Raw genomic sequence first — 134309 nt, forward strand, 5'->3', positions numbered from 1 at the left:
CAGGGCGGCCTGATCTGGTGGTAACAGGGTTGGCCCTGTCACCAGTGTCCTTGGTTTTGTTTCCTGCTAAGACACTGCGAGAAGGAACACTCTCTGAATGTCCGGGTTCAACACTCTCTGGCTGACTGGGGCTGCTGATCTCCATGTCCATAGTGTCAGTGAAGATTGCCCCTGGTGCATGCCTGAGGTGTCTGCGATTTCTCCTGATGACACCACCCGTGTGCAGCTGGACCTCATAGGATCTCCTATCGACCGGCCTCAGCACCTTGCCCACTCTCCAGCCAGTGCGGGGTGCGAGAGGCTGAACTCTCACACATTCACCTGGGGCAAGCGTGTCCAAGTCTTTAGCCGACCTGTCGTAGTATGCCCTCTGCCGTTGTTGGTTATTTTGTAAATCCTGTTTCACCTGCACAACTTTCGGCTGTAACAGGCTTGCCTTGGTTGGCAGTAGTGTTTTGGTACGGCGACTGAGCAGCCGCTGTGCTGGTGTGGTATCAGTACCCTGTGATGGTGTGTTGCGGTGGTCCAGAAGGGCGAGATAAGGATCCCGTCCAGCAGCCTTGGCTTCGAGCAAGAGTCTTTTTGCTGTCTTAACGGCTGACTCAGCTTTGCCGTTGCTTTGCGGGTAACCTGGTGATGAGGTTTTATGTTGAAATCCCCACAGTCGACTGAACTTCTGGAATTCTTGTGACGAATACTGTGGGCCATTGTCCGAGATTACAATATCTGGGATACCTTGGCGGGCAAAATGAGCTTTCAGCTTCTGTATCACTGTGGTTGACTTGGTATCTGCCAGGTAATCTATTTCCCAAAAATTTGAGAAAAAATCAACAATTATGAGGTAGTCTTTGTTTTCAAACATGAACAGATCCGTGCCCACCTTTGCCCACAGCCTGCTTGGCACATCATGTGACATTAGTGTTTCTTTTTGTTGCTTAATGTCCATTGATCTGCAGATGTCACACTTTGCTATATATGATTTTATTTGGTCGTTCATGCCCTGCCAATAGACACACTCCCTAGCCCTCCGTAGGCATCCTTCCACACCCAGATGTGATGCGTGTAGGCGGCAAGTGATGTCTTTCCTCAATGCATCAGGGATGACAGCGCGCTCACTCCTGAACACTATTCCATCTTGGTGGCTTAACTCCTCTTGGAATGAGAAGTAGGGCTTGATTTCCCTTGGTGTTTTTGACTTATCGTCAGGCCATCCTTGCTGCATCATTTTGATGAGAAGCTGCAGTGTTTCATCCTCTTTTGTGGCAGATCGTATATCATGTAGCCTGTCTGCTGCGATAGGTAAGTGTTGTGCCATGTTGACAGTCTCTAGTTCTGCATCCGGTGCACTCTCAGGAAGATAAGCTCTGCTCAGAGTGTCTGCTAGCAGCATGTCTCTACCTGGCACATATACTACATCTAGATCATACTTTTGTATGCGCAGCATCATTCCCTGCAGCCTTTTGGGTGCACTTAGTAGAGGTTTTCTCACTATTGTTTCCAATGGCTTGTGATCACTTTGCACCGTCACTTTTCGGCCGTATGTGTACTGGTGAAATCTTTCCATGCTAAAAACCATTGCTAAGAACTCCTTTTCTATTTGTGCATACCCACGCTCTGTTTGAGTGAGTGCTCTGCTTGCAAATGCTATTGGCTTACCCATCTGCATGAGCGCTGCGCCTGAGCCTGTGTCTGAAGCGTCACACTGCACTGTGAGTTCCTCATCTGGGTTGTAATATTTCAGTACTGGGACCTTTGCTATAGTCTCTTTCAACTTGAGGAAAGCCTCCTCGTGCTGTGCTGTCCAGTTCCACTCCCTGTTTTTGTGTGTCAAATCTCTCAACACTATGCACTGGTCTGAGAGGTGGAGACAAAACTTGGCTAGATAATTTACCATACCTAGCAGCCTTTTCACTCCTTTCACATCAGTCGGTGCCAGCATCTTCTCAACGGCAAGCACTTTCTCTGGATCCGCCCTGAGTCCATCAGCCGTCAGGCGGTGTCCAATGTATGTGGTCTCCTTTTGTCTCAGCTTGAATTTGTCTTTGTTCAGCTTGATGTTCTTTTGTCTGCATCTTTCAAGAAACAGTCTCAGTTTTCCATCATGGTCACGCTCAGCTTCCTCCTGTGTTTCCCCTTGGCCTGTGATCAGTACATCGTCAGCTATAATGTACAAGCCCGGTACACCGTCCAGCGCTTGTGTGAGCTTTCTCTGAAAGATTTCTGGGGCCGGACTTATCCCCATTGGCATCCTCAGCCACCTGTAACGTCCGAATGGAGTGGCAAATGTTGTTAAATAGCTGGACTCCTCCAGCTGCACATGCCAGAATCCACTCTTGACATCACACACTGTGAACACTTTTGCTTTTGACAAGTCCGGTAAAATGTCCTCAATGGTTGGCAGTGGGAAGTGACTGCGCTTTAGAGCTTTGTTCAAAGGCTTGGGATCGATACACACTCTTGGTTTCCCACTTGGTTTCTGTACCACCACCATCGCACTGATCCAATCTGTACTGCATTCCACAGGTGTTATGATCCCTCTTTGCTGTAGGTCCTGTAGCTCGTCCTTCAGTGGTTTCATCATGGCGACTGGGACCCGCCTCTTTGGCAGCTGTACTGGTTTCACTGTGCTGTCCACCTCTATTTTGTATTTTCCCTCGAGGAAGCCATCGCCAATGAACACATCAGCATACTCATCTTTAATTTGTCCCATTATCCACTGTCCTGTTGTTGTTTCTGTTGTGACAATACTGTCTATTGTCATGATGTTTTCATATTGCACTTTTATCAATTTCATGGCCTCACTGGCTCTCCTACCCAGCAGAGGCACTGTACCAGCTGCATTCACCACCTGGAACTCTAAGCGATATAGCTTGTTGTTTCTCGGGTTTCTTATTTTCACTTTACATTTTCACAGTGGTTTTAATTTGGTTTTATTGTACATTACTAGTACACTCTTCGTGTGTTCTAATTTGGCATCTGGATTCAGCAGGTTAATTGGGATGATATTGCAACTGGCACCACAGTCTATTTGGAATTTGATCATGTCCTTGCCTAGAAGCATGCCAGCATAGAGAAGCTGAGTTTTCTTCATTTTCTCAGTTTCTTTTACACAGGTGATAATATCTTCATATTCATCACTCTCAGATTCAGTTGTTATTTTACTCACATATTTCTTTTTCCTTAGTTCCGGTTTTACTCTGCATTTTGCTGCAAAGTGGTTCTCTCTTCCACACTTTGTGCACTTCTTCCCAAACGCTGGGCACTTTTGTTTACTTTTCTTATGCGTTTTTCCACAATATCTGCACTCCACAGTGTTGCTCGTCTGTTTCCGATACTGTGCTCCTTGCACTGCATGTACCTCTTCCACCATCGATCCCGAGATGGTTTTCACATTGTCCTTTGAGAGCTCAGCGGCTCTGCACAGCTGCAAACCTGTGTCCAGTGTCAAGTTTTTCTCTCGAAGCAGTCTTTCTCTTACTCGGTGAGCGAGTCTCTCACTGTCCCAAAGTTGCATGTTCTTGCCAACACTCTCAGTTCCATGACATAATGGTCTATATTTTCACTGGTGCCCTGGTTTCTTGTAAAAAAACGATAACGTTCCACAGTCTCGTTAACGCTGGGGTCGCAGTGATCATCAAACTTCTTGATAACGTCATCTAACGTCCATGCATCCTTCGGTGTGTCGCCCAGTAACGTGTCCATAAATTCCCTGCCGCTCTCCCCGACAAGATAGCTGAACAGTTTCACCCTCTGTTTGTCATCGGCGTCAGCCATGGCTAAATCCACATACAGAGCAAACTCGTCCCTCCAGGCCTTCCATGTCCTCGAAAGGTTGCTTGAGTCCAGACATAACGTTTGCGGTGGTTTAAGCCCATCCATGTCACACGGCAGTCTCACGCTAGCAGCTAATGCTAACATATACTGAACGTTGCTTAGGATCACTAACCGCTCTCCCGCTCCTAGAAACTTTTCCGCACCAAACTTCAAACCGAGTCGTCCGCCGCTGCCACCATGTTAAAGTGTGTTGTTTCCTTCTACTAATGAGACGTTACAACTCGTTTCAACCCCACGGGGCTATAAACTTTAATAATAACTTCGGCACGTAAGGTTATGCATCATGCTCGGTCCGTTATTCCAGGTGCAGCAACCTAAACGACCCCTGTGTAAACAAGGAACTAAACAATGGTTCCTAACAATAGTTCCTATTGTTACAGCAGGTACTACCGATGAGACGGAATTATCTGGCAAGGTGGTGGAGACTGAACCAGGCTTTTATGGAGGAGGGGTGGGCAATTGCACATGGGGATCAGGTGCGCCTCGCTGCACTCAGCCCAGAAGTAGGTCAGCCACGCCTCCATGTCACCGCCCATCCTGCAGGTACTCAGAGAGAGGAGAAAAACAAACCAAATACAAACGGAAAACACTCAGACTATAACAAATTATCTTGGTCTTTTAGAACTAGTAGCACAACTTGATCAATTTTTACTGGCTCATACCAATCGGTATGGAAATTCCGGATCAGGAAATCCCTCTTATTTGTCAAAACTGTGTGTGAGGAAATGATTTGACTCATGGCAAAAAAAGAAGAAAAAGTTAAGGATACAATTCTGGCTGATGTAAAAAAGGCTGGATATTTCAGCTTGTCAGTAGATTCCACCCCTGACATTTCACATACTGATCAGTTGACTTTAATTATTAAATATGTATCACCTGAAGATGGTTTACCAAGTGAGAGATTTTTAACTTTCCTTGAGCTAAAAGACCACACAGGAGAAAGCATGGCTGACTTAGTGTTAACTAACTCCACATTGGTGACCCCGACGTGACCGAACTACTAATACGAGTATGTCTGACAACGAAGACGCCGGGAATAATGCTGCCGCGGTACCCGCTCCCGACGCCGGTGCTAACAGCATGGCTATTGCTAACGCTAGCATTTACGCCGCTACTGTGAAGCTACCCGACTTTTGGCAGCGTAATCCACGGCCGTGGTTTCAACATGTGGAAGCCAAGTTCTAGCTGAGAGGGATAACGCAGGATGCAACGCAGTACTTCCACGTAGTGGCGGCGTTAGACGCATCGACAACGGCGCGAGCAATGACACTGTTGGAAGCTCCGCCAGCTGCTGGCAAGTACGATGCTATAAAGACATTCCTCCTGAAACTATTTGAACTGTCGGAGCTGGAGAAGGCAGACCGTTTACTGTCCCTGAATGGCCTCGGCGACGGCAAACCGTCTGAGTTAATGGAAAAAATGCTGTCTGTGCTGGGATCGGCTGATCCGGCCTTTCTTTTCACACACATTTTTCTGAGGCAGCTCCCCGCACCTGTACGCACAGCACTGGCCAGTTCTCCTCTCGCCGCCTCCAAGGACTACCGTTCTCTGGCTGCTGAAGCAGACAGGGTTTTCCTGGCCAACCGGCAACAGTTTGTGCATGCCCTGCTACCCCACCACACCGCCCCACCACCACCTGTGTACGACTATATGGACACCGCGGCTGCGGTGACAGCCCGCCGCCAACCTGACGACGAGCTCTGTTATTACCATGCCAGGTTTGGGGCAAAAGCAAAACAGTGTCGCAAACCCTGCAGTTACAGGGTTCAGGGAAACGCCAAGGCCGGCGCTCGTTAACGGCTATGGGCGCCGGCCGTGACTGCAAGCTGTTGTTCATCAGAGACTCCTTGTCGGGCCGGCGGCTGCTGGTTGACTCTGGCGCTCAACGCAGCATACTACCAGCACAAGCTGTGGACACGATGACCGACAGTCACGGCCCCCAGATGGACGCCGCCAACGGCACGTCCATTCGGACGTACGGTATCAGACATGTGGACGTGTGTTTTGGCGGCCGACGTTTCGGCTGGGACTTTGTGATGGCTGCTGTATCCACCCCGCTCCTAGGTGCGGATTTCCTCTGTGCTTTCAACCTGCTGGTGGATGTTAAAAACTGTCGCGTGATTGATGCCGTCTCTTTTGCGTCATACCCCTGCATGCTTTGGGGGGGGGGGGGCTGGAGCGCTGTGCCTCGCTAACACACTCTCCACCGGGGATCCATACCAACGCCTGCTTGCAAATTTCCCCGAGCTCACCACACCCACTTTCTCCTCGGCGGTGGCCAAGCACGGCGTGGAACATCATATCACCACAGTGGGCCCCCCAGTTTACGCCCGGGCCCGACGCCTCGACTCGGCCAAGCTCGCAATAGCTAGGGAGGAGTTTTCGACTATGGAGCGCCTCGGCATTGTCCGCCGTTCTGACAGCCCGTGGGCTTCCCCTCTTCACATGGTTACTAAGGCCGACGGGGGTTGGCGCCCGTGCGGGGACTACCGTCGCCTAAACAATGCCACGACCCCCGACCGGTACCCCATATCGCACATACAAGATTTCTCTACCCACCTGGCGGGTGCTGCCATCTATTCCAAAATCGACTTAGTGCGGGGGTATCACCAAGTGCCGGTCCACCCACTGGATGTCCCAAAAACGGCTGTCATCACACCCCTTGGGCTCTTTGAGTTCTTACGTATGCCTTTCGGCCTTAGACGGGTGGCGCAGACGTTTCAGCGCCTTATGGATTCTGTGCTCCGCGACATGCCATTTTTGTTTGTGTACTTAGACGACATCCTCGTGGCCAGCGCGTCGGAACACATGACGCACCTCAGACAGCTGTTCGACAGGCTCAGCGAACACGGCCTCATCATCAACCCAGCTAAGTGTCAGTTCGGGGAGTCGTCCATCACCTTCCTCGGGCACCACATCACTCCACAGGGGGCCGTTCCCCTCCCTGCCAGGGTTGAGGCTGTCACCATGTTCCCCCGCCCCCGCACTGTACAGTCGCTGCAGGAATTCCTGGGCATGGTGAACTTTTATAACTGTTTCCTGCCCCATGCCGCCCACATCATGCGTCCCCTGTATGAGGCCCTGTGGGGTAAGAAGTCTAAGGACGAGCTGGACTGGTCTTCGGGGATGGACGAGGCTTTTGTGGCCGCCAAGTCCGCGCTGGCCAACGCTGCGCTGCTAGCTCACCCGTCGCCTGCCGCCCCCATAGCCCTTACAACGGATGCCTCCGACTACGCCGTGGGGGCCGTGTGTGAGCAGTGGGTGGGAGGGGGGGCTGGCAGCCGTTGGCGTTCTTCAGTAAACAACTCCGTGAGAGCGAGCGCAAATACAGCACCTTTGATAGGGAACTACTGGGTCTCTTCCTCGCAACCAGACACTTTAGGTTCCTATTGGAGGGTCGACAGTTCACCGCTTTCGCGGACCACAAACCGCTGACGTTCTGTATGGCCAAAACCTCAGAACCGTGGTCTGGGCGTCAGCAGCGCCATCTCGCGGCGGTTTCCGAGTTTACCACGGACATACAACACGTGTCGGGCAAGGATAACTTCGTCGCCGACTGCCTTTCACGGGCGGTTGTTAACGCCGTTCACTTGGGACTCGACTACGCCGCTATGGCAGCGGACCAAGCCAAGGACGCGACCGTTCAAGACTACCGGTCGATCCCTACGGCGCTACGGCTGGAGGACGTGACGTTCGACGCGGCCAACACCACCCTCCTCTGTGACATCTCCACCGGTCAACCGCGCCCCCTGGAGCCTACTTCCTGGCGGCGCCGAGTTTTCGACACCGTCCACGGCCTTTCCCACCAGGGAGTGAAGGCCTCGACCAAGCTGGTGAGCGTCAAGTTTGTTTGGCCTGGGCTCCGTAAGGATGTTAGAGCCTGGGCCGGCTCGTGTGTGGCGCGCCAAGGTGCACCGCCATACCAAGGCCCCTTTGGCGCCGTTTGTGGTTCCAGAGAGGCGGTTTGACCACGTCAATGTTGACCTGGTGGGTCCCCTGCCCCCCTCCCGTGGTTATACGTTCCTCCTCACTATTGTGGACAGGGCCACCAGGTGGCCAGAGGCTATTCCCTTGTCCTCCACGACGGCAGCAGAGGTAGCACAGGCGTCCATCGGCTGCTGGGTGGCCCGTTTCGGCACGCCTGGTGACATCACGAGCGACCGGGGCTCCCAGTTTACCTCGGAGCTCTGGACGGCGGTCGCTGAGCACCTGGGGGTGAAGATCCACCGCACTACGGCGTACAACCCGCAGAGCAACGGACTTTGTGAGTGGTTCCATCGGGACATGAAAGCCGCTCTGCGGGCAAGCCTCACTGGCTGCGACTGGATGGACCGGCTCCCGTGGGTCATGCTCGGCCTGCGTTCGGCCCTGAAGGAAGACCTCCAGACCTCCTCCGCTGAGCTGGTGTATGGCCAGCCCCTGCGGGTTCCGGGGGAGTTTCTTCCGGATGCTACGGCTCCCTGGTCGGCCGCCTCTCACCTCAGTGCGTCCCGGAGCGCTGCCGGTGCCTTCGCTCCCGTTCCGATGTCTCAACACTGCCTCCCCCGGTCCTACGTCCCCAAGGATCTGCCATCGGCGAGGTACGTCTTCATTAGGCACGACAGCCATCGGTCCCCGCTGCAGCCCCCGTACGACGGGCCTTTCCGCGTCCTGGAGGCGGGGGATAAGAACTTTGTGGTGGACATGGGGGTCGCTATAGACCGTCTCAAGCCCGCTCACTTGGACATTGGGGAGCCAATGCAATTGGCCCTACCCCCGCGGCGGGGGCGCCCTCCTAGGTCGGCCCCGGCACCTGCCTATGTTCCTGCTTCGGCCCCGCCTATGGCCCGGGTTTCGGCCCCATCTGTTTCCCCTCCTGTGAAGCGCAGCCATTATGGCCGCAGGGTCCGCCCCCCGACTCGTCACCTGTTTTCCCCGTGACTTTGCACTATGTCATTGACTGTTCTGTTGTAGAGTCTATTTTTATGTTCATGACTTGCACTTTTGCTGTTTTGCATTGTTTTGTGTAGGTGAATTCTGGGGGGGCCTGTGTGGTGACCCACATCTATATAACGAGAGACATTCACCTAAGAGGACGGTGTACCTTTAAGGGAAGAGGCGAGGGGTCAGATAATGCACTTCCGCTTCCGGTTCAGAGAAAAGTGTCGTCGTCGAATGTATGACATGCTAAGTTGGAGTTAGTAAACTACCTCGACTACGTCTACTCTCACGTCTCCTGTCTCGTTGTTTTCTAACTCCACAAGCTCAGGGTTTATTTTTGTTTTTTAAGATTAAAACAGTAAACTTACAAATTCATTTTCCTAAAAATTCCTGTTTATTTCACAAAATGTTTACAAAGTTTGGTTATTGCAACAGTTTTTCACAGTGTTCATTTGAACATTTATGCATTTTTTTCAATCACTACGATATTTAAAGATAACATATAGGGTCCGCGGTGGTGTAGCGGTCTAAGCATCGGCTTTGTGTCGATGCAGTTGCCCGCTGGGGACCGAGGTTCGCGCCCCGGTCCCGTCAGATCCGACTATGGCCGGACTCGATGAAGCAGCAATAATTGGCAACGCTGTCTTCGGGAGGGGGGCGGAGTCGGCTTGTGTTCGTCACATGAATGCGTCTCTGTGTGTGTGTGGGGAAAAAGCAGTGGTTCGGCCTGGATTCGCCTTGTCATGAAAGTGGCGAGGCGTCGCCTTCGAGACTGCCGGCCGGAGAGATGCAGTTGGCGAACGCATGCAGTATGAGGGTGGGTGTTTGAACAAGAATAAGGATCCATTGGTCACTAAATTGGGAGAAAAAGGGAAAAATCAGAAATTTAAAAAAAAAATCTTACTTTAGAGGAGGAATTGTGAATTGTGGAATTTTAAACAGCCGCCATCATCCTCGGCTTTTCTCAATTTTGTTTAAAACACTCTTCCATCTTCCTCTAGTCGTGAGGGTTGGGGGATTGGGGGGGGTGCTCACAAGTGGAATATCCTAGGGCCTCTCTTCATCTAAATCCGGCGCTGCACCCAACGCTGGAAATCTCTCATGTACAGCCTGCCCAGCCTCACCACCAAGAGCGCTGACGCCATCAGTCACAATAACCTGAGACACAGACCGTATGTGACCCGTTTCGTTATGACAAAATGCGCCAGATTGGACCTGAATATGTGCACTCTTTCGGCTGACAGGCGGGCCATGTGGGTGGGCGAATTCAAAATGAGATCCAGAAAATCTATGTCCCGTCTCAGTGTTAACACACTCTTTTTCCTGTTCACCACAAATCCCAGCTCGGCCAGGTGTGTCAATACAATGCCCGTGTGCGTTACAGCCTCCTGCTCCGACTGTACCAGCAACAGCCAGCCACCCAGATAAGTGGCTAAGCAAATGCCTGGCTCCCTGAGGGGAGCTATAGCCACATTGACAATTTCACAAACACCCTCGGGCTGAGTGACAGGCCAAATGGGAGTACTAGGTACTCGTACACAGTGTCCTGAAATGCGAACCTTAAATATTTCCTATGTGGGGGAAAAATGGGGATGTGAAAATATGCGTCCTTCCGGTCAATCGATGTGAACCAATTGCTGGGGCACACCAAGCGTATCAGGGCTGTGTGTGTGAGCATGCGAAACTTGTATCTCCTGAGATACTTGTTTAAAACATGTAGGTCCAGAATGCGAAGAATGCCGCCCCCCCCCCTTCTTTGAGACCAGGAAATACCTCAGATAGAAACCCTCTAGACTCTGCTCGTGTGGCAATATTGGTATGGCGTTTTTGTTTAACAAGGCATTTCTTCCTGTAACAGGGAGAGGGAAGCCGTCAGGCTGAAGAAGGAGACCTTTCGGGCTTGGTTGGCCCAGGGGTTTTCTGAAACAGCAGACAGGTACCAGCAGGCCAGAAGGGCTGCGGCTTCGGCGGTCGCGGAAGTAAAAACTTGGGTGTGGGAGGAGTTCGGCGAGGCTATGGAGGACTTTCGGTTGGCCTCAAGGAAGTTCTGGCAAACTGTCCGGCGACTCAGGAAAGGGAAGCAGAGCTTGACTCAGGCTGTGTTCAGCCGGGGAGGGGAACTGTTGACCCAGGCTGGGGATGTTGTCGAACGGTGGAAAGAACGCTTTGAGGAGCTCCTGAACCCAGCTAACATGTCCTCATCGAGGAGGTAGAGTCTGAAGACTCAGGGGAGGCCCCACCCATATCCCTTGCAGATGTCTCTGAGGTAGTTAAGAAGCTCCTCGGTGGCAAGGCGCTGGGTGTGGATGAGATTCACCCTGAGATGCTGAAGGCTCTGGACATTGTTGGGCTGTCTTGGCTGACACACCTCTTCAGTGTTGTTGACTCAATTGAAGGAGTTCAAGTATCTCGGGGTCTTGTTCCCAAGTGAGGGTAGGATGGAGTGGGAGATTGACAGGCAGATTGGTGCAGCATCAGCAGTAATGCAGACGTTGTACTGGACCGTTGTGGTGAAGAGGGAGCTGAGCTGAAAGGCAAAGCTCTCAATACCAGTCAATCTTCGTTCCAACCTTCACCTATGGTCATGAGCTTTGGGTAGTGACCAAAAGGGTGAGATCGCGGATACAAGCGGTTGAAATGAGTTCCCTCCATAAGGTGTCTGGGCTCAGCCTTAGAGATAGGGTGAGAAGCTCGGACATCCGGAGGGAGCTCGGAGTACAGCTGCTGCTCCTTCGCATTGAAAGGAGCCAGTTGAGGTGGTTCGGGCATCTGATTAGGATGCCTCCTGGGCGTCTTCCTTTGGGGTTTACCGGGCACGACCAACAGGGAGGACCCAGAACTCGCTGGAGGGACTACATGCCCAATTTGGCTTGGGAACACCTTGGGATCCCCCAGGAAGAGCTGGAGGGCGTTGATGGGGTGAGGGACGTCTGGAATGCCCTACTTAGCTTGTTGCCACTGCGACCCGACGCCAGAGGCGAATATTTTTTTCCTAGGATGAATCCGGAAAGTTTCCTCTCTCAGGCGCTAGGATTGGCCAGATCTGCCTGTCAGTCAAGGCGCAACAACCCTAAACCTAACCCTAACCCTAGCCACGTTTGCTAGCTAAATGTTAGCCATTAGCCACGCCCACGTTTGCAACCAAGCCAACTGCGCCAACTTAACTGTGTGTACGGTAAGAGAATATTTTTTTTCCTAGGATGAATCCGGAAATTGACTGACAGGCAGATCTGGCCAATCCTAGCGCCTGAGGGCGGGAACTTTCCGGATTCATCCTTGGAAAAAAATGTTGGCGCCCCCGGAGAAACGGCTGAAGAATGAATGAATGAATGAATGAATAGTCGCGAAGAACCTCTCTTAACTGTACAACGTTCCCCCTTAGCGGCTGACAGTGGTTGGTACACCCGGGTGCTACTGCGCATGCGCGAAGTGATAGCCTCGGGACCGCTGCCCTGGGCTGTTTCATCCCAGAGAGGGCATTAGTCCCACTCTGGTGGTGTTATACGGGGAAACATTATGTTTTGCAAGGTTGTGTTTATCTTTTTCCCTTTTGAAACAATGCAATATTGCGCCCTCGGCTGTGTGCCCGGATGCGTCAGTGGATGAACTTTTTTTTTTCAGTGTGTGTGTGAGTGCTCGTTAGACTTGAATGTGGCTTTGAACAATCCCACATTTGAACTGAGTCTCGTCTCCTCTTGACTGGGATGCACGGAATGAGCTCCGGGCCGGCACGCCGCCAAGAGAGATGGGTTAGCACTGGGGGATCCCTCCCCGGACACACTGGAACGCTGGACTGCCAGGGAACAGGGGACAGCTGGCACGTCCGCTTTCCGCGTGAGACAGCCCTATAAGGCTTCGTCTTCCTTTTTCTTGAATGAAACATATGAAAGGTACGTTTTTCGCTCACGTATGCAGCACCAGAGAGAGTCGTTTGATAGCTTTCCCACAAACCTCAAGCTAAAAGCACAGTCTTGTAATTTTACTGATCTCAGAGACTCTATGATTAGGGCTCAGTGTTTGGGACAAATGACAAGAAGCTCCGACAGAAATTATTGAGAGAAACAGAACTCACGTTGGAAGGGGCTATAAAAATATGCAAGCCAGTGAGTTAGCACGCCAGCATCTACTGACTTTAAATGAACCTGCACACGGAGCAGCGAGCCAAGATGGCGAGATGGTGAATGCTTTGACGATAAAAGGAAAGCAGAGGAGCAAGTACAAGGATAAAAACAAGGACGAGATTTTCACTTGCAAGAGATGTGGTGAAAAACACAAACCAAAACAATGTCCCGCTTATGGGAAAAGGTGTGCAAAGTGTAAGGGACAATCCATTATGCAAAAATGTGTCTATCCAAAGATAGAAAAAAGGGACATAAGGTGCACGTAGTGGAAGAAACAGATGACAGTGATGATTTGAGTGAAAAAATTTTCATCAAGATGGTGTCACGTGATAAAAATGACATCACACAGGACTGGTCAGACTGTAAGTACTGTGAGAGGTGACAAATGGATTGCACAACTGCTAATTAATGGAAAAATTGTGCCATGTGTCACTGGGGCTAAAGCTAATTTAATTAATGAGAATGCTCTCAAGGCACTTAGAGAGAAGCCTAAAATAATATCAGAAAAAACGCACAAATGAAGGCATACAATGTACAGTCAACTGAAACTAAAGGAAAATGCCAACTCAAGGTGACAGTGAAAGGCAAGCAGTACATCCTGTTGTTTGTCATAGTGCCTAATGGGCATGAATCACTCGTGGCAGACAAAGCTTCTGAGGACCTAGGATTGGTTAAGAGGATCTATCAGACAAACAGTGAGAACATAATGATGGATAAACAGTGCAAAGAACAAAACCACCTGCAGTGTGAGGGAAATGCAGACATAGTAAGAGAATTTCCTTTTGTTTTCAAAGGACATGGGACATTACCTTACACTTACAAAATCCAGCTCAGGAGTGATGCCAAGCCTGTAGTGCATGCCCCAAGGAGAGTGCCAACACTACTTCGAGATGGCTTGAAAAAAGAACTGGACCGGATGAAAACACTGGGTGTCATTGAACAAGTGGAAGTCTACTGTCTGGGTAAACTCCATCACATTACATTACATTACAGTCATTTAGCCAACGCTTTTATCCAAAGCGATTTACAATAAGTGCATTTAATGTAGGAAATCAGGAGAACTACTAGTTATCAGAGGTCATAAGTGCATCTAAACAAGCATCTAAGAGCAAAACCAGTGCTAAAGTAAAAGTGCAAGAAAGAGTTTTTTTTTTAATGAGCGAATACAATAAGTGCTAAGAACAAGTAACAGGGTAGTAGTTCTTAAAGAGGTGAGTTTTCAACCTGTGCCGAAAGATGGGCAGCGACTCCGCTGTCCTGACATCAGTGGGGAGTTCATTCCACCACTGTGGGGCCAGGACAGAAAAGAGCCGTAACCGGGTCGATCGGCAGCAAGGGCCTCTGAGCGACGGGGCAACCAGGCGTCTCGAGGCAGCAGAGCGAAGTGGTCGGGCGGAGGTGTAGGGCTTGACAATGGCCTGGAGATAGGAAGGCGCTGTTCCTTTCACTGCCCTGTAGGCTAGCACCAGAATCTTAAACTGGATGCGAGCAGCTACTGGGAGCCAGTGTAGGGACACGAGAAGGGGAGTTGTGTGGGAGAACTTAAGGCGGTTGAACACTAGACGAGCTGCAGCTTTCTAAACAAGCTCCAGAGGTCTGATGGCCAACGCCGGGGCGCCAGCAAGGAGGAAGTTGCTGTAGTCCAGCCGGGAGATGACCAGAGCCTGGATGAGCACCTGTGCCATCTTGTCGGTGAGGAATGGGCGAATCCTCCTAATGTTATAGAGGAGAAATCTGCAGGAGCGAGCAACCGATGCAACGTTTTCAGCAAACGACAGTTGGTCATCTAGGATCACACCCAGATTCCTCACAGTCTTATTTGGCGTCACCACGATGTTGTCAGTGGTGATGGCCAGGTCTCGGTGTGGGCAACCTTTCCCCAGGAGGAACATCAGCTCTGTCTTGTCCAGATTGAGCTTTAGGTGGTGTGTCGCCATCCACTCCGAGATGTCAGTCAAGCACGCAGCAATGTGTGTCTCTACTTGTGTGTCAGAGGGAGGAAAGGACAAGATCAGCTGGGTGTCCTCGGCATAACAATGGTAAGAGAAGTCATGCGAGCGAATAACAGAACCCAGGGATGTTGTGTACAGGGAGAAAAGGAGAGGACCCAGAACTGAAACCTGTGGAATGCCTGTAGTCAGACTGCGAGGCTCCGACACAGATCCCCTCCATGTCACCTGGTAGGAGCGACCCATCAGGTAGGTTGCAAACATTGAGAGTGCAGAGCCTGTGACACCCAGCCCCTCGAGGGTAGAGAGGAGGAACTGGTGGTTCACTGTGTCGAACGCAGCTGACAGGTCCAGGAGTATCAGGACAGAGGAGAGAGAGTTTGCTCTCGCAGAGTGCAGCGATTCTGTCACTGCAAGCAGGGCCGTCTTAGTCGAGTGACCCACCCTGAACCCAGACTGGTTGGGGTCCAGGAGGTTGTTCTGGTGGAGGTACAAAGAAAGTTGGTTAAAGACAGCACCTTCAAAAGTTTTGGATAGAAAGGGTAAAAGGGAAACTGGTCTGTAGTTTTTGACATCAGAGGGGTTAAGTGATGGTTTCTTGAGAGGGAGGGTGACTCTAGCAGTCTTGAAGGCAGATGGAAAGCATTCTGCCTGGAGGGAGGTGTTGATGAGGTGGGTTAGATAGGGAAGGAGTTCAGGTGCTATAGACTGAAGAAGAGGGGGGGGGACCGGGTCAAGGGAGCATGTGGTGGGGCGACTGGATGTGATGAGGTTTAGAACCTCGTTGGGGGAGAGGGGAGCGAGGTGGGATAGGGTGGGACGTGGAGAGGTGAAGGAGGGTGTGTCACATGTGTCAAGAAAAAAAATGGTGAGTTAAGAGTCTGCCTTGATCCCAAAGATCTGAATGAGAACATAAAAAGAGAACACTACCAAATCCCCAAACAAGAAGAGATTACCAGTGAAGTGGCAGGTGTGAAATATTTCAGCAAACTGGATGCTTGTACGGGTTTTGGCAGCTGAAGCTGGACCCAGAAAGCAGTAAGTACTGTATTTTCAACACACCATTTGGGAGGTACTGTTTTCTGAGGCTTCCGTTTGGCATCATCTCAGCACCAGAAATCTTCCACAGGGTGATGGAGTCCATAATAGAGGCTCTGGAAGGCACCAGGGTGTATATAGATGATTTGGTGGTTTGGGGAAGTACACGTCAACAGCATGATGAAAGACCAAGAGAATGGACTCAAACTGAACAGAAAAAAATGTCAGTTCGGGGTCACAGAAATTACCTTCTTAGGAGACAAAATTTCAGGAGAGGGGGTGGAACCTGATCAGTCAAAAGTGCAAGCCATACTTGACACGCCTCCCTCCCACTGATAAAAAAGGAGTCCTTACGAGCCATGGGAATGATAAACTCCCTGGGTAAATTCATACCTAATCTTTCCACCAAGAAAGCATGCCTTAGAGGGCTGCTTCAACACAACAAGGCGTTTGAGTGGACTGCTCGACATGAAAAAGAATGGAAAAAAACTGAAGGAAACTCTAACTACTGAGCCAATCCTCATATCATATTCTTTGAGCTCTCAAAAGCAACAAAGATCTCCACTGATGCCTCCAAAGATGGCTTGGGAGCTGTACTACTTCAAGCCAATGGAGACAAATGGCAGCCGGTGGCATATGCATCAAGATCGATGACAGAGACTGAAAAGCGCTATGTGCAAATAGAAAAGGAGACTTTGGGTTAAGTGTATGGTTGTGGAAAGTTTCATAGTTGTGTATATGGTTTGCCAACTTTTACAGCCAAGACTGATCACAAACCGCTGATTTCAATCATAAAAAAGAACCTCAATGACATGCCCCCTAGAATCCAACGCATTATGATGACGCTACAGCGGTATGATTTTGAGTTAATCTACACGCCAGGAACATACATAGTGCTGGCGGATGCTTTGTCTAGGCCACCAGCACCAGTCACTGACATGCCAGTCAGCTCTACAACTGATGATGTCCATGAACACATTGACATGGTGACAGCTCCACTCCCTGCATCTGATGTCATGTTGCAGCAAATTGTGATGGAAACTGAAAAAGACCCTTTGCTACAGAAAGTGGTCTACCATACCTGCAATGGTTAGACAAAAGCAAGATGTCCGCAGGTCTATTCTGTGCAAGCAAATCTGAGTGTGGCTAATGGCCTTGTGCTGAGACAAAACAGGATTGTCATTTCTCAATCCATGCGCCAGGACATCCTTTGTCATATCCATGAAGGAAATCTCAGCGTGGAAAAATGTAAATGGAGAGCAAGAGAAGCAGTTTATTGGCCGGGTATCAACAGGGATACTGAGAACATGATAGGGAAATGTGATATATGTCTCAGACGCCACTATAAACAAGCAAAAGAGCCAATGCTGACTGCAGACCTATCAACTGCACCATGGCAAAAAGTGGGCACTGATCTATTCCATCTGAATGGCAAGGACTACCTTTTGGTAATGGACTATTATTCAAACGACCCTGAAGTAGCACAACTCCCCAGTACATCAGCACAGTCTGTCATCACACATATGAAAGGTTTTTTTCGCCAGACATGGAATCCCACAATGGGTGGTCAGTGACAATGGTCCCCAGTACAATAGTGGGGATTTCAGGGAGTTTGCTAGGCTGTATGGATTTCAGAACCTTGCCTCTAGCCCACTGTATCCACAGTCAAATGGACAGGCTGAAAAAGGGGTCCAAATAGCAAAAAGATTGTTGAAAAATGCATGTGATGGTAAAACTGACCCTTATCCAGCTTTGCTAAGCTACAGGGCGGCATCTCTGGAGTATGGAGCATCCCTTGGTGAGTTTCTCATGGGTCACAAGCTGCGCACCACACTTCCACATGTTTCAAAATAGAACAACGACAGCAGAACTGTTGAGGATGAAACTCAAGCTCAAACAGAAAATGAACTATGACAAAGCAGCAAGGAGACTGGAACCTCTTCGTAAAGGGGATGTTGTGAGAATCGAGGATCCTGATTCCTGGACCAGAAAGGCAACTGTCCTCAGCGAAGTGGGTCCCAGGTCATTCACTGTGAAGACAGAGAACGGACAAGTGTTGCGGAGAAACAGGAGGAGTCCGTTGAAGACTCAGGAGGACATCAAGGAACATGCACAGGAGGCTGAGTCTGAAAAGAGAGTTGGTGTGACACCAGATTTCCATCAAGCGGAGCCTCTTTCACCTTCCCCAATAACTGAGACACCAGCTCTGAGAAGGTCCACCAGACATAGGAAACCACCTGACAGACTCATAGAACAATAAACCATTGAGCTGTAGTTAGAAGGAACAGAAAGAGAGAAAATAAGAGTGTTGATATTTCTGTTGATTAAAAAGAAAACCATTTACATTTGTTACATTGAAACAAAGGCATTTGTCTTATTCCGAGACTTTAATGTGCATGTTACGTTTAATGTTTCTTTGCACTACATTGAGACATTTTGAATGTTAAGAATGTTTACACTTGAAGTGCTATGAGTTATGGTTATGTAATATGTTATATATAAGAGTTATGGTTATGCAATATATATTGGTTTGGAAAGGGGACGTAATGATGTTTGTTTACAAAACATATGGGTGACCAGTTGGTGTCAGTATAACATAGATAATATGGATAGACAGGAGGTAAGCGGTTGATAACGTGTGCAAACCGGAAGCGAGGAGAGGAATAAAAGAGCTAGCCCAGCTAGCAAGAAGTTCCAAATACTGTGTCTCGATCAATATAAAAAATAAAAACATTACAACTTCGACATACACTTCCCCGCGGCCTGGCCAGCGCATCGCTGGACACGCAGACAGATATCCGCAATCGTGGTAATTTCATCCCACACGGAAGCATCGGGTACCTCGGCCATGTCGTCGAAGAGCTCCGCTTGGTAAGTAGACAACATTGAGGTGACGTTGAGTGCTCTCACCCTCAGGGCTACCGCTTTGTAAGATCGCTCATTCATGGCGGACTGCAAGCGGTCGGCTTTGGCGGGGAGGGTGGGTGGTCTGGATGATGTAGACAACAGTGGGTGGAGGTGGGCTGCCACCAGCGGCTCCATGGGCGGCATGCGGGCCATGGCATGCTTATTGTTGTGACTTCTCTTATGTACACTATTGTAGTGTTACTATTCGTGGGTTACTAACTTAATCACTATTATATATAAGTACACGGAGACGAGGATGCGGCACAAGTCTGATCTTTACTGACGGAGACATCACACACTACTAGGCTCGACCAGTGTATTACAGAACTCAGTAGTGGTGACAGTCCAACACAATCGAGCACCGAGTGCTCGATCCAATACACCACATCCCTCTTTTCCAACTGAGATGTGGCCTACTCTTAGAGAGTCCATGATGGAGAGGGGTACGTTCCTGCACGCGTGAATCACAGGCGTGACGCTGGGGCCAATGTGTATGTGATGAACTCCAGGAAATTCGCCTAATCCTGTGAAGACCTCCGCATACCTCTGCAGCAGCTCCTCTTTGGTGGCCGGAGGTTTTGCTGGTTGTGGGGACTCCACTGCAAGCGCCTCGACTCTTCTCACCAGCTGCAGCTCTTCACACGCATCTCCACCCAGGATTGGCTTGTCAGCTCGGCTAGACACATGGAAGTCCAATACAGCCGTATGCTTAGACGTGCGGCAATCTAGAGATGCAACACCATCTGAGGGTAGTCGTGCACCACCAAAAGCAATCAGCACAGTCTTTGTGGGCCGTAACTGAACGGGACCTGGTAGCTGCCGGAATACGCGCATAGGAAGCACATTTGCATCGGTGCCTGTGTCCAACTTGAAGTTAATTGCTACGCCTCTGACCGTGGCTGTTTCACGCCATACAGTGCCTTTAGCTTGGTGGGCTGCTTTGTTTTTGTATTTTCCAATCATGCCTATATATAAGGAATCAATTTCACTTTCTAGATTATGCACTGTCTTTGTCTTGTAATTGCCGCTTTTTTCAGTGCTTGATTTACACACCTTGGGAAAATGATTGTTCTTACCACATTTGTGGCACACTGCACCATAAGCTGGGCATTGACGGGGCTCATGTTTATTTCCACACTTTTGGCAGAGAGTTGTTGCTACATGCCTCTTGCTGCTCGTTTTGTTCTTGTTCCAGCTGCCCGTGCGCGTTTGCCCTGTTGCTTTCTTCAATGCCTCCACTGAGGCGTCTTGGACAACATGTGACGTCTGCATCACTTGTATTTGTGACTTAGCGAGCTCGGCTGATCTACATATCTCTACGGCCCTGCGCAAAGTAAGCTCATTATCACGTAACAGTCTTTCTTTCAAACGGGCATCATTTATGCTGAACACTAATTTATCCCTTATCATGTCATCTTCATGTCTGCCAAACTCACAGTCTTTGCTCTTCTGGCGCAGCTCTGTGATGAATCTGTCCACCGATATTCCTGCTGACATCGTGTGCGACCAGAATTGATGGCGTTCGAACACGACGTTCTTCCGAGGGCTGCAGTCGTCCTTGAGGGCTTTCAGAACGTCCTCCATCGATTCGTCGTCTCCTTCTGGGATGATGGTGAGTGTGTTATACACTTCTAGCGCCTCCTCGCCGATGGTGTGAAGCAGAATGGCTATTTTAACCGTCTCTTCCTTATCCAACGCACCTGAAGCGGTCATGCACAGCTGGAAACGCTGCTCCCATCTTCTCCAGTTTTCTGCGACATTCCCGGTAAGTATCAGCGGTGGTGGCGGCTTGAACTGTTCCATATTTGTGCGCAGGCTAGCACGTGTTAGCTAGCTGCCTCAGCTACCAGCGAACTCGTTGAAGTACCGCCCTCGAATTATACCGTAACTCCGTCTTCTGACACCATGTTGTGACTTCTCTTATGCACACTATTGTAGTGTTACTATTCGTGGGTTACTAACTTAATCACTAATATATATAAGTACACGGAGACGAGGATGCGGCACAAGTTTGATCTTTACTGACGGAGACATCACACACTACTAGGCTCGACCAGTGTATTACAGAACTCAGTAGTGGTGACAGTCCAACACAATCGAGCACCGAGTGCTCGATCCAATACACCACACTTATCCATCCCTTCAAAATCCAGGGATGACGCCCCATTGATGAGGGTCTTGCTGGAGTATGGATTTTCTTTCCATGAGACGGTGACTCGGGGAGCACCGGGAGAAGCTGTCTCGCAGTCGGATGGCCTGGGACAATTTCTTCCCCTCTTAGCGGGACCGGGCAGCCTCCGCAACGCGTTCACACACGTTGTGCATGTCAGCGCTAGGCGGAGGCTATGCAGCCTCGCCTTTAGCAGCGAGTGGACAGTCATGGAGAGCTGGGAATCTGTGCCAGGGGAACGAAGGAAAAACTACCCTCGTCGTCTTCCTCCGACACCAGAAAATCTTCGCCCTCTGATTCTCCGTTCTCCTCAACCACACCGAGCTGGGTTTCCTCGGGGGTGGGGGCGGTGAGAATAGGGTCCTTATCCGAGAGGCCAGGCTAGTCTTCGGCGGAAGCTCTTCGCTCTGAAGTGAGCGCTGTGAGCGCACGAGCCGAGGTTACTGACAGCGGCTGACAGCCCGAGACACGCGGAGCAGGGGCCTCATGTATCAATCGTTACTACGGACAAATTTGTGCGTACACACCCATGGAATTTTTTAACCCTCAAGATGGTTATTTGTAATTAGTGGTTATTTGCGTGATGGTTATTTGTAATTTGTAGTGGTCATTTGCGTGACGGTTAATTGTAATTCCTTCCTCCTAACATCTATTGTCTACCTCTTGCAACGAGCAATCACCCAGGCCTGCAAAGACATCAGTGTTAGCCAGTTGGTGTCTAAATTCAGGAGTTACCCAGGTTCTACACTGGTCTCTAATAAAAAATCCCATGGATGTGTACGCACAAATTTACCCATAGTAACGATTGATACATGGGGCCCCTGGTGTGTGTCTTTGCTCGAAATTTTGATTCTGCAGGTGCACAGGCGGCAGAATCACCTTGCTCCAAGGTGGGAAGCAGCTTGGCAGCTGTATCCATTTAGCAGGCGTTCTAAATTTAAAATAATTATCTGGAGCGATAATCTCGTTAGCTAGCTCCAATGATGGGCAAGCGGTGAGGGGGCCGCAGGTTCCCAGTATTGTTAGCTTGCTTGGAGTAGCAAAGTTAACGTACTAGCAGGCTTGTAGAAGCAGACATAGTCTGCTGTTTGGGGACAGGCCAGAGTAAAAAACCATGGTGAAGGCAGTTGTACCAGTATCCCAGTGGCTAGTGTCCAGCGACAGAGGTATTCACTCCAGTCTGAGGAAAGTTTAGCTAGTCAGCTTAAATACGGGTGAGAGTAGCTTACTTTTTTTTCTGATTTTTTCACCCCAATTGTATCCGGCCAATTACCCCACTCTTCCGAGCCGTCCTTGTCACTGTTCCACCTCCTCTGCCGCTCTTGGAAGGGCTGCAGACTACCACATGCCTCCTTTGATACATGTGGAGTCGCCAGCCACTTCTTTTCACCTGACAGTGAGGAGTTTCGCCAGAGGTACGTAGCGCATGGGATGATCACGCTATTCTCCCAGTTCCCCTCCCCCCTGAACAGGCGCCCCGACCAACTAGAGGAGGCGCTACTGCAGCGACCAGGACACATACCCACATCCGGCTTCCCACCCGTAGACATGGCCAATGGTGTCTGTAGGGACGCCCGACCAAGCTGGAGGCAACATGGAGATTCGATCCAGCGATCCCCGTGTTGATAGGCAACGGAATAGACCACTATGCTACCCGGATGCCCGAGCAGCTTACTTCTAAAGCAAGAAGAGGTGATTGAATGACGAGTGACGCTACGTCAGTCATATATAAGGCTCGGGGCCCTGACGCATACATCATGACTGCTAGCCAATCAGGGCTGGCGTAATGGTACAAGCGTTTCTGTGAATACCATGGATGTAATATAGTAGAACTTGATACCGCACTGCCGCTCAGCCTTGCAGCCACATTTTTTCCAGTGGTCACTTGCAGTATTGCAGCAAAAAAATCCCCTGCGGCCCAAAAGCATTTTCCCCCTAGACCACCATTGTAAAAGAGACTCCTGTAAAACTGTTAACAGGACACCTGTGGCTATAATCATGGTCAATTATTACTCTTTGTATTGTATATTTTTAAGCCATGGGGTTTTAATCTTTTTAAAAATTTTCCAAAGCCCTGAAAATTAATTTTTTCCCCCTGCATGACATCACGGCTGTGTACGAGCACTCTACGTGCGGTCATGTTGCGTCTCGGGAATGAGGATCTTTGCTAGGTTAAACAAACGCTGTTCGGATGAACAGTGTTTGTTTAACAGTGTACTTGGTACCAGAACACCGTAGGCCAAAGATCAGTGATAGACTTTGTGGTCATCTCATCAGACTGCGGCTGTATGTTTTGGACACTCAGGTGAAGAGAGGAGCAGAGCTGTCAACTGATCACCACCTGGTGGTGAGTTGGATCAGATGGTGGGGAAGGCTGCCGGACAGACCTGGCAAACCCAAACATGTAGTGAGGGTGAACTGGGAACGTCTGGCGGAGGCCCCTGTCCGTGAGGTCTTCAACTCCTACCTCCAGAAGAGGTTCTCATGTATCCCGAGGGAGGCTGGCGACATGGAGTCTGAGTGGGCCATGTTCAAAGCCTCTGTTGTAGATGTGGCAGGCAGGAGCCGAGGTCATAAGTTCATCGGTGCCTGTCGAGGCGGCAACCTATTAACCCGCTGGTGGACACCGGTGGTGAGGGAAGCCGTCAGGCTGAAGAAGGAGGCCTTTCGGACTTGGTTGGCCCAGGGGTCTCCTGAAGCAGCAGACAGGTACCGGGAGGCCAGAAGGGCTGCCACTTTGGCAGTCGCGGAAGCAAAAACTCAGGTGTGGGAGGAGTTCGTGAGGCTATGGAGGAGGACTTTTGGTTGGTCTCAAGGAAGTTCTGGTAAACCATCCGGTGACTCAGGAAGGGGAAGCAAGGCTTGACTCAGGCTGTGTTCAGCCGGGGAGAGGAACTGTTGACCTAGACTGGGGATGTTGTCGAGCGGTGGAAAGAACACTTTGAGGAGCTCCTGAACCCGGCTAACACGTCCTCAGTGGAGGAGGTAGAGTCTGAAGACTCTGGGGAAGCCCCATCCATATCCCTGGCAGAGGTCTCTGAGGTAGTTAAAAAGCTCCTCGGTGGCAAGGCACCAGGTGTGGATGAGATTCGCCCTGAGATGCTGAAGGCTCTGGACATTGTTGGGCTGTCTTGGTTGGCACACCTCTTCAGTGTCGCATGGAGGTCGGGGACAGTACCTGTGGAGTGGCAGACTGGGGTGGTGGTTCCCATATTCAAAAACGGGGACCGGAGGTGTGCTCCAAATATCGGGGAATCACATTGCTCAGCCTCCCTGGAAAAGTCTACTATATGGTGCTGGAAAGGAGGCTCCGACCGATTGTTGAAACTCGGATCCAGGAGGAACAATGCAGATTCTGTCCTGGCTGTGGAACAACGGACCAACTCTTTACCCTTGCGGAAGTGCTGAGAGGGGCATGGGAGTTTGACCAACCAGTCTACATGTGCTTTGTGGACTTGCAGAGGGCTTACGACCGTGTACCCCGGGGCCCTCTGTGGGGGGTACTGCGGGAGTATGGAGTACCGGGGCAGTTGCTATAAGCCATCCAGTCCATGTATAACCAAAGTGAGAACTGTGTCCGCATTCTCGGCACAAAGTCAAACACGTTTTTGGTGAGTGTTGGACTCCGCCAAGGTTGTCCTTTGTCTCCGATTCTGTTTGTGATATTCATGGACAGGATCTCAAGGCGCAGCCAAGGTGAGGAGTGTGTCCATTTTGGGAACCTCAGAATTGCATCTCTGCTCTTCGCAGATGATGTGGTTTTGTTGGCTTCATCAGAACGCGACCTCCAGTGTGCACTGGGGCGGTTTGCAGCTGAGTGTGAAATGGCTGGGATGAGAGTCAGCACCTCCAAGTCCTAGGCCAGAAAATGGTGGATTGCTCCCTCTGGGTCGGGGATGAGTTGTTGCCTCAAGTGAAGGAGTTCAAGTATCTCGGGGTCTTGTTCAGGAGTGAGGGTAGGATGGAGCGGGAGATTGACAGGCGGATTGGTGCAGCATCAGCAGTAATGTGGATGTTGTACCGGACCATTGTGATGAAGAAGGAGCTGAGCCAGAAGACAAAGCTCTCAATTTATCAGTCAATCTTCGTTCCAACCCTCACCTATGGCCATGAGCTTTGGGTAGTGACCGAAAGGGTGAGATCGTGGATACAAGCAGCTGAAACGAGTTTCCTGCGTAGGGTGACTGTGCTCAGACATCCGGAAGGAGCTTGGAGTAGAGCCGCTGCTCCTTCGCGTTGAAAGGAGCCAGTTGAGGTGATTCAGGCATCTGATTAGGATGCCTCCTTGACGCCTTCCTTTGGAGGTTTACCGGGCACAGCCAACTGGGAGGAGACTCCGGGTTAGACCCAGAACTCACTTGGAGGACTACATGTCCAATCTGGCCTGGGAATGCCTTGGAATCCCACAGAAGGCGCTGAAGGGCGTTACTGGGGAGAGGGACGTCTGGAGTGCCCTACTTAGTTTGTTGCCATCGCGACCTGACCCCGGAGAAGCGGCTGATGATGAATGAATGAATGGATGAATGAATGAATGTTCGGATGAACAATAATAATAATGATAATATTAATAATAATAATAATATTAATAATAATGCATTTTATTTGTGGGCGCCTTTCAAAACACTCAAGGACACCTTACTGAACACAGTAAAAAAAAACAAACAAGCAGCACTGTATCAGACAGCGTGAAATCAAAACAAAGCAGGATAGACAATAAAAAGTTAACACAACAGATAAGTATAAAATCAACATCTGCGCAAAACTCAATGAAGTGTGGATCAGACTGAATATGCCAGTTCGAAAAGGTACATTTTGAGATGGGATTTGAAGGTTGAAAGAGAATCAATGTTGTGAATTTCTTGTGGGAGAGAGTTCCATAGGCGGGCGGCAAACGACTGAAGGCTCTAGTCCCCATGGTAGTCAAGTGGGCCGATGGTGTAGAGAGTTGGAGAGCAGAAGAGGATCTGAGAGTGTGGGAGGGTGTGCGGCTATGAATGAGTTCGGAAAGATATGAAGGAGCTAAGTTATTAAGGGTCTTAAAGGTGAGAAGTAGGATCTTGAAGTCAATACGGTATATAACAGGTAGCCAATGGAGTTGCCGAAGATCAGGAGTGATATGATCTATGGAAGGAGTTCTGGTAATGATATGGGCAGCTGAATTCTGGACCTATTGAAGCTTATGAAGACACTTGAGGGTAAGACCAAAGCGGATAGAATTACAGTAGTCAATACGGGATGTAACCAGGTGTGAGTGAGTAAGGTTGTGCTTTTAGGTGTAAGTGACGGCCGAAGACGATTAATATTGCGTAGGTGGAAGTATGCAGACCGAGTAACATTGTTGATGCGGGCTTCAAAAGATAACGTGTTGTCCAGGATGACACCCAGACTCTTAATTAACCTGAGGCGATGGGGGAACTATAGAATTGTCAATAGTAAGAGAAAAACTATCAGTTTTGGCCAAAGTAGATTTAGTGCCAACTAAAAGGACCTCAGTTTTATCACTGTTAAGTTTGAGGAAGTGGTATGAAAACCAGGATTTAATTTCTAGTAAGCAGTCAGAAAGAGAAGTGGACGGAAGAGTGGAGGTAGGTTTGGTGGATAGATAAAGCTGGGTGTCATCCTCGTAGCAGTGAAATTGAATCCTGAAAATGTGGTCAAGAGGTAGTAGGTAAATAATAAATAGGAGGGGTCCCAATACAGAGCCCTGGAGAACACCGGTAGTAACAGGAAAGGACTGTGATCTCAAATTTTTAAGTTGGACAAACTGAGTGCGGCCAGAGAGATATGATCTAAACCAGTCAAGGGGGGTGCCAGTTATTCCAGTGAAAGCTAATCTTTCTAGGAGGATGTTGTGTGAGATGGTATCGAAGGCTGCACTCAGATCAAGGAGGACAAGTATAATTAAGTGCCCAGAGTCAGCTGCCATCAAAAGTTCATAAAAGGTAAAGGTGAATAAATGACACAAAGTTGAGCCTTATCTTTCACACATCAAGATATTTGAGTTTGTGATTTTGCGGCACATTTATTGGTCACTTGTTAAACTTTGTTTCGAATGTAATTGTTTTCTTTTTTTTTTCTTTTTGCTGTTTGTATAAATACATCCATGGTTTCAAGTCCAAAGTAAGTCCCGTAGTAGTCTTATTATGCATCCATGAAGTCTGCTAGCATAGCATTCATGAATGCACAGTGCCGGGTCCTGAACGCGGTTCGCTCATTCTCATAGCCTAGAGGGATGATGAGAGTCATATTACTGTGCTTATTCAGTGGGCCCCGTGTACCTGGAAGTAACCCGGAAGCCAGAAACTTTTTCGGCATATGCGCCAGGCGAGCAATTCTCATAGGAATGAACTGGCGCCATTTTTAGATCCAGTGTCTGGTTCTACTATAATACATCCATGGTAAATACACGTGGGAGCATATCCCATAGTCAAGGCTCAGCCTTTTCGGTTTTTATTTTTCAAAGCCATCCAGCATACTGAATTTCACCACAAGAGGACACTGGAAAACCTCACACGAACAGGAAGAACCTTTGGATCCGTGGAAACATTAAATCCAGGTGAAAATCAGTTTAAACCGATTTGCTCCTTTTAAAAAATCTGGGTATTTTTCGGTGAAAATCAGTAAAAACCGAAAACGCTGAGCCTTCCCCATAGTGAGACATCGAAACTAATGCTATGAAAGTCTGTCCATTTTGACCAAATTAATGTGATCGCCACTAGTCAGGGAAATGGTTTTAGGGTCATCGGTCCCTAAGTGCTGTTTCCAATAAAGTATGCAGTTTAAAAAAGGATTGCCCAACTTAAAGAGGGATACCTACACTTACATGATAATGACTAATTTTTGCCATGGTAACTCAAGTAAACACACACATGTCTGTTATTCACCCACATGTTGCTTTAAGGAGTTACACGTATCCACACCTGGGAGCTGCCCAATACTACAACCACACGCAATCCTCACACAATCCTGTTGGCAAGATTTGTTTAAGAGTGTGTGTGTGTGTGTGTGTGTGTGTGTGTGTGTGTGTGTGTGTGTGTGTGTGTGTGTGTGTGTGTGTGTGTGTGTGTGTGTGTGTGTGTGTGTGTGTGTTTTGTGTGTGTGTGTGTGTGGGGGGGGGGGTGCTTGTTCACGTTTCCCCAGCCATATTCTTGGAGTCAGTCCATGGATTATAAATGGCCAGCCTTTCAGTCACAAGCCCACTATAAAGCTTTATCTGACTGTGTTGACAGCTCCCAGCCCAGTCTGAGACAAACGTCACGACTCATAAGTCAGTGGCATGGACGTGCACATGTTTCCTCTATCCTCCATCACTTCTGGCTGTGTTGGGTGAGTTGTTTTTTTGCTTGATCGCCAATGTACACTCGGGGAAGCAGCAATTACTATTGGGCTATGCTTGCCTGGCCTAGCGGTGCTGGAACAGGCCTGGTGGATTCTCTGCAATCACCGTCTGGCCCGAGCAGTCTGCCCTGTGTGTCTGCTCTGTGATAGTAAAACTGATATTGTGGCAAGCGTCAAGATCAATACGGTGTCACTGAAGTTGCCAGGGACAACGAGAAACATGTCAAATGCCTGGTGTAGAAGAAAATGTGCTCCGTTTATTTTTTCCTTAGATAGGCTATTGTAAGTGCTTTGCTCCCCAATATTTAGGAGCCTGATAAATGCCAGATCACAAACTTTTACCAAATTAATTTTTCTAATAAGACATTAAATAATTGTTGTTCTAACATTGTGAGACTGGGGGTACACAATATGATATAAAATACGAAGCCATCTCTCCTGACACAGGCAGTTATATCAGTCAGGTAACCTAATTTGACTTCAAATTTTTAATTTTAAAATTTCTTAATTTTTTAATTAATTTATTAGTTTTTATTAGTTTTTAATATGAGTTTTTTAATAATTTGACTTTTGAAGTGTCATTCAAGTGTCGTTCATGTATGTAGCCATACACACCTGTGTCTGGATATATACATAATGACAGGAATGGAGGGTCATATAATCCTTAAAATGTCTATAAATAATAACTGGGGAAAAAAATAAATAAATTTGGTTTCTTGAGATCAGCACTTCACAGTTCAGATAGATAGAGAGATAGATAGATGGATAGATAGAGTTGAATCTCAAATAAAAAAAGTGCCATTGTCTCTTTAAGAGAATGGGAGGGGAGGAAAATGTAAAAACACAGACAGTCATTTCTCTGCCTCCCTTGTTTCTCCCTCCTCCTCCTCCTCAAACGTTGAAATTCCTCTCTCAAGAGTTTGGCATTTCCTCTTAGCTCACTGTGTGGGACTGGGACCCACACCAGTACAGATACATGGACTGAAGGAGAGACAGAGCCAGAGAGAGAGACAGAGAGAGAGAGAGAGAGAGAGAGAGAGAGAGAGAGAGAGAGAGAGAGAGAGAGAGAGAGAGAGAGAGAGAGAGAGAGAGAGAGAGAGAGAGAGAGAGAGAGAGAGAGAGAGAGAGAGAGAGAGAGAGAGAGAGAGAGAGAGAGAGAGAGAGAGAGAGAGAGAGAGAGAACAATGTGAAAAAATAGATGGAGAGTGGGAGAAGACGGAAAAAGAAAAAACTGGCTGGGAAGTTTTTATTAGAGAGAACGAGGGAGGGGTACTGAGAGCAGAGGGGTTTTTCAAACTTTGTGTATGAGTGGCGAGGGCATACCCCGAGCCCAAAGCATGCAGCTTCAATTAAAGAGGAAATACACAAAAATAGGCCAACTTCTGCTTTTTTTTGTGAGCATTACAGAAACAGGAGGAAACTTGGCGGTCGTGCTGGTGGAGCTTCAAGACACAGAGCCACAAACCATGTCCTTCCAATGCTGAATGAGGACAATCTGACAATGTGCCCTGGGACGAAGGGTGGCAAAAAAGCGGGACAGAAGAAAAGCTAAGCTAATCAGAGAACAGGAGTAAAGATAACGAGAGTAGAAACAGAGAAAAGGGAGGCGAGCGAAGAGAGGGACGTGGAGTTTGGCTACATCTACTTGAATGGGTGCTGAAATGGGTTAAACTTCAACAAATCATCTCCCAACCCACAACCATACGTTGTCATCACCTGAGCCGAGACATACAGTCTAAAGAAAACGGGAAGAGGAAGACACAAAAAGAACAGAGGGGGTGCGAAAGCAATTGGACAGAAGTGGGGGAGAAAAGAGGAGGAGGGAGAGAGGATAATGAATGTCTATACATTAAACCTCAGGGTCTTTTGGCCTGTCTTCACGTGTGTGCTGACAAGGCTTGGTGGTTCTCCACCACATCAGTCACAGACGAAGTCCAGAGCTGAGCCCCGACTCAGGCAATGAACTGGGAGCAGAGGGCTGCTCCCAACCGAGTCGTTTGGTCCTCATATTGTCCCTCACCAAACTCCTCCTGGCTATTGCACTTTGCCTGCTCTTCATCAGGTAGCTATCATCCACACTACTGTATTTGTACACTTGAGATTGTGCTTTAAGATGAACTTGTTGGAGACTGATACAGGGATTTATTTCATTTAATGCAAATTTGCTGAGTGCATCTATGCAGAGCATCGAAGGTTAAGGCCTGTTTGCGTAGAGGGATATATTATGTGAAGTGCTGCTATAGCCAGCCAACGCATAGCCAATGTCACTGCATCTTTAAATGTAATTTTGTTGCCATTAAGATGCCATTCTTTTTAGAAATTGTTTTGGGGAGTAGAGGACTGCTTTTTTTATTACATGAACTGGATTGAATAGAAATCATACTATACAAATTCTTGCCCGGTTACAGCTCCCCAATATCTTGATAAAGAAGTATCACCTCTCATTGAAATACTCCCTCATAATTCAACTGAATTGCATTAATCTCATATGTGCACAGCAGCAGCAGTCCTTATTTTAAATGTTGCATTGCAGAGTTTTGGCATTATGAATATCTGCAACAAACACCCAGTGCAAAAACATACTACCATTCGAACAGTACACACACGCCCGTAAAGCAGATTCTCAAGTTTCTCTTCCCGCTTTGTTTGAAATGGACTCATTCACTTTTACTTCCTGATGAATGAGAGAACAAATTCCTTTTCAAACCAGCAAGATATTCACAATTTCATGCTATGCTTGATGAAAATCAATGCATCCGTGCAGCAAATCTTTTCCCTATGTTAACTTGAACAGAAGCAGGAAGTGTCGATACATACAGTCCACTCTTTGAAATGTCATAGCACTATATATATATATATATATATATATATATATATACATATATATATATATGCCTGAAACAGGCCTGTACTGTAATGTATTAAAATCTTTTTTCCTGTGTCCGTGTTGATATTCCGCCCCTCATTGGTGTTGCATTCACAACACCATTGACGGTTTCGGAAAAAAGGCTATATATATATATATATATCTCTGTGAGGGCAGCTGAATGTGTGAGTAAAGTCTGGCTTATGTCTTACATGTCCTCCCCATGTTTCCTCAATGTCTTGATGATCATTGTCATTAGGTACTGCTCCTCTCAACCAGGGAGGCCTGCAAAATCAAATTTGGAGCTCACGGATAGTCTTCCAAAATCAAACGCTTCTCGGCACGAGCTCCTGGAGGACTACTACAACCGCTGGGTGCGTCTCTCCCCTCACGTGGTAGGCCACAGCAAAGCCAATGTGGCCAAACTTGTAGGCGACCTGGTGAGGGCCGGCCGTGCCAATGTGCCCCCAGACTCCTCCTTGGCTTTCAGAGGAGACTTCTTACAGGTTGGTGTTGAAGGGTGCAAGGATGACCAAAGCTATCTCATGAACAAAATACTAAAATGTTCACAGAAACATAAACAAATTTTCCTAAAAATTCTGTTATCCGGATATTATAACTACTGTAACAGTGAAATAAGGCATTATGTTTCACAGTGCTTTGTTGTGTTAAGCACATTTAAGTTGATATTTAAATTATAGTAGTTTTTTTTTTTGATCCCCCCCCCATTGTACTTGGCCAATTACCCCACTCTTCCGATCTGTCCCGGTTGCTGCTCCACCCCCTCTGCTGGTCTGGGGAGGGCTGCACATGCCTCCTTTGATACATGTGGAATCGCCAATCGCTTCTTTTCACCTGACAGTGAGTAGTTTCACCAGGGGGATGTAGTCCGTGGAGGATCACGCTATTCCCCCGGTTCCCCGTCCACCCTGAGCAGGCGCCCCGACTGACCAGAGGAGGTGCTAGTGCAGCGACCAGGACACACATCTATATCTGGCTTCCCACCTGAGACACGGCCAATTGTGTCTGTAGGGATGCCCGACTAAGCCGGAGGTAATACGGGGATTCAAACCGGCGATCCCCGCGTTGGTAGGCAGTGGAATAGACCACCAGACGCCCTGCTCTTTACTTCTATATCCATATCATTATGATGTTTATCACACAATACTCATGGAATAACAGGAAACATATATGGTCAAATTTGCCGGAAACTTTGCTTGGCACCTTGATACTTTATCAGAGACAATATACATTTTAACTGGTTGGCTTGGTGGACCATCCTAAGAGAAACTATAGCACATTTGGTAACTATACCATGTATTATGGGCAAAAAAAAAAAAGTATCTCGCTTTTTTGATCAAACATGTGTTTATGTCTTCCTCCCACTCCAGGTTGGCAGCTCATATGAAGAACACAAGGTTGGCTCTCCAGACTGCTTTGACATTCTTGTGCCGCTTAGAGTCCACAGGGGCTAAAGCTAGATCCCAGACTTTTGATGGAAAGGAAATGGTGGATGGAAAAGAGGGCACAGGGTAATGGCAGAAAAAAAGGAGGCAAGGAGAGAGAGAGGGCAGGAAGGGGGAGGTGAAAATGGCCTCAGCCAGAGAAGCCAGGAGGAGGCAAAGCAAGCGCCACAAGGGTGGGCCCACATTGAAGGAGAAAAGAAAGAGGAGACAAAAGTGGAAGAGAAGGAGGACGATGGGGAGAATGATCTAATGTTGAGAAAAGAGGAGGATGGAAAAGAGGAGCAAGAGGACTCGGCGCCAGTTCTAAAGTGCAGCTTGGAGGTCCCCCTAATGAGGAGTGGGTCCACAAACACCGGCCTTTCGCTGATACCTTTCTACGGCTTCACCCTCAAGCGCCCGTGGGGAAGTCATCTGTTGGATTAAGAAACAGAACCTGCAGACTGAGCCCAAAGTCTGTTCTCGGCTGGTTCTACTCGGCTGTCCAGCGTTGTTTGAGACTGTGCGGTACCCCTATGAACAGTGCTGCACGCTGATTCTTACACCGTCAAACCAAAATGTGCAGCTGCACCTACACCCCGCGCTCTGATCACGTTTGCTGCCACATTTCCATGGTGATACGCCTGCTCCCTGCCATGTCTCTCAATGACAGCCTTTATCTTGTCCCCGCCGACACACACCAAGTCTCCACGTCAGAGACAAAGACTCTTGAAGAGAGAGACCTGTGGACGCTCTACTTCCCTCGCCATGAGCAGCGGCTCCTCGGCTGGCTGAGAGCACGGGCCCCTCAAGCCTCATGTCACATTGAAGTGCCTCCAGCTCATCAGGCCATCTGCAACCTTGGAGGCCAGGCTCTGGACAGCCAGGGGGGCGACACTGTGGAGGTCCGTGCTCTCTTCTTACATCTTGAAGACTGCCTGGCTCAGGCGAATGCTCAGCACTCCCCCAGAGGCCTGGGAGAGAGCAACAGATGGTGGCGCGAATGGACGACCTGATTCGGAGCCTCCGGGATCTCCTCCAGAGACGAGCCGTGGCTCATCTCTTCTTAGGAGGTGAGAGCACCACCAGCCTACTGCCGGACTCTGTGGTTCTCCCAAACTTGTCAAGGAGGCTATGGTGTGTGTCATGGAATTTAGGAGGCAACCTCTGGGCAGGGATCCCACCAGCATCTCTGGACCTGGTGTCAGACGTCTTGCTATGTCTGGACCCACCTTCACCGGCTGATCCGGCTGAGTCGACCACAGAGTAGGCGTAACAGGGCTCAGAAGCTCAGGCCATGGACACTGCCAACACCACAAGATGGACTGACACACTCAAAACACATTTCAGTAGTATATAGGAGTATAGGTTTGTATTGGCCTAACTTAGGAAAGGTACTTTGCTGATGTGGGTGTGTGTGTGTGTGTGTGTGTGTGTGTGTGTGTGTGTGTGTGTGTGTGTGTAAGTCTGTGGGGAAGTGAAATTGGTGACACTTTCTGTGAAACCCTTGCTTTATAAGCTAATATGAGTGTACCTAAAATGTACTATACTTATAATGTGTGAGGACATTATCAGTGAAACGCAGTAGTTATTTATGAATGAATTTATCAACAAGTCTTAAGACAAACTGTATAAAGATTTGAATTTAGATTATTTTATATTAGATTTATAAAGATATAAATTTATAAAGATTTATAGACAATTGGCTCATAATTACTTCTAATTCACTATTGGGCCTTAAGAAATGTAACACATTATAAATATACATTGTACCTCATGGGTATATAGTACATTATAAACGAGTAGTGCTTAGTGGGTTATAAACACTGGCTTCATAGAAAATGTCACACATTTCAATTTCAGTGAAAATGCAAATGCAATCAAAAAAATTGCATTCTTTTTTCCATTTATGCATGCATTTTATGGATCACACAGTTACAAACCTCACTTTTTCATTTGACTGTGCGACATCAAAGGTCAAATTTAGAAAAATGAATTAATCCCTTTGCATTTGCAGTTTTATGCTTGTCTACCTGGGTAACATCAAAAATGTTCAGTCCACTGTAAGGAGAGGCAAACACTGGCCCCAGGTACTTCCATACTCACACCTATTGAACCAACTGGGCCCACTCTTATGATAAACAGATTTTCAGCCAACTGGGAGGTTGGGAGGCATTCGGGATGTAAATTAGTGTGATTGAAAACTAATTTAATCCAAAAAATACATTACTTTGTATTTATTGTGCAAGTTTCACACTCTTCACAGAAGGAAAGTCTCAAAAACCTTACGTTGTTGTGGATTCTTAAACTGAATATCAGCACATTCTAGAGAATATGAATCACTTATACTCTCATTGATATCTGCTACTACAGTTGTGTCCTTCTACTGGCCTGCACTTGACATGATATACACTCATGCTGTAATATGTCAGTTATACTGATGTATGTATAGTATGTATATACTACTAAATTGTCCTTAGGTGTGTGTGTGTGTGTGTGTGTGTGTGTGTGTGTGTGTGTGTGTGGACCCTGTGATGGACTGGCATCCTGTCCAGGGTGTCTCCCCACCTGCCACCCAATGACTGCTGGGATAAGCTCCGCATCCCTGTGACCCTGAGAGCAGGATAAGCAGTTCAGATAGTGGATGGATGGATCTGAGATTTACTCGGAATTAAAAAAAAAAAAAAATTTGTTTCTGAATAGTTAGAGTCTGAAAAGTCAGGAAGACCCAGTGAACTGAAACTATGTCATGCCACAAGCAAGAAACACTTCAGGGATTGGGGCGTCCGGGTGATGTGGCAGTCTATTCCGTTGCCTACCAACACGGGATCACCGATTTGAATCCCCGTGTTACCCTACCCTCGGCTTGGTTGGGCGTCCCTACAGACGCAACTGGCCGTCGTCTGTGGGTGGGAAGCCGATGTGAGCCGTCCGCTCATACAGCCCTGGTCTGGGGCAGGCTGGGGACTGAGCGCTTGACCTGCATCTGTGATTTATGTGATTTATGATGCTTGTTTTTCTTTCCCTTTGTATCTGTCCAAGTGGGAGAGTACTGCTGGCGTCGTGTGTGGCTGCCGCTTCTCCCTCTCGTAGCCCCCTTTCCATCCACCCCTGTATGTCTGTGTTATGTTCATCTGTTGTCTGGTTTCACTCCATTTTTGTAAAGCGGCTTTGAGTACTAGAAAAGTGCTATATAAGATTGATTTATTATTATTATTATTATTATTATTATTATTATTATTATGTGGGTATGTGTCCTGGTCGCGGCACTAGCGCCTCCTCTGGTCAGTCGGGGCACCTGTTTGGGTGGGAGGGAACTGGGGGAATAGTGTTATCCTCCCACGTGCTATGTCCCCCTGGCGAAACTCCTCACTGTCAGGTGAAAAGAAGTGGCTGGCCACATGTTATTGGGGGAGACATGTGGTAGTCTGCAGCCCTCCCCGGATCGACAGAAGGGGGTGGAGCAGCGACCGGGACGGCTCGGATGAGTGGGGTAATTGGCCGGATACAATTGGGGAGAAAAAGGGGGACAAAATTATATTAGAAAAAAAACATCCCAGGGATGGTGAATTCAACCAGAACACACACACACGCGCATACACACACAGAGGAAATAAATGGATGGGTTGGTGGGTGGATACCTTATTGATCCCCGCAGGGATTTAACCCGTCCTAGCTGTGCACCCAGCAGCAGTGGGCAGCCACCGTGCAAGCGCCTGGGACCAACTCCAGTTCTTCTCGCCATGCCTTGCTCAAGGGCACAGACAGGAGTATTAACCCTAACATGCATGTCTTTCTGACGGTGGGAGGAAACTGGAGCACCCAGAGGAAACCCACCGCGGACACGGGGAGAACATGCAAACTCCACACAGAGAATGACCTGGGATGACCCCCAAGGTTGGACAATCCCGGGGTTCGAACCCAGGACCTTATTGCTGTGAGGCATTAGTGCTAACCACTGCGCTACCGTGCCCCTCTCTCTCTCTCTCTCTCTCTCTCTCTCTCTCTCTCTCTCTCTCTCTCTCTCTCTCTCTCATCTCTCTCTCTCTCTCTCTCTCTCTCTCTCTCTCTCTCTCACTCCTCTCTCTCTTCTCTCTCTTCTCTCTCTCTCTCTCTCTCTCTCTCTCTCTCTCTCTCTCTCTCTCTCTCTCTCTCTCTCTCTCTCTCTATATATATATACACACACCGAAACATCTATGAGCCTAGCTTATGTGTGAGTCACCTATAAGACATTTCTATGTGCTTATTGTAGTGAACGTCAGCTTTGGCACACTCCAGCTGAGCTATCGAACTGAAATGGTGACTTGGGTTTGGCAGGTATGGAAATAACCGTCATCGCCTCGTGCTAGCAGAGGATATCACCTTAGTATGTCATACCACAGCTATATATTTAATCTGTGACTAAAACATCTCTGGATTATTAGGAGGAAATATACAAGAGAATGTGTTTTTTGCTCCCTTTCTTTTTTTTAAGGGTTGAGCGTGGAAAAACTATACTTCAGTACTCCCAATGGCCTCATCTCACCATATATCCCACTACAAAATCCAAAAATAAATACAGTTTAGTTTAATCAGATCAAACCGGTTAAACAAAGGATAAAGAAGAGACAATGCACAACAAATCTTGTGGCCGTATATCAACGGCTAAATCAAACCTCCCAAAATACTGTACTGTAACGATTTTTGGGGGACAACGCAACCACAGGAACTGCCGCGGCCGGGAAGCGAACCTGTACCGCCCGCACCGCAGGAGGCATCGCTAACCACTCGACTAAACGGTCAAGTTCGCTAGCTAGCGGCCAGCGTGTCCTCTTATCCATGCACGTTACAATACTATGTCCAGTCCTCTGTAGTGTAAAAGAAAGTAAAAGAAAGACACGTGGCAGGGAGGAATATAGCTAGGGTAGTGTTGCTGTACAATGGCAACTATGTCAAGTGTATGACAGGGTGTCCCGTTTGCCATTTGGGAACGTTTCAAAAAGAAACATTCCCAAAAGAGAAATAAAAGAGGAGAGAAAAAGTCCAGTTCAACCCCATTTATCGAAACTATCTGTAATGTCAAGAGCCGGCACAGCAGCAGCCAAAGCATGAGGTTAGACCAAAGCTGCACAAGCTAAAGTAGCGTTTGCAAGGGAAGAGAAATAAAGAAGGAAAACTTGCCTAGAAGCCATGCTAGATACTTGAGAGAGAGAGAGAGAGAGAGAGAGAGAGAGAGAGAGAGAGAGAGAGAGAGAGAGAGAGAGAGAGAGAGAGAGAGAGAGAGAGAGAAAGAGAGAGAGAGAGGAGAGAAAGAAAGAAAGAAAGAGAAGCAGCGCGGTTGGGCCAAGAAAGTTGTGATGAGGCTGTAATGGAGCCAGTTGTGATGGAGGCTGTGATAGCAAAAGCAAATCTTACTGGCAGAAAACAACTTCATTACCAGCTCAAATCCAAAGATCTCCACCCAGACATGAACAAACAGCCCGCGATACAACAGGACATTTCTCCTCTTCCCAAGAGCCTCTCACCACTCCAGTGTCCCACCTTCAAGCCTCCCTGATCCTGTCATGCCACAATGCCCACTACAACGCCCTGCTCCAGTGACAACATAGCCTCATGTGATCTTGTCAAATATTTGGCTTAGATCCAACCGGTGTCATATGGTCTTACCCGAATGGATGATAGACAGGAGAAGTATTTTGCTTCGAAATCATTAGTTCTCAACGCCATCGTGAGTTTAGATCTGACAGCTGGATAACAGTTAAACGGGTTAGTTAGATGGACAGGCGATGAGTGAGAGGAGCATGCATGGTGCTTAAAGTCTGCATGCATGCCATATTCTGCAGAGGTTTGAAGGAGATTTATGGGTCACCTGAGGCCATGGGGGGGGGGGGGACTTTTTCACAAAGTTAGAAAATGGTCCCCAAAATATTTGCTGGACAGCAGAAAGTTATGTGAATTAGGCGATCGGACACCGGGGTCACCTAGCTGAGCCGGAAGGTTATCAATGAGATGGCTTCCTACCAAGCTTCTTATCGCTTGGTACTGCCAGAGGCGTCAACCCCATAATTGAGAAACTACAGTTTTGGACTCTAGGTTTCTCACTACAAACAGGAGTTTAGAGTCCCCTTTCCACCCCTCGTGTTCATTTACACACAATGATCCCATTTTAAAACTCACCTTGTACTTCGCAGCCACGAATGGGAGAGATGGGACCACCGAGAGCCACAGTAACTCCAGTGTAGGCCAATCCCTGTTTATAAAACAGATATCTCATCCTCCACTAGTCCTCCCTCAGTTGTTGACCAAAGTAAGGCTGATGTGGAGATAAACAAAGCCCTTCTACATCCAGCCCATTAAAGCAATGTGGAGTAGAGAAATCCCTCCATTTAAATGTTGCACAATCAGAAAATAGTGCATTTAATTTCAAAATAAACGAAACAGGCCTTGGTGGCTAACATCAAATTTACAAAAGGCACACTGTCTATCTTGACTAATGAAAGCAAAATCCTGTAGACACAGTATCAGAACATCTGGGAGAAATTCTGACCCACTTATAATCATTTAGAGGTTGTTTATTTATATTCACTTCATCCTGCACATCTCCATATTGCAGCTGCTGGCATGTATTTTTGCATGTAAATATGTATGCAAATTTGTTGCGAGTTCTGACGGCTGAACACAAATTCCTTGTACATGTGTAAAAACATACTTGACCAATAAAGCCTGTCTCTGATTCTGACACTAGAAGTGCAGCTGAATTGTGCATGTATAAAAGTAGCCTCTGTGAACCGGTCAAATACCTAGGGCTTGCTGAAGCATTGTAAGTAAGGTATATCTGACTGTCCGACTGTGTATCTGACTAAAGGGTGGATTCACATATTTGCAGCCAAAAAAAAAAAGAACCGTAGATCATATCATCAAATGGCTTGTAAAGCTGCCGGGAACTTGACTTTCAAAGGAGAAACGGTAAAGAAAGAATCCAAACAAAATCTGATTGCATCGGAGAAGTTCTGTGACCCACTGATTCACAGTGTGCATGCAGATAGCAGACTTTTTAAAAAGGTAAAAACGTACATGGGCCGAACATGCGACCAAGAAAGAAAGCTCTGTTTTAGTTTTAAAATGTTATTCCAGTGGGAGGGTTGAATAATACAAAGCATTTGGTTTTAAGTGCTTAAAATGTATCTTGATTGCTCACTTGAGACTCATGTTTTTCACCTGGTAATTAGGCCTCAGTATTCTACTTTATGGACCGTTTGAAATAGCTGCTGAGAATTTGTTTTATGAACTTGCAAATCAGGTAACAGAACCCATCCTGGGGTCTCCTGGCAAGCATGAACTCGCACCACGGACGAGCCCCCATGAAACACAAAAAGCAAATCAGGAGACAAGTGTTCAGTGGAAACTGATCATGTATAGCTAGCGTACCTTTCCTGTATCCTCTGCTTTAAAATCCAAACAGCTCTTGTCATTCAGTGAATACAAGACAAAATCCAACTCCTTTAGAATAGGCAAATTATAAAAAGTGTATTGTCTCATATTCTTTTAACACATCAGTTGGATTTATTTTTATTTTTACAAAATATTACATAAAAAGCGAGTGTATACAAAGAACAAATATGCATACTTATGAACAATACGTAACAGCAAAGTTTTAATTTAGCTTCAGCTTTGTTTAGTCTCCAAAGAGGTTCACAATCATATGTACTAGAATACATTCATGATAAAGGCTTGTCTCATTGGTTTATGGATCTACCAGAAAAAAAAGAGGGGTGTGTGATGTGAATATGCAGACTGCAGTGAAAGCACTCCGTAATCTCTTCCCCTCATTTGCCTCAAATATCGACCGACCTCGTCCCTATGTGAAGAGAATTCGATCAACACAGTCATGTACACAGCACACATGCTGGCCTATTAATGAGTAGACTGCAATGCAGCTTTGAGCTTCACTTGAAACTCTGTACCTGAAACGGTTCTGTAGATAGAAACAGTGTCCAAGGCTAAAATCGAGATTTTTGCAACTTTAAAGCAGAAACTTGGACAAACACACTGGTAACGTTTTGTTGAGTCAAAACATGACTGCCCCTTAGAAATACATACGCAGCTGATATGACCGACCGACTGACTGACTGGACGGACGGACGGGTATGAGCAATACTTGTTTCAGTCCTGTAATCTAACTGTGATAGCCACGTGGATGGAGTCCTATCAGTAGACACTGCCCTGGATACTTTTATGTGTCATTTGTTGCACATCATCGTAACATTAGCCTGGCTGCCGTGTTTTGCTGCACTCGGCTTTTGATCTCTAACCTAAAACAAGAAACACAATATTTTTAACACAAAGTGAGGCAGCTACAAGAAACAAAATCCCCATATTGAAAAAAACCAACAACACATTTAACTCAGCTTTGTGTTGTATTAGCCCGCTACATTAAATGTCGGTTTCAACAAAATATGACTGCGGTTCTGCAAAGTTGGGGCTGAGGCATCCAATCTGCTTCTTGGTTCATTTCCTTTTCATGATATGGGTATATTTTTTGGGAAGCACACAAATAAAAAGTCTTCACCAATGCCAAGACAATACAATATTTTCGCCGATATCTAACCCAATATTTTTTATATTCATTTCCAAAAAAAACATTTTTTTTGAAGAAAAATCAACGACAACACCACAAGAATGAAAACACCTCACTAAAGGATACTGAATCCTGTTATGATCATGTAATCTAAAACAAATCATTGCCTTTTCAAAGAGAGTACCTACTGATAGAGAACTTGGATGTTGCTTTATTGTACTCGATATGCAGAGGGAGTGTTGTTTTCAGCTGGTAAATTAAAATTTTCAGTGGAGAAATTCCTTACCCCTGCCACCCTTGATACTTTTTTGGAACAGCTTTCATAAACATCTGGCTTGCTGTCCTATGAAATAGCTCCATAATGCTGGCCTTTTTGCTAAAATTAAGCTGTCATGCATTCATTCAATCTCCCAGAGAGATGCACAGGGCAGGTGACGATGGTTTGTGTGTAGAAATAACAGCAAGAATGACATTTCAAATGTCAACTACTGTGTAAGCATATCACGGTCCTTCCAGACCCGCTAATAGTATAGCTCATCTCAAGGTAAGCTATACAAAAATCAATGCAAAACAAGAATACCAAAAAACAAAGTGGCAAACTGACTTGACACTGTGACATTTCTAATTTAGATATTAACGTGTCCAAATCCTCTTCGAACAAATTATCCTGAAAAGCAAATAATTCCTTGTAAACCTGGGTAATAGGGATAACCTTCTTACTTTCACTTTAGTAAACACTTTACTCAGACATATCACCCGTTAACAGCAGGCAGTGTGCATTGTGTGCATGTAACTGTACCCACTGATATGAAGTGTAGTTTAACATGGCAGTATAATGTCTGCATGTTCAGTCTTATCTGACTTCAGTTCATTCAGAACTGTGAGAACTTGGAGAGAGAACAGAGGGTGAATCGGAGAATATCAGTGAACTGGTGCTTGGTGAATCATCTGGCTTGGTACAAGGTTTCCATGGAGTGTATTTCAAAATATCACTTCTTCAAGATAATTTTTTTTTTTTTACTAAGCTACAGTATGATGTACTGTAGCAACACTGGCAAAGCAATGTGACTGTTTGGAATATGGTACCACATTTTAGACGCAGAGTTTAATATTTTCTCATCTTTTTCCATATTCCAAACCTACACAGGATGTGTTTATGATAAAGAAAGGCTAATAATAAAACACAATTTGGCTCACTGCTAAATATTTCCCCGGTGACTGGCAATGATGAGAGATGGTTTGGCTCAGTAGCACATTGTGAGTCAAATACAACTTATCTACAGAAGGCAGTCTTTATCAGGTTCCCACTTCCAAAGATTAGAGGCCACAACCAGGAGATTTTAAAAAAGCCTGTCTTTACTGGGAAGGGCTTGTCTGCCCCTGCTAGGAATGCCAGTATCTGGCAAAGAAAAAAAAAATTATGTGCGTGTGTGTAGCTATACTATACAAATAACTGTACTGTCAAAATAAATAGTAACCTAAATACATCTCCTTAGCTCAAATATCATTTTATAGAGTACTTGTATCCAGGTGCAACAACTGCAGAGGTCCAAACAACCAAACAGTGTCACATAGGAAATGATGTGCATGAACATTTTGAGAAACCTGAACATGAACTGGTACAGCAGCAGTAGATTGGAGGCCCTTGCTCAGGGCGTGGGTGGGTGGGTGGGCAGAAGATTGAAGTGTCAGGTGGAAGTTGGAGACAAAACCCTTATTCCAGCCAATTCATTTGCAGTCTTGCCACCAAGACATTCAAACTCTCCCATCAGTTTTTACTCTCTTTCCCTTCAACACAACGCCTCCATAGGGAGGAGCTGAAAGAGCTGAGAGGATGAACGTTAGTGGTATGTTGGGGAAGTAGAGAGATGCTGGAGACAAAACCCTTATCCCAGCCAATTCATTTGTCGTCTTGCCGTCAAGACATTCAAACTCTCCCATCAGTTTTTACTCTCTTTCTCTTCAACACAAGGCCTCCATAGAGGGGAGCTGAAAGAGCTGAGAGGAAAAAGGGAAGTGGTATGTTGTGGGAGTAGAGAGATGCTGAGGATGCTGAGGCTAAACCTCTGCCCTCCTTGTTTACGCCAGCCCAGAGTCTTTGGCCATCTTGTAGAAGATTCCTCTTTGAGCAATGAGATTAGAGGGGGAATCAAACTCAGCCATCTCTCCTTTGTCTAACACCAGTACCCTGGGGGGAAGGGGCACAAAGATTAGATGCTGGTGGTACTACTATCCTAACTACCAAGTTTAAACTTAATTTGAATAATGCTTTTAGAAACACAACTTTTCCCTAGTATGGAAGTTTTAAGTGCTTAACAGAAAAATAAGACCTCTGACATACTTGACTGAATAATCCTCTGATGAATAAAATGCAAGAAGCAAAATGACCAATGAAAGACAAAAGCAGTATGACCATATAACATTGTATTTGTGTCTTACCTGGTGTAGTCCATGATTGTGTTGAGGCGATGGGCGATGGTTAGGACAGTGCAATCCTCAAACTGGGTGCGGATGGTGGATTGGATCAGGTTGTCTGTCTCCAGATCAACAGCTGCTGTGGCTTCATCTAGAACGAGAATCTTCGTCTTCCTCAGGAGAGCTCTGGCTAGGCATACCAACTGACGCTGACCCAGACTAGACAGACAAACAGAAGGGAAGGTGAAAATGACAAATATAAAAGCTTAACTGTGGATGTTAAAGTGTAACATGTTTACACCTTAATATAAGCTTGAGAAATGTCACAAACATTCCTACCCAGGCCTGTGTTTGTCAGGTCTTACATAGTGTACACGAACAATATCACCAATGTGTAGCCAGATTTATGTACTGCTACTCTATGTTACTCTATGTACAGTTAGGACGTAGCTTGCTGGAGAGCAGTATACCAAAATATAGTTTCTATAGGCTGTATGCAAGTTAATGTACAGTTATTTGTTCCATATAAAGGTCAAATTTAGTGCAGTTTCTGTGGGCTTTATGTATGGTTCCTATAAGCAATATACACTGATCAGCCAAAACTTTGAAACCACCTGCCTAATATCATGTAGGTCCCCCTCATGCCGCCAAAACAGCTCTGACCCTTCGAGGCATAGACTCCACAAGACCTCTGAAGGTGTCCTCTGGTATCTGGCACCAAGACGTTAGCAGCAGATCCTTTAAGTCCTGCAAGTTGCGAGGTCCGGCCTCCATGGATCGGACTTGCTTTTCAAGCACATCCCACAGATGCTTGATTGGATTGAGATCTAGAGAATTTGGAGGCCAAGGCAACACCTTGAACTCTTCCTCAAACCATTCCTGAACAATTTTTGCAATATGGCAGGGTGCATTATCCAGCTGAAAGAGGCCCCTGCCATCAGGGAATACCATTGCCATGAAGGGGTGTACTTGGTCTTTAACAATGTTTAGGTAGGTGGTACTTGTCAAAGTAACATCAGCATGAATGCCAGGACCCAAGGTTTCCCAGCAGAACATTGCACAGACCATCACTCTGCCTCTGCCATCTTGCCTCCTTCTCATTGTGCATCCTGGTGCCAACTCTTCCCCAGGTAAACGGCACACGTGTACCCAGCCGTCCACATGATGTAAAAGGAAACATGATTCATCAGACCAGGCAACCTTTTTCCACTGCTCCACCATCCAGTTCTGACACTCACGTGCCCATTGTAAGCACTTTCGGTGGTGGACAGGGGTCGTCATGGGCACTCTGACCAGTTTGCGGCTATGCAGCCCCATACGCAGCAAGTTGCGATGCACTGTGTGTCCTGACACCTGTCTATCATAGCCAGCATTATTTCAGCAATTTGAGCTACAGTAGCTCTTCTGTGGGATCAGACCAGACAGGCTAGCCTTCGTCCCCATGTGCATCAGTCAGACTTGGATGCCAATGACCCTGTTGCCGGTTCACCGATTGTCCTTCCTTGGACCACTTCTGGTAGGTACTAACCACTGCATTGCATACTGGGAACACCCCACAAGACCTGCCGTTTTGGAGATGCTCTGATCCAGTCGTCTAGCCGTCACAATTTGGCCCTTGTCAAAGTCGCTCAGATCCTTACACTTGCTCATTTTGCCTGCTTCCAACACATCAACTTCAAGAACTGTCTGTTCACTTGCTGCCTAATATGTCCCACCCCTTGAAAGGTGCCATTGTAATGAGATAATCAATGTTATTCAGTGGTTTTAATGTTTTGGCTGATCGGTGTATATGATATATGTTTCCTATATCACCTTATGTATGGTGAGCAATGGTTCCCTCAGGTTATACAAATGGGGAAATATGTCTCCTATTAGTTGCATGTATATTGAGATATAGTTCCTGTAGGGCTTATGTATGGAGGGGTATAGTTCCTAGAAGCTGAATCCATGGTGAGTTATAAGTTCCTAGAAGCTGAATGTATGGTGAGATATGGTTCCTATAAGCTGTATGTGTGGTGAAGTACCTGAGGTTTTCTCCTCCTTCTGAACACTCGTGGTTGAGCTTGTCTGGCAGACCTGACACAAAGTTCTTGAGATGGGCCAGTTCCAGAACTTTCCACACCTCCTCGTCAGAGTAGCTGTCAAATGGGTCCAAGTTCATCCTCAGGGAGCCTGAAAACAGCACTGGGTCCTGGGAATACAAAGAGGGTAAATAATGGCTGTGTGTGTGTGTGTGTGTGTGTGTGTGTGTGTTTGTCTGCATCCATGAAACAAACTTACAGTGCATCCGGAAAGTATTCACACCCCTTCACTTTCCCCATATTTTGTTATGTTACAGCCTTATTCCAAAATGGATTAAATTCCTTTGTTTTCTCATCAATCTACACACAATACCCCATAATGACAAAGTGAAAAAGGTTTTGTAGAAAGTTTTGCAAATTTATTAAAAATAAAAAAACTGAAATATTGCATGTACATAAGTATTCACACCCTTTGCTATGACACTCAAAATTGAGCTCAGGTTCATCCTGTTTCCACTGATCATCCTTGAGATGTTTCTACATCTTGACTGGAGTCCACCCGTAGTAAATTCAATTGATTGGACATGATTTGGAAAGGCACACACCTGTCTATATAAGGTCCCACTGTTGACAGTGCATGTCAGAGCAGAAACCAAGCCATGAAGTCAAAGGAATTGTCTATGGACCTCTGAGACAGGATTGTATCGAGGCACAGATCTGGGGAAGGGTACAAAAAAATTTCTACAGCTTTGAGGGTCCCGAAGAACACAATGGTCTCCATCATTCGTAAATGGAAGAAATTTGGATCCACCAGGACTCCTCTAGAGCTGGCCGCCCAGCCAAACTGAGCAATCGGGGGAGAAGGGCCTCGGTCAGGGAGGTGACCAAGAACCCGATGGTCACTCTGACAGAGCTCCAGCATTCCTCTGTGGAGATGGGAGAACCTTCCAGAAGGACAACTATCTCTGCAGCACTCCACCAATCAGGCCTTTATTGTAGAGTGGCCAGACGGAAACCTCTGCTCAGTAAAAGGTACATGACAGCCCGCTTGGAGTTTGCCAGAAAGCACCTAAAGGACTCTCAGACGACGAGAAACAAGATTCTCTGGTCTGATGAAACCAAGATTGAACTCTTTGGCCTGAATGCCAAACGTCACGTCTGGAGGAAACCAGGCACCTCTCATCACCTTGCTAATACCATCCCTACAGTGAAGCATGGTGGTGGCAGCATCATGCTGTGGGGATGTTCTTCAGCGGCAGGAACAGGGAGACTAGTCAGGATTGAGGGAAAGATGAATGGAGCAAAGTACAGAGAGATCCTTGATGAAAACCTGCTCCAGAGCACTCAGGACCTCAGACTGGGGCGAAGGTTTACCTTTCAACATGACAATGACCCTAAGCACACAGCCAAGACAACGAAGGAGTGGCTTCGGGACAAGTCTGTGACTGTCCTTGAGTGGCACAGCCAGAGCCCAGACTTGAACCCCATTGAACATCTCTGGAAAGACCTGAAAACAGCTGTGCAGCAACGCTCCCCATCTAACCTTACAGAGCTCGAGAGGATCTGCAGAGAAGAATGGGAGAAATACCCAAAATATAGGTGTGCCAAGCTTGTAGCTTCATACCCAAGAAGACTTGAGGCTGTAATCACTGCCAAGGGTGCCTCAACCAAGTACTGAGTAAAGGGTGTGAATACTTATGTACATGCAATATTTCAGTTTTTTATTTTTAATAAATTTGCAAAAATTTCTACAAAAGCTTTTTCACTTTGTCATTATGGGGTATTGTGTGTAGATTGATGAGAAAAAAAGGAATTTAATCCATTTTGGAATGAGGCTGTAACATAACAAACTTGGGAAAAGTGAAGGGGTGTGACTACTTTCCGGATGCACTGTATGTGTGCAAATTATTAACAGTGGATTAAACTTATAAAAACACGTTTAATTGGTGTGTGTAAACCGACTGCTGAAATTTTATTGGTGTGGTGTGTGGTTGGGATGATCCTGAAGACAAATGGGAATAGTGGCAGATTGCTAGCTTTGCTTTCCAGTGACTGTTTTAAGTGTACTAACCTGTGGTATGATGGTGATTCTGGAGCGGAGCTCATGCAGGCCCAGCTGAGCAATGTCAACACTATCAATGAAGATGTGGCCCTCGGCTGCCTCAATAATTCGGAACAGTCCCAGTGTCAGGGATGACTTTCCTGCTCCTGTACGCCCTACGATGCCCACCTAGTGTAACAGGATCATTTCAAATGTAAAGGTTTGAACAGAGTCTTGAGCAATGAAAATTAGGTGAATTTACATGCAGTTAATGGGTGCATGGCTTGAAGTTGGGAATCTAGGGGTAATATTCGAGGCTAACCTCAGTTGATAATCAAATCAAACATGTTCAGTCATGTTTTCTGCAGCTTAATATCATCTCTAAATGTCATCTCTAACTTTTATAGATCATTTATCAAAATGATCTATAAAAGTTGTACATGCTTTTATCTATTCTCGGCTTGATTATGCAATGCTCCCTCCACTGTCTGCAGTTGGTACAAAACACTGCTGCTCGACTCATTACCGGGACAAAGAGGCATAATCACGTCACTCCTGTGCTTGCCTCCATACACTGGTTCCCTTTTTAGATTTCAAATTGATTTTAAAATTTTATTGCTCACTTTTAAAGCCTTAAACAGTCTTGCTCCTAAAAACAGTTCTGACCCCCCCTCTTTTTTTTTCTCTCCAATTGTACTTGGCCAATTACCCCCACTCTTCCCAGCTGTCCCAATCTCTGCTCCACCCCCTCTGCCGGTCAGGGGAGGGCTGCAGACTACTCCTCTAATACATGTGGAGTCGCCAGCTGCTTCTTTTCACCTGACACTGAGGAGTATGGCGAGGGGGACGTAGCACATGGGAGGATTACTCTATTCCCCCCAGTTCCCCCTCCCCCCTAAAAAGGCACCCCAAACCAGAGGAGGTGCTAGTGCAGCGACCAGGAAACATCCAGCTTCCCTCTCGCAGACACGTCCAATTGTGTCTGTAGGGACGCCCGACCAAGCTGGTGGTAATATGGGGACTCGAACTGGCGATTCCTATGTTGGTAGGCAACGGAATAGGCCGCTACGCTACCTGGACGCCCACTGTTTTTATTTTGTTCCTATTTATTTGTTCTTATTCATTTATTGTTAATTTTTCTTTGCTTCTGTGCTTTGGTCTTACTCTCATTTTTGCCTTGTCTGGTTTTATTTCTTTTGTAAAGCACTTTGTAACACTGTTAAGAAAAGCACTATATAAATAAATAAAGGTTTCTCATACACTCAAGGAATAAGTAAATATTCCTGTAATGACTTCAGCATAGGGAGTATTTTTTCGGAAATATTTGTGGTGCTGAGTAACATAACCATAGTGAAGATAGAGCCGCAATCAATATTCACCTTATATTCAAGTTTAACAGATAATTACCATCTATCCCTGTGATATAAAGGACTCAAGATTCTTATGTTTGGTACAATGTGATTTGTGAACTTATCCCAAACAGTTTTTTTTTCTTTAGGGAGTTGTTCCTTATCCGGTGCAAGGGTTTAAGGACAGGATGTTGTATTGCTGTAAAGTCCTCTGAGGCAAATTTGTAATAACTGGCAAAACAAATAAAATTGACTTGTGTGTTTGATTTAGATGATTTTTAACAGCACATTATGACAAGGAAACAAGATAGAGATATAGAAAAGCCTGTTTTATTAATATTACTCAGTAAGCACCATTCATCATTGTTAAATTACATCTACTTTACTCATCAGTAAAGACGAGGAGGCTGAGTACAGGGCTGTGATGGGAAACTCTGTCACATGGTGTGAGCGTAACCATCTGCAGCTTAATGTGACTTAGACAAAGGAGCTGGTTGTTGATCTGAGGAGGGACATGACACCAGGGGGTCAGTGTGGACACTGTGGAATACTACAAGTACCTGGGGGTGTATACAGACAATAAACTGGACTGGGCTAAGAACACCGATGCCCTCCCCAAGAAGGGACAGAGCCGTCTCTACTTTTTGAGGAGGCTGAGGTCCTTCAACATCTGCCAGACAGTGCTTAAGATGTGGTATGAGTCTGTGGTGGCCAGTGCTCTCCTGTTTGCTGTTGTGTGTTGGGGTAGCAGGTTGAGGGTAGCGGATGCAAACAGGCTCAATAAACTGATCCGCAAGGCTGGTGACATTGTGGGGGTGGAACTGGATTCTCTGGCGGTGGTTTCTGAGAGGGAGATGCTGTTGAAATTATGTGCCATCATGGACAATGTCTCCCACCCACTCCATGACATGCTGGTTGGGCACAGGATTACTTTTAGTAACAGACTCATTCTGCTGAAAAGCACCAGAGCGCCACAGGAGATCATTCCTGCCTGTGGCCATGAAACTTTACAACTCCTCTCTCAGACTCAGACTGTCAAGATACTCGGAGTTAATGGTCATTGGACTGGCCCTGTCGGATTTTGTTCATGCTGCTTGTTGTGTGCTGTGGTAGTACAGTATAGTTGGGGTGTTATGTGCACCATGATTGTTGATATATTTTGTTCTTATTTCTATTTCTTATTTTATCTTTTATTCCTATTGTTTCTGTTTTTCTTGTTCCTATTTCTTTCTATTTTCTTGTTAGCTTGTAAGTTTTTGGTTACTTGGTTATTTCTGTGTTGAATGGCCTGTAATTTAAAGTGTTACCCCCTAAAATTGTCCATTTGTCAAAGGCAAGGGAACCAGCAATTCTTCACTTACTCACAAAATCATCAGTTATGTTCAGAATTCAGTCTAATTCTCACAAGTACAATAACACAATACCTTCTCCCCTCCCTGGATGGTGGCACTGATGTTGCGGATGGCCAGGTCCTGGTCTTGTCGGTAGCGAAGGCCAAAATTTCGAACCTCGATGAAGCCAGCTGTTGGCCACCCTTGAGGAAGGGTGGACGACTCATGTTTCCACTCTGCCTGGGTGGTCAGAGGATACCCATATGCATTACAACACGATCCACTTACACATAAACACAGGTACTACAGGTAATGGGAGAAAAGCACCAGAATTTGCAACAGAGCAAAGGAGATACAGCCAGTAAACACTACATGTACACTGTTGGATTCAAACTCAAAAGGGGTGACACAGATTGGGACATGGTTTGGTGGTGCACTGCTTATTCCATATGGATTTTGATGTCAAAACACAGCCAGTAGCACATCTCCAGTCTCTATCCAACAATGAAAAGCATAACCCCTGTCCTATTACCTCTTTCTCTGTGTCACAGTACTCTTTGACTTTCTCCACAGCTACAATGTTGGTCTCCAGATCAGAAGTCATCCTCACCAGCCAGGTCAGAGAGGCTGTCAGCTACATAGGAAAATGGGCATAAAGAGGAAACAGGTAAAAGAAGGTGACAGAACAGTCATGCCAATATTTTCCAGGAGTGCTAAACATCGGCTCAATCACTGTGTAATGGCTGCCAGATGAAGACCACATACCGAAAGAAAAGTTTAACTTTAAAATAACACAGTAAATAAGAATGTGAATGGAACGAGGGTTTCAAAAGGCATGAAAAGACACAAAATAGAGCTTGTTCAACAACACCAAAAAAATTTAAAAAAAATGTCCATAGAAAAGCATGAGTCTTTTTCATCTCTGGCTACTTTTTTCTCTTAATTTGGCTTCATAATGTGCTTGTGGAATGTGTGTGATAAAACTTTCACATGTTCTCACAAACTTTCATTCTTATGCTTTTCACATAAATATTGATAAGATAGTTTAAAGAATTTTGGCAAAGCAAGTAATAAACTGACTGGATCACCTCAGAGTCCACAAAATTTATGAATGAAAAAGATTAGAGCATTAGCATATTTACTTATTTTCTGTGTCATACAACACACACAGCAGTTATTCTAATACTGTGTGTGTTTGCCAACATACTAAGAAGATGGTCTCCACTGGGAGTAAATGTAGGGAAAAGTAGGCCTTTGTGACAGCCAGAAATAGACTGGAAGCATCAGATAAAAACATTCAAAATGCACAAATGGCTTCCAATGTTGAAATGTGTTCAAAAGGCATCAAGGAAAGGCAACTAGCTGGAGGAAGCCAGTTTTTACTATGCATTTGATCCCAGATGCAAGTATCAATAAGACTCGAGGAATCGAGGGTCTAATGATAGGGCGTCCATTGCACAGAATGTAATTATGATTACAAAGACTTCTGGGACTAAATTGTGATTTAAAGCTATCTGACTTGACTTGACTCCAATGGCTATGTAATATAAAGCACTGACAAGTGACAGGTTTTTGAGGTAAAATCACGTCACAGGACAACGAAAAAAAAATACTCAATAGTGAAGTCATCTCACTAGATGTATTCAAATATGAGCAGCAGTAAGAAACAATAGGTCAGAGGAGACAAAAGGTAATATTTGTTCAAAATCAGTTGTATATAAAGGATATGAATGCATAGAAGAGCTGCAAATGCCGAAATAATTACAAAATATTTGCCTACTCACAGCCCATTACCATCCCTGTATTCTGTAGCTATCAAATACGCAGCCTTGCTTCATATTGGCGCTACAGTGGCAGTATTTTGCGATATGTGCTCCATCTTTGGGAATATGTGATTGAGCGTGAATGTTGTCCAAGGATTTAACAACATTTCATGGCAGAAAAAAAGACTTTGATCTGAATACAGTGTAAAACAACCACCAACAGGGCAAAGAATAGAATAAGAAGTTCATCTTGTGGTGGACTTGTATAGCTCAGCTGGTAGAAGACCAAGTGTTATGGCAGCATATGCCTTGAGCATGGCACTGATACTGACAAAAGTTTGGGGTTTGAAACTCACTGGGGCCCACCCATACTGCAATATGATGCAGTCATTTCATTTAAAACACTTTGTGGTCTCAGACTAGAAAAGTGCTGCAAAATGTAGTCATTTCATTTTCCTTTAACTATAATAGACCTTCAGCGAAGCGTAAGCAATATGATGATGAATCAAAATTACCATTGGCAGACAGATGATATCTAGCCAATGACTTAATTCCCAAGACTAACCCTGGTGGTGTGTGTGTGTGTGTGTTGATTGAGCATTCACCTGCAGGGCATAGGAAATAGACAGTCCCATGATGCCAGGACTAAGGTTCTCTCTGGCCATAACAGCAAACAAAGCAGCAAATGACACAATGCAGTTTCCAACAAACTCGAGTCGCACCGCCAGCCACCTATACATTGGAACACACATAATAAAAAGTTTTCCCAAAAAGTTGGCAGGCCATCTTGAAAGGAACCCTAGCTATTCAATCAATCAATCAATCAATCAATCAATCAATCAATCAATCAATCAATCAATCAATCAATCAACCAATCAACCAATCAATATATATATGTGTGTGTGTGTGTATATATGTGTGTGTGTGTATGTATATATATGTATATATATATATATATATATATATATATATATATATATATATATATATATATATATATATATATATATATAATTAACACAGCTGACTGAAAAAAAATGTCCTTTATTCATTGTTAGTATTCCTCACTGCAATGGGTACTACTAGCAAAAGTTTAGATTTGGGGTTATGGGCGTTGATATGATTCAGGTTGGAAACAATAAATGAAACTGTCTTTTTCTGAAATTAGTTACAGCACCTCTGGCAAATCAGTTGTTCAGATGCTTACCTGTTTGCGACAATACTGGGGTAGTAGGCCTTCTGGTTGTGATCCACACGCTTATCACTCTCACGAATGAAGCGTTCCTGCTCACCAAAGGCTCGGATGATGCTGGTGCCTAATAAGGTTTCATTGAAGTGGGAGTAGACAGGCGAGCGACTGACTGACTCCAGACGCTTCAGCTGACGTGATGATGCGACATAGAACCGCTGAAGAGGGGCATGAAAGAGAGTGGACATGTTTTATCATTTATTTTACAACCAGAGAGGGCAATTCCTGGAATCCCAACAAAGAGCGTGTATAATTGCTATATTATATTACAACAAAACCACAATTGGAATTCTAAAGAATGACAATATTGAGGTGTAATACTTTGAGTGTGATATTATAGAGAGATGAGCTCATCCAAAACCCCAATACCTTATTGAGATAATAGTTTTTACTTTTGAAAAATCTTAGCATCGTCTTCAAAAAATATAAATGAGTCAGAACTGGGAATTGATGAGAACCAGGTCCGATAAACGGAATCACAACCAAGATTGGAAATAAAGAAATCCAAATGATACTGAATCCTTGTCCTCAAGCAGGTGTATGAGAATTTTCTCGAGTGTTTTTTGTCTAATATTTACGCATTAATGCAGAACAATATAATATGAATATCCCTATTTGCCCTCCTGTATAACAGATTGCAGTAACTAGATTAATGGCTAATAGCGGTCTTGTGTACCATCCATCCATCCATTATCTGAACCGCTTATCCTGCTCTCAGGGATACTGGAGCCTATCCCAGCAGTCATTGGGTAGCAGGCAGGGAGACAACCTGGACAGGCTGCCAGGCCATCTCTCACTCACTCACTCACTCACACACACACACACACACACACACACACACACACACACACACACACACACACACACACACACACACACACACACACACACACACACACCCTCAGGGGCAAATTTAGTATGACCGATTCACCTGACCTATATGTCTTTAGATCGTGGGAGGAAACTGGAGCCCCCGGAGAAAACCCATGCAGACATGGGGAGAACGTGCAAACTCCACACAGAGGACAACCCGGGACGACCCCCCCCCAAGTTTGGACTACCCCGGGGCTCGAACCACTGACCTTCTTGCTGTGAGGTGACCGCGCTAACCACTGCACCACTGTGCCGCAGTCTTGTGTACCAGATTATCCTAAATACACAACACTTTTCTGTGTTTAGATTTTGCAATGGTGATTTGCATATTACAAACACAGCCAAGTGCAAATCATTTCTAAAGTCAGTGTAATTTCTTTATCAGTATGTGATCAGGTTAAGTCTGCATGTATACCTGATGTGAGTCAACAATCCTTGATAAGGGTTTAACATAAAGTTCTCCCTTTTACATTAAATCCTTGAGGTGTTCATTCCTGAAAACAAACATCTTATGTGAGTATAGGCCTGTCACAATATTAGATTTTCACTACACGATTGTCGTAGCCAAAAGAATTCAGAATAATGATATTATTGTGATATCTATAGAAAATAGGAAGAAAAAAATGGCTATCAGTCAAATTCACCTTTAACTGTTTATTGTGCGTTTTGCCTTTTTTGCCAAATGAATTGGTACACTCAAAATACAAGTGTAGGGAGTTGGAGAGCTTCTGTAACCATCTTCTAGCATCATTCTCCTCCAGCTTAAAAACAGCTAAGACCACTTACTATCAGAACAAGGTCTGTGGTGCCACTGATGCTAAAAAAAAGTTTTTTGATTCTCACTCCTCAATCCGCTGCCTCCTCCAACCTCCACTCTGCTCACTCCAGACATGTTTGCCTCATACTTTACTGATAAGGTTTCTGTCATCAGTAACCAGTTCTGAGCCTGACCAACTCAGTCTGCTGCTGCCAGCTGACAATGCCTCACCCACCTCATTCTCTCCCGACCAAGGAGGAAGTCTCCAATCTTCTGCTGGACTTTCGTCCCACTACCTGTCTGCTGGATCTGATACCATCCAATCTCCTACAGACCATTTCCCCCACACTTAATCCCGCAGTCACACACATCATCAACTCCTCGCTTACAATAGGTGTGTTCCCCACTGTATTTAAGCAAGCTCAGGTCACCCTGCTGCTCAAAAAACCTACACTCAACCTAGCCCAGGTTGAAAACTACAGACCGGTTTCACTTCTACTCCTTCTATCTTAAATACTTGAGCGCACGGTCTTTTAACAAAGTCTCTGAATTCCTTTCTAAGAACAATCTGTATGATCCGAATCAGTCTGATTTTAAGCTGGAGTCATTCGACTGACACTGCACTCCTGTTGGTAATGAATCACTGCGTTTGGCCAGAACTGCTGGTCAGTCCTCAGCTTTATTGCTGCTAGATCTGTCAGCTGCCTTTGACACAGTTAACCACAAAATCCTACTCTCCACACTCACTGAGCTTGATATCTCAGGATCTGCCCTCCGCTGGTTCATGTTCTACCTGTCAGGAAGCTTTTTTAGAGTATCTTGGACAGGAGAGGTGTCCAAACCGCACGGCTTATCCACAGGGGTGCCCCAAGGGTCAGTGCATGGTCCCCATCTCTTCTCAATATACACCACCTCACTTGGTGCAATCATCCGCTCCCATTGTTTCTCAAACCATTGCTATGCTGATGATACCCAGCTGTTCCTATCATTCCAGCCAGATGACCTCACAGTCCCGTTACAGATATCGTCATGCCGTGCTGATAGTACCTCTACATGGATGAAAGAACACCACCTTCAGATTAACCTATCTAAGACTGAGCTCCTTGCCATTCCAGCCAGTCCATCCATTCAACAACAGATCAATACCCAGCTCGGATCAACCCAACTCATGCCCACAAAGTCTACCAGAAACCTGGGGGTCATGATTGATGACCAACTAACCTTTAAGGTTCATGTGGCCTCAATTGCTCAGTCATGCCGATTTGCGCTGTTCAACATCAGGAAAATTAGACCCTACCTGTCTGAGCATGCAGCACAACTCCTGGTACAGGCTCTTGTAATATCACATATTGCCTACTGCAACTCCCTACTGGCAGGTCTCCCTGCATGCACTTTCAAACCTCTGCAAATGATCCAGAACGCGGTGGTGCATCTGATCTTCAACCAACCCAAAACAGAACATGTCACTCCGCTGTTCATATCTCTTCACTGGCCCCCAGTTGCTACCTGCATTAAATTCAAAATCTTGATGCTCGCTTACAAAACAGCAACTAAAACGGCTCTCGCCTACCTGAACTCCCTCATTCAGGTCTACACTCAGTCCTGCTCACTATACTCTGCCAATTAAAGAAGCCTTGGCACTTATGCCACAAGGGGGCCCTAAGTCACTAGCCAGAGTCTTCTCTTCTGTAGTTCCCCGGTGATGGAACGAGTTACCAAACTCCATTCAATCCGCTGAGTCCCTCTCCATCTTTAAGAAGAAGCTGAAAACCCAGCTCTTTCACAAACACCTCCATACTTGATGGTATAAATAAAAATACAAAAAAACAAAACAAAACAAAAAAGCTTCTATGCACCCTATGCATTGCCTTTGTGCACTGCCTGTTGACAACTATATATCCTATCGGACCTGAACCTGTTTGTTTTGGCACTTACTTGCATTGTTGTCTCCTGACTAGATCCTTGCTTGTGTTGTATTAACTCTCAGATGTACGTCGCTTTGGGTAAAAGCGTCTGCTAAGTGAAATTTTAACATTATAACTGTACAAAAGCATACAAAAAGAATGATTACATTTAATGGATCGTGAAATGACAATCAGATGAACTGATTAACAAAAGATCCACAAGGCCTAACATCTGCCATCAATACAATGTCAACTGAAACAAAAATCACTTGCAGGGAGCAGGGGACACGAGAGTTTGTGTGTGAGACCACAGGCTGACAACTAACCACTCTGATATGCTGGGATTTAATGTCCACTGATCATGTCCTTACATTATTTTTCCCCCTTTCTATTTTTCACATGATTTTGCGCAGCAATAGTTGCCACACACTGAGGTAGTAGTTAGCTAGTATAGCATTTGACCAAGTTTAAACCAGTCTGAGTCAATGTCAAACCCCACAAAGGATACATATATTCAGAATACACATGACCCCTGGTTATTTTTTTACAGTACAAACGAATTTATAATTAACTGCAAGGCAGTGAAATAAAACACTCGATTTAAATAAACCCAACCACACCATCAGTCAATTTGCAAACATTATATTAGAGCAAAAGGGAAAGAAAAAAAGTTCCATATAATTCAGTTCAGTTTGCAAAGTAAATATACTCCACTTTGGGATTTCCTGGTTATCTCTGTTTGTTTCAGTTCAGTTCACTTAACAAAAATACTCCACTTTGGGATTTCCTGGTTATCCAACAAACAAAACTTCAAATCAAGGAAGTATTCCCAACTGCAATTCATTTCAGTTAACTCACAAACAAAAATCCACAAACCCCCAAAGCTTTGGTCAAGTGGAAAAAAGGCAAAAAGAGAAAAAGAAATAGTCACCGGCTTTCACCGACTCACATGTTACCATGGTGAGTGATTATTAAGCCGTTGTTGAGCCCCCGGGGATGTTTAGCTGTTGGATCCTTGACGGATTCCTTGAGATGATTTTTTACAGGGACGCACATGCAAATATATAACAAACGTGGACTTAACATGGCACAAATGCCTGGGTAGGCTGATGAAGTGGAGGTCTAACTCCTCTCTGCTCTTTACTCACTAGCGTCAGTCGCCATACTGGTTTGTGCCACTCATCCTAAAGGAACGTAAGGGGCCGGTATTTCCGAAAGTGGGTAAATCAGAGCCATATCACTGGTTGACAGGACTGGTGGGTGTGTGGAGGTGAGTGAAGACAGACTGATAGCCGGAAACATATAGTTCTTATTATTTATGACATAATTTGGGTGATCGCCACACTAGCTAGTTACTGCATCACGGGGGAGGGAGACAAAGACAGAACGGAAAGAAACAGGAATGATTTAAGATGCACTGGATTATTTACATGCTATATATGTGCATTATCAATAGTTATTATTAATATTGTTATATCAATATTTAATTTTTAAAATATCACGGTTATCGTCAATACTGGTATATCATGACATCCATAGTGGGTATGTTTTCTGTCTTTATTATTTAAATGAGATCATTTCTAAATCATAAAGATCAAAGAGCATTTTTCCTGCTTAAGGAATTCTTTAGGAATTATTCCTAACAGGATTTTGTTCTAAAAAGGTTGTAGTTTACAAAGCTGGAGCATGCTTCTGTTGCAAATTACAATGCTCTGTGACATAACATGGCCAAGATGATATGCTGGCTCTTTGCAAAAGGAAGCATGGCTTAGGGTTGCCATTATTTCAAAATGTTTAACTTCAATACAACACTGTTCTCTTCTTCATCACAATTTAGCATGTCAATTTGCTGTTCTTCCAAGGCCCAACGTTGGATGACCCCCAGAAAGGCTAGGGAGGGCTTGGACTTCCATATGTGTCCCCAGTATTAGCTGTATTACTGTTGTCTATTGGAGTTAAAAATCAACTTGTCACATTATAGAAATAGAAAACACCACTTCTTCTTGAAACAATGAGATTGATTGTGAACTTCATCTGCTTCCATCCTCTGCTACCGTATTGCTGACCCACCTGTACAAAAAAGTAGAGCAGACCCAGTGGAGGGATAACGACGGCTACAAGGGGCGTAGCAACCAGGATGACAACACAGGAACTCATCACGTTGAACATGGAGCCCATGAACATCTTAATGATGCTGGGAATAATGGAGTCAATGGTGTCCGTCTCCTTGGCAAAGCGGTTTACCAGGTTGCCACTGGGTGTCCGTTCGAAAAAGGACATTGGTGAGCGCAAGACATTGTACAGCATTGTCTGATGGAGGTAGCGTGAGGCTAGGACGCCACCAATAGACACCGCTATAGAGTAGCTGAAGACTGCCAAGCCTAGGAGACCAGAAAAAAAGTGCTGGTTATGTAGCATGCATACACATAAACTTCCTCCACCAAGACTCTTTAAAGGTTAGTAACAGCAACCAAGGCAGTTGTTCTCCCTCACACACACGCACACAAACATCAAATGTCTAGCATGGCAAAACTTGTCTCCCTAAGCCTACTGAAAAGCTCAGTGAAGCAGTCTTATCTGCATTTTATCCTACCACTGTATCTAGCCTGCCAACAGTTTCCAAAGCTGTGACTGCGCCGTCCCCTTTTCAACAGAGTCTGTCTATTTGAAATTGCTCTCAATTAGAAAGAGACAAAAACCAGTCTCCAAAATTAAAACAAGCAATACCCCTCAGGAAAGGGTAATAATGGGATCTGGGGCAGGTTCAATGCATCATACATACACATCTTCTCAACACTTGTCCCCTGCCCCCAACCTTAGAATAGGTCCAAAGCCCAATGGAGGCCCACCCTCATGACACCTGCAGCCTAAATCTCACCTTGGGACAGACCCAAAGCACCATAGATGCCCAGTCTCATTGTCCTGTTAGGCTGTGTACCATTGACCACAGGATCATCAGTCCACAGACTGAGCCAGTAGTTGGAGAAAAGTGATGACATGTGGTGGGCGAAGAACAGCAACAGACTGATGCAGGACAAGACCACTCCAATGGCCTTCATGTACTCCCAGAACACAGCAAGCTTCACCTGGGGGAGTAGAGGAAAGGGGTTGGATGTTAGTGGGCAGTTATGGCCAAGAACTGCACCAGGTATACAAACACAATGACCAGAACAAAACATATGAAAAAAAAAAGAAACATAGGCATAAAAATTGTATTTGTAACAGAATCAATCCAACTAACATGCAATATATAGACAAGCCATGAAAGCACATTAACAATCAACAGTCAAACAAATGGTATGACCTCTACCTACCCGTCCAGTGTTTGCTTTGTCAGCCTCTGTCAGTTTTCCCACCTCGGCGTTTTTTGCCTTTTTCCCCAACACCTCTCCTACCTCATTCTTCTGAGACAGCTTGGCATTGCTGCTATTCTGGGCACCCTGACTTCTGGATGGTCAAATAAAATAATGTTTCAATGTTAAGTATAGGGCAGAACTAACAAGAAATTACACGGCCTTCCCAAAAGTGGACTGTAGATGACGTTCTTAAAATATATTCCTGCCAAATGAATTGAAACGGCATCTATAAGGCGCATACTATATATACACAGGTCTTTGGTCCTGCTTTTACATCTGTTTGTTACATTTCCCAACTTGCTAGGGAATATTGTTTGACAGACTATTTTGAGTGCTATTTTCTTTTCGATGTGAAGCAATTTTTGTACCTGAAGAGGGACCCACACACTCATTCACATATTCATGGTTAACTCCTACCACGGTTTTCCTCCTATTATGAGCTCATTGCAATTCTTTACTGAAATATGCCCCAATAAGCCTCATGATTACTGAATGCAAAGACCTTAATTCCACTGGGGGTTTCTTTCAAAGAAACATCCCTACTTCTGGGAGGAGATGCTAAGTAGTTGCTACTGTGAATGCTGCAATTAAATATTCCTCCTGCTTTCTCTTTATTCATACTGTGACAATATGCATATAAAATGTCAAATTAACAGGGGTTTTCTGTTATCAACACTGCTTGCTGATTAATTTTTCTATATATACTTTAATGATCCCCTAGGGAAATTACGCTCTGCATTTAACCCATCCTAGCTGTGTAGCTAGGAGCAGTGGGCAGCCACCGTGCAGCGCCCGGGGACCAACTCCAGTTCGTCCTTGCCATGCCTTGGTCAGGGGCACAGACTGGAGTATTAACCCTAACATGCATGTCTTTTTGATGGTGGGGGAAATGGGAGCACCCGGAGAAACCCCACCGCAGACACGAGGAGAACATGCAAACTCCACACAGAGGACGACCTGGGATGACCCCAAGGTTGGACAACCACGGAGTTCGAACCCAGGACCTTCTTGCCATGAGGCGACAGCGCTAACCACTGCGCCACCATTTTCATGTCTTCAGTTCTCCTCTCCGATTACAAAAAAGTAGGTCTAGCTTTTGCTTCGCCTTTCTGTTCGCTCCACTCCATTTTTGTTGGTTGGTGGAACTTTAAGTGACACAGATGAGCTATTCAGTTCCGCAAAAGTTGAAATTTTTTCAACTTTGGAAAGAGGAGTGTCTACAATGTAGGCTCTAAAAAGAGGTCTGGCTGAGAATGCTAAAAGCACAACCTTTTCATAAAATGATACAAAAAATACAGAAAGTATTTCTTTTTACAAGTCTCCAATGAACACACAGCTTAGTGAGTCTAGTGAGTGTTCATTTACTAATTCCTTACTTGCCTGGACTTAACAACAGTAGTACCTCACACATCTATGACACTGTGTCCCTTTTCAGGTTATAAAGCATGCAAAAACCAAAACTGGTGTCAAAAACATGAGGTTAAATGCAAAATGTGTATCACTGATGTGACTGTCTCAAAAAAGATCTCCAGGGATCATGAAAAAAAAAGGGGGGGATTTAAATTTTGAAAACAACACTGCTTTGGCTTTACCATTTCAAGTTCAGTCGAGAGTTAAAACAGAAATGGAATGGAGTCAACCAAGCATGATTTCACTTACCCAGTAAGAGCAGCTGGACTGCCATTCTCTAGTCCCTTCTTTGGCATTGAATCTTAAAAATGGATAAATATACAAACTACAGGTTATTGCTTATCAGAGAATGCATGTCCAAATAAACTACAAGCAAACAATGCAACCAAACAATAACACTATAGTTAGATACTTGGTAGACCAATTCTTAGTTGTCTTGAGGTTTACAAACCAAACCATGCTCATTTCTTCCACTCAAGTTTCAGCTGCTCATTCTATAGATTAAATTCAAAATTAGTGCGTACTGTTAGTTTATTTTCAGTGGTTTTTCTTAACACCCAGACAACACATCCTAAACCACAGCAAGGACATGTAATTGCTACCCAGACTCAGTGTCTAGGTAAGTGAAATTACTTGTTATTTTTCCCCATTAAAATTACATGCCAACCAGTATGACATATTGTTGCAGATTGACAAAAATAACTGGGCCAATTTAAAGATTGAATCCCTTCTTGCTACGCTAATGCAAAGGAGCATGGAGCTTAAAGCAGAAACCTTGTAATGACTATCTCAGCTTTGGTACTGGGATAGTGAGCTATGGTGGGCTTTAGATTGAGCTGCTTGGGAATGCTTTATATGGTGAAGCTGACATGCAAATCATGCCGAGTTGCACTGTCTGCACAGTTCAAGTATTTGCCATAAACACCTTCTACATTCCTTGTCTTATAACCCTTAATAGGATAGAGAAGAGTTTTATAATGCTGGTTTGAGCAAAACTAATGGAAATGCCCATTGGCCTATTGAACCTTTGTAGCTCAATAGGTGGTGTGTGGTACAAAAAACCCCTTAATTTGGGGTTTGATACCTACAGGGTTGGGTCAGATTACTTTGAAATGTAGTCAGTTACTGAATACAAACTAGATGGCAATTTTTGTAATTAGTAATGTAACCCATTGGATTACAAAAACATGTAAACTAATCTGAATACTTCTGGGATAACTTCAAAATCAAACATTGAAAATATTGCACCTTATACTAACAAAATGGATGCAGCCACAAAAAATTGAATTCCACAAATATTCATTTTTCTCTTTAAACATCTCAAAACATTTTCTATGTAAATAAAATGCATATTCAGCATTTATAGTTGGTCAAATCAAATTGCCCTTACAAAAACACTATCGGCACAAACTACAGTGTACTTTGTGTATTCTAAAACATCTGGGATGCTGTTTCTTTTCTGTAAGTTTTTGTTGCTGCTGTCTTTTAATCAAAGTCCACATGGAGGACTTTACTCTTGTAATGTAAGAGGAGTACTTGCTCAAAATGTTCATCCTCAATTTTCAATGTAAATAAAAAGGAATGAAAACTCAATTATCCATAAATTATTATTAAAAAAACAAAAACAAATATTAGTTAAGTTATCGTTAACAACCTGAGAAGAGTAACTTAGTTTGCTATACAGTAGAACATATTCGGCATTATTGGTCAAGTCAAATTATCCTTACAAAAACATGCTGGCATAAATGTCTACAGGTGTACGGAATTGTTTCTTTTGTTTAAGTTTTTGTTGCTGATGTTTGTTTTTTTTAAAAATCAAAGGCCACAGGGAGGCGTTTGCCACTGTAATGCAAGAGCACTTGTTCAAAATGTTAGGCCATGTTTCAGTTCAGTGAAAGGGACTGCGCGGCTGGAGCTCCAGACAAGCACTGAAAGACTCAGTGAATTAATCTTTTGAATGAACTGATTTTAATGTTTCAGTACACTGAAAAGAACTGCTTTGCCCATCACGACCACAAGTCTAAGAAACCCTGTAGGTCAGATGCACTTTTCATGAATTAACAAGAGCATCAATTATCATGAAAAAAGTTTCATAATTTCAAAATTTCCCTGTTTAAAATTTTTGTTTTATCAAAAATGTAATCAAGTAATTCTTGAAAATGTAATTGTAATCGAATTATACATTTTTCAAATGTAATTCAGGTAAATCATAGTTACATATTTTTGTAATCTGATTACATAATGCAGATTACAAGTAATCCATTATTACCCAACCCTGGATACTTATTGGTTTTGCTCATGCTTTGACTGGATCAAACGGCTAATTATTGGAGAAAAGCATTCACCACATGCCGACATATGTTGTAGCATTTTCTATTTAATTTGCAAAAATATGCACCGAGTATGCTTTTGCTTATTGGACATAAACAGTGGCCTTTAGAAAGTACACCCCCATTAACAATTTCTGGATTTGTTGTGTTGAAAAGCCAAAATCAAATATAAACAAAGGATTTTTTCCCCTTAATTCTCTACAGAGTCAAAATGAAAAAAAAAGTATTTAGATGTCTATATAATTACATTTAAAGTAAAAATGATGATAATCACTTGGTGCATTTTCACCTCCTTTGTATTAATAAATGTAATTGGGTCAAGTCTATTCAGTTTTTTGAAAGATCAGAATAAATATGCTAAAAAGGTCCACCTATATTGATTTCAAATCTACTTGTGTGCAATCACATTGCTGCGCAATAAATATCACCAACTTTGTGAGGAACCATAAAAAACAACTGATTAGATTGGTCCATGAAGACCAAGGAAGTGCCCATGGAACTTTAAAATAAGTGGCAATAAATTTGAGTTTATAAAATATTGGCAAAGCTTTGAACCTTCCTAGAAACACCATAAAGTTAAAGAAAAAAAAAGACCCAATCCTAACCCAACCCAGAACTACCAAGATCAGGTTGTCCTACCAAACTGAGCAGCCAGACAAAAAGGGCAATTGTCAGAGAACCGACCAAAAGATCAGCTACAAAACTCAGACCTGTAGACATCGTTGACTGAAATGGGAGAAATTGTCCCAAGATCAACAATTTCTTCAGCACTTCAACAGAATGGCTGGAAGGAAGCCATTTGTGAAAAAGGTCAACATTTACTCATGCCTGGAGTTTGCTAGAAGCCATGTGGCAAACGCTTGAGACCTTTTGGAAAAAGATTTTGTGGCCTGGTGAGACTAAAGTTGAGCCATTTGGCTGGAAAACAAAGCACATTGTTTGGGGAAAACCAATTACAGCCCAACACCTTGATAACAACATCGCTACTGTCAAGCATGATAGTGGCAGCGTCATGTTTAGGGTTGCTTTTCAGCAAGAGGGACTATGTAGCTTGCAGGAGGGACTATGACACTTGTTGCCATCAAGGGCATGATAGATAAAAGCAAATTTTTGAAGAGAACCTGTTTTAGTCAACAAGAGATATGTGTTTATTGCAAAAAAAAAAAGAAGTTCCAAATGGAAAATAACCCACAGCCCATTTTGCAAGGAGCAATGGGCAAGAATTCCAATCTAACTGTGCAAAGCTCGTAGAGATATACAGTACCTAAAAAGACCCACAGCTGAAATTGCTACCAAAGGCCTATCAACAAAGTATTGACTTTTGAGTGGGTAAATAGCTTTGTACATGTGAAATGCAACCCTTCCATTTTTGAAAAACAAATGTTCTTGAATAAATCATATTTTTGCTTTATACATGTGTTAAGGAAAAACAATATTCAAATGCATTATAATTTGGTAACAGGAATATAATGTGGAAAAAGTTCAAGGGGGTTGAGTACTCTCTGAAGGCAATGTACAAGATATGGTCAATGTCCCAGGTTAGAGGTCTCTCTTCACACGGGACTTGGAAATGGTTGAAGCGGAGAAAGGAAATAAGACAAGAAAAGAAATTATAGAGGACTCAGACGCAGCCAGGTATTTCATCCTAGATAACATCTATTGGACAAATAACACAAAAACACTCAAACCTTCAGTATTACCCTTCACCTCCTCCTCCTCCTCATCCCTCCCCTCTTCAAAGCAAAGGACAGATAAGTAAAAGACAAAAAGGGTTGAACAAATTAAAACAGTGAAAAACAGAGAAAAACAGAGCTCGAAAATGGGAAGCCATAAATTTTCATTTGTGGCTTCATCTTCATTTCACAGCAGCTGTAATTACAATTACTTTAAGAGATTTTTTTGTGATTTAAAACATTATTTCAAAATAGTTTTTAACAGGAAAAGATAAATCCTGTGTAGCACATTGGTCAAAGACAAACAGACTGCTCCATCTCTCTGCAAGAAGGGCATATCACCAATTCACTAATACTAAAACTTTGTAAAGGTGCCCCAGCAGCAGTGTAAAATAGAGGAAAGATACACGATAAACATGAATGCTTTCACTGTCTAATCTAATATTGTAGAATTATATTTTTGGTAATCTTATGGAAACTATTAAATCCGCTGTGGCGACCCCTGGGAAACAGGGAACAAGCCAAAAGAAGAAGAACAAGATGTTAATGGTAATGTTACTACTACTACTACTACTACTTTCGGCTGCTCCCATTAGGGGTCGCCACGGCAGATCATCCGCTGGTAATGTTAACCTGCATAAAAACAAAACAGTGAAAAAATAAACCTGGAGCAACTTTTCCAACTTCACAGTAAACCACCAAATACGACAGCAGATTTATCTAATTCCATTAAGTTTCTTATGCTGCTAGAACAGTGGTTCACTAAGGTATGGGTTAGTGACCTGTAAATGTTCAATAGCAGCTAACTTATCAAGAGACAGCAGGAAAAATGGAGGATGACCTATGAGTTGATTTAAGATTTGTCTACCTATATGGCAATGGCAGGGGTGGGTTAGGTTAGGTTAAAGGGATTTTATAGATGATAAAAATTGAGACCTCACAATAATGATCACAGTAAAACCAGCTGTTAGAACACCAAATTTGGAAAGTTGTCTTGAAAGCTATGGTAATGACAGTGATATTGCAATATGATTAAACTGATAATGGCCAAGATTAATATTGATTTTTTTTCTTTTATAAATTTATTTCTGATTTCTCCCAATTTAGTGGCCAATTGATCCCTATTTTAATTCAAACACCCACCCTCGTACTACATGCGTTCGCCAACTGCATCTCTCCGGCCGGCAGTTTCGAAGGAGACCGCCTCCCCACTTTCGTGACAAGGCGACTCCAGGCCGAATCACTGTTTTTTCTGACACACACAGAGATGCATTCACGTGACGAACACAAGCCAACTCCACCCCCCTCCCGAAGACAGCGTTGCCAATGATTGCCGCTTCATCGAGTCCGGCCATAGTCGGATCTGACGAGACCGGGGCGCGAACCCCAGTCCCCAATGGGCAACTGCATTGACACAAAGCCGATGCTTAGACCGCTACACCACCGCGGACTACATTAATATTGATTTTAATGATGACAATAATGAAAAAATAATGATTGACATGACAATTCACACAGATTGTAGATTGTATATTCCCATAACCCTGACTTAGGTTAGAAAATGGATGGGTGACAATTCACTCCACATAAGGCCATACTTAGCTTATATCAATCAATCAATCAATCAATAAATCAATCAAGTTGCATTTGATATAGCGTTTTTCTAGCTGCAACAGCCACTCAAAGCGGTTTACAAGTAATTCACCACTGATACCATAGCTTATCCCATTAAAAGATCAATAATAATAATAATAATGATGATAAATCAAATTTATATAGCCCTTTTCCAACACTCAAAGTTGCTTTACAATAAACGGCGGTGAAACAAGACAACAGATAAACATAACACAGACATACAGGGGTTTATGGGAAGGGGGGATATACTTATATGAATGTACTGTGAGTTACCAGGTAGTTTTTAGTGTGTGCACAGTGTGTGTCTTACTAGTGTCATTGTTGGCATGCTCATTATTGGCATAAGTGTGCAGGAATTCTGAAAAGGCCCCCTCTTTGGTCATTAGTTCTGGGTAGGAGCCCATCTCTGTGATCTCTCCTTCTATCATCACCAGGATCAGGTCTGTCTGGGGCAAGTAACTCAACCCATGGGTCACCAGCACACGCGTCTGAGGACCAACAAACAATTTTAAATGTTTGTTTAAAATGATCATCAATTATTTCTATACAATTTCTGAAGTTAATTTGTTAATGTTAATAGAAAACACACATTCTAATGTTGGAATATACAAGCTCCTAATGGGTCTTACATAAAATAAAACATAAAATGATAATATACTAGAATATTCAGCAATAATGAGTGACACTGGAGCGATGCAACCCTCATGATCCATACCCTGTCCTTGAGCAGCCCATGTGGGCCTATGACCTTGTCAAAGATGTGCTTGCCCACATGGGCGTCAACTGCTGAGAGGGGGTCATCCAACAGATAGACGGCGCAGTCACAATAAACAGCCCGGGCCAAGCTAACCCTCTGCTTCTGACCTCCAGAAAGGTTCACCCCCTTTAGAGAAGAGGAAATGAGAGAGGAACTGATGACAAGTAAGATTTGTATAGACAATTTACAGCTGGATTTGCATCAAAAACACTGCCTTATTCCAACTTCATTGCGTTGTGTTTTAATATTGGTGGAAAGATATTCCCAGTAGGTATAGTGATGGTTTGCAATTGAAACTCACACTAAATCTTTTGTTAATTGCTCCACCAATCGAAAGAAGTAAAAAACAAAACACTGTAAAACGCATAACACTACAGCAGAAAACCAACACAGTTGTGCTTGCTCACAAGAGGCCATAGACTGAAGGACAGAATTATACTGTGCAGGTTAGGAAAGGGCCTCTCCTCAACTAACTAAGACTATTATTACTAAGGATAGGGAACACAAAGAAACTAAGCCAAGTCAATTTTATTTGTATAGCCCATTATCACAAATTTGCCTCAGTGGGCTTTACAGCAATACAACATCCTGTCCTTGGACCTTCGCATCGGATAAGGAGCAACTCCCTAAAAAAACCCTTTAACAGGGAGAAAAAATGGGAAGAAACCTCAGGGAGAGCAACAGAGGAGGGATCTCTCTCCCAACTATGTAAGTTAATGACGAGATCATACACTGGATAGGTAGAGAGAACATCCTGATGGCCTAGCCAGTTTCAGTTGTTTAAGATTCTCTATACCATCTAAACAGATTCCTTTTTTTTTTTTTACTACTTTTATTAATCCCTGTGGGGCAATTCTTTCTCTGCATTTAACCCATCCTAGCTGCGTAGCTAGGAGCAGTGGGCAGCCACCATGCAGCGCCCAGGGACCAACTCCAGTTCGTCTTGCCATGCCTCAGTCAGGGGCACAGACAGGATTATTAACCCTAACATGCATGTCTTTTTTTCACCCTGTGCATTTATTGAACTCAACTCAGAAGTGATTGTGTGCATTATTACTTTCTCTCCAATCTCAGTGCTGTCACCAGCTGGCAGGATCTCCAGGTCAGGCAGCAGGGCACAGGCCTCCACCACTCGGTGGTACCAGCTCTCCTTCTTCTCCTGACCAAACACAATGTTGTCTTTAAGGGTTGCGTTTTGGATCCACGCCTGTTGGGGCACATAGGCCACTGAACCCTGGTGGACAACAGATTTAGAGAAGGGAATATTAGCAAACACAATCTGGACTTTTGATGGAACAAGAAAGTGATTTTCAAGTGAAGGCTCCTGCTAACTGTATACATTTTCTACAGTTTACAGCTATTTTTCCCATTGCTCTAAGTAACTAACGAACTAACGCTCACATTGAAGATTCCACCTTGACAAGTAACTGATAAAGACAAGTATTCACCCCCCCCCACACACACACAAAGGTAGCTTCTTAATTCAACATTGCCAAAAACAGTTGGCAAGTTCTGTTGCTGGCTGGAAAATATTGACTCTTACAAAATGCTATGTTGGTATGTGTTAACAGTTTTCCTCTGTGTAGGTGAGAGGGAGGAAGAGAGAGAGAACCTTGACAGCCACAGTCCCTTCTAATTTCTCCATTTCTCCCAGAAGTGCAGAGAGCAGCGAAGACTTCCCTGATCCAACATGCCCAACCACAGCCACCAGAGAGCCCTCTGGGATGTGTAAATTCAGCCTGCAGAAAGAGAGGATGTTTTCACTGTAGTTTTTTTTTAATTTGTAGAAGGCTTGTAACTGTGAAGAATGAAGTAGAAAAAGCACGCAACTGGACTGATCACAAAATATCCGAAGATATTTCACTGTTCATCCAAATAACTTCTTCAGTTCTGCTTACGCCTGGTCTTAAGCTAAGTCGGAAGTCTGACCAAAAAGTTACGCCGGTTGCACCATCTAGGTTTAAGCCCTCTTCTCGCTAAGACCAGGTGTAGTTAAGAATAGGTTTAAGTTTGGTGGGTGCAATCAATGCAAAAGTCTGAAGTCTTAAGACTGGTCTTAACAAATACCAACTTAGCAGTAAGGACCAGGCTTAGTTAAGACCAGTTGGTGCAACTCATCCCTGGTGTCTAGTGTGGAAATCACTAGACATCAGAACTGAATAGGCCATCGCCATATGACATGGTTTATCATTCTTGTGGGAATATTGTGGAAATCGGGCACAAACACACACACACAGATGTACATGTACAGAGACATAAACATAATTGTAAACACACCTTTTTAATGTTGGCTTTTCAATTCTAGACCAGCTGAAAACCCCATCAATAATGGAGACACTGTCAGCTGCTGAGAGGAGAGGAGAGTTAAAGGAAAGGAAGGAATTGTGGATGGAGGGAGGATGAAAAAAAAAAAAAAACAAGCAAAAATGAAGATCAAATTAAGTTGGAAGAGCAAAGTACAAATGAGGCCTAATCAAAGCATACACTACAGGTATATTTATGCTTAAGTTTTATGTAATTGTCTGCATTTTTGGAAGCATATGCAATGCATTGAAAATGATGTGCGCATAGCGGTTTGCCAATATACCTGCATATAGTCCTTGCTTATGCAATGTGTTTGCTTAGGCAGGGTGGAGAAGAGTGTCAGGAGTGATTTGCGACAGAAGGGTACCAGCAAGAGTTAAAGGGAAGGTTTATAAGATCAAGACGGTTGTGAGACCAGCTACTATGTTATATGGTTTGGAAAAAGTGGCACTGATGAAAAGACAGGAGGCGGAGCTGGAGGTGGCAGAGTAGAAGATGTTAAGATTTTCATTGGTAGCAACGAAGAAGGACAGGATTAGGAATGAGTATATTAGAGGGACCGCTCAGGTTGGACGGTTTGGAGACAAAGCAAGAGAGGCAAGATTGAAACAGTTTGGACTTGTGTGGAGGGGAGATGCTGGGTATATTTGGAGAAGGATGTGGAATATGGAGCTGCCAATGAAGAGGAAAAGAGGAAGTTAATGGATGTGGTGAGAGAGGACACGCAGGTGGCTTGTGTGACAGAGGACGATGCAGAGGACAGGAAGAAATGGAAACGGATGATCTGCTGTGGCGACCCCTAATGGCAGCAGCCGAAAGTAGTAGTAGTAGTCCTTGCTTATGCCCTAGAGGGTACAGTTGCTTTATCCATCCATCCATCCATTATCTGAACCACTTATCCTGCTCTCAGGGTTGTGGGGATGCTGGAGCCTGTTCCAACAGTCATTGGGCAGCAGGCGGGGAGACACCCTGAACAGGCCGCCAGGCCATCACAGGGCCGGCCGGCCCGCTCCCATCTCTCTCACACACACACACACACACACACACACACATATATACATTCATACCTAGGGACAATTTAGTACGGCCAATTCACCTTACCTACATGTCTTTGGACTGTTGGAGGAAACCGGAGCCCCCGGAGAAAACCCACGCAGACACGGGGAGAAGATGCAAACTCCACAAAAAGGACGACCCGGGATGACCCACCAAGGTTGGAATACCCCGGGGCTCAAACCCAGGACCTTCTTGCTGTGAGGTGACCACGCAAACCACTGCGCCACCGTGCCGCCACAATTGCTTTAATTTATTCAGTTTGTTCCTTTGTACTAGTTCCAAACTACAAAGGAACAAACTGAATAAATCTGGAAATAGAATTAGGGAAACTGACCAAAATAACAGTTTCCTCCCTCCTTAGTCAATCAGCACTGGCATTGCATAGCACCATATGGTGAATGCACTGGAGTTTTTTTTTTCTCAAGATTTTATTTAGTTTTCAAAAAGATATAAACAGAACAGTACAACTAACATCAACACAAAAGAATACAGTAAGATATACAAACAGATAAAAACAATAAAAACAAAAACAAAAAAACAAAAACAAGAAATAATAAATAGTTGTCTGGAAACATTCCAATATTCATACAAATATTTTAACCAGGCATTAATTTAGTCAGTGTCATTTCCCATATAAACGTTCCATTTTTCCCTGTTCTTTTTAAATATATTCTTTTGGACTCTCAAAATGTATGTCCACTTTTCCATAACAAAAATGTCTTGGACAATTTCCATCCACTGTTCCTGTTTTGGAGTGTTAATATTAAGCCAATTTTTGGTAACAGCTTTCTTACTTGCTGCAAGTAAAACTTTAGTCAAGTAGCGACCTTCTCTCATCACAACATCATCAATGTTACCAAGATACAGGGCAGGTATTTGGGATTTCATATCCCAAAATATTCTTGAAACCTATGCTAACATTCTTAAATATAAGCGTATCTTTGTGCATTTCCAGAAAATATACGAGTGTTCAGCCTCCATGCTCCCACACAGCCCCCAACACTATTGCTGTGCAGCAAGTTGCCTGCTTTTTATTTTGAGTGTTATGAAAAAGCGAGTTAAATTCTTCCACCAGATGCAGTTGCCCATTGGGGATCGGGATTCGTGCCTCGGTCTCATCAGATCCGACTATGGCCGGATTCAATGAAGCAGCAATAATTGGCAACGCTGTCTTCGGGAGGGGGGCGGAGTCGGCTTGTGTTTGACACATGAATGCGTCTCTGTGTGTGTCGGAAAAGGCAGTGGTTTGGCCTGGATTCGCCTTGTCACGGAAGAGGCATGGTGTCTCCTTCGAGACTGCCGGCCAGAGAGATGCAGTTGGCGAACGCATACAGTACGAGGGTGGGTGTTTGAACTAGAATAGGGAGTGATTGACCATTAAATTGGGAGAAAAAGGGAAAAATCAGAAATAAATTTAAAAAAAAATCTTCCAGCAGAATTCCCTCCATATTTGTGAGTTTGTGTATGTACATTGTGTCTCACACATTTGACACCATTCTTCCTCTTTTCTGTGAATCTTTAACTCTGCTTCCCATTTTGCTTTTATGTAGAGTGTTGAATCCCCCCAAAGCTTGGTACAAAGCACAGATGACCCTAAGCCTCTGTTTGTATGCATCCACAATCACCCCAATCACATTATTTGAAGTTTCATGTGGTTCTGACCTTATCTGTTTTGTAAAGTAGTCTCTTAACTGCATGTATCTAAAAAAAATCTTTGTTTTCAAGACCATATTTTGCCTTTAAATATTGGAAGCTAATAAATTTACCATTTTCTAGAACTGTACACATTGCAGTTTTTTTGCCCATTCTTTGAATGTTGGATCATACACCCCTGGCTTAAACTTTGAGTCATATGCAAACCACCTCAGTGTGCGAACCCCTCCCTTTAATTTATATTCTGTTACTATAACATTCCATATTTCTAACGTAAATGCTACTATTGGATTCATGACATGTTTCATTGCCCCTATTAAATATTTGTCTCCCACCAAAATCTGGGTCTGATAACCCGGTATCTCCCTTTCTACACTGCTCAAAAAAATAAAGGGAACACATAAGCAATGCAATGTAGCTCCAAGTCAATCACACTTTTGAGATATCAACCTGCCCAGTTAGGAAGCAACACTGATTTGTGAATCAATTTCACCTGTTGGTAAATTGTCTAATTTCCACCAGGTGGAAATTAGACAATTTGCAAGACAACCCCTATAAAAGGAATGGATTTGCAGGTGGTGGCCACAGACCATTTGCCTGTCCTCATCTTTTCTGGCCGATCTTTGGTTAGTTTTTCATTTTGCTAGTGCCCTCACCACTAGAGGTGGCATGAGGCGGTATCTGCAACCTACAGAAGTTGCTCAGGTAGTGCAGCTCATCCAGGATGGCACATCAATGCGTGCTGTGGCAAGAAGATTTGTGTCTCCCAGCACAGTGTCCAGAGCATGGAGGAGGTACCAGGAGACAGGCCAGTACACCAGGAGACGTGGAGGGGGCCGCAGGAGGACAACAACCCCGCAGCAGGACCGCTATCTGGTCCTTTGTGCAAGGAGGAACAGGAGGAGCACTGCCGGAGCCCTACAAAACGACCTTCAACAGGCCACTAATGTGCAGGTTTCTGCTCAAACAGTGAGAAACAGAATGCATGAGGATGGTATGAGGGCCCGACGTCCACAATTGGGGCCTGTGCTCACAGCCCAACACCGTGCAGCCCGATTGACCTTTGCCAGAGAACATCTTGGTTGGCAGATTCGCCATTGGCGCCCTGTGCTCTTCACAGATGAGAGCAGGTTCACACTGAACACATGTGACAGACGTGAGAGAGTCTGGAGACGCTGTGGAGAACGTTCTGCTGCCTGCAACATCCTCCAGCATGACCGGTTTGGCGGTGGGTCAGTGATGGTCTGGGGAGGCATATCCTTGGAGGGCCGCACAGACCTCTACGTGCTAGCCAGAGGTACCATGACTGCCATTAGGTACCGGGATGAGATCCTCAGACCCATTGTCAGACCATATGCTGGTGCAGTGGGCCCTGGGTTCCTGCTCATGCATGACAATGCTCGTCCTCATGTGGCCAGAGTGTGTCAGCAGTTCCTGTATGTCGAGGGCATTGATGCTATGGACTGGCCTGCACGTTCCCCAGACCTGAATCCAATCGAGCACCTCTGGGACATCATGTCTCGTACCATCCGCCAACGCGATGTCGCACCACAGACTGTCCAGGAGTTGACCGATGCCCTGATCCAGGTCTGGGAGGAGATCCCTCAGGAGACCATCCGTCGTCTCATCAGGAGCATGCCCAGACGTTGTAGGGAGTGCATACAGGCACGTGGAGGCCACACACACTACTGAGCCTCATTTTGAATCGTCTTGAAGAATTTCCACAGAAGTTGGATCAGCCTATGTTCTCATTTTCCACTTTGATTTTGAGTATGATTCTGAATCCAGACCTTAATGGGCTACTGATTTTGATTTCCATTGATCATTCTTAGGTTATTTTGCTCTAAACACATTCCTCTGTCTAATAAATAAAGATTTTCAGCTGAAATATTTCATTCATCGAGGTCTATATTGTGTTTTTAGGTGTTCCCTTTATTTTTTTGAGCAGTGTATTTCTTTCCACCGAGATTCATAATCAAGTCTACACCAACAGGTCAAAGGTCCGAGTTGGGCTGCATAAAAATATTTCCTAAGATTTGGTAAAGCCATTCCCCCCTTACTTTTAGGCAGTTGTTGTGTCGTAAATTTTATTTTTGGCTTTTTGCTGTTCCAAATGAATCTAGAGATCATCTTATCCCAGGCTATGAATTTGTTTTGGGGAACACTGATCGGGAGAGTACAGTAGTTTTGGTAGGATGTCCATTTTAACCGCTTGTATTCTGGCACTGAAGTCTAAAGGGAGGGTAGACCACCTTTCAACAGCTTTTTGGATGTTTGCATCAATTTTGTTATAATTAGTTTCAAACATTATGGAAAGTGTTTTGGTTATAGTTACACCAAGATACTTCATTGTTTCAGAGTTCCATTTCAGATGATATGTACCTCTGATTTGTTGGGATGGAGAATAATTAAATGAAAGAATTTGTGCTTTTGTTATATTCAATTTATACCCTGAATATTGTCCATATATTTCAAGTAGGTTCATTAGGGTTGGGAAACATACATCTGGTTGTTTGAGAAAAATAACATCATCTACGAAAAGACTGATTATATTTTCTTTCCTCCTATATTAACATCCTGCAGGTCTTCACTCTGCCTTACTGCTTGTGCTAAGGGTTCGGCATATAAAGCAAAGAGAGTAGGAGAAAGACAACAGCCTTGTCTTGAACCTCTCTCCAGTTGAATACTATTAGACAGGCCTCCATTTACCTTAATCCTAGTTGTAGGCTCATGATAAACTAGTTTTAATACACCAGATTGTATTTGCATTGAAACCAAATCTCTTCAGTACTTCATATAAAAATACCCAACTAACACTATCAAATGCTTTTTCTGCATCCAAACTAACCAGAACTGTACTTGTACCCTTTTTTGTTAGCATTGTCTACAATATGGAGGGTTCTTCTAATATTGTCCTGTGTTTGGCGCCCTCTAATAAATCCAGTTTGATCTTCACTGATTAGGTCTGCTACAAAAGTCTCAAATCTTTTGCAAATGATTGCGGTAAATAGCTTGTAATCTACGTTTAAAAGTGAGATTGGCCTAAAATTATTACATTGTTCTTTATCTTTGCCTTCCTTAGGTAAAATGGTAATAATTGCTTGCTTCCAAGATGGGGGGGGGGGGGGCTGTGTTCTTTAAGAGTCCAGTTAAAACAGGACAGAGGCAGAGGTGTTAGCTCCTTCTTAAAGGCCTTATACCATTCTGATGGAAACCCATCGCTGCATGGTGATTTATTGGGCTTAAGTCTACTAATTGCAGCTTCCAGCTCCTTAACTGTAAATTGTGACATAATGGTGTCATTCTGTATCTCACCAATAGATGGCAGGTCGAGTGAGACAAGAAAACTTCTTATTGTTTTTTCCTCAGCTGATGGTGGTTTGGAATAGAGTTTCTATTTCATCTGGCTCATGTAAATAATTGGTTTGTTTGAGGGTCCCTTATTTTATGAATTGTATTAGAGGTCTGCTGTTTACGCAGGTGTCTGGACAGGAGTCTAGCTGCTTTTGAACCTGCTTGATAATAAGTCTGCTTTACAAATCTTACCCTTTTTTCTATATCTCCCCTGAGGGTCTCATCTATCTCCTCCCTTGTTTCCTTAATTTGTTGGAATACCAACTGGTCCTGTGTTTTTATGTTTTTTTTTTCTCTAGTTCTTTCAATTTTACTACTTTGTGTTTGTAGATGGCTAGCCGGGCCTTTTTTGTGATGTTGTCAGGGCGATCAGCTTTCCATGAATAACTGCCTTCATAGCATCCCACAGTATTACAGGGTCCACTTCCCCATTATCATTCTCTTCTATTTAAATCTTTTTATCCCTTCCCTCATCTGTTCCACATTTGCCTTATTATTCAAAATACCCACACTCCATACCATATTTATTTTCCTACTATTCAGGTGAATTGTCAAGCTGATCGCATTATGACCTGATACATCTGCCACCCCAATTTTACACTCTTTGACCCTGTGACTCTTACCAGTATTCATTAAAAAGTAGTCAATTCTGGAGTAGACAGAATAAGGTACTGAGTAGTGTGTTTAGTCTCTTTCCAGAGGGTGAAGTTCTCTCCAAACATCAGTTAGTCCCATTTCCTGTATTGATATGTTGATAAACTTGGTCAAATGCATATTGTTTTTCTTGAGGCTTATTGTATCAAAATTATGATTCATGGAGATTTTTCAAGGTGGACACGTCTGTGTTGCTGTGAGCTAGTCATCTAGAATGCAGAAGCATGTCTTGGCCTTGTGTGTAAAGGTTACTTTTGCACCTATGTTTGAGTGCATATGAAAAAGTGATAGAATTCAAACTTGTGCATAATTGTTTTCTGAAGACAGGCTACTGTGATAGAGAATAAAGAGAAAACGAGAAAAGAGATACAGCAACTCACATCCTACTATTGCCTTCCGCTCCACGCAACCCTCCTGCAGCTCCTCATGAGACAGAAACACCCGCAAGCGCTTCATGGAGACACTGGCCTAAAAAAGGGCAGAAAACAGTAGCCAAAATAGAGGGGAGGGGGGTCAGAAACAGACATTTAAAATGGATGAAGCAAATAAATCTAATAGGTATCTGAGTAAACCACAGATAAGATTGGGTTTTAATAGGTCCATCCTTTCAACCACTTGGTTTTTGACTAGAAAGCTGTTCACCATTGCTAGCAGCAGAAAGTGGTTTGCAAAAGCCACATGTCATTCAGAGACCTGATCAGTGATCTTTCTGCACATAGAATTTTACCTCCGTCATTAAAAACACTTTCAAAAAGCCTTGCCTGTCGAAAAACTGGATAGTCCAGTCACAGCTTTGAATACTGATCAAAGAGGCTACACTGTTGACTAGCAATTTATCAACAACAACGGGAGCACTGTTGAATTGTAAGAGTTAGCTGTTTTGAGGACTCATTGTGCACAATGTGTGAGGTTGTGTCAGCTGATTTCATGGAGTTGGTGTGCGTAAAGTGCAGCATGTGCCAGGGCACAGCCACATGAAATTGATCCTTAAAAAAGTCATCTGGCAACAAATAACTATGCTGTGGGAAACCATCATATAATCTTTTTCTGGTATACAATTTCAGCTTTTCCAGTCCTTTCCATTTGCATCATCACCATCAACAAGGGCATTGGGTAGATTATAGATTGATGTCATTGCATTATGCTAAAATTGATGTGAGGCACACAGCAGCAAACACTTAGCCCTACATCATGTGTGACAATAAATGTTTTGCCTAAATTAAAACTAGTAAAGTGATGCCAGCACCACATGGTAGATCTGCAGTTATTTTAATCGCAATTTGTATTATTTTGTATTCACTGAAATCAACTCACAAGATTATTTAATTGACCATAGCTGAGAAGAGCATGATCATAAAAACACAAGATAATCCTACTATTTTACGAGCTTTGTTTTCAACACAGTATATCAGAATGTGGTAACACTTTAGTATGGGGAATGTAGTCACCATTAATTAGGTGCTTATTAGCATGCAAATTAGCAACATATTGGCTCTTAATTGGTCATTATTATGTACTCATTAATGCCTTATTCTGCATGGCCTTATTATACAACCAGTAAGCCATTAACTATGAGTTTTCCCTCTATAACCTCAGAATTATTGCTTATTAGTAGTACCATCTCAATATGCTGTGCTTAGTATGGACTTTATAAGGTGGTAGTACCACAAGAAGAGTTATTCTCCCTTACTAACACTTAATGAATATGGTCTGTTCTTACATAACAAAACACAAAACTACAAGTGTTAATAGTGTTAAATTACTGTAAATTAAGTTTTTGTTACTTAGAATATGTTCCCCATACTAAAGTGACATCTTGATCATTACTAATTCACTAGTAATTAAGTTTTTTTATGTTCCCCATACTAAAGTGTTACCCAGAAGGTAATAAGGGTTTTCAACTATAGTAAACGAGTTCATTTTTATGAATGTTAATAAAAATGTTGCAGTATATTAGCTACTGTGATGAACTCTTTTATTGAAGGACCAAAAGTCTTCAAAGGGTTGTGTTTGATGTCTATTTATGTAGCCGTAAGACAGATATGGGTAATAAAGCTAATTTTGAAGGTGGCAGATATAAAATGTGCATAGTATATGTAACCATGCTATTTTAGTTGTATTGTTATTGTTGAGGCCTGGTGGCCTGTCCAGGGTGTCCCCCTGCCTGCCACCTGATGACTGCTGGGATAGGCTCCAGCATCCCCGCGACCCTGAGAGCAGGATAAGCAGTTTGGATAATGGATGTTATTGTTGAAAATTGTCCAAGAGAAAGAATGCCGATAGTTTCATTTATTTCATGTGACACTTGGGTCTCCCTCTGTCAAAGATACACACAGTAGACTGGATATTGTCTTAGAAAGCAGCTGTTATTTCATGATGGAGCAAGAGTGTATTACTAATATTTTAAAAAACTATTCTAAAAACTCTGATTCAATTAAAACTAAATTAATTAATGAAGCTTAAAAGATGTGTCTATCTCATAGTTACTCTTAGTCCCCGCTTGCAAATCAAACAAGACCAGATTGTACGTTACTGCAGATGTATTGCATAACTATTCCATCCATCCATCCATTATCTGAACCGCTTATCCTGCTCTCAGGGTCCAAAAGCAATATGTTTAACCAGTAAGCCTATCTGCTGGGATGATGTCGGGGAGTTAAAACAGTACAATGAATCCATTAAAAAAACAAACAAACAAAAAAAATCTTGATAAAAGACACCAGTTCCCATTTTACAGGTTGCACACTATCAAAAATATGGAAAAGCACAGTTAAAAGAGTGATGAACATGGTTAATTTTCCCCCCTCATTTTTCTCAAGCCTGCCAGGTCAATCTCTATAACTTATTATGCAGTCTAGCAGACATCTAGATGAGCCGATTCATACAATTATCAATAATCCTCATGAGAGTGCTCATATAGTGTATTCAATTTGTTACACAAATAAAAACAAACCATAATAACGCATAGCTAGCTAGTGAAACTGAGGGGATCTGACTTACTAAGTGATTGTTGGGCATGTAAGTAGAGGCCATGCCACCCACCCACCTGCACCATGCTGCTGATGACCATTGGCAGCATGTTGAGAGGAAAACGCAGGATATTGAAGAGCGCCAGTGATACAAAGGCCTTCTGGGCATCCAGGACATTGCGATCATCAATCAGCACATATACAGTGAAAGTGGAGAGAGCAACCTGCAATGACAGGAGGTATGAGGGTGAAAGATAGAACTGTATTTGTATTACCCATAACATAGGGTTACTGTGGCGCTATGTCTTGTACTGTATTATCTCCAAAAGAGTACAATGAAACCTTTATTCTTGAATGTGCTATGAACATTCACTGGTCATTCTGGAAAATGTTAAGAAAAAAAGATGGTAAAAGGTTTGCAACCTGTTTAAGGAATTAAAACAAAAAACAGTAAAACTCCAATAAGCTGTACATTTAGGTAAAATAGATCCTGAACAAAACAACATTTTAGGACAATGATTAAAAGGATTTTTTTCTACTCCAACCTGTACTGTAGACCCAATAACCCTGAACACCATTTTTGACAGAATTATCTGCGGTGTAAAATATTAACCATGCCAACTATTGTACACACAGTCTGACATTTGGCAACTGAATACTCTTTAATTCCCAACTGGATCAGGAATGGTATTTTTTCACTGGAATGCAAAGCCAAGAAATCAATAACATCAGTTTCTGTTTAGGACAATGAAAGAATTATTTTGTTGCCAAGTTTAATTGCCAAATCCAGATAGAGCTGCAATGTGTTTTTAAGAAATTACTTTATAGCTACAATCCTGAAGCTAGCCCTTTTTGTTTAACTTACACCTACAGACACTGTGGTAACTGTAGTGGTGTTTAAAGGAATCCTAAACCTAGAGATCCAGAAAAATACCTTTTCAAAATTTTTACTAGATTTTGCCACCTTAAGTGGTACCAAAATGGTCTGGCTCACAGACCAGATTAGACAATCTGTCTGATCTCCTTAAACTGTACATTCCATCTCGAGCTCTCCGCTCTCAAATTACAGGGCTCCTGTGTGTACCCAAAGTTAAAAAGAAGTAGGGTGGTGGCAGGGCCTTTTCCTATCAGGCCCCACTCTTATGGAATAACCTGCCTGCTGCCGTCAGACAACCAGAGTCGGTTGAGTCCTTTAAATCCAAACTTAAAACTCATCTTTTGGCCTTAACCTACAATTAGTTGTCTTTAAATTAAGTACTTCACAAGCTGTACTACATGGCGGGTCGGTTTCTGTTGCAATGAATTTACCAAGCACCGTTCTGCCGGCGAGATTATTGACTATTGCAAACAGCTCTCTTCGCTCACGTCTTTTCTCTCTCTGAATGATGTCTTCTCCTTTCTCTTCTCCTATGTGAATGGTATGATTTGAGTCTCCCCTGTGTGCATGTGTAGTCTGTCTTCCTCCCAGGTGTTTCAATGTTATATCCTTCTCTCACTCCAATGTGTGACAAATGTTTTTTCTTGTCTCTTCTCCCGCTAGTGTGAATGGTGTGATGTGAGCCTCCCCTGTGTGTATGTGTAAGCTGTCCTCCTGTCAGGTCTACATGGTGATAGTGGTCACATGGCTCAGGTCCTAGGCTGTTCCGGTGGCATCTGGACACAGCTTGGTATCCTCCTCATCATATTCTTCATATATGTTATAAATCCATTATAGTTCTGTTATCCTCTTTCAATGTTGTATTCTGTAAATTGTGTTTTATTCTGTACACACAGCATCCATTGCACATCTGTCCTTTTTGGGTGAGAGATCCCTCCTCTGTTGCTCTCCCTGAGGTTTCTGCCTTTTTTTCTCTCCCCGTTAAAGGTTTTTTTAGGGAGTTGTTCCTTATCTGACATGAAGGTCTAAGGACAGGATGTTGTATTGCTGTAAAGCCCACTGAGGCAAATTTGTAATTTCTGTTAATGGGCTATACAAATAAAGTTGACTTGACAGAGTACCTCACTGTAAAAAAAAAAAAAAAAAAAAAGAAACTGCTGCATTTGAGCTGACAATAACTGTTAAAATGAGTCACTCCTTGGATTCATGATTTGGACACACGTGGACAAGCAATTATCTTAAATATGCTAACAATACACTGATCAGCCAAAACATTAAAAACCACTGCCAGGTAAGTGCATAACATTGATTATTCTGTTACAATGACATCTGTCAAGGGGTGGGATATATTTGGCAGCAAGTGAACAGACAGTTCTTGAAGCTGATGTATTGGAAGCAGTCGAAATGGGCAAGCGCAAGGTCTGAGTGACTTTGACAAGGGCCAGATTGCAATGGCTAGATGACTGGCTCAGAGCATCTTCAAAACAACAGGTCTTGTGGGGCATTCCCAGTATGCAGTGGTCAGTACCTACCAAAAGTGGTCCAAGGAAGGACAACCGGTGAACCGGTGAGAGGGTCATGGGCATCCAAGGCTCATCGATGCATGTGGGGAGCGAAGGCTAGCCTGTCTGGTCTGATCCCACAGAAGAGCTACTGTAGCCCAAATTGCTGAAAAAAAGTAATGCTGGCTATGATAGACAGGTGTCAGAACACAGTGCATTGCAGCTTGCTGCATATGGGGCTGTGTAGGTGCAGATAGGTCAGAGTGCCCATGATGACCACTGTCCGTCATTGAAAGTGCCTACAATGGGCAGGTAAGCATCAGAACTGGACCATGGAGCAGTGGAAGAAGGTGGCCTGGTCTGAAGAAACATGTTTTCTATACATCATGTGGATGGCCGGGGGCATGTGTGCATCGTTTACCTGGGGAAGAGATGGCACCAGGATGCACTATGTGAATAAGGCAAGCCGGGGCAGTGTGATGCTCTGGGCAATGTTCTGCTGGGTGACCTTCGGTCCTGGCATTCATGCCAATGTTACTTTGACACATACCTCCTACCTAAAACATTGTTGCAGACCAAGTACAACCCTTCATGGCAATGGTATTCCTGATGGCAGGGGCCTCTTTCAGCAGGATAATGCACCCTGCCATACTGCAAAAATTGTTCAGGAATGGTTTGAGGAACATGATAAAGAGTTCAAGGTGTTGCCATGGCCTCCAAATTCCCCAGATCGCAATCCTATTAAGCATTTGTGGGATGTGCTGGAAAAGCAAGTCCAATCCACAGAGGCCCCACCTCACAACTTACGGGACTTAAAGGATCAGCTGCTAACGTCTTGCTGCCAGATACCAGAGGACACCTTCAGAGGTCTTGTGGAGTCTATGCCTCGACAGGTCAGAGCTGTTTTGGTGGCATGAGGGAGACCTACACAATATTAGGCAGGTGGTTTTAATGTTTTGGCTGGTCTACGTAGAAGGGCTCAACAATGCCATTTGTTTAAATGTACATCTTGAGGATTGTAGCTTTAACATTAAAGCTCTCAGTTTTGCTCATTTTACTCAGTCATGCAGAGTTTTACCAACATTGATATGACCACTGCATACAAGGAAAATGTAATTAAACAGTTAACATAAAAGCACAATGTGAGTAACTGTAATAACCAGTGACTGTAAACTGTGTTCAGCAATATTTTACACTGAATTTTAATGTGTACGTACTTCTAATTGTGGGGGACAAAAAAGATTTAGTCAATGCAATTTCTTCTCTCTCGACTCACCAGGAAGGGTGCACAAACCCAGGTAAATGTAGACACCGCACCAAGGTAGGCAGCCTTCTTCAATACACTCAGCTCTTTCTCTCGGATCGCTGACACTTTGTCCTTGAAGGCCAACTCCCACGCATACAACTTTAATACTTTGATGCCATTTAGCACCTCATTCATCAGCTTGATGCGATTATCCTTGTTTTTCATCTGAGCTACCTGCACAAAGTACACACAAAGTACACACACTATTTGATGTAAAAAATAATGTAAGCAGTTAAAGATGCTCCAGTTGTCTTCAACACACACACACACACACACACACACACACACACAAAACACAATGCTATGTATTAGTCCGAGGATAACAGATATATTAATAGATTTTCTATTGCTGATTTGACGACAGGGCTAACCATTACCCAGACAGGAGATATCTTCTGCAAAAGTCAGGGGAAGTCGACTTTTAAATGACATGAACTGTAAATAAAAAGTGTGTGTGTGTACGAAGGTGTAGTACACCTCTGTTTCACAACACAGAATAACTGCTTTTAGAAGTGAATCAGGTAGGCATCAGCAAGGCTGGATTGCTGCAGCAAGTCATCAGGGGGCGCAACTGGAAAAGACACTCCATGTGTGGCTTATAGGCAGAGCTTGAGCCAGTCTGGAGCCTTGGAATAGACGTTCAGTGGCATGAGGCCGGCTTTTAGTGCATGTGTTCCCGCTAACAGCTGTAGTGCTCCCCGCTGACGGAGGGGTAAAGACACCATTGTCGCAAAACATTGCTCTTTGGCAACGGGAAAATATTTTGGGGTGGGGTCCAAAAAAAAAAGTTTTATTGGTAAAATGTCCCAAAATGAACTAAGAAATTATGTGGAATAATTTTTATCATATACCATCAAAATGTATGCAGTAGAGCAGGGACAGGCAACATGGTCCAGAAAGGTCCGGTGTGGGTGCAGGTCTTTGTTCCAACCAAGGAGTTACAAACTTGAGTCTACAAATCAAGGTCCTTAGTAAAGACTATTGGTTGATCTATAGAATCAGGTGTGTAACTGCTTGGTTGGAACAAAGACCTGCACCCACACCGGACCTTTCTGGACCATTTTGCCTATCCCTGCAGTAGAGGGTTAGCCTGGTGCTGAGCCTAAAAGGTGTTGAGCCACACAATGAGCCAAAATATGTTTTCGGGGGGGGGGGGGGGGAGAGAGAGAGAAAAAGATGGTAAAAATTTTGTAAATCTTTGGCTATGTCAGGGTCTGTAATGGCTAATGGTCCTTTGATAATCTGTCTGAATATAAGTAAACAACATAAGTAATTTGACAATTAAGGTAGCCCTTTTTTATACTGTACCCATTTCTGTGCTCATCTGATTTGCTTATTTTTCTTAGTAAGAAGGGTATGCTATACACATAAAGTTCAAACACTGGCATTATCACAAATATTATCATTTGTAGCATTATCAGTAATTTGTATTTTTTTTAAAAAGTCTAGGCAATCCAATCAGTTTTAGCTTCTTTCTGCTTAATTCAGATGGAGAAGCCAAAAGAGATGAAGCTCTGTGAGAATGTGATTCCTAGCCAATGGCGGAGGACAGTAATGCAGGAACAAAGCTGGAAAGATACCCTTGTCTAACTTCTTTTGTTCCAACCTTACTGAATGTTTACCAAAACTGTCATCCAGGATTTATGGAATAAGAAGAATCTATTGTAAACTTTACTATGACTTTAAAAGGAACGTGTATTTTTGCGTACTTATGTCTCACCTGGTATGCTTTGGTTTTCATAGCGATGACAGCATTGACTGGCACCATCAGAATCATCACAGCCACCCCTGCCAGAACAGATGGACCTAAATTCTGCACAGTAACAGCAAGAAATAAAAAACATTAAGACATCATGTAAATCACCTACAGAAGCATACATTTGAATAAAATTGTTTTTTAAATGCATGGACATTGTTGAAGACATTAGAGAGAAACTGGCAAAAAGTAACCGCCTACCTTTTCCTAAACTGTTTAACATTTGCAGGGAAACAAAGAGCGTCATAATGACCAAGCAATCATGCATGTCCACTTTGGTGTACTCTTCTCACCTCAAACTCAATCTAAACAAAACTGATATGTTTTTTTCCTGGGAAAATCCTGCCCTCCAAAAGACATTTACATAGACATTGTTAATCCCATATATACAATGAAAAGTCATGCAACATCCATGGTTTCACACAAACTATTTTGAACGAGATCTGACCTTACCAGGGATTCTGTACAGTTCCTTAACATCTATGCCATTGAAACGTCCTCCTATCTGGACTTTCGCTCGCTCTCTCTCTTTTGTATTTTTCTAAATACACTCTCTAGTCCCTGTAGCCCATCGTATGTTTCTCTCCTTCAATAGCTACAACAGCATTGGTCATATTGTGTTCAGAAGCCTGACGTTTGAATAGAAAGCTGGTCAGGGAATGGCAGCTCCACACCATCAGACTACTCTAAGACCTTGTAACTCCTGCCAGGGCTCCTGTTAGCCACTTAGGCTTCACTGCCCTGCATTGATCTGGTAATAACACCACCCAGACTGGGCTCTTCTCCTTGATTACCCAGTGGTGACTGATCTCCCACTCCATTCAAAACAGCACAGATATTCACCTTCTCACAGGCTACATGCATCTCTTCAAAAAGTGTATGAACCCTACTTAATGAAAAAATTATACCTTCCACTAATACATTTGATTTGTTTTAATGTGAAAAACAAAAGAGAAAAAAAAACACTTCTTAGTTATCTCTTTTCTAACAGGAATATAGCTTGAGCTTTATACTTCTGACCTTTACACTCCCTATTGATTGCTATTTGTGATGGTGATTTAGCAGTTAAAATGTATTTTAATGTTGCCCTAACCCTAACCCTGTGATGGCCTGGCGGCCTGTCCAGGGTATCTCCCAGCCTGCCACCCAATGACTGTTGGAATAGGCTCCAGCATACCCGCGACCCTGAGAGCAGGATAAGTGGTTCAGCTAATGGATGGATAGATGGATGGATGCTGCACTAATAAGACACATTGTGCAGCCCAGCCCACCTGCCAGAGGAAGTAGAGAGCCAGCACCACTTGCAGCGGGGCAGACCAGATCATGTTAATATAAGTGACGAGGTCCATGAAGCGCTGGGCATCCACTGACATCAGATTGACAATCTCACCCACTGTGGAGGTGCGTCGTGCTGCATTGCTGATAACCAGTGCCTGACAGCAGAGGTCAGGAAGAAGGGACAGAGCAGAAGAGAAAGGTAACTTCAATTATAAGTTTGAGTGTCCAAATTAGTTTAGCTTCAAAAAAAAAAAAACGTAAAAAGAAAAAGCAATCATTCTAGATCTTAATGGAATTGATATTTGCAAAACCAGTATTCCCACCAATAGTAATCACTGGAACCAAGGTAGCTAGTGTGAGAAGTATCTGTTGAGGAAATACAACCACTAAAATTTCAAATGTTGTGGTATGGTTTTACCCCCAGACAACAAATTAAAAAATTAAGATAGTAAATCAAGAAATTAAACTACTGTCTATTTTTTGGATGCCCGAACGGACAGCCACAATTTAAAAAATAAAAAAAATAAAATCAACAATCTCCTCTAAAGAGAAGCCAGAATCTACCCAACAGCTGTACAATTAACAGTCAATGATCTGTCAAGATAGTGTCATCCAAGTCTAGTAATTATCAGTGGTTAAGTGGTTCAGTGGATCTGAGATCCATAACATGTTATGATAGCACTGTACCTTTTTAAACAAATATTTACCTTTTAGTAAATGGCAATAATCACTTCACACCAATTTTTAAAACATTTTCTACTTATGCCATTTATCATTGCAAATATGCCATAAAAAGTCATCTTAACTACTTAATTTTGCCTGGAATCTCTACCTTTCTGTAGACCGCACCAATAATGGCAGAGCGCAGACGCATACCAGTGACGAAGCAGACATGGAAATACCGCTGAAGGATGAGTGTCTGCAGGCAGGTACATATAAAGAGCAGCGCTGTGTAAAAGTAGCCCTGCCATGAAGGGGCACTTGAGTTGTTGACATAGTGAATCAGCAGCCTGGGGAAAACAGATGGACGAGTTCAGCATATTTAACATTTTGAGTTTGGGGTAAGGTAGCAAACATACCATTATTCATCTTTTATCCTCAAAACATTTCAAGGGTTCTCGTTTTGCATTGGGAGGGAAGGTAGTGAGATTACATAAGATGAACAACTTCAGTAGGACAGCCTTGTGTTTATATGTTTTTTTTGTAGAAGCTGACATCAAAATTAGTTGGAGTTAGTTGTGATGGATATACTATAGCCATCTTACAAGTCCCCCTCATCTCACTTGTGCTCATAAAAAATGAGGGCAGAATGGAGGGGCGGTCATATAGGCCTTGTTTCCCTATTTGATTATCTTTCTGATGATGTATGCTGTTTCTCAGCTGTCTGTCTTTTTTGTCTTATGTAAAATTAGGGTTCGGCACCGTTTGGATTTAAACGATTCTGATTCTCGATTCCGGTTCTTAACGATTATTGATTCCGGTTCTTTGAAAGGGAGGGTCAAAACAGGTCACATGCTTATTTCACAGAAGAAAAATTTATTAAAAAAAACTTTATACAAGCCATTCTGTTTTAAGAACGGATCATTCATGTGAATGTCTCATTCTTATGTTTACATTTACAACAACTGTCTTCATTCATGAAGATGAAGAAATAAAGACAAAGTCACACCCTGCTCCGGACTACCAGGTATTCAACTCCTTAAATTAGAAACAGTTCTTGTTTAGAAAAATGAGCATATCTGCCTTCTCAGGCGGTATTCGCAAGCGTTCAGCGTTGTGTCCTGTAATGTTTATCTTGTAACGCTACTAAGAGGCACTGCTGGATAATGAAATGTGTGTTCTACATTAATACAGTAAGAAGAAGAAAATAGTTACTGGTGTTTATTTGTTCTTTTTTCTATTTTTTTTGTTATTTGAGTTCTGAGATGTGGATAATACAAGTACAGGAAGGTTTTATGGGAAAAAGAAATGCATTTTCAGTCTTATAATATTTTATCCCTAAATGTAAACGGGCTGAACAATCCCATTAAAAGCAGCAAAATGATAGCAAAATTGAAAAGGGAGAAAATTAATATAGCATTCTGGCAAGAAACCCATCTATCCTGCGCTGAAGAAACTTTAAAAAAAAAACCAAAAAAAAACAGGGATTCCGTAACACTTTCTTTTCCTCCCTTAAATCAAGAAAGAAAAGGGAAGTCGCAATTTTACTACCAAATTCAATTAATTTTGAATTAATTTCTGAAACAAAAGACAAAGATGGCAGATATGTTCTAGTGAAGGGCAAACTTGAACATAAAGAAGTTATCCACCCGTCTAAATCTCCCTCCTCTTCATCCTGCCAGCTAACCGCCTTCCCCCTGCCCCTAAACCCCCCCCCACTTCAACTCCCTCCCCCCAAATGCTCAGAATCATCTGAAATGCCGAGAAAAGTGGTTTACCCCCCCACTCCAACTCCCTCCCCCCAAATGCTCAGAATCATCTGAAATGCCGAGAAAAGTGGTTTTTAGCCATTTTTAGAAAATGCATATTTTGCATAATTATGCATAATTATTATAATTATTTTAATTTTCTGCTATTTTTCTGGTCCTCTCTGGAACAATACCTACCACCTCAAAAAAAAAAAATTAGGATCATAAGTGCATTTTTGCAAAAATGCATATTTTGCATAATGCCAAAACTTCTAAGTCCCAGAAATGTTTTTTTATATAGGTGAAAAATCAAAGATGCTCAGAATCATCTGAAATGCCGAGAAAAGTGGTTTTTTAGCCATTTTTAGAAAAATGCATATTTTGCATATTTATGCATAATTATGCATAATTTTAATTTTCTGGGATTTTTCCCTTACTCTCTGAGACAATACCTACCACCTCCAAAAAGAATTAGGGTCATTAAGTGCTTTAGTTTTCGTTCCCGCTATCTACACTAACACCACATACACACACACACATTCTGAAAATATATGAGTAGACTAGAAGAACCCCGCTACAATGTAGCGGTTTGGTTATCCACCCGTCTAAATCTCCCTCCTCTTCATCCTGCCAGCTAACCGCCTTCCCCCTGCCCCTAACCCCCCCCCCCACTCCAACTCCCTCCGCCCAAATGCTCAGAATCATCTGAAATGCCGAGAAAAGTGGTTTTTAGCCATTTTTAGACAAATGCATATTTTGCATATTTATGCATAATTATGCATAATTTTAATTTTCTGGGATTTTTCCCTTAACTCTCTGAGACAATACCTACCACCTCCAAAAAGAATTAGGGTCATTAAGTGCGTTAGTTTTCGGTCCCGCTATCTACACTAACACCACATACACACACACACATTCCGAAAATATATGAGTAGACTAGAAGAACCCCGCTACAATGTAGCAGTTTGGTTATCCACCCGTCTAAATCTCCCTCCTCTTCATCCTGCCAGGAAACCGCCTTCCCCCTGCCCCTAACCCCCCCCCCCCACTCCAACTCCCTCCGCCCAAATGCTCAGAATCATCTGAAATGCCGAGAAAAGTGGTTTTTAGCCATTTTTAGAAAATGCATATTTTGCATAATTATGCACAATTATTTTAATTTTCTGCTATTTTTCTGGTCCTCTCTGGAACAATACCTACCACCTCCAAAAAGAATTAGGATCATAAATGCTTTAGTTTTCGGTCCCGCTACCTACACTAACTAACACACACACACACACACTAACACCACCCACACACACATTACGAAAATATATGAGTAGATATGCCCCCCAGGAAGTAATAAAGATTTTTCTAAGAAGATATTTGATATAATAGCAACTGAAACATATGGCACCCTTCTATGCGCAGGTGATCTAAACATACTATTGAACCCTAAGTTGGACACAACTAGCAAAATAAAGAAAAAGAGTCCCACAGAGATTCAGGTAAATAATATGATGCAAGACTTGGGCCTAACTGATGTATGCTGTGACATTAATAGAGCCAATCTAGATTTCCCTTTTTACTCTGCTCGCCATAACAGCCATAAAAGAATTGACTACTTGCTTATGTTCAGCAATGATCGGCACAGAATTAGAGAATGTAGAATAAGTCAAAGGGACCTCTCTGACCACTCTGGTTTATATTTAAAACTGCACTTTGACAGTGTCCCAAAGAAAACTACGTGGCGGCTGAATACAGGCATGTTAAATAGTGCAACATCTAGGACTACAATGGCAGAGGAACTGAAGACCTTTCTAGAGTATAATGATAACGGAGAAGTCCGTCTGGCTATATTGTGGGACACAGCAAAAGCTTTCCTTAGAACAAAAATTATAGTCAACACAGCTTATCTAAAAAAGACGAAACTAAACTGAGAGATCTGGAACAACTTCATAGCTCTATTAAAGAGCCATTGACCTTTTTGCAAATTAGATCTATTAAACAAGACATAGATCAAATACAAAATGAAGAGGTTCAGCAGAAACTAAGACTGATTGAAACAAAGGTTTTATGAGGCTGGTCCAAAAGCAGCAAAACTATTAGCCTGGAGGCTTCGTAAGCAACAAACGGAAATTTATAAAGTTAGAGGCCCTATAACAAACAAAATAACAACCAAACTAGAAGGAATCGAAAAATCGTTTGAAACATACTATAAATCACTATACATTCAACCAGAGAAAGCTAGTAAACAAAAAATTGAACAGTTCTTAAATTCGTTAGACCTTCCCTCTCTTGGTAGAGCACAATGACAAATTTACCTCTGAAATCTCAAATGAGGAACTAGACAAAGCAATTTCAGCCCTTAAAATAGGTAAATCGCCAGGTACTGATGGATATCCACGAGAATGGTACAAGCTGATGAAAGAATCATTGCTCCCACTACTTAAAACCTGTTTCAATCGCATCAGGATAGGAGGGACCCTCCCCCCTTCCTGGAGGGAGGCTTTCATTTCTGTCATACCAAAAGAGGGCAAAGATACACTACCGTTCAAAAGTTTGGGATCACCCAAACAATTTCGTGTTTTCCATGAAAAGTCACACTTATTCACCACCATATGTTGTGAAATGAATAGAAAATAGAGTCAAGACATTGACAAGGTTAGAAATAATGATTTGTATTTGAAATAAGATTTTTTTTACATCAAACTTTGCTTTCGTCAAAGAATCCTCCATTTGCAGCAATTACAGCATTGCAGACCTTTGGCATTCTAGCTGTTAATTTGTTGAGGTAATCTGGAGAAATTGCACCCCACGCTTCCAGAAGCAGCTCCCACAAGTTGGATTGGTTGGATGGGCACTTCTTTGAGCAGATTGAGTTTCTGGAGCATCACATTTGTGGGGTCAATTAAACGCTCAAAATGGCCAGAAAAAGAGAACTTTCATCTGAAACTCGACAGTCTATTCTTGTTCTTAGAAATGAAGGCTATTCCATGCGAGAAATTGCTAAGAAATTGAAGATTTCCTACACCGGTGTGTACTACTCCCTTCAGAGGACAGCACAAACAGGCTCTAACAGGTACTATTTAATGAAGATGCCAGTTGGGGACCTGTGAGGCGTCTGTTTCTCAAACTAGAGACTCTAATGCACTTATCTTCTTGCTCAGTTGTGCAACGCGGCCTCCCACTTCTTTTTCTACTCTGGTTAGAGCCTGTTTGTGCTGTCCTCTGAAGGGAGTAGTACACACCGGTGTAGGAAATCTTCAATTTCTTAGCAATTTCTCGCATGGAATAGCCTTCATTTCTAAGAACAAGAATAGACTGTCGAGTTTCAGATGAAAGTTCTCTTTTTCTGGCCATTTTGAGCGTTTAATTGACCCCAAAATGTGATGCTCCAGAAACTCAATCTGCTCAAAGAAGTGCCCATCCAACCAATCCAACTTGTGGGAGCTGCTTCTGGAAGCGTGGGGTGCAATTTCTCCAGATTACCTCAACAAATTAACAGCTAAAATGCCAAAGGTCTGCAATGCTGTAATTGCTGCAAATGGAGGATTCTTTGACGAAAGCAAAGTTTGATGTAAAAAAAATCTTATTTCAAATACAAATCATTATTTCTAACCTTGTCAATGTCTTGACTCTATTTTCTATTCATTTCACAACATATGGTGGTGAATAAGTGTGACTTTTCATGGAAAACACAAAATTTTTTGGGTGATCCCAAACTTTTGAACGGTAGTGTAGGTTGGACTGTAAATCATTTAGGCCAATAAGTGTCTTGAACATATATGAAAATTGTATGCATCAATTCTGACTAAGAGGTTAGAAAAGGTGATGCCACTCTTGATAGATGAGGATCAAACTGGGTTTATAGGAAACAGGCAAACCCACGATAATATATGGCGAGCCCTCCATATTATTGATTATATTAATAAAAGAAATAACAGTGCAATCCTTCTCAGCTTAGATGCTGAGAAGGCTTTTGACTCTGTCAACTGGGAATTCCTGTACCAAGTAATAGACAGATTTGGGTTCAGTAAAGAATTTATACAGTGCATTACGACATTGTATTCATCCCCAACTGCTAGGATAAAAATCAATGGTAGTCTCTCTAATTCTATAGTTCCACATCATGGTTGCAGACAGCGTTGCCCCATTAGCCCAATTCTCTTTAACCTTTTCATTGAACCTCTGGCCCAAACCATTAGACAGGAAAGAGGTCTGGAGGATATAACTATAGGGGGAATAGAGCACAAAGTCGGCCTTTACGCTGATGATATATTAGTGACTTTACAAAATCCAGGTTCAGAGGTTCCTTTGCTCATGGATATCCTAAAGATGTATGGGGATTATTCTGGATATACACTTAATATTCATAAAACACAGGCACAATTCACAGTTCAATTTCACCCCCACCCAAGAATTGGCAAATAAGTATAATTTTAACTGGTATTCACTACATATTCAGTACCTTGGGTTGTATTTACCAAAATATATGTCTTCCCTGTATGCCATAAACTATAATCAAATCACTAAGAAAATATATAAGGACATGGATAGGTGGGCTCTGCTTCCTCTTGATATAGGCAGTAGAATAAGATCAATCAAGATGAATGTCCTCCCCAAACTACTATATCTATTCACAGCTCTGCCAGTAGAGATCCCTGTTAAACAGCTTAGAGATTGGCACAAACACATTTCTAGGTTCATATGGAACAAAAAAAAAGACCTCAAATAAAATACTCAACCCTGCAGCTGCCTAGGGAGAGGGGAGGCATGGCACTACCAAACTTGAGGGACTATTTTTCATCTGCTCAGTTAAGATCACTGGTGCTTTGGAGTAATTCAACATCCATCCATCCATTATCTGAACCGCTTATCCTGCTCTCAGGGTCGCGGGGATGCCGGTGCCCATTTCAGCAATCATTGGGCAGCAGGCGGGCAGACACCCTGGACAGACCGCCAGGCCATCAGAGGGCCCACACACCCACACCCCCACACACACACACACCCACCCACACACACACACACACACATATTCATACCTAGGGACAATTCAGTATGGCCGATTCACCTGACTTACATGTCTTTGGACTGTGGGAAGAAACTGGAGCCCCCAGAGGAAACCCACACAAACACAGGGAGAACATGCAAACTCCACACAGAGGATGACCTGGGATGACCCACCAAGGTTGGACTACCCCGGGGCTCGAACCCAGGACCTTCTTGCTGTGAGGCGACTACTGCGCCACCGTGCTGCCCCGTAATTCAACATATGAAGCTAATGGAAAGACATCGAATTTTCTTTGGTGGATACACCAATACAGTCAGTTCTGGGTTGTCTCGATAGGGTGAAAGAAATATTTCAGTTACAAAATCAAGGTGTCGGTTTTTCCATTAAGATGTGGTCAGAGGTGGTTAAAATGATTCCAGCTTCATAGAGAAATAAAAGTACTAAGTTGGCCAGCCTACAACCCAAACTTTACACCAGCAGTACATGACCACAGATACAGGCAATGGACCCACCATGGCATAATCGCATTCTATAGAATCATACCAAATGGGGAACCCAACAGCTTTCAGAACTTATGCCAATTATTTGAACTCAATAACAGACAGGATTTTTATAGGTATTTACAGGTCCGCCACTTTTTTCTGAAGGAGATCAAAGGCCCTCAACCTAAAAAATTTTCACAACTTATCCAGATTTTTATAGATGCTTATAAGGGTGAAAGTAACAAACAGGTCATTGGAAAATTATACAATGCTGTCACCTCAATGAAAAAAAATTCAATTGACTATGTAAGACAGTGTTGGGAAAAATATATGAGGGTGGAAATGCCTGAGGATGTGTGGTTACATGCCTGGGAAACTCACTGCACCACCACTGACCTGGAGGGACTTTTGCTGGAAGGCCTTGATTCAGTTTTTTATAACACCAAAGCAGAAATCCAAGTTTTCTGGGACCCAGCACCCTTGCTTGAGAGTGTGGATCAATGCAAGTGGACCATGCCCACATAGTTTGGTTGTGTCCACATATTCAACCTTTTTGGGACATTTGATATCTAGGATCCTGAGCTTTAATATTGATGCGTCTTTTTCCTCTCTGTATCTTGGCGTTCCCCCTAAAAACTTATGTAAAGGTGATGCCTATCTCCTGAAAAATTTCCTAGTAGCATCTAAAAAAGCTGTCACCAAATGTTGGCTGCAGAGAAATCCTCCAAATATGGACCCTTTCACTGGAATTGTCAATTATATATGCTCCATGGAAAAGATGACTTTCACCCTTTGTCTACAGAAAGACAAAGGGGAAAAATACTGGAAAAAATGGGACTGCTACTTAAAGGAAACTGTTGTTGATTAGGGATTTTTTTCTTCTGTCTTCTTTCTCATTAGGCAACATTGCTGAAATCCCTGTATGATGGATGACCCGTACCTGTATATGTCTTTGGTGTTGGATGATAACAAGCAAAACCTCTTGTTCTGTACTTTGTTTGTTTGTATTTTAAATGCTGTTAAAAATAAAAAAAAGCACAAAAAAAACCAACAAACAAACAATAAAAAACAACAGGGGAACTGAATGAGCAAGTGAAAAAAAATCTTAAAAAAAAAAAGGGATGCCTTTCACTAGGTAAAAAAATAACTCAGCACAGATATGTGCATCAAGTAAAGATGTTTCTTGTATCCACAATGAAAAAGAACAACACTGGGGGATTCACCTTAGGATTTCAGGCCCAACAAACATGAGGATGTCCTGGATGACCTTGTAGAGGGAGGAGATGAGGAAATAAGGTCCGAAGGTGAGACACAGTGCCCAGAACAGGGAAGGTTCACGGACCTTCGGAGGGGCACTGACAATCAGGATCTCTGACTCTTCCTCCTGACGACCCTCCTTACTCTCGCTGCGCAATGCTCGTTTAGGAGAGTACAAAGTCTTCTCCTCTGGTCTAGATTGGGATGGAGAGTAAATTAGATTATGGCAGTTTGGAATTCACTAATTAGAGCATTAACCCCCCCCCCAAAAAAATACGTAAATGAGGGAGTACAGCATTGATTAGAGTATCAATCACTACTGATATTGAAATGCCATACCACAACTAGTGGTGGTACTGACTGAACCCTATTGATACCAAGCCCTTGTTAAGTGAATAGGTATTGTATCAATGGTGTGAAAGATAAGTGATGTTTTTCAGCTGGCAATGTGCTGCTGTCAGTCTGGGGAAGATAGGCATCTAAATGCACAATTTTTATTTTAACAAACACATTAATAAAGAATAGCGCGACTTGAATGTGTGCAGGGGGTAACATGCTTTTGTGGTTCAGTACGTGTGGACATGGGCATCTTATGGGGGAGGAGTTCTTGATGTCACATAATTTATTTGGATAGTTTTCTCTTTGTGTTTTGTTTGAACTGTTTTATGTAACGTGCACCAAGATCCGTGTTGAATGAGATGTGTTACACAAATAAAGCATGGTTTGACCTCTACTGCACAACACACCACCACCAGTAGTAGTCTGCTGTTACTTACAAAAGTGTGTGTATTCTATTCTAAAAGTGGTTTTGCACAAGATAACATGAAAAAAGACAATGTGGTTGAATACTCACCTACTGTGAGTCAACACAAAGGAAATCCTTCTTTCTTTGGGGGGGGGACTTTCTTTGGGGGGGGGGTCCCTCCCCTCCCTTTCTCCCCAATTTCATACGGCCAATTACCTCACTCTTCTGAGATGTCCCAGTCGCTGCTCCACCCCCTCTGCCGATCCGGGGAGTGCTGCAGACTACCACATGCCTCCTCCGATACATGTGGAGTTGCCAGCCGATTCTTTTCACCTGACAGTGAGGAGTTTCACCAGGGAGACGTAGTGTGACGGAGGATCACGCTATTCCCCTCTGAACAGGTGCCCCGACTGACCAGAGGAGGCGCTAGTGCAGTGACCAGGACACATACCCACATTAGGCTTCCCACCTGCAGACACGGCCAATTGTGTCTGTAGGAATGCCCGACCAAGCCAGAGGTCACACGGGTAATTCAAACCGGCGATCCCCGTGTTGCTGTTGCCATAAAGCTCCTTGAAGCAAATTTGTAATTTGTGATTTTGGGTTATACAAATAAAATTGACTTGACTTGGTAGGCAACGGAATAGACTCTTACTCTACCCGGAGGCCCCTTGGAAATCCTTCTTTTACTTGTGAATATTTATTTTCCTTTGGCAGTGGCTGGTTTCTGTCCCGGCGCTGGTCCACCAATGTATCAATATAAATTATTTTCACTCTGCAGCCCCCCCCCCCTTTCTATACAAGTTAATTCTTGCTTTGCCTCACTCCTGACCTTTTGACCTTTTGGCACTCTGTATTCCAGCGACGTACAAGATGGGGTACCACCCTCTGGGAGCAATCATCTGGATTCAAAGACCAGAGGTCCTTCTCCTCCAGTGGCCGCTTGAAGCCTGTCACCAACATTCTGGTACAAGTTAAAAGAGGACAGACAATGAGGAAAAATGGAAGGGAGAAAGGAAAATAAAAATTTGAAGAAAGTGCAAAATGATGGACTTTGGGAGTGAGGGAAAAGCTGGCTAAAGTTAGGCAAGAAAAGAAAAAACGTGAGAATACTGTATGCAGACCAAAGATAAGGCATTCAACAGACAATGGACAACCAGTATTTCTATTGTCACTTCTATCTCATTTGTATTGGTATGGCTGATGGCGAGTTAGAAATTGTCTTCTTACCTGGTAATCCACCAGAAGGTTACTCTAGAGAGAAAGGAAGCTCCAGCTTCTGGACATGGATTCTACACAAGCCATAATTACATCCAGTTAGATGCCAGTCTTAAAAAAATAATGGACATTCTTGCACACTCTGCACAGTGTTGTGCATTTTGTTGCCATACAGTTCAACTTTTATTTATAGGGTTATGTTTTCATAATAAAACATTTCTCTACGAATCAGTTTTTAATTCGACCCAGTTCAACAGTGTGACAGAGAAAGAAGAGCTGTTTAAAGTGTGAGGAGGAACACAGCATGGATGGGAACAAACGCTCCTCTAGAGGGCAGTCTTACCTTCTCTTTGATGACCTGGGAGAAGAGAGGTGGCTTGTCTGAGAGGCAGGAGAGGAACAACGCGATGAGCAGCAGCACATAGTAGATGTAGAAGGTCGTGTACCTCCACACACACACTGCTGATGGCTGAAAAGACACACACAAACTAAGATCAAGCTTTCCAACCTAAACTCCAGCAGCAGTAAACTATTACTTCTTCTCGCGTCACATCTGGTGAAATTAGAAGTTTTTATGTCCGCTTCGAATGAAACAGTTTGCCTTATGTTAAAGACAATGCCCTGAACTTAGCTGCTGTAGAAAATGGAAAACATTTTTACAGCAGCATTTGTTCAAGTCTTATTTGGTTTTAAGCTTGGCGCTTTACTTTGTGCTGCTTATATTGCATTTCAACTCATCTACTGCATGGTGTCGTTCTCTGCTCAAAGCAAATTGAAATGTATTATACAAATAAAGGTTGATTAAAACACGTCAAGGCTATCAGCTTTCTTCGGGTCTGTAAGAAGGTTCAACCCACTCATGACTAGGGCTGTCACGATCATGAAATTTTAGTTGAAGATTGTCATACAAATAATCGTGATTAATGATTTAATTGTTTTTTATGTCAGATTTTTGTCCTTTTTATGTCTTTTACTATTTACTAATTTTATGTCAGATGGTTCAATATCTACATTGCTTTAACTGTAATAATAACTCCAAAGAGGATACTGATAGAATAAAATAGAATGATTTGCAATTAACTTAGCCTCTTGCAAATAAGAATGAATAAATCAAAGAATGTCGGTATAGCAATGAGTGGTATTTCTTTAGGTGCATTCCAACTAAAACCAAGAATAAAGATTAACTTTAAAAAAAATGTCTCATTCGACTCAGAGGAAACACAGCTAGAGGCAAGATTTAGGCTTTCTCACAAGCTACAAGTAAAAAAACGGGCACATCATCAAAAAACTCAGGCTGATTTATGATTTAATCTTATTTTGTCTTTCCAAGTTCGGTGAATCGGGTGGGGTGGTGGATCCGTAGATGGTTTTTTAAATTTGTGGTATTAGCACTTTGACCACCACCTTTTTGCTGCAAATCCAACAAATCGCTTCCTCCCAGTTATTGGGCTCTCCTTTTTTATTTGGCTTAAAACCAAAATGTGCCAGCAGCGGTGCTGTCGTGTTTGGCATCTCAACATAAACATTTTGTTGGCACTAATTCACCATCATGTGCCAGGGGCGCAACAAGATGACGTCATTAAAAGAGTGCCAGTCAAACAACAAATGCTGGAAGACGACATGGAAATACTGATGGAAATATGACATTTCTGTTAGTTTCATCCAGCTGTTTTTATACAAATGAATGGAAACGATTCTAACGATTATGCAAAATGATCACGGTCAGGTCAAATAATCACAATCAGGCGATTATGTAATAATTGTGACAGCCCTACTCTTGACTTAAAAAATATTGATCAGGCATTGTTTAGTACATTTTTTTCATCTTTTTTCTTTAAGAGGACACTTGTAAATAGCAAATACAGGTGGTACAGGTATTTCAAATAAAAAATTTTAAGGTTATTTTTATCTAGGTTTTTTTTTTTTGAGTGTATTGTGTCGCAGCATTTTTCACCTGGGAATGTTCTATCCAACAGTAACCACTTAAATGAGCAAATTCAATTTCTGATTTTGATATTGTTTTAAATACACCAGCAAAGTATCAAAAACACATTTAATTGTATGTAAATTATCAAGATTTTAGCTAGAAGTAGAGGCTAAATACTTGATCGAGTGATGCACTGGGCGTCTACTAGTAGGATTTACTGCTATGCCAGTTCCCCGTTGCTGGTTGACACAAACGTTTGTTCCCTGAGCTTGGTTCTCATTAATAAGTACCATCCAATCACAGTTTTGGTGATTTTGTGTTTGCCAGTACTTTCACCATGGGTAACTATATGTTAATATTTCCATTTTAGCCATTTAGCAAGAACCGTTCCAGAGTGAATTATAGTAAGAGCAACCTTAGGATGGACTAAATGAACACAAGAACCTCAACACAAGAGCAGGTGATGACTAAATTTCCAAAAAACATCCATTTAAATGTTAGCTCAGCCAAGCTCACCTGTTTATGGGCCTGAATGATTTTTGACCGGAAGGTAACTGTTGCACACAGGATGGCCACCAGCCAGAAATTGAGCATAATCCCAGAAGACTGGACTCCTTTCATACGCTCGTACTGGGTCAAAAAGGTGGCTAGCAGCTGGAAAAAAAATGAAAACATATAAATATAGACAAATACATGTATACTACAAAACTAAAATCCAGAAACACATAGTTTAATCACAGCAAAATTGTTCTTTTTCAGTCATACAAAAAGAAGTGGGTTGGCACACTGATTTAATAACATAGTATAAAATACAGCAATGACACTTTTGCCAAGAATTAATAGGGGTCACAGAGTAAACTGGCCCATGAGTGCTGATTGAAGTACAACTCAATTAACTATCAATAGCGTCGAGAGAAAACCATTTCTTGAAGGAGTGCATCAATTACATTAATTCGCTTACTTACAAAAATCCCCCACCAACCATTGTGTTACAGTCAGTCAATCAAATTAATTAAAAATAAGACTTGTTAAGAACATGCTGTTAAATAAAGAACAGTATGGTGGATCGCAGAAATGTGTTAAACCAAATGAAGCACAATGGCATTTAGCTTGTAAAGCAGTGTCTGCCATTGAAAATCGGCTGCAAACACAGGAATTTTAGCAACATAAATGAAGTTCAACAGCCCAATCTAATGAAACAAGTGACTGGCCTGGCCTAACTGCATGTAAGTGCGTAGATTTGCCTGTCCTTGACAGCAGGAGTCAGCCAGGCCAGTACAGACCACCACAAGCCACAATACACACACTGTCACAGTTATCCCCTATGTGGGAATGTGCTCTGTCCATGGTGCTGAATCTTAATGGGACCGGCTGTCTGACCTGGAACGCCACAGCATGTAATGTCACACAACTTCCCCCTACTTACTGTTTGCTCATTAGCCTGTGCAGGGCTCCAGACTGTGACCAAAAAGTTTGCATAAGCAACCATTTTTTGAGCGTGTATGAGTTAAAATGTTCATTTGGTCACATTCATGGCACAAATACACTGGCATGGCAAATCAACCAAATCCAGTAAATCTGGCAACAATCAATTTAGGTGTTACTGTGCTCCAAAAATGAAGCGGTCTATAGCTGATTATTTTAAAAAAGCAAAATGTGGAGAGAGGAGGAGGCTGGTGGGGAGGGAGAGCCAGTGAGAGGTTCAGACTCAGACACCACTGATGATGAAAGTTCAGGCCGGGAGAGACTGACTGAGCCAGTTAAGAAGAAAAAGTACTACTTTCAACCACAACGGCTAAAGCAGTACTTGTGGTTGCAGTACGAGGGGAAAGCTATGCAGTGTGTGTATTGTAGGCAATGTGGCCCATCCATCAGATGCAACTCTAAACTTGTTACTGGGTCAAACACAATTTAAGCTTGAAACTTTGAAGTTGCACAACGACAATAAAAAAACAAAAAACCTGCTGGGACCAATTCATGGCCTGAAACACCGAGCCCCTCCCGACTACTTTTCAGTGGTTAGATGACAGTTATCGCTCAGTGGAGGAGAATGAAATGGTCATCAAGTTATACACTGCCAACCTGAGACTTCCGGTATGGCGACCAAATGAAGCAGACACACAGAGAGCAGCTCCCAAGCGATTTCTTAAATTCTTACTATCACATTATGAGTAAACCTCGAATGTACTCAGTGTTGCAGGGACGGGCTACAATCTAAATTTTAATAATGTCTGGCAAAAATAAGACCAGTGCTCAGAGAAGAAAGACTACGACCACGGACCCTACCATACCTCCAGAGCCTAAGCTAACAATGGACACCACACCTGAAGTAGCTAACTCCACTCTGACCATCGCTGACCTGATAGCTGAACTGGAGAAGAATAGAGCAGTGATTTCTGCCGAAATACAAGCTTCACTGTCTCCTATTCAAACAACCTTAAATGTGGTTCAAATCAAGGTGGAGGATTTGGGCTCTCGTATGATTGCAATGGCTACTGCCCTCTCCGACCAGGCTGACCAGCATTGAAACACAGCGGAAACAACTCCAAACTGAAAACCGTTACCTTAAACACAAGACAGAAGACCTTGAAAATCGCTCTCATTGGAACAACGTCAAAGTAGTGGGACTACCTGAAGGTTACGAGGGACATTCTGCCACAGATTTTAAGTCTAAATTTTTCGTTGACATATTGCAAGACGAATCGTTCACCTCACCACCAGAGCTTGAAATGGCACACCGCACATTGAGTGAAACCAGGGAGAGGAGAACAGCCCCGACCCATGATCATTCGCTTTCTACGCTACAGAGGGACCAGGTACTTGCCCTAGTGACAAAAACGAGGTCAACTTATATATCAGGGTCAAAGGATCTTTATTTTTCCAGAGATGAGCAGCGAGTTGGCCAAGAAGCATGCCACATTCCTCACAATCAAGTCCAAACTCTACAAGACAGGTATTATGTTCATACTCGCCTTCCAGTTGTACTTACACTAACACACCGGGGAATTGAGCACAAGTTTCACACAGCAGAAGAGGCTGAAATGTTCTACAATCAACATCTGGCGAACTTATCTGAATAAATAAGCTGATTTTGGATTGTGGATCTCTACCATTGGAATATGGACATGTGGATTAAACATTAATTCTGGACACTACAACTGGACTTTTTCACCACTTGCCATAATATCGGCCCCCTCAAGTTCAGTCGGCTCCCTCAAGCCCTGGACACTACAATTGGACTTTTTCACCACTTGCCATAATATTGGCTCCCTCAAGCCCAGAACATGAAAAACTGAGTCTCTTCAGACAACTACATCATCCACTGAATATAGTAGACTACTTTGGACTTTTCTTTTTTCAAACTGCAGCCATTTCAAAATCAGAACCTGCTTCTTAAATGGCTTTGACACTTCAAGGTAATGCTGTGGAGTTTGTATGTGTTTGCATGTGCAATTAAGCGTGTGTGTGTGTGCATACGTGTTTGTATGCATATGTGTGTATATAGTTGCATGTGTATATGTATGTGTGTATTTGTGTACACACATACATATACTGGAGGCATTTTTGTGCTACTCTGCTTTGTTCCTGTTTTATTTCTAAATCTGTTGGTGTGTGTTTATAGTACATATGCAAGCTCGGTAGTGCTGTGTTTTAAGGATACAGGGATAAGAAGGATAGTGCTTTCATTTAGTTATTCCGGAGGTTAATAAATAGTTTTACCTGCAGCTCATCATAGGTGGGAAGATGAGCATAGGTACAAGGGGGGAGGTCGACCTGGTATTGGGGGGGGGGGGGGTGTATGTTTTTGTTTTCCAATGGAAATGGAAACGGACGATCCGCTGTGGTGACCCCCAACAGGAGCAGCCGAAAGTAGTACTAGTAGTAGGTATGTTTTTGTTTTGCTTTTTTTTAAAAATCTTTTTTCCCCATTACCTGCTTTTGCATTCAGGTCAGCATTTGTCTGTCTGTGTCTGTCACTCTTCTTGCTGCAGTACCTTACTGGGTTTACACATATACCCAACAACTTTTCAACTGAACCAAATCACTATATTCCATTATCATTCGATTTTCAGAGATTGTTATGACAAATAACCCAAGCAGTTCGGTGGGAGTGAGAGGCTCCATCAAAATTATCTCGTGGAACGTAGGGGGTCTGAATGGACCTGTGAAGCATGCTAGAATTGTTTTCTCTCCAGAAACACTTAAACACAGACATCACATTCTTACAAGAAACACACTTGCAGACAATAGACCACCAACAACTTAACAGGCCCTGGATAGGTCATATTTTTCACTCTACATTCAACCTTAAAACGAGAGGTGCAGCCATCTTGATTAATAAAAACAGTAAATTTTATTCCCTCTAATATCATCTGCGACTCTAACGGGCGATATATTATAGTAACTGGCTCCCTTTATCAAACCCCAGTTGATCTTGTCTCTGTGTATGTCCCACAATCGGATGATGTAGATTTTATGAAGCAACTTAAATTGTCACTTCCCGATTTACACACTCAAGTTAATATTTGGAGGAGACATTAATTGTGTGATTAAGCCCAGTCTAGACAGATCTAGCTCTAGAAGAGTTGCATCTTCAAGATGTTGCAAGCTCTGGTCACCTTTATGGATCAGTGCGGCTATGTCGACCCATGGAGATTCTCTCATCCAACTGATAGGCAACTGATAGTTGCCGTCAGCTAGACCCCCTTCCTACTCATTAAGTAAAAGCCTGTCTTCCCTCTCCATCCTCTTTAATAACTGATATCATACATTCCTAACCTTGCCCCTGGTCTTGTTCCCTCATGTCTCAAAACAGCTGCAATAACTCCAATACTCAAGAAACCTGTTGCAGACCTCAACAATTTGAATCATTTTCACCCAATCTCAAATTTACCATTTCTTTTTAACACTTGAAAGAACAGTCACATCTCAGGTACACGCTCACTTGACTAACAAAAATCTGTTTGAACAATTCCAGTCTGGTTTTCGCTCCATGCACAGTACGGAGACAGCCTTGGTGAAAATCACTAATGATCTGTTGATGGCAGCTGACTGGGCTCTTAACCATACTTGTCCTTCTGGATCTAAGTGCAGCCTTTGATAGCATCTCATATAATATCCTCCTTGAAAGATTAGCTCCCATTGGAATAATTGGCAACCCCCTTGACTGGTTTAGATCATATCTCTCTGGCTGCACTCAGTTTGTCCAACTGAAAAATTTTAGATCACAGTCCTTTCCTGTTACTACCGGTGTTCCCCAGGGCTCCGTATTGGGACTCCTCCTATTTATTATTTACCTCATACCTCTTCGCCACATTTTCAGGAAATCTGGCATTCAATTTCACTGCTACGTGGTTCACACCCAGCTTTACCTATCCACCAAGACAACCTTCACCCTTCCACCCTCTTCCCTTTCTCATTGCTTACTAGAAAATAAATCCTGGTTTTCATACCACTTCCTCAAACTTAATAGTGATAAAATTGAGGTCCTCCTAGTAGGCACTAAATCTACTTTCGCCAAACCTGATAGTTTTTCTCTGACTATTGACAATTCTATAGTTCCTCTATCACCTCAGGTTAAGAGTCTGGGTGTCATCCTTGACAGTAGAGATGTAACGGTATGAAAATTTCATATCACGATTATAGTGACCAAAATTATCACGGTTATCAGTATTATCGCGGTATTGTTAAAATGTGCTGAAAATGTTCAAAAAGTACTGATACACACACGGAAATCATTTCACCAAGTTTTATTTAGAAAACCACAAATAAAATTAGCAGCACTATGCACTTTTTGTTTGCATAAACATTAAAATAATAAAAATAAATAAAATAACATTCCTTATGTAAACATATGAAAAAAAACATACAAATGTGCATTAAAGATGTCACCATGTGGCTATGAGAGGTAACTGCCCTTTTGCACATTACAAATAAGAAAACAGCAACCAAAAAGAAATTTCTTCACATTTTAACAAGCTTTGGATATAATCTGCATTAGGAATGCTGTTTTGGTATAGATACGCATATGAAACAGTTTTAATTAGCTCAGTGCTCATGTTGAACATTAGGGCTACTGTCACTTTAAGAAGATCGCAAATTTCTGTGTATGTGAGCCAGGAAGCGTCTAGATTTGTTAGTTTTGAGTCGGCGGTGATTTTGGAGACTGAAGCTATACAGTTTTCTTACCGTAGCCGTAGTAATAACGTGGCAGTAATAGCCAGCCTTAGTTATTGTTTAGAAAATTATTATTTGATTACTCCTGTATGAAGATTTCGCTGTGGAACCGGAATAAATTTTCGTTTTGTTATCTTTTTACACCGGAGTCCTGTGGAGGTTTTTTCCTTGCTTTTCCTTAAGAACGTACAACGCACGAGTAGCTAACTTTAGCCAGTGGAACGGACCGTCGGCCCTCACAAAGAGTAACGTTTGGTTACATGAAAGCTCAAGTTTACATTATTGACAAGCTATTAGCAAGTTAGGCCTGCAAACCATGACATTTTCCCCCATTCCGACATCCTCACATCAGGCATTCAGCTAAAAGTTAACTCATGTAGCGAATTTGGGGGACAACGCAACCACAGGAACTGCCGCGGCCGGGAAGCAAACCCGTATCGCCCGCACCACAGGAGACATCGCTAACCGCTCGACTAAATGGTCAGAGCCGTGAGCCAGCGGCCAGCGTGTCTTCTTATCCATGCACGTTACACTACCCCCCTCCTTCGGGAAGCGCGTCCCCGCGCTTAAGCATATCAGCTCCTTCATGCCTCAGGGCGCCTATGCTTCCGATGGCCTTACGGTCGCTCCATCCCACTTCTGACACCGATGTAGCGAATTCGGGGGACAAGGCAACCACAGGAACTGCCGCGGCCGGGAAGCGAACCCGTATCGCCCGCACCGCAGGAGACATCACTAACTGCTCGACTAAAGAGTCAGACCCGCGAGCCAGCGGCCAGCGTGTCTTCTTATCCATGCACTTTACATTATCTTGCATTCGCTGTAAAGTTGTGGATGGTGGTCACGGAGATGACTCGTAAGATTAGAAGTGTTGCCCCCTTTCGCAGCGATTTTCTTTCTGCATGTTCTGCAGACAGGGTAACCATCTTCGATCAGTTTTCCCTCAACACTCTTATAAAAACCAAAATACGACCACACTTCAGACTTAGTCCTCTTAGTAGGCGAAAAAATCTCCCGAGCACCGTCACTGCCTGTGCCTTCCATGTTTCATTGAGGCAAAACAAACCCACGTTGCATGCTGCGCCTGCATCTGAGAGACTATGCTGGACAGTATTTACCGTGAGTTTTTCAAAGAGCGGTAATCAAACACGGTTTTAACGATAATTAAAATTTGAAACGGTAATACTAACCGTTGGGAATTTTACCGCGGTTAATCATTAAACCGGTAACCGTTACATCCCTACTTGACAGCACATTATCTTTTGAAGCTCACATCAACAATGTTACTCAGTCTGCATACTTCCACCTATACAATATTAATCATCTTCGCCCATCACTTACACCTAACAGCACAGCCATATTCACTCACACCCTAGTTACATTACCATATTGACTACTGTAATTCTATCCTCTTTGGTCTTCCCCTCAAGCGTCTTCATAAACTCCAATTGGTCCAGATTTCAGCTGCCCGTATCGTTACCAGAACGTCTTCCATGGATCATATCACTCCTGTTCTTCAGCAACTTCATTGACTCCCTGTTAAATACTGCATTGACGTCAAGATCCTGCTCCTCACCTTTAAGGCCCTTAATAACCTGGTTCCTTTGTATCTTTCCAAACTCCTTCATATGCACATGCCCTCCCACACTCTCAGATCCTCTTCTGCTCTCCAACTCACTAGACCATCGACCTGCTTGACTACTATGGGGACTAGAGCCTTCAGTCATTCTGCCCCCTGCCTATGGAACTCTCTCCCATAAGAAATTCGCAACATTGACTCTCTTTCAACCTTCAAATCCCATCTCAAAACGCACCTTTTAAAATTGGCATATTCAGTCTGATCCACGCTTCACTTAGTTTTATGCAGATGATGATTTTATACTTATCTGTATTAACTTTTTATTGTCTACCCTTCTTTGTTTTGATTTTATGATGTCTGATACAGTTCTGCTTGGTTTTTTTTTTTTGTGTTCGGTAAGGTGTCCTTGAGTGCTCTGAAAGGCGCCCACAAATAAAATGTATTATTATTATTATTATCAATTTTATTCACATGCTCATAATGCTTACTCCCATATAGATTATTTCTTTATAGATAAGATACTTCTTCCCCTCAGTTGAATACTCCACTATAGTTCATTCTGACCACTCCCCTGTGAAACTTGACTTAAGCCTTGAAAACCATCATAGAGAGAGTCGCTTCTGGAGATTGGATTCCACGTTTCTGTCTGACGCAAAATTTTGTAAACTTATCACCCAATCTATTGACCTCTTTGTGGAGACTAACAAAACTGATGATACCAGTCCATCTTTACTATGGGAAACCCTTAAGGCATTCCTTAGGGACAAGATAATTTCATATACTGCTCACAATAATAAGGCACGAAAGAGACGACAACACAAGCTTACAGAGGCAATAGCTCTAGACTGCTGATGTTACATTTCACAATTTCCTGAAATGTTCAAGGAGAGACTTGTTCTCCAAATTGAATTCAATCTTTTGTCCACAAAGGATGCAGAGAAGATGCTGCTTAAAGCTTGAGGAACATTGTACGAACATGGGGATAAGGCAGGGCGCCTTCTCGCACATCAGTTGAAAGGCAGGATGGCCTCACAACAAATTTCTCAAATAACCAATAATTCAGGTTCACTGACATCTAACCCCTCTGAAATTAATGAGACTTTCAGAGCCTATTATTTTGATCTATAATCTGACTCACCTGACAATGCTGACATGTTAAATTTCTTTAATGGGCTCAATATTCCCAAATTAATGCTGAAACAGCACAAAAGCTTAGAGACCCCACTAAATCTTAATGAAATAATGGATGCTATCAAGTTAATGCAGAGTGGGAAATCCCCAGGACCGGATGGCTATCCTGTGGAATTTTATAAGAAGTTTTCCAATCAGTTGGCACCTTTGCTTTCAGAAATGTTTGAGGACTCTCTCCAAAAAGGCACACTAGCAACAACAACCTTCTATTTCACTAATCCTTAAAAAGGACAAAGATCCCAATTTATGCTCTTCTTATCGACCTATTTCGCTTCTTAATGTTGACGAAAAGCTACTTGCTAAAGTCCTTGCAGGTAGAATCGAGACTATTTTGCACTATAACTTCCATTGACCAAACAGGATTTATTAAAAACCGTAATTCCTTCACAAACATATGGCGACTTCTTAACATCATTCACTCCCCAGCCCCTTTGTCTAAGCCTGAGGTGGTTATATCTCCCAATGCAGGATATATACCAAGTCCAGTTGCACTCGATTCAATTCCTTTGGACAATGCAGAAAAGCTTTTGATCGAGTTGAGTGGAGCCATCTGTTCTTCACATTAAAGCAATCTGGGTTCAGAGAGAAATTTACATCCTGGATACGCTTATTGTATGCTTCCCCACAGGCCTGCGTATGCACCAACAATCAGCGATCACAATTCTTCCCCCTCTCACGTGGAACACGTTAAGGATGCCTGATTTCCCTCCTCCTTTTTGCCATCGTTATTGAACCTCTATCAACTGCTCTTAAAACCAATAAGTTGTTTTCAGGTAACAAAAGAGGCGGTGTCGAGCACAAAGTATCCTTGTACACAGATGACCTACTCCTTTATGTTTCTGATCCAATAAGTTTCATTCTGAATATTTTAGCCACTCTCCAAACTTTTAGTAACTTCTGTGGGTACAAACTAAATATACAGAAAAGTGAATGCTTTCCTGTTAATCAAATGGCCCAGGAAATACCCCAGTCTAATATTCCCTTCAAATTATCTAGCACCAGGCTTAAATACTTAGGAATAAATATTACAACTTCCATCCACTCTCTATGTGAGGAAGATGTTATGGCTTTAACTGCAAAGATGAAAACTGATCTGCAGAGATGGAACAGCCTACCCCTCTCCCTAGCAGGTAGAGTACAATCCATTTAAATGAACGTGCTCCCCAGATACTTATACTTATTTCAATGCCTACCTATTTTTTTACCTAAACATTTCTTTCATCAACTGGATTCAATAATTTCACAAATTTCATATGGGGAGGGGGGGGTAAAATCCCAAGAATTTTTAAATCTCTGCTACAGAGGGGTAGGTTACAGGGGGGATTTGGTCTACAAAATTTTTAATTATATTACTGGGCCACTAACATGCATAAAATTGCACTCTGGGCCTCAGACACTGACGATAACTGATTCAATTAGAAGCTAACTCTTGTCATTCCTCATGCCTAAAAGCACTGGTGTGTAGCAGTCTTCCAGTTAAGCCTAGACAGCACTCCTCTAACCCCATAGTAATTACCACTTTGAAAGTCTGTCAACAGAATAGTTCAGCTGCACTTCTCTGCTCCTAGCTACATCTATCGGCAACAATCAACTCTTTCAACCAGCCAAGACTGATTCGAGACAAGGCTGATCCTGCCTGGGTGACCTTTATGTTGATGGCCTGTTTGCTAGCTTTGCACAATTACATTCCACATTCAAACTTTAACATTCTGATCTGTTTGGGTATTTTCAAATTCACAACTTTGCCAAATCCAGCACCCCAGCATTTCCGCAGGCTTCGCCGACCTAGGGCATTGACCATCTTCTTGCAGTTACTGACTTGTCAAAGGGCCATATTTGTTTTCTATACAATCTTTTATCAGCAGCAACTCCCCCTGCTCTGCATAAGGTCAAGACAGATTGGGAGACTGAACTGGCTATCACTCTGTCCGATGATTGTTGGGACATTGCAATACGTGCAATACACTCAGCCTCCTCTTGTGCGAGGCTTAGTCTCATTCAATTCCGAGTCTTTCATAGGATGATCCATTTTAACAAAGCAAAATTATCGAAGATTTACCCAAACCTCTCTGATATTTGTGACAGATGCTCTCAGGCACCAGCAGACTTGACTCATATGTTCTGGTCATGCCCAAGTTTGACTGAATACTGGAGGTCTTTCTTTGACCTTATATCTGAGATTTTGGAACTGAATCTTGACCCATTGCCTCAAATTGCTATCTTTGGTGTCCCTAAGGAGGGAGTTAAAATGACTGCGAAACAAATTAATGTAATCTCCTTTGCCTCTTTAATTGCCCATTGTCGTATCCTCCTATGGAAAAATTGCTCACCCCCCTCAACACGTCCTGGCTACAGGACTTAATTTAATTTCTGAAATTGGGAAAGATCAAATTTGCTGTCCAGGGCTCAGCTAAAAATTTTTACAAACACTGGCAGCCTCTTATCTCTCACTTCAAAATGATGCTTTCAATCCCACTGGACTAGAGCAGTGGATGTATGATTTGGTTTAGGGTGCTTTCACACCTGAGCTGTTTGGTTCGTTTTAATCGAACCTTGGTGTGTTTACCCCCTTGCTGCGGTTCGTTTGGGCAGGTGAGAACACAGCAATTGTACTCGGGTGCGCACCATAAGCAGACCAAAGAAGCGGACCGAGACCTTGTTGAAAAGATGGTCTCGATATGCTTCAAATGCACTCTGGTGTGGTTTGTTTGTGGTGAGAACGTGATCTGACCTTGGACCGACCCAACTGCAGAAAGCACTGTGCATTTTTGGACTAAACGAGCTCCTGTAGCCAGCTACACTGTGCATTATGGAATGCACATGAAGTGTCTTAATATGCACCTTCGATGTCTCCAGTGCATCAGAACGTTCTTTTCCAGCCAGAGCCGCAACTAATTTTCAAACTGTATTGTTTGCCTAAAGTGATAAATGCAAACGATGTAATAACTGATGACCAACGCCAAAATCAACCCACGCAGTTGTCTCCCCATTGTGAAATCACTGCGAAATTACTTGTGGTGCGTTGTCTGTTATTCTACTTCCTGGAGTTTCTTTCGAGTTTTCCCACATGGAAATTCTGACCAATTGGAGAGCAGTTTAGGAAATACGTTATTGTTCCCGCCCCAGACACATCTCCAATGAGTGAAATTAACGTTCTCACGTGGCTTGTGCGGCTGCATTTTGGTCTGCTTCACCAACTCATCAACTGATTCGGACAAGAGCAAACAAATAGGCGTGAAAGGGAACCGAACCAGCTGAAAAACGAAACAATGTATCATTCTTGCATCTGGTGCAAACCAAGGAAGCAGACTAGAAGCCAACTATCAGGTGTGAAATGGCCCTCAGATAACTGTACTGTTCTGGGATATGCATATGCATGCATATACATATAGTGTGTATATAAGTACATTGGGCATGTGTTTATGTTGGTAGGCATACGAGCAAGTATAACAATGTGTGAGTACACACATCTTGGACTGTGGCTTTGTGGGGTGCAGGCGGTGTTTGAGGGCAGATTGACATATTGATTTGGTGTATTACCAATTGTCCATACCTTTTTTCTTCTTTTTTTATGTCATGTAGTATGTTTTTATGTATGTACAAGTATTTTGTACTTTATCGTTGCTTATTTAATTCACTCATTTATTATTAAGAGAGGCAAGATTGAGACGGTTTGGACATGTGTGGAGGAGAGATGCTGGGTCTATTGGGAGAAGGATGCTGAATATGGAGCTGCCAGGGAAGAGGAAAAGAGGAAGGCCAAAGAGGAGGTTTATGGATGTGGTGAGGGAGGACATGCAGGTGGCTGGTGTGACAGAGGAAGATGCAGAAGACAGGAAGAGATGGAAACGGATGATCCGCTGTGGCGACCCCTAACGGGAGCAGCCGAAAGTAGTAGTAGTAGATTATTGCTGTTGTGGTTGTTTTTGATGTTAACTATTAGGGGGAGACGATGGTTATCGGTGTTTTCCCTTTTTACATTTTTTTCTTTTCTTTATATTGTGTGTTTTTGTTGAGGTGCAGGGGTTGGGTGGGGTGGAAGGATGGGTGGGGAAAAGAAAATATGAAAAATGGTGACCTGTAAACCCAGTATAGTGTTTATTATTTGCTTGTTTTTCACCAATAAAATAAGAATAAAAAAGTTATACACTGCCTATAACATAGGGAATGAGAAATTCCTGTTCACGAAATTCAAATTCAATATACAGATTAAAATATTTTGCAAATATCAACTTTTGAGTCACTGTCATTCTTTACATCAATGCAAAACTAGGGTATTCAAATTACGGCAACTATTCATCAGGATGCATTAATAAATACCATACTGTACCAAAGGGGGGGGGGGGGGTCTGACCAAATCATGTGCTGGTGCGACCAACTGAGAAAGTTGGTATTACCAGTACTACCATTGGAAAAAGTAGTCTTGAGCCCTGTTGAGGCTTCGAGATTAACTAAAATACACTAACATAAGCTTTGATTAAGTAAACAAAATATAGGTGAGTGTAACTTGAGTGCAGTGTCTATAGAGCGTGGTAGAGTGTGTGTGTGGTTAAAGAACCCAAGCTGCAAAAATCAAGTAATAAGACATTCTAAAGGCAATGTTGCTACTTTGAACATGATAAAATACAAACATTCATGCATAAAAATCTACATTTCATGCAAAATGTGCTTGGTGGAAAAAAAAATCATTTTCCTGATTCTGTGTGAAAGTGTGTGATGATCTGTGTGATCATCAGGCACTTGAGGTGTGAATGTTTTTAGTCATAATGACCCCGAGGCTGAGGGGAGCGCTTCCATAGACATTCTCTCAGAAACCATGTGATTGAGTACATGAGATAGCTAAACTGCTGTATGACAGCTTCACCAACTACTACGCTAACCTAACCTCAACTCTAAACTTAGACCACTACGTTATCTTAACCCTAAGCCCAAACAATGTAACTGTAGCAACCGTCGCTACTGCTCGGAAATCAAATTTTGTGCAAACATTGCCGCCCAATGACTGCTGGGATAGGCTCCAGCGTCCCTGCGACCCTGAGAGCAGGATGAGCGGTTCGGATAATGGATGGATGCAAATAATGTTATTTGTGCACAGCTCACTGAGAATGTGAATCAGCAGTCTCCGCTGGTCATGTGGTTTCCAAGACAAAAACGTCACTGAGCACAACCCCCCCCCCCCCCCCAAAAAAAAACAAAAAACAAAAAACAAAATAAAAAACTGTTTGTGGAAGAAAAGAGGGTAGGAAAAGAGAAAATTTGCTGCTGGAGTCTTAAACTGTGACTTCCCTAACCCTGTGGTTCTATTTTTTTATGCCTATTTTCCCCTCCACTTCATCTATTATATTCCCAATGCACCTGGCCAAGGTGAACAGGCCACTTATCAACAAGATAGAACTCAAACAGAGAAGTTTTCAAAATAACAGACATATTTCCTTAAAATCTAACCAGTAAAATTTATTTACTGGTTCCTACATTGTTTCAGTACAAATAAGCATTTTAATAGATACTCTGATGAACTTACAACACAAAATTTTACTTCTGAAAAAAAAAGTAATTTCATACTGGGTAATTTGATAATCTGAAGGAATGAAATAAGCCTGACACCCAAATCCATACAAACAAGCTGAATACATCAAGACAAATTCAATAATGTGCATTGATACTGTTTTCGTTATTCCATTTGTAATAACAGCAAAGATTTAGGCTCACACCACCATAAGTAATCTAAACATAGTATCTAACAATAAATGTATGATGTTATCCTCTATTGTCTTCTTTGTTGATAAAGATGGTAAATACTTTTTTTTTAATGACACCACTTCTGACTAAAAGAGGGAAAAAACTCACCATGGTGATGCCAAGCACAGTCGGACTGACCAGGTAGACAGGCGCAGGGGGGCTTCTGCCCTGGCTTCTTTCCCAGAAAGAATAGAAAACATCTGCCCAGCAGATAATCCATAGAAGAAAGCCAATAGCCTTTGGGGAAAAGATTAAATAAGTTTTCATGGAATGGCAAACTCAGAGAGAACCAGGAGAGAAAATAAAGCCAGGGGTGCACAAATACCACTTTTTCACTTCTGATCCAAAGCTGAGGAGAGAACTCGAGTATCTGCCGATTCTGAGCACCAGTTTTACTGAACTCTTTATTCCTCCCTGAGAATCAATGGCCGGGTCTACAGTTTTCCTTAACTTTATGCATATTTGGTTTTGCCAGCCCAGCAAAGGGCACCTCCCTTTCTGGTTCAGTCCCTCATTCTCTTATGCGACACACCCCATAAAAACATGAATAAGCCCCTCACAACTCACAAGTTGAGAATGCAGTCTAGGGTGATGCTCCCAGAAAGAAAGAGGAGGCAAGCATGATAACATAGAAATATGTATGAAATTAGCAAGTTCTTAGGCTAATTTGTTAGCAAATAACAGTGTATTTATACATCCAGAAGAAATAGTGCAACATCGGCGTCACTTTTCACTCCTCTGTTTGCAATACCCAGCTGAACGAATGGATGCTAGCATGTTTTTTGTTACACTTTGGCCACTGTACAGACAGGGAGAGCTGGGTGGGGAGTGGCCTTGCTGTGGTTGTGTGTTTTGGAATCTCTGTAACACGACCATCTGCCTGTCTGAAATCACTTAATGCAACTTTAAAAAAGAATGACAAAAATCAGTACTGCAGAGCCAGATGCTGCCTTTTATTCCCAACTAGGCTCTGATCTCCACAAGCCCTGAACAATCCAATGCCCAGAATGCCATGCACTTGCCTCTTCTCTCAGCAGGGCAGGACTTCGCCTCTGAGATTCATGGCAGACGCCAAATGGGCAGTTCTTTGAAAATACTGGGCAATCTTTAGAAATACTTCACCAATAAGCTTAAAACTATGTGTATATATATATATAATCCAGTGAGTCAAGTAAATTCTTTATGAGACAATACAAGCCTGTTTCATGCCATAAGCAATCATGATTGAATCATGATGATTGCTTATGGCATGAAACAGGCTTGTACTGTCTCATAAAGAATTTACTTGAATCACTGGATTATTTTGCTCCTTATTTGTTGAGTACTTTTCCTATCATTGAGCATTTCTTTTAACAAAGTTTTATATATATAGCATTTTTTTCCGAAACCGTCAATGGTGTTATAAGTGCTCAACTAATGAGGAGCAGAATATCAACACAGAAACAGGAAAAAAAAGGTTTTAATACATAGCAGTACAGGCCTGTTTCATGCAACGCGCACTCATCAGCTGCTAATGTGGTTAAACAAAGAATCATACAGTTTGCGTTGCCGAACGTCACGCCCCTAATTTCGGTTGGACAGCAACCAATCAGATGAGGAAACATTTAAACTATAACAACCAATGGGGGTAGGTACTTATGATGCACAGCAACCAATGGAGAGGTAGAAAACATTCCAACCAATGGGTTAAGGGACTGGGGCTTGTTCTGAAAAGCATTTATGGGCCAGGGCACTGTTGAAATGGTGTACATTAAAAAATATAACAAGGTAATTTATGTGAATTATATGGTGGGGTGGTGTTGGGGCACAGTTGGAAGGACAGGCTGTTAAAATATAAAATATATATATATATATATATATATATATATATATATATATATATATATATAAAAAACTCTAATAAATGTCATATGTGTATCATCTAATTAGGGGGGGGGATAATAAAGATGTTTTACTTATAATTACAAAGGGGATATTTTTTTCGGTGTCTACAGCTGATGGCCAATTCGTTTCTATTATTCAAGGTGAACATATCAGGTCTGCAAATAATAAAATACTTTTCTGCCAAGCACAGGTTACATCTTTTGCCTCTAACTGAATATGCACTACTCTTTCAAAGGATTTTCCATGAGACAGAATAACTGATATTCTTGTCTACCAATGACCAAATGTGGCAGCTTAAGGCCGTTGCATTTTTTGCATGCTCATTTCTGAAGCTACTCATATGGGCGTTAAACTTAATTTTAAAAAGGCCACACAAAACAACAGATTAAAAATCTGTTGTTTTGTTTCACCCCATTTATTGTAAAGACACTTTGAGTGTTAGAAAAGCGCTATGTAAATTTAATTTATTAATTATTATAATTATTATGTGTGTGTGTGTGTGTGTATATATATATATACACATACATACATACACGTATATACGTATATATATATACACACACATATATATATACACACACACACGTATATATATATATATATATATATATATATATATATGTACACACAAACACACACACACACACACACACATATATATATATATATATATATATATATATATATATATACACACACACACACACACACACACACACACACACACACCCACAGTGGAAGTTGGGAACTCTTGAAAACTATTTATCTCAAGGGTTTTATCCTCTTACTAAATTTCCTGAAGTTTGACCAGGCTCCAAAGGGGTAACTTCCCCCTGAAAGCAGACATCTTCAAAAACTGACAGAGGTTGTTTGTCTAAGACAATACATTCAATAAGTTTCCTCCTTTTTTTGCTTTTCTATGGTAGTGTCTTATGGTAAGTTCTTGGGTTTTTTTTATGTTTCCAAGAGAACAAAGTGGAAGTCTATGGAAAGCCTCGGGGGAAACAAAATTAAAATGTGGGGCAACCTATTTCCTCCGTACCATGATAATGCACCATCAAGTCAAGTCAATTTTATTTGTATTGCCCAATATCACAAATTATAAATTTGCCTCAAGGGGCTTTACAGCAACACAACATCCTGTCCTTAGACCACACAACAGGCAAAAACACATAAGTTTGTTAAATCATGTATCATAGCTCGCTAATGTGCGTAGCATCAATGAAGTTTCTGCCTTGCAGCTCACCATTCAGTGACCAGTTGCTACCATTGCTAGCTGTGCACTACCTGTCACTGACCATCACACCTTCAAGCTGTTTGTTTATGTGGCCACAGAGACACCACTGTCAATCATTATGTGATCTGACCACACCCACATAGTCCTGATCAGGCAGATTCAGAGTCTTGTCAATGTGTTTAAATATGGTTGATGTTTTTTTTCTAGCTTTGGTTAACGCCTCCCTTTTCTTCCAAAATTGGCATGTCCAATTCCCTCTTCTCCTGGGTCCCACTATTGCACAATTTCACATTCTTCAACCACCTAGATCAGGGATGGGCAACATGATCCAGAAAGGGCCGGTGTGGGTGCAGGTCTTTGTTCCAAGCAGTTACACACCTGATTCTATTAGTCAACCAATAGTCTTTGCTAAGGACCTTGATTTGAAGACTCAGGTTTGTAATTGCTTGGTTGGAACAAGACTGTTGGTCCTGCACCCACACCGGCCCTTTCTGGATTATGTTGACCATCCCCTGATCTAGGGGGGAAAATTGTCTCGTGCATCCTTCGTTACACATGGAGCCAGCCGACCCCTACTTTTCACCTGCCAGCTGCAGGTTTCTCTGGGGGAATGTAACACATGTGGAGGCCCACATTATTTCCCCCTGAATCCCCTGCAGCTATACAGGCACCCCACCACCTGTAGGAGTTGCTTGTAGCATTAACGAGGTAGAATAACTGTGTCAGCTTCCCTCCAGGGGGCCAATTGCACCTGCGACACCTGGCTGCAAAAGAGGCAACAATGGGATTTGAACTAAAAACCTCAATGGTAGGGTGTAATAGTCTGCTGCACCACCAACGCTTTTTTTTTAAGTCACACATTTTTAATATGAGAGACATTTGATATTTGAAAGCAATTTTTAGTGGCTACTTGCCTTTGAAAAGCTGTATTCCTTGGCACGATGTTTCTTTAAATGCTTTATTAAATTGGAAATTGTGTTGAAATTTGCAAATCTACCACCACCCCTCAAAACACTTGTCTTGCATAGTTTGCACTAAGTAGTTTTACTTTTGAAATAATTCCAAAAGCAGATGTGTTTACACATGCCCTGCATCCACACTTTCTCTCCCAGTTTGACTTCACTCACTCACATGCAAGCTCTGCTGTTGATTGCATATCACATGTTTAAAGCATCTTTACAGCCATTTTCAATCTCTATATCCAGGCTTTCACCAGTGGGGCTAACATGTCTAGGTCAGTTGTGCTACAAATGATACAAGCACAGAATCTATAGAAAGCCAAGATGCATTTGTGGTGATAAGTGATCAGGCTTAGCTAATTATAAAAAAAAAGAGAACATAATAATATTGGCAATTGCAGCCAACATGAGAAAAACACTGACTCTATTTATATGCAACAAGAAATCCAATTAATAGGAGTTACCAGTTTATGCCAATATTTCCATTATTGCATACACATGGATATCGGTAATGTCATTACTCTAACAGTCGCATCCACATGATTCTTTGCGTAATTGCTGTATGCGACATGCAAATTACCAATTTATTGCTTCACTAGATCTCTCCCCCCTTTAGCATGTGCACTGAATTTCTGTCATGTTATTCTAGATGCAGCTTTATTTTTGATGTTACTACAAAATTTGCTGACAACATAACAACTGAAAGAAGACAATGTTGTCATCAGCTTTTGTATTTGTACCCGGGTCCCGAAGAAGTCCAGTGGTAGCTTCAGCACCCTGGCAGCCACGGATGTATTAAACTCTGGATGAATGACCAAAAATGCCAGCTCATTCATTCCAATGAGAACTGCTCACCAGCGCATACAGCTGGTAAGAGCCATGGCAGCCATGTTTGAAATCCTTCTTTAGAAATCCTTTGTTTTCCAACTTCTATACACACCTAACACTGCATTTCGGTCACATATTCAGGCAAATTCATAAGATTCCTCATTATCACTATTATCAAAGTTCATGCTTGTGTATGTGCCGCTTACAGTTTTGGCTTTGTTGAGGTGGCTCATGCATATGTAGCCTCGGTCATGTCTGTTGAGGTAGATCAGGTACAGCGGGCCCAACAGCCAGAGGTAGAGGCAGGGCAACCATACCAGTACCGTGTTTTGGAAGCACTGGGTCAGGTCTGGGTTGGCAGTGTACCAGGTACGGTTCCAATCCTGACACACAAAAACAGACAGAAGGAAAGCAGGAGGTAAGTGAGAGCCATAGAAATAATACGGAGAGGTGTTCTCATTAAAAGTGTAATATTCATGTGTGAAAAAAAGACGAAGGAAATGCTTTCTGAACACATTGTACAGGCCTGACATGACGGTTGGATATTCACTTTCCCTGAGCAACTGATGCATTTGATTAAACACATCAGATGTATTGAAAATGTGAACTGGGACTTGGAGAAAAAAAATGCAATTCTTAGACTCAATCAAAGTTGAAATAATCCTATTCATAGCTATTTTAAAAGGTCAAAATACATGAAAAAAATGCTCTATTTCTCTTTGGACAAAATGTGTTGAAAAGGTCCCTCACTAGGAATAACACCAGCACATTTAGGGAAACAGGAACATGCGGGGCACACAAACCATAATCATTTTTACTTTGTCTGGCACACTGTCATCTGGCCAATGGAAATCACTTACTTCAAATCTTTTCTGGGTAAAATCAAAAACCGGATCCCAAATTAATTTACAACTGAAACTGAATTTAAAATGTCACACTTGGCATTTGCGATGGCACTGTTGATACAGCTTAAATGATAGCGCTGAACACTAAAATTCCATATTCAGGTTTCACATTGCCCTTAAAATTAATGCCAAGATTGTTTTTTAATTAGGTCTCAGACAAAAGCCCAGAGAAAATTCCTCTGGCAAATGGAGGTATTGACATTGCATGGGGGTGGTAGAGATGTTTGTGGCCAAGCAGCTTAGCTAGTGATGTATAAATGATTTTGAATGTTGCCACTTTATGGAATTACCATTTACTAAATGGTTAATCTGGTCTGACATATATCATCCTTAGCCAGTCTAACCAAACTAGCCTATACCATGAGTCAGCTTTCCACCACTCTTCATGACGAGACAAATATATTTGCTTGCGTAAGTGCGAGTATAACGATGTGAGAGTGAAGTTGCACAGCACCGTCTCTTACTGATAACTATACACGCTGGCATCACCATATTACAGTTAAAATGTCAACGTCTTCTCAGGGACAAATCACGTGTATCTTCTGAGTCATTTCAACGCACAATTTCTCCGCACACCCACAGTTAACTTACCGGGCGTTTTATAGCGTTCAACTTAACGCTTAGATCTGATTAGCTGCAGTCGCCTGAAGGTTGACATCCTACCGTAACCGATTAACTGCTAATTTAGTTTTCATTGAACTGCTGTATGCCGTCGACGCTGCGCCACTAACAAGTAACCTACCAAGAAGTTGGTTAGTTGTATTCCAGCACATTACAAATAAACTTGTTTCCCTCTGTAAACTTTATGGTCGTGTTTGGAGGAACAATATGAATTTTCATCAGTGTGGATATGACAAACACAATTAGCCGGCTACCTAACTCCTAGCTATGCGGGCTAAATTACATTTGGTGCCGGTTCATGCGGATGAAAATTAGCTCGGGTGGTTAACTGGCTTGACAACATGTTAACATGTTTGCCCAGTATCATAACACTATTTTTGCATTAGTGTCACATGCTAGAAATGATAGGCAGCGCCCCGTGTTAGTTTAGGTAAGCTCAGTTTGCCCTAGCGCGGAATTTCGAGTGAAGCTACCGGCTACTTTAGCTAGCATTCAGAGCACCATGAAAACAACGAACGGAGAAACTTCACTGATAACGTAAAAGAAGAAAAGGTTAGAGAAACATATAAAAAAAAAACTAACCCAAAACGGGTCGGAACCGTCCAGACTGCAGAACGTATCAAAACCCATTCGCCGTGGAGCGACGTCAATTCAAGTTATCCTAGTATTTATGAAATAGTGAGCCGGTTTCATAACACTTCATGAACAGCTCCTCTTCTGAGCCGGGGCAAGGGAGGACCGGGCACGGACGCTAGGGGGGGATATAACACAGTCTTTGAAACGTCATTTCAAAATAACACGGAACATTAGAATCAGAACCAGAATCATGTTTATTGGCCATGTAGGTTTGCACATACAGAATTTGACTCCGGTTTCGTGGCTCTCCCAGCATACTTAACATAGAACACAACACAACAATCTTAGGATATATACACAAGGATTGACTACAGGCAAAATAAGAGGTGATAAAGTGTAGTGGTGCAAAGAATATATCAGAGATGCTGAAATACATGTTAGCAGGTTACTTACACACATGCCTGAGGTAGATGGACATGGCAGAGCATACCAGTATACGTACAATGTACAGTACAGTATATATAAAATGGTTGGATTTATTGAGTGTTAAGCGTTCATTTGAATGACAGCCCGTGAAAAGAAACTATTTTTATGTCCCCAAGAAGCCTCAGATCACAGGATTAAATGCACACTGCCCTAACATCTGCGGTCATGAAATCCTTTGAGAGACTGGTGTTGGCCCACCTGAAGGAACTCACAGGCCCCCTGATCGACCCCCTGCGGTTTGCCTACCGAACAATCAGGTTAGTGGATGATGCAGTCAACATGGGAATTGCACTACATCTTCCAACACCTTGACTTCCCAGGGACATATGCAAGGGTCGTGTTTGTGGACCAGCTCGGCGTTCAACACCATCGTCCCAGATATCCTCCACTCCAAACTCACCCAGCTCACCAGACCAGCCCCCATCTGCCAGTGGATTAAAAACTTCCTGACAGACAGGAGGCAGCTGGTGAGGCTGAAGAAAATCACATTCAGCACCCGGACAATCAGCACTGGTGCCCCCCAGGGGTGTGTGCTCTCCCCTCTACTCTTCTCCCTCTACACAAATGACTGCACCTCAGGAGACCCGTCTGTTAAACTCCTAAAGTTTGTGGATGACACAACCATCATTGGCCTTATCCGGGATGGTGATGAGTCTGCATATAGACAGGAGGTTGATCAGCTGGCCCTCTGATGCGACCATAACAACCTGGAGCTGAACATGCTGAAAACAGTGGAGATGACAGTGGACTTCAGGAGGAGCCCCCCAACACTGCTCCCCTCACCATACTCAATAGCATGGTGTCTACAGTGAAAACCTACAGATATATGGGTTCTACAATCTCCCAGAACCTAAGATGGGCATCCAACATAGACACAATCATCAAAACGGCCCAGCAGAGGATGTACTTTCTCCACTAGCTCAAGAAATTCAACCTGCCTCACTGCAATAATATAGTCTGTCCTCTGCACATCCACCACCGTCTGGTTTGGTTCAGCCACCAAACAGGACAGGGACAGACTACAACGGACAGTTCAGTCTGCAGAGAAAATCATTGGTGGCAACCTGCTCTCCATTCAGGACTTATACACCTCCAGACTCAGGAAACGGGCAGGCAACATCACTGCAGACCCATCACACCCTGGTCACAACCTGTTCCAACTCCTCTCCTCTGGCAGGTGCTACAGAGCAGTGTACCCCAAACCAACCAGATATAAAAACAGTTTCTTTCCATGGGCTGTCATTCAAATGACAGCTTAACACAAGTCAATAACCATGTTGTATATACTGTACTACAAATTGTACATATACTGGTACGCTCTGTCATGTCCATTTACCTCAGGCATGTGTGTAAGCTGCTAACATTTATTTCAATATCTCTGATATAGTCTCCACACCATTGCACCATATCCCCTTATTTCACCTGTATATAGTCAGTCCTTGTGTATATATCTGAAGATTGTTGTGTTGTAATGTTGTTATTCTGTTACGTACACTGAGAGCCACGAAACCGGAGTCAAATTCCATGTATGTGCAAACCTACATGGCCAGTAAACATGATTCTGATACTCTTCCTGAAGTTTCTCCCATTTTTGTCCTGAAAAAGTTTTATTTTTTTCTATTTCTCCTCATCCGAATCAAGGGCCGAAGGATATAGGGGATCATACCGTATCTGTTTTCCACTGTGTTATGAAGCCTTCTGAGTATAGTGCTGTTATTTAGGATTATACATATAAACCTGATTTGACTTGGAAATGCCAGGCAAATCATTAATGATGCAAGTTCTTTGGTTTGTATTTTTGTTTTGACCATGTTATAGGTTACTCATACAAAGTTGTTTTCTGATCATGTTAATGATCTTCCTTTGATGGCAATACCATGGAGCTGAAAGGTAAAAACAAAAGCATCAGTAAATGACTTTCGCGCTTGCAATAACCTGTCAAAAATATATTACACATTAATTCAGGTTGAGGAATATTGTACAGTAGTTCAAGGCATGTTAGTTTGCATTTAGTCACCTGCAGTGTTGGGAAGGTTACCATGGAAATGTAATCCATGACTGATCACTGATTACCTTCTTATAATTGTAATCAGTAGTGAATGATATTTTGATTGCTGCAACTGAGTAATGTTACCTTATATTAACTTGTGTTTTAAGGAGAGAGAATAATAACAACACTACGTAAGGGTGCATGCAAACAGCTCGCAGTATAGTTTAACTTTTCTGAAAATGTTTGTTAAAAAAGCACAATCAATAAAGTCAGCAATAAAACAAAAAAATAAAAATTCTCAAAATTACATTATGGTTTATTCTTTTAGGGTACATAGATGTTTTATAGACAACAATATTGAGAGCCATTTGAAATTATTACATCAAAAATCATCTTATATCTCACATTAACAGTGCAAACAGATTGTTAATTATTTAAACGATGAAACACATTAATTACTCTTTACAATATTGCCTTGGGCCAATGGGGAGAGAGGCACTCTCACCAGCAAGTTCATCTTTCACCTGTAGACCCCTAAAGTAGCGTGTGCGTGTCATTTTGGCTCCCCCGTGTAGGATTACAGATCCATCCGTATGTCAGCTCAATGAAAAAAAATACGTATAGGTGGAAAAAGATACCCCAAACTATGTCCAGTGGCATTTTTTAACTATTTTGCTTTTAATAATGTAACAATTGTGAAATTTTCATCATTTACTGAAATAAAGAAATATCTACTGTGCTCTGAAGTTGCATTAAAAAACCTTAAAAAAAACCCACCAACAGCAAAAACAATAACTTCATCTCAGTTTCATGTTTTCCTGCCGATTCTACCCTCCACCATGCTCCTCCTACCTGTGCTGTGTGCAATCATAGCGGTATCAATTGCGTGCATTATCTATCTGAAAACAAATACATTAGGAGGGATGAAAACCATCATGTACTCGCCCATCTAGAATAAGCTCAGAGTGTTTCTATCCCCCCAACGACCCGCGGGTGTAGCATGTCTTTTGACAATACTCGCGATCATTACTTTAGAGGTCTACCGGACACGGGCTACAATTATCTTTTTGACCATGGTATCAACAAGTTACCACAACATTGATATAAACATTGAGATTGCCATTCAAACAATGTGAAAACCTTGTGCTGTAGATCAACAACAGTCTTGGCCAACGTCACAGGCCACTATTACACATGCACTGAGCCTTATTCTGCACTAACGATTCATTTTCTTGGATATCTGTATTAAAATGAGCATTTCAAGGGGCAAAATGGCTATACCTCATATGCTATACCTCAATGCTCACCACATTCAAATAGGAACGTTAGAGGATACCCAGCACGTTTGCTGACATTTGCAGTTTACCCAGGGATCAATGTGGCAACCTCATGGTTTGCTGTGACAGTGGAAGGGCATCACTGGCTTTCAAAGAGAAAAACAAAAAACAGGCAACAAACACAAGCCCAGTCAGTGCCTGTACGTTTGAAAGCATTCATCTGGGAATGCCTTGACCTTGTTTGAATCACTACCATTCAGATAACCCTGCTTATATTTACGTCATGTTATGTATGCTTCAGAAAAGTGAAAATATTACACATTGCACCTTTAAATCCAGACGTCATCTATGAAATGCGATTGTGTTTGTGTATTACACAATATTGTTGATCTGGATAAGTGGTTAGATTTATTTAATAACAACCGTTAAGGTTGCTTTTTTAATATAAACTCATCCATGATGGCTAGCACTATTACGCATACGTGGATATAGGTTAAGGTCTCGTGTAGAGCAATCTTTTTGTAATCATGAAACGCTAAAGGTTATTTGCAATTAAAGAGTGGAGCAATTTCAGTTAATCAGGCAAACATGTTAAAAGGAAGGTCCTCTCGAAATTTTTCATTCGAAAGGTTTGGGTTCTCTCGCTCAGTTAGGAAAGATTAGGTTCTTGGCAAAAGCTAGCAATGGTCTGGTACCTGTCATTAGCTTCAAACTAAAGCTAGCTCGTTAGCATAAGCTAGCTCTCAGCTCTACAGCCACAGACTGGGTGAGCGGCAGGAGGGTTCCAGAGACGAGAATTGGCTGCACATGGAAGGGTGGTGAAAGAGGGCGGTTGTGTGTATAGCAACATACATGCTCTCCAAAAAAAAAAAGCTTGAAAGCACAACTTGTTATTGCTAACATAAGCTTTTTCTTTGGACAAAAAATAGGAAATCCTAGATTTAATTTGAAATTTTCACTTAATAAATATAGGCTGCTGATCCCCTGGTACTGTATATAATAAATTATGTATTATATCCCCACCAACAAAGCTGACTTGACGATTGCCTTTGTGGTGTTGAATGTGACGTGTAGCCAATATAAAAAGGTGTTACTGAAACATCATCAGAGGAACAAAAATATGGGTGTATTTAGTTAACATGCAGGCACTAAAATCTATAACATTTCTCTGGTCCGTCACAAAATTCACATTATTTGGGGCATATTCACTGAGCAGGAACCCCCCCCCCCAAAAAAAACAAAAACAAAAATGCAATACGTGAAATACAAAAGTAGAATGGGTACATTTCAAAAGTGACAAGATTTGATGACATGTGGGTTGGCATCTCAGCTTTTACAAAAACAGATTTGGGTTTGTAAAGAATCACACTGTGTTGAACATTAGGCTATCATTCCTTGTACAGATAATATGTTTTGACCAAGACTAAAGAGGCTGGTTTCCACACATGTATCATGGCTGGTCTGAAAGGAATCCCCATTAGGACTGTACTGGCATGGGAAAAACAAGGATGCACTCATGTCCAAAATCTGCACTGACGTACTTTTACTTTTTCAACTGTGTTCAAAGTGTTTCCTTGATATTATGAATACAAGCTTTTTGACCATAACAATTTTACTTACTGTGGGTCACATAGCCGATCTGATAAGCTGCAAAATGTGAAAGAAAAACATTTCAAGCTAAAAGGAATATTGTTCTGGGAATTCAAGGTCAAATAGGAGCAGTGATCCTCCCTTTTGATCACTTTCCTCTGTTACCTTAAGTATTATATCTAAAACTGTGCTATAGCTGCTAAGCAGTTCAGAGGTTTCAGTTGGCAAGGAGAGAATAACAGTGTTCATCAACATGTAAGAAAAATTGCACTATATCTGCCTCATTAAAGAAATATGGGCTGGAGGGAAACTGAATAATAGCAGTCTTTATTCATATTACTGCCATGGCCTTAAACTGGTCAGTGTTCATCTATCAACAAAAATGTCAAAAATGCTATAAAGAGCTTAATTTCATAATTATGGCATCAGCGATAGTAATGTACAGGCCACCGTGAACATTCTGTGAAAACTCAGCTATTGTTTGATTCATTTCCAACTGTCTAAATTAACTCTCATTTAAACTGTATAACCTCTTTAAGACATCATGCATAAAAGCAGAATGAATATCTCATTTTTTGCTAGGAAGCAAAGTGGTGAAACAGAATTGGCCACGAAAACAGATCCCTTCCTTGTGCTTCTATTCCTGCGTCCCAGCTCGGACAGTTTCCTGTTGGGGCAGGATTCTCTATTTGAACTGAGCCAACACGTCATTGAAGATGTTGAGGAACATGTGCACGTGGTACTCCTTGAAAACCAGCGCCGGGCGGAAACGAATTGATCGATCACCACAGCCTCCCAGGAGAGCACCTGTAGCAGTGGGAGACACTCTTACTCTACGATCTGCTGAGATTTAGCTGAATGACAACTTGCAGCCCAACAAGCTCATGTAATTTTTTTTCCTTGGACCCCCCCCCCCTTTCTCCCCAACCGTATCCAGCCAATTACCCTATTCTTCCAAGCCGTCCCGATCTCTGCTCCACCCCCTCTGCCAATCTGGGGAGGGCTGCAGACTACCACATGCCTCCTCCAATACATGTGGAGTTGCCAGCCGTTCTTTACACCTGACAGTGAGGAGTTTTGCCAGGAGGACGTAGTGCGTATAAGGATCACACTATTCCCCCCAGTTCCCCCCCGAACAGAGGAGGTGTTAATGCAGCATCCAGGACACGTACCTACATCCGGCTTCCCACCTGCAGACACGGCCAATTGTGTCTGTAGGAATGCCCGACTAAGCCAGAGGCAACACGGGTATTCAAACCGTCGATCCGTGTGTTGCGAGGCAAAGAAATAGACCGCCACGCCACCCAAACACCCAATTTTGAAGAATGGTTTATTTTTTTCAGAAACCCCGTTCCATCTAGGCGAAGAGCTTAAATCTAATCCAAATGCAATTTTAGAATCCAGCTGACAAGCTGATAAAAACATCCGCTCCTCTGTGCCACAGCACAAGAGAGGCAGACTAATATAAAACAGAAAACAGACTAATAAAAGGATGCTTGGTGATGTATGCTCACCCTTGTTTCTGGCCTTAAGGATGATGTCGTTGCGTGTGGGATCATCACAGACGTCAATGGCACAGAAGCTTCCCTGTCCCCGAGCTCGGCTCAGTAGGTTGGGATACCGGGCCTAGAGAAACAGACACCAGATACACATTGATATCATATCTCACTGGATTTAGCATAGTGTATTAACGTCCCTAAGGTTAAATTTTCTCTTCATCTTCTGTCTGGGGTGTGGGGTTAGACACCCAGTGTGGTGTCCTATAGTAGGTAGGGGTTTAGTTTAAAACAACAGTTGGACAGCAAGGATCAAATCTAGGTACACTGGTTGGTGAACAAACCGACTAACTACAAAGCTGCTCTGCTGCCACCCAATGTAAATAAGTATGACTTTCTCTCCATCTCGTTCTCTCTCCCTATCTTTCACAAGCACACTCCGTGGTCCCACCTGTAGTTCACATAGCCCCTGTAGCAAGGCTTTCCCGGACCGTGTCACCTCTTCCAGAAGGTTCTCTCTGCGAATCACATTGAGGACCTCAACCAGTAATAAATTCTTTGAGGGGTCGCCCATCCACGTGTTGAAGATACGGTATGGCTGAGTACATATTAAAAACACACACACAGACACAGTTTTACCCACATTACAATGATAACATCAATTGGGTGAAACAGACACGGCCAAAACAGAATCCCATCTCCAGCTTCCTATCTCTTACAGAACCGACTGAATATCATCAACCCTGTAAAATGCACATGCAGGCTCTGTATGTGGGTGATGAGAGAAGAAATTCCTTATACTCAAGTTAAAAGAGAAACCTTGTCAGCCTGCAGCTCATCTTTGTAGTAGTACCCTCCAGTCAGGAGTTTCTTACTGAAGGAGACAATGTCAGCAGGGTCCTCCATGCCCCAATGCTCATGGGCCCAGAACTTCCCCGTGGCCCCTCCACCTGTCTGGACTTCATCCACGTGGAATGCACAGCCATGCTGGAGGAGGATGGTGCCACGGGTAATGGTGTTAATAATAAAATAAGGGGGGAAAATAAGAGAAAGATATTCATAACTTAAATACATGTTTATAAAGATCGTTGATGCTACTATAATATAACAAGATCGTAAGAAGAAATGCTGATCCAAGACCTAGAATCATAGTTGAAGCCAGGAGGTGATGTGGTTGACATTAGTTTACATAAGTACTTAAGATTTCCTTGTTTTCCTTTTGCAAAATTGCAGTGTGATAAGTGACAGCACAGCTCAAAAACTTTACTGACAGCTTCAAATACACACCAATATCCTTTTTTTTTCCATTTGGGATATTCAAGTATTTCATTGAAGACTTCAAGTCTTATATTCCATTTATAACCTTGATAGGTGGCACTTTTGATTTTTACTGCTGGTTTAGTGATCGGCAGTAGGTCACTTTGAATATGAGTCATCACATTCTCTTTATGTAGAGAGTGCTACGGTGTGAGGTGTGAATCCCAGATATTTTCAAAACTGGTCCATGAGTTGTTATTGTGGGCCCTCTGTACATTTAGTTACTTTAAGTGTCCAGTCTGCCTTTAGTGGCGGCTAACAAAATGTTAAGGGTCAAGTTAAAACTACTTAGAATGAAACCATCTGTGGCCAGAATGTGACTCGTACTTTGCGGGCAATGTTGCGGAGGCTCTTGAAGAATGCTGGTGAGGCGTGGTTATCTCCACCTTCAGCTTGGATTGGCTCGATTACAATGCCTGCCACAGGCTTCCCCTTCTGTCTCCACTTCACAATCAGATCCTCCACCTGAGTGAAACATGTGCATATGCGCACATGTGCACACACACACAAAATGCAATATGCAATAAAAAAATGTACACAAAGCTTAAAAAATATACACCTTCATTGTTCACAGGTGCACACAGACAAAACCAATTTATTCAATTTATTCCCCCCCTTTCTCCCTAATTGTACTTGGCCAATTACCCCACTCTTCCGAGCCATCCCGGTCGCTGCGCCACCCCCTCTGTCAATCCGGGAAGGGCTGCAGATTACTACATGTCTCCTCTGATACATGTGGAGTTGCCAGCCACTTCTTTTCACCTGACGGTGAGGAGTTTTGCCAGGGGGACATAGCGCGTGGGAGGATCACGCTATTCCCCCCAGTTCCCCCTCCCCTGAACAGGCACCCCGACTGACCAGAGGAGGCGCTAGTGCAGTGACCAGGACACATACCCACATCCGGCTTCCCACCCGCAGACACGGCCAATTGTGTCTGTACGGCCCCCCCAACCAAGCCAGAGGTAACACAGGGATTCAAACCAGCGATCCCCTGTGTTGGTAGGCAATGGAATAGACCACTATGCTACCCCAACACCCACCAATTTATTCTTTTAATGACTGTCTCTTCATATCAACTCTGAATCAAATTTAAATTTGGTAAAACATCCCAAATGGATGTTTGGGACAAATGACTTCACTACCACGTCCCTAACAAGTGCTTTTTCTTTTTCAAAAATGCTGTGCTCTTGTCATCCCATGGATCATCCAGAGGGCAGAGTTATTATAAGCGGTTCTTGATAACTGATAAAGATTGTGTGGTGGCCAGTGATACAGAGAAATTGCAAAAAAAGTCAATGAGACAAGGATCCTTCAAAATAAGACTTTTACTGACATATCAACAAAGTCTGAGTCAGGTCTGCAGAGTGACTGAAAATCAGACAAAAGCCTCCCTGTCTTTATACCATTTACAAATCTAGTGAACAATCTAATTGCATCAGTCAATGCCCTGCTTTTAATCAGGGACCTTGTTGATCAGGACATGTTGGCGGAGCAGGAGCCTCTCTATCGATGCAAGGATGACGTTAGGATGTCTTCAGTCATCCCACTTTGACAGTCTAATGGTTGTCTTGATATGCTACTACTACTACTGCTGCTACTGTTTTGCATAATAATGGTCATACTTACATGATAGAATGTCACTTATACTTTTGGTCATAAACAAGTTTATCTTCTACTAATGTTCTGTCCTGGTTATATGGCCTTGTGCTACTTGCCACAATTGCTTGCCACTCTAGTCACATGAAATGACAGATACCCACATGTGCCCTTACGTACTACAATAATTGCCATTGCAGGTGGAGAACCTGAACTCCACTTGCAGATTAACTCTGTCCAGGACACCCTGGCATACAAAGTCCCTGTGTTGTATGCCAAGCTTGCAGACAGCACAGCCCCCCCCCCAAAGTGTTTTTTTTCTGCAAAAAAAAAACTGCATCAAAATGGCAAATGAAAACCCTGCAATAAGCAATCTCCTGAACAAATGACATTATCTAACCTGAAAACCAATCTGCTAAAAAAAAATCACAAATACCAAGCTGTGAAGATAGCATGGAGTGAAGCAATACCAAATTCTTTAGGGCAAAGTCTTAACCATTCTCTTTTTTTTTCCATTTGATTGTTGTAGCTTGGTTAAAAATGATTTTGATTGATTAAACAAAGTCATTAGTTATTTTGCCAGTGGTTTCACGTTATTAATGTCAAAAAAATAAGAGGAAGAAATGAACATGGCGAGGATAATCTGTAGAAATTTATACACGCGCAATAATCCAGGTAAGAAAATCACAGGAAGTTGAATCAGTTCATCTGGACACAACATTTATTGAGAGAAATGTTTCATCACTCATCTAAGTGACCTCTTCAGTCTCAACTGACTGCAGGTATCCCCACCCTTATAAACAATACAGTGGCATGACGACCCAAACCAACGATCAGTTTCATATGCAAATAGGCGTGACCGTTAACTAGTTACAATGGCCATGTGTACTATTCACAGAGGATTGGGGAATAGCTGAAATCACAGCATTTTCAGATAGCGACACATGTACTCTTAGGCCCACCCCCCAGGTTCAGGGATGGTCATTCCCTCTTCACACAGGTGGCCTCTTTGACTCCCCGTTCAAACCAGCGTTCCTCCCCATCAAGGATGTGCACAGCCTCATCCTTGAAAGAGTGGCCACTGGCCTGTAGATGGTGTAGACTGTGGAGTCCTGGCCTGACGTGTTAGCTCTCCTGTGTTGTGCCATCCTCTTGGCCAGTGTCTGGTTTGCCCAATGTACAAGTCATGGTAATACTATTGGCACTTAACATTATACACTACACTCACCGGCCACTTTATTAGGCACACCTGTCAAACTGCTCGTTAACGCAAATTTCTAATCAGCCAATCACATGGCAGCAACTCAATGCATTTAGGCATGTAGACATGGTCAAGACGATCTGCTGCAGTTCAAACCAAGCATCAGAATGGGAAGAAAGGTGATTTAAGTGACTTTGAACGTGGCATGGTCATTGGTGCCAGACGGGCTGGTCTGAGTATTTCAGAAACTGCTGATCTACTGGGATTTTCACGCACAACCATCTCTAGGGTTTACAGAGAATGGTCTGAAAAAGAGAAAATATCCAGTGAGCGGCAGTTCTGTGGGCGAAAATGCCTTGTTGATGCCAGAGGTCAGAGGAGAATGGCCAGACTGGTTCGAGCTGATAGAAAGGCAACAGTAACTCAAATAACCACTCATTACAACCGAGGTATGCAGAAGAGCATCTCTGAACGCACAACACGTCGAACCTTGAGGCAGATGGGCTACAGCAGCAGAAGACCACACCGGGTGCCACTCCTGTCAGCTAAGAACAGGAAACTGAGGCTACAGTTCGCACAGGCTCACCAAAATTGGACAATAGAAGATTGGAAAAACGTTGCCTGGTCTGATGAGTCTCGATTTCTGCTACGACATTCGGATGGTAGGGTCAGAATTTGGCATCAACAACATGAAAGCATCCATCCATCCTGCCTTGTATCAACGGTTCAGGCTGCTGGTGGTGGTGTAATGGTGTGGGGGATATTTTCTTGGCACACTTTGGGCCCCTTAGTACCAATTGAGCATCGTGTCAACGCCACAGCCTACCTGAGTATTGTTGCTGACCATGTCCATCCCTTTATGACCACAGTGTTCCCATCTTCTGATGGCTACTTCCAGCAGGATAACGCGCCATGTCATAAAGCTCGAATCATCTCAGACTGGTTTCTTGAACATGACAATGAGTTCACTGTACTCAAATGGCCTCCACAGTCACCAGATCTCAATCCAATAGAGCACCTTTGGGATGTGGTGGACCGGGAGATTCGCATCATGGATGTGCAGCCGACAAATCTGCAGCAACTGCGTGATACTATCATGTCAATATGGACCAAACCCTCTGAGGAATGTTTCCAGTACCTTGTTGAATCTATGCCACGAAGGATTAAAGCAGTTCTGAAGGCAAAAGGGGGTCCAACCCGGTACTAGCAAGGTGTACCTAATAAAGTGGCCAGTGAGTGTATATTGCTCTGTTTTTGCCAGGGGACCCGATCCTCGGGGTGGACCAATTTCTGGTGCAGCATGTTTTGGGGTTTGAAAGCAACTGAGACGCAGTGTTTGGAAAAATCGCGTCGCAACTGTTCCGACACTCCCGCTGCATACGGAATCACCACTGGCCAATAAAAGCTGTGTCCTGATGAACCGATTCAACTTTCTGTGATTAAATCCATGTAAATCCAAACAAAGGGAATATTCCTAAATGCAAAGTTTATGCAAACTTAAAGTTGAAAAAAGGTGACAGGTGTAATTCCGGCTCTTAAACACAGACACTCACCTCCTCCAGACACCGGGCCTCCTCCTGTGCGTTCTCCCTGGTGAACTCTTCCAGCGGGTACTGAAGCCTGGGGAAGGGGGCGATGGGCCAGTCGAAAGACGGCACGTCCAGCTTGTGAATTGCTTTTGAGTGCGTTGTCGCCAGGCATCCTTTAAGAAGCAGGAGTATTACCTTAAAACTGTGGTTTTATAAACAGCCACTAATTTTAAAACACGAATGTGCCTTTTTTGCTGGTCTAGTTGGTTGTTCACCTTAAGGTAATAACTGACTGGAGTTCATAAAATACCCAGAAATGTGTGATACTACTACTAAAGCAGACTAGTAATACAGTATTAGGCACTGACACAACTTGTCGCCTCATC

General features: G+C 43.1%; 3 protein-coding genes across 5 annotated transcripts in view; 1 reads left to right on the top strand and 2 right to left on the bottom strand.

Moving 5' to 3' along the window:
- The first annotated feature begins 30111 nt into the window (after positions 1-30111).
- Positions 30112-34867, top strand: LOC130119828 (inositol 1,4,5-trisphosphate receptor-interacting protein-like 2). Its single transcript, XM_056288421.1, is given in 12 exon segments — positions 30112-30171; positions 30173-30339; positions 31403-31649; positions 32535-32601; positions 32604-32675; positions 32800-32934; positions 32937-33101; positions 33104-33180; positions 33182-33478; positions 33480-33566; positions 33568-33800; positions 33802-34867. Coding segments are annotated over 12 exon segments (1797 nt in total). The 3' UTR covers positions 33992-34867.
- An 8354-nt stretch (positions 34868-43221) lies between these two features.
- abcc1 (ATP-binding cassette, sub-family C (CFTR/MRP), member 1) lies at positions 43222-121587 on the bottom strand. Of its 3 annotated transcripts, none has more exons than XM_056287871.1 (32): positions 121448-121587; positions 119546-119722; positions 114540-114668; positions 100262-100399; positions 98162-98287; positions 97831-97892; positions 97433-97564; positions 95822-96049; positions 87548-87725; positions 86709-86870; positions 85402-85494; positions 83652-83855; positions 80074-80220; positions 77408-77495; positions 70284-70353; positions 69619-69745; positions 69064-69240; positions 67965-68132; positions 67546-67737; positions 65630-65672; positions 61861-61912; positions 60160-60289; positions 59724-59931; positions 58916-59226; positions 53270-53469; positions 52668-52794; positions 50832-50933; positions 50393-50539; positions 47650-47808; positions 45582-45748; positions 43582-43776; positions 43222-43330 (listed from the first exon to the last, which is right to left on the bottom strand). In XM_056287871.1, exons 1-32 carry the CDS (start codon positions 121493-121495, stop codon positions 43222-43224), a joined length of 4596 nt encoding a protein of 1531 aa, XP_056143846.1. In that variant the 5' UTR covers positions 121496-121587. The 3 variants fall into 3 exon arrangements, with proteins under 3 accessions (XP_056143846.1, XP_056143847.1, XP_056143849.1); XM_056287872.1 differs by lacking the exon at positions 65630-65672 and adding an exon at positions 96709-96711 and having other exon boundaries at positions 60160-60292; positions 67560-67737; XM_056287874.1 differs by lacking the exon at positions 65630-65672 and having other exon boundaries at positions 60160-60268; positions 67560-67737.
- A 4834-nt stretch (positions 121588-126421) lies between these two features.
- abat (4-aminobutyrate aminotransferase) overlaps positions 126422-134309 on the bottom strand; it is a 74158-nt gene continuing 66270 nt past the window's right edge. Inside the window, exons 10-15 of the mRNA XM_056288423.1 lie at positions 133948-134096; positions 129925-130062; positions 129100-129267; positions 128732-128878; positions 128299-128410; positions 126422-127591 (exon numbers count right to left, since the gene is read on the bottom strand). Of these exons, the coding sequence (XP_056144398.1) occupies positions 127470-127591; positions 128299-128410; positions 128732-128878; positions 129100-129267; positions 129925-130062; positions 133948-134096 (836 nt within the window). The 3' untranslated portion in view covers positions 126422-127469. The remainder of the gene's footprint in view (positions 127592-128298; positions 128411-128731; positions 128879-129099; positions 129268-129924; positions 130063-133947; positions 134097-134309) is intronic.

Source organism: Lampris incognitus, chromosome 10 (assembly GCF_029633865.1).
Source record: "Lampris incognitus isolate fLamInc1 chromosome 10, fLamInc1.hap2, whole genome shotgun sequence".
NCBI lineage: Eukaryota > Metazoa > Chordata > Actinopteri > Lampriformes > Lampridae > Lampris > Lampris incognitus.

Bases quoted from the DNA above. Each gene is read 5' to 3' on its own strand.
- abcc1 (XM_056287871.1), bottom strand. From the start codon at position 121,495: ATGGGTTTTGATACGTTCTGCAGTCTGGACGGTTCCGACCCGTTTTGG. The intron at 69,746-70,283 runs GTGTGTTTACAA...CTCTTTCTGCAG, and splicing joins GAAAAGCCAACATTAAAAAG to GCTGAATTTACACATCCCAG. The intron at 50,540-50,831 runs GTAATAGGACAG...CTGACCACCCAG, and splicing joins ACTGTGACACAGAGAAAGAG to GCAGAGTGGAAACATGAGTC.